At 39.8% G+C, this 144,179-nt stretch overlaps 4 protein-coding genes across 16 annotated transcripts; 2 read left to right on the forward strand and 2 right to left on the reverse strand.

Annotated features, from left to right (window-relative positions):
• The first annotated feature begins 6,535 nt into the window (after positions 1–6,535).
• ZNF32 (zinc finger protein 32) lies at positions 6,536–11,201 on the forward strand. Of its 4 annotated transcripts, none has more exons than XM_061162054.1 (3): positions 6,536–6,620; positions 8,857–8,996; positions 10,219–11,201. In XM_061162054.1, exons 2-3 carry the CDS (start codon positions 8,927–8,929, stop codon positions 11,010–11,012), a joined length of 864 nt encoding a protein of 287 aa, XP_061018037.1. In that variant the 5' UTR covers positions 6,536–6,620; positions 8,857–8,926; the 3' UTR covers positions 11,013–11,201. The 4 variants fall into 4 exon arrangements, with proteins under 4 accessions (XP_061018037.1, XP_061018036.1, XP_061018038.1 ...); XM_061162053.1 differs by lacking the exon at positions 6,536–6,620 and adding an exon at positions 6,627–6,820; XM_061162055.1 differs by lacking the exon at positions 6,536–6,620 and adding an exon at positions 6,627–6,820 and having other exon boundaries at positions 10,261–11,201.
• A 17,003-nt stretch (positions 11,202–28,204) lies between these two features.
• On the forward strand, positions 28,205–41,428 carry ZNF239 (zinc finger protein 239). Of its 5 annotated transcripts, none has more exons than XM_061162057.1 (5): positions 28,206–28,271; positions 29,148–29,188; positions 32,531–32,655; positions 36,528–36,666; positions 38,964–41,428. In XM_061162057.1, exon 5 carries the CDS (start codon positions 39,231–39,233, stop codon positions 40,443–40,445), a length of 1,215 nt encoding a protein of 404 aa, XP_061018040.1. In that variant the 5' UTR covers positions 28,206–28,271; positions 29,148–29,188; positions 32,531–32,655; positions 36,528–36,666; positions 38,964–39,230; the 3' UTR covers positions 40,446–41,428. The 5 variants fall into 5 exon arrangements, with proteins under 5 accessions (XP_061018042.1, XP_061018040.1, XP_061018041.1 ...); XM_061162058.1 differs by lacking the exon at positions 28,206–28,271 and adding an exon at positions 28,911–29,029; XM_061162059.1 differs by lacking the exon at positions 32,531–32,655 and having other exon boundaries at positions 28,205–28,271.
• Positions 41,429–48,399: 6,971 nt separating this feature from the next.
• Positions 48,400–64,463, reverse strand: TFAM (transcription factor A, mitochondrial). 6 transcript variants are annotated; one of them, XR_009696101.1, is made up of 9 exons: positions 64,219–64,463; positions 63,528–63,646; positions 62,157–62,227; positions 61,595–61,744; positions 57,397–57,492; positions 53,629–53,685; positions 52,709–52,771; positions 50,035–50,067; positions 48,400–49,927 (listed from the first exon to the last, which is right to left on the reverse strand). XR_009696101.1 is itself a non-coding variant. In XM_061162065.1 (8 exons), exons 1-7 carry the CDS (start codon positions 64,317–64,319, stop codon positions 52,736–52,738), a joined length of 630 nt encoding a protein of 209 aa, XP_061018048.1. In that variant the 5' UTR covers positions 64,320–64,463; the 3' UTR covers positions 48,400–50,067; positions 52,709–52,735. The 6 variants fall into 6 exon arrangements, 3 of the variants coding, with proteins under 3 accessions (XP_061018048.1, XP_061018047.1, XP_061018046.1); XR_009696099.1 differs by having other exon boundaries at positions 48,400–50,067; positions 52,709–53,148; XR_009696100.1 differs by having other exon boundaries at positions 50,035–53,148.
• A 15,950-nt stretch (positions 64,464–80,413) lies between these two features.
• Positions 80,414–116,196, reverse strand: UBE2D1 (ubiquitin conjugating enzyme E2 D1). The gene is made up of 7 exons (XM_061162066.1): positions 115,956–116,196; positions 90,250–90,313; positions 90,126–90,157; positions 88,017–88,094; positions 86,489–86,594; positions 81,994–82,087; positions 80,414–81,289 (listed from the first exon to the last, which is right to left on the reverse strand). The coding sequence occupies exons 1-7, from the start codon at positions 115,977–115,979 to the stop codon at positions 81,244–81,246; spliced, it is 444 nt and encodes a 147-aa protein (XP_061018049.1). The 5' UTR covers positions 115,980–116,196; the 3' UTR covers positions 80,414–81,243.
• Between the last annotated feature and the right edge of the window lie 27,983 nt (positions 116,197–144,179).

Below are 144,179 nucleotides of genomic sequence, written 5' to 3' on the forward strand. Positions count from 1 at the left end.
ACAGAGAATGAGATGGTTGGATGGCATCACCAACTCAATGGACATGAGTTTGAGTAGGCTCCGGGAATTGGTGATGGACAGGGAAGCCTGGCGTGCTGCAGTCCATGGGGTTGCAAAGAGTGGGACACGACTGAGTGACTGAACTGAACTGAATGATAAATAATTTCTACTTGAACAGCTGAAGGAATTTTGAGGTTACAAAAGCTGAGAGGCACACCCAAGGCATTATTAAGCCCAAATTATTAGTGTCCTGAATTTATAAATCAGGTAAGAGTAGTGAGATCAAACAGAAGACATAATTGTGCAGGACAGCAGTACCTGCAGAGAACAGGAATGGCTTGTCCAAGGAGAGGCCAAGATGACTTCCAGCTCTGAGAAACACCCGCCAAGTCAAGAGACTTGCGTGGCTCTAATCAAGGTACTAACAACCCTCCAGAGAATTGCACTAAATCACAGACCCCTTTCTTTCTGGTGAGTTCAGCTACTTACGCCTGCCCACTGAGCAGGAGTGGTATGAAACAAAGCCAGCTTTCTCCCCAGCACTGGCCTCCATGTTGGACCTAGTGTGATGGTTTCAGGGGGAGGGGAAGACTGGTTAGTTCAGGGAATGAACGGAGTAGTGGGGTGAGATGGGGACTCATTAGGGGGTTGCATTTCTCATGGGGGCTGGAGTAAACACAGACTTGAGGCATAGTGAAAATTATTCTGATAAACTCCTCCAGGAGGGCAGATCCTCATTCTACCACTATGGACCCAAGGACTTTGTTGAGAATATGGCAGCAAAAGAAGCCCTTACCTTTCCTTGAGTATCATGCCATCTCATGAAAGCTTCTGGGGCAGTCCCTCCCTTCCAAGGAACCAGGAATCCTTTCCATGTCAATAATTCACTTTAGAATTTACTGCAGAATTCCATAGCTTTCATTTCATATTTAGGATACAATTATTTCATTTTCCCTTTTCCTAAGGAAAAAAAAAAAAAACTGTAGCAGTCAAATGTATATTTTTAGGACTTTTTGATACATATTAGCAAATATCTAATCAGAACGACTGTCTCAATTAACACAGGGATGAAAAATCTCTATTTCCCTAGTCCTCTTTGCAATACTTTGCCATTCATTAGCTATAGGGAAAAGTTTTATTTGTTTCAATTAGCACTTCCAAAAATTAATAGGGTCTGAGTATTCTTCCTGAATTCTATTTTTATGTATGTATGAATTGCTATCCTTTGCCAAATTTCCATTGAAATGTTTTCTTTCTCTTATTGATTTGTGCAGTCTCTTTAAATATGACAATTATTAATAATTTCCTAGCATGTGTTAACTTCATTTAATGAGGTTGCTGACACATAGCTATTGAATTTTAATGGAGTCAAATCCAGTAATCTTATTCTTAATTGTTTCTGCCTTTGTTACCATGGTTAAGGAAACCTTTCCTATGCCAAGATTTTAAATATTAAACCATATATTCTTCTGGGTCTTTTATAGATCTGGCTTTTACATTTTACGTGTAATCCATCTGAAGGATAGGAGTTACATAAACATTTACCTGTTTTTTGCGAAATGGTTTGCCTTTTGTCATAGCATCAGTTACTGAACTGTTTGTCCTCAGTAGTGTTTTGAAGTGCGTGTGAAGTAAAAGAATAGTTTTTTTTGACAATTTTTAAAATTTACATTGCTGACACCCTCACCCAGCTTCCCTCCTCCCTGTTGAGTGTGTGTCTTAAGATGCAGGCAGTACATATGACCCAGCAATCCCACTTCTGGGCATACACACTGAGGAAACCAGATCTGAAAGAGACACGTGCACCCCAATGTTCATCGCAGCACTGTTTATAATAGCCAGGACATGGAAGCAACCTAGATGCCCATCAGCAGACGAATGGATAAGGAAGCTGTGGTATATATATACCATGGAATATTACTCAGCCATTAAAAAGAATTCATTTGAATCAGTTCTAATGAGATGGATGAAACTGGAGCCCATTATATAGAGTGAAGTAAGCCAGAAAGATAAAGAACATTACAGCATACTAACACATATATATGGAATTTAGAAAGATGGTAATGATAACCCTATATGCAAAACAGAAAAAGAGACACAGAAGTACAGAACAGACTTTTGGACTCTGTGGGAGAAGGCGAGGGTGGGATGTTTCGAGAGAACAGCATGTATATTATCTATAGTGAAACAGATCACCAGCCCAGGTGGGATGCATGAGACAAGTGCTCGGGCCTGGTACACTGGGAAGACCCAGAGGAATCGGGTGGAGAGGGAGGTGGGAGGGGGGATCAGGATGGGGAATACATGTAACTCCATGGCTGATTCATGTCAATGCATGACAAAACCCACTGCAATGTTGTGAAGTAATTAGCCTCCAACTAATAAAAATAAATGAAAAAAAAAATTTAAAAAAAAAAATTAGCCTTCATCATGAAAAAAAAAAAAAAAAAGATGCAGGCAGTGGTTGAGGACTCGGCCCCATGTAGGATCTGGGTAAAGACTGCTAAGTGTATGTCAAGGGGATGGTGGGTGGGTCTCACATGGGTCTCATCAACTCCGTTCCTAACTGCTTTCCCCTCTACATTCTATTCAATGTGTCTACTTTCCTGAGACACCTGAAGATTTGTTGAGAAAGGTGACCATTCCCTCTTTATAGTCACCTTTTCCCACAAAGATTTGTCATCTACTTTCACAATAGGAACTGAAATGTCCCAACAACCACAGCTGATCCTGACCTCAACAGAACTAACAGGACTTCTAGGTGCTGGGTGTTGTTTATCAGCAGGGAAAATGACTCCCAGGCCTGGGGGTGACACACACAGTTTTACTGACACAGCCTTGGGAGAAAGGGGAGCAGAGACACTCATACGGCATCATTCAATCAGGTGCAAGAACTGGCCCTTGCTTTGGGCCAGTTAAATTGGGCTTTGAAAATTAAGTATCTGTGGCTGTGTAGAAGGAAAAAAAGAGTGGTGATTGTGCCAGTCCCCTAATGCTCTACCCTTTTCTCTCTCTGACGCTGGAACAAGTAATGAAGGAGGCACCACAGGGAGCCCCGTGTTCATGCTGAGAGGTCTTTAGGGAGTGGGGCCTACAGGGCAGTTCCCCCTGCAGGAAATTCTCTGTGAGACAGCTGCTGGCCCAGGTTTGGAGGAAGGGGGTGCATTCTTCTCAACTAGACTGTCAGCTCCCTTCCTAGGAGAAGGGAGTCTGTCTTGTTGACATTTGTGTCCCCAAAACCCAGCACAGTACCTGACATTTAAAAAGGGCTCAGGACATACAAGTTCAAAGAACTTACGTAATGATGTGTTGTTAGTAATAGTAATAACTAACATTTAGGCATCAACTTATTACACTTTATACACTGTGTTAAATTAAATGTTTTGTTTAACAGGTGGCTTTTTGGTAGAGAACACGGACCTAGCAAAAGGAAGCATTCCTTGTGAAACCCCTCATTCAACAGGATAGTCTCTGAGTGGCAGCTCTGGAGCAGGGAGCCTAGAGAGAAGTACACTGAGGAGAGCTCCAGGATGAAGGAAAACAAGGGCAGTTCCAAGGGGGAGGAAGCCAAGCCGTCTCAGTCACCATGAACTTTAATGCCAGTCATCCTTGTTCAAATTCCCTCTCAGAGGCCAGGATCCTATAAAAATACATTTGAAGGTCGCCTAAGGCATTTAAGAGAGGCTTTATCTCACAGCTTCTCAAAATCAACCCTTGCCCCCTCCCAGTATCATAAAACAGGGCCAAGGATTTGATTGCCTGTGCTTGAGTGGCCCTTCAGAGAAGTCCCATGAAAAAAAGAGCTCTTTCCCCATGTACTGAGTGATTCTTCAGTTCAGCTCAGTCATGTCCAACTCTTTGTGACACTGTGGACTGCAGCATGCCAGGCTTCCCTCTCCTTCACCAACTTCTGGAGCTTGCTCAAACTCATGTCCATCAAGTCCGTGATGCCATCCAACCATCTCATCCTCTGTTGTCCCCTTCTCCTCCTGCCTTCAATCTTTCCCAGCATCAGGGTCTTTTCCAGTGAGTCAGTTCTTCACATTGAGGGCCAAACTATTCGCGCCTCAGCTTCAGCATCAGTTCTTCCAATTAATATTCAGGACTGATTCCCTTTAGGATTGACTGGTTTGATCTCCTTGCAGTCGAAGGGATTCTCAAGAGTCTTCTCCAACACCACAGTTCAAAAGCATAAATCCTTAAGCACTCAGCTTTCTTTATGGTCCAACTCTCACATCCATACATGACTACTGGAGAAACCATAGCTTTGACTAGATGGACCCTTGTCAGCAAAGCAATCTCTGCTTTTTAATATGCTGTCTAGGTTTGTCATAACTTTCCTTCTAAGGAGCAAGGGTCTTTTAATTTTATGGCTGCAGTCACCATCTGCAGTAATTTTGGAGACCAAAAAAAAAAATAAAGTCTGTCACCGTTTCCACTATTTCCCCATATTTGCCATGAAGTGATGGGACCAGATGCCATGATCTTAGCTTTTTGAAAGTTGAGTTTTAAGACAGCTTTTTCACTCTCCTCTTTCACTTTCACCAAGAGGTTCTTTAGTTTCTCCGCGCTTTCTGCCATAAGGGTGGTGTCATCTGCATATCTGAGGTTGTTGATATTTCTCCCTGCAATCTTGATTCCAGCTTGTGCTTCATCCAGTCCAGCATTTCACATGATGTACTCTGCATATAAGCTAAATAAGCAAGGTGACAACACACAGCCTTGACATGCCCTTTTCCCAATTTGGAACCAGTCCATTGTTCCAAGTCCAGTTCTAACTGTTGCTTCTTGATCTGCATACAGATTTCTCAGGTAAGGTGGTCTGATATTCCCATCTATTGAAGAATTTTCCACAGTTTGTTATGATCCACACCATCAAAGGCTTTAGTATAGTCAATGAAGCAGAAATAGATGTTTTTCTGGAATTCTCTTATTTTTCTATGATCCAACAAATGTCAGCAATTTGATCTCTGGTTCCTCCACATTTTCTAAATCCAGCCTGAACATTTGGAAGTTCTTGGTTCACATACCGTTGACACCTAGCTTGGAGAATTTTGAGAATTTCTTTGCTAGCATATGAGATGAGTGCAATTGGGTGGTAGTTTGAACATTCTTTAGCATTGCCTTTCTTTGAGATTGGAATGAAAACTTACCTTTTCCAGTCCTGTGGCCACTGCTGAGTTTTCCAAACTTGCTGGTCTATTGAGTGCAGCACTTTCACAGCATCATCTTTTAGGATTTTAAACAAGAGTAATTTTTAGGGCTTACAATTCGTCAATGCTTCAGACACATAGTCAGTTAAGAAAAAAATTTATTTATTACCCTAGAAAATACTCTTTTCTCTCCATAATTCATGGGGTACATGCAGAATGATTGTTTTTTTCTGAGTTGACTCACATACTAACCTGCCTTTGCTCTGAAGCAATATGATGGGGTTGGGGGAGGAGGCTAGCCAGGACCCTGACCCTTTCAAGAAGCCTTCACCTAGCCACTGGAGCTGCCACCTGATCCAATCCTTGGTTCCCCACCAGGTAAGAAACCTGTTCAGAATCCTGCAGCTAGTCAGTGATGGAGCTGACAAGCAAATTCGAGACAAATCCAAACCTGATCTCTTACCGGTTATTTCGGGTGCAAATTCTCACTGACAGTATCTGAAGGGCATAGCTCTCCACCAGATTGAACTACCTTCCTTTCCTACTGTTAGGTAGTCAGAATAGGAAAAAGGAGTCCAGAATGGCGATGGTTAAAGGACAAGGAAGGGGAAAGCCCGGGAAAGAAGAACAAGGGAAGGTCCGAGGACCGGAGTGAGAACCACAGGTAAAACAAACAGCCCTCCTGGCTAGCCCAGTTTACATAGGGAAGGCTCGGGGGAGGAGAAAAAACATAAAAAGAGGGGCCAAAATTGGGCCTGGGGACCTCTCTTCTGTCTTTTGGGTCGGCATGGCCTCATGCCTGGAAGCTGTATTTTCCTTTACTTTTTTAATAAAACTGAGCTGTAACATGGACCTGTAACACTGGTCCGTCCATCACTTCAAATTTTTGTTGCCAGGAGACAGAACCAAGGAAATTACACACTCCCCCGACACTACGTCTTGGAATTCTCCCGTGGTGTTTCAAATTCTCTTCTCCCACAGACTTCGCTTGAAATATTTGCTCCTTGCCTCAGAACTCTAATTTCAGAACAGTTAGTCTTGGCTCAGGGAACTGCTCGACACAAAACCCTAAGCACCCCAAGCTTTATCAACTCATTTCTTCCCAACTCTGTTTCCTTCCACAATGCCATGCTGGGAGGATGGCTTCACCAAGCTGCCATCCCATGCCCAGCTAATCTGAGTGGCCATTTGGCGCTCTTGGTCGTCGCTCTACGACCGCGAACAAGTCTGCGCCTCTGACTCGGTCCAAACAGGAGTGACCCGAGCGCCCAGCGCTCGCCTAGACCCGCCGAGAGGGTCGCATCGCCGAACTACGTTTCCCACAGTGCTCGGGGAAGCCGGGGCCGCCAAAGCACGGGGCTGGGGCTCGCGCGGAGCCTCCTGGGAGTTGTAGTCCGGTCCACTCGCGCCGGCGTTCCTAAGGGCTCGGTGCCGGCCTTTGTCTGTCTGCGGGCGCGCGCGGCTGTGGTGAGTGAGGCCGCTGGCTGGGTCAATACACCCAGACAAGGCAGGGCCCCGCCTTCAGGCCGCCGCCTCCGACCCCCACCCCCTCGCGTCCCTGAGCAGGCCTGATCAGCCTGGAGCCTCCCCAGAGAGGCCAGCTGCGAGGCGAGAGGTCTGCGGCCCGCAAGAAAAGGTCTAGCTGGACCGGAGAGCGGGGTGCTGAGGTCCGGCGCGGGTCCGGGTGGGGAAATCGCTGAGGCGGGGAATGGCAGAGTCTGTCGGGAGGAGCAGGGGCCCGTCTGCCGCAAGGCAGGGCCGGGAGTGCGGGAAGGCCCCGCACCTGGAGACGCGGGAGGGACCACAGGCAGGTGTGCCTCTGGGCCCGCGGGGAGGGCTTCAGAAGATGGAGACGGGAAATGCAGTCTCTAGGCTGGGTGAAAGAAAGAACAAATTCCTCTGAGTAGGGAAATGGGAAAGGACAAAGTGAATTCCGGTGTGCGGGGAAAATAATCACCCCTGCCCAGAATCTCCTAGTCCTGAAACTACGCCCCGGATACAGCAGAGTTCCCCCTGTCCTGGTCCTTCACTGAGGACTCTCACCTTTAGGCCTTAAGTCTGTTAGGTCATGTCAGAGGCCCTTCACGTTTGACTCTCTGATTCTCCCAGAAGCTACTTGATACTACAGCATTTATTAAGTGAGTGAGTAGGTCAGGGCTGTTTGGTTACTTCCTCAGTGTCATTTAAGGGGAGACAGAGGGTAGGATTCGTCTCTCGTGGCCTCATTGTGAGCAGGATATAATGGCTTTCTTGATAGGAAAAAGCACTATTTTCTATTATAAAGTGTCTTTCTACAGAATCTTCAGGAATTTGATTCCACACACCTGTGGAATCTATGGAGAAAAGTATGGCAATTTCCCTTCATTAATCAGGAGGTTCTTGAAACATAGTTGAGCTGTTACTTGAATATCTCACAGCCTGTGGAGAGGCACAGCTGAAAATTCTACCCAAGGTGTTCTGAGCAAAGTATTTGCTGACTCACCAAGGACAGGGTCCAGCCTCAGGCAGCAGGTACCTATGTACTTTTCAGTGACTCTTGGTGGATGTGTGGTTGATCAGTAACACCTAGCACTTCCAAGTGAATGGTGCTATGATGTCCTGACACCAATAGGGCATTGCTTTGTGGCTTGCAATGCAAACTGGAGCTGAGTCTTTCAAATAAGAGTTTTTCATGCCTCTACAGTCATCACAACATGTAACAGAAGGTGCAGCTGTCAAGAAGACCAGATGCTTGGGTTAACAAAGAATTGTAGCATCACACTGCTAATTTCATTAAATCAGAAGGCCAGCATTTTCAGGGGATATGTTAGAGGGAAACAAAGATTATACACACTGAACCACTGCATTAAGTGTAAGAATTCAGTAATTAGGGTCCTGAAATAAGAGTATTCCCCCCAAAATAGAAAATGATATTATGGAGTAGGAGGATTCCTAGGATCTGGAAGAATAGTAGTCTGGTCAAGCTCTGTTCCATTCACTTTTTAGTGATGAGAAAGTAAAGAATTGTCTAGACATAGGCTTTGGATCCAAGAAGTCTTGGATTTGAACCTTTGCTCCACCTTGACTCCATACTCGCTCTGGGACTTGGGGCAAGTTACTTGGATTTGGAATCTGAAGTAGTTCTTTTTCCAAGAATTGACAAGTATGCTTCCTCAGAACTAGTATTTTCATATCTTGAAGAGCCTCTAAAGAAGTGCTAAAAGGAAATATGAAAGCTCTTGTTCTGTCCTAACAATCTAGAGGGGACTGGAGAGGAAAGTCAGAGACATTTCAATCACAGAACCAATTATTAAGGCTGAAATGTTGTTTTTTATAGTCTGAATTTCTCTGGAAGCTTGGAGGATAAAATAGCAGGCAGTTAGGCAGGGGAAGGAAGTGGAAGATTCCAATCCCATGCAAAAGCTAAGGTACAAATAGTAAGGACCATTTTCTTGGCATTGGCAGGAAAAGAAACATGTTTGGCTTTTTGTCTTCTCTGCTTTTGCACCTCTTGCTTCCTCCTGGACTCATTTATAAGTAGCTATGGTACCTCTTGGCCCATTTTGCAGTTATGTTATAGATGACTGGTATTACATTAGGCAAACAAGATTTCCTCCATTCACTCATACCCCAAACCAGAGCTCCTGTTGACTGTTCTTCTCACTTATCAATTCTCTTATCCATTCCTGTTTTTGTTGTTCTGTTTTTGTTTTTCCCTCCCTAGGTACTCAAGTACAGCCCATGGAAGAATCATACGAAGAGGTGGTGATTAAGCTCATACAGCAGGAGTGGACATGTTTGGATTTCCAACAGCTACCCTGCTGGACTGTCATGGAAGATATGCCCAGAATGTAGCCTTTTTCAGTGAGTCTGTTGATTGCTGGGATGCCCTCAAGTCACAATAATCAGTGTCCCTGTTCTCACCTCTGGACAACAGGCTGGGGATGCAGAGAAGATGTTCCTTTGGTGAAACTCACTATTTTTAAGGGTTACAGGGAAAGCCTACAAGCTCGAGTTAGAAACAGCAAGAGAACAGTTTTGATATGGAGGTAGTATCTGAGAAAATGAATGAGCAGTTTTAAATCTCAGCACAATCACTGAATGAGCAATGGTAAGACAGAGGAATAAGTTGAAATCTACCTAGGATGACTCCAAAAAACTACTAGTGATGAATGGACTCATATTTAAAGTGCAATAGGAGGTTCATATACAGGGTAATATTGGGAAATACTGTCAATATCTGCATAGGAAGGATTGAGAAAAACTTCCAAACCAAAACTGACTTCAGTTTCACCATAGCTTAGCAGATTGAAACAGCATGGATTTTAAAGGGAAAAATTCCTTAGATCAAATTCTATGATTGCCATGACTGGATCTGTGGTATTAGACAAGTTATTTAACCTTCTTGAGCTCCAGGCTCTTCATCTGCAAAATGGGACAGTAAGTTCTATCTTGCAGGTTTGCAGTGATTAAAATTAATAGATGTAAAGTATCCAGGATTCTGCTACACATATCCTGACAGCATAGGCCTACTCTACTCCACTGTTAAGGAGAGCAGACTAGAGCAGAGGTGGATTTCTCATGAAGCCTACAAAACTTAAGCTTCAGGAGCTTTCCCTTACACTGGTCTCTTTAAGGTCCTATCCCTACTTTTATATTGCTTTTTAATGGGAATCTCTCCAAAATTTAAAACGTTAGGCCCCATACAGCCTGGATCCACACCTGTCTTGGTGTCAGATAAAACTTCGGTATGAGACTAAATGTGATCTTATATAGTTTTATTTTTCTGGCTTGTTTTCTTATCTGTAAAATGGAGATAATCATGTCTATACACAAGACTATTTGGGAAGCTAAATTAAACTAAATTTAGAGGCAGTACACTGCTACAGAGCGTGCCTGTGTCTGAGTCCTAATTCTGTGCTTACCTAGAAGCGATCTTTGATAACTGCCCTATACATTCATTTCTTAACTGTAACAAAAGATGGTTTTCAGGATTAAATTATCTATGCAAAGTTTATAGTATACTATTTGGCACATAATAAGCACTCAAAGCATTGTTTCTTTTTTCCCTGTTCTTCTCACTCAGCATATTGGTGCATCTTACATGACTTCCCTCTCATTTTACCAGATGTGATGACAGAAGCCCACCAAAAATATGATCACTCTGAGGCCACAGGATCCTCAAGCTGGGATTTCCAGAATTCTTTCAGAAGAGAGAAGCTGGAACAAAAATCCCCAGATTCTAAGACACTACAGGAAGATCCACCTGGAGTGAGACAGAGGGTCTATGAGTGCCAGGAATGTGGAAAATCCTTCAGGCAGAAGGGTAGTCTAACATTACATGAGAGAATCCACACTGGTCAGAAGCCCTTTGAGTGTACCCATTGTGGAAAAAGCTTTAGGGCCAAAGGCAATCTTGTTACACATCAACGAATACACACAGGAGAGAAGCCCTATCAGTGCAAGGAGTGTGGGAAAAGCTTTAGTCAACGAGGTAGTCTGGCCGTTCACGAAAGACTCCACACGGGACAGAAACCCTATGAGTGTGCTATTTGTCAGAGAAGCTTCAGGAATCAAAGTAACCTTGCTGTTCACAGAAGAGTTCATAGTGGTGAGAAGCCCTATAGATGTGATCAGTGTGGAAAAGCCTTCAGTCAGAAAGGAAGCTTAATTGTTCATATCAGAGTCCACACAGGCCTGAAACCCTATGCCTGTGCACAATGCAGGAAGAGTTTCCACACCAGGGGGAACTGTGTTCTGCATGGCAAAATCCACACAGGAGAGACACCCTATCTGTGTGGCCAGTGTGGGAAAAGCTTCACTCAGAGAGGGAGTCTGGCTGTGCACCAGCGAAGCTGCTCACAAAGGCTCACCTTGTAACCACTCTCTTCAGAGGAAGTTCTCTTTATGAATTAACAGGATAAAATCACCTGAGATTAAACAGCCTATCCAATTTTATGGAATGAATGGAGACTCCTTCAGAAAGACCATCACTGGGTAGACCAAACTGAGTTTTCTTTTTTCCCCCCAAATGAGTATGAAAAATAAATGTCTTGTTTATTATCATTATCATGTATGGTTCATAATTTCTGTCCATTTATTTTGACTTGATTTCCTAAGGTACCTCCATTAATTTAGTACACAATTGGAGATGTATGTAGCAGATACAGGTTTTATATTTGCAATTGACATCATCGGCCTATTCAAAAAATCCAGCCCCTTACTAATCCCAAGATACTTTTCTTCTCTACATATTCAAATTTTGTTTCACATTCAAGACCAGTGGGCAGAATTTATGAGGCAAATATAACCCCTCATATTGAACACTGTATTATCTGGATGATAGCTTCAAGAGCATATTCTAACAAATCACCCATGTTCGTAGCAGAGACCCTAAACTTTCCTTACAAAACAAGATCCTTTCCAAGTCTGCACTGTGGTTCACTTCAGTCTTCCACTCCTAACTAGGATAGAGATTACTTGCCTATAGCCAAAGAGCAGGAAAGTATCTACAGTTTGGGAAGAGATACGATGACTTTCATTCCCTTTTGGCAGCAGTAGCAATATCTCACAATCACCCAGTAAGGGCATGTGTGTGTGCACTTAGTCGCTCAGTTGTGTCTGACTCTGCGACCCCTGGGACTGTAGCCTGCCAGGCTCCTCTGTCCTTGGAATTTTCCAAGCAAGAATACTGAGAGTGGGTTGCCATTTCCTCCTCCGGGGGACCTTCCCAACCTAGGGATCAAACCTATTTTGCATCTCCCACATTGGCAGGCAGAGTCTTTCCAACTAGGCCACCTGGGAAGCCCAGTAAGGGCATAAGTGTCCTCATTACTGAGCTGATTTGTAGTCAATAATGAAGATCCAGTCCTCCAACAACACAGTCCTCTTCCTGCATACATGCATGGACTCACTGGAAGAAAATTTGGAAGGATTATCTATTAACTTTTTTTTAACCTCTAGTAGATGAGATTTGAGAAATACTAGAGAAAAGAAGTTACTTTTAAGGGAGAATTTCCGTTTTTGTTTTTTAACTTTAGCTATCTCTAAATTTTCATTGTGAGCTTTTATGTAATTAAAATGATGAATGATGTAAATAGAATGGTTTTCTTGATAAGATTCTCATTCTTCCTTTATCCTATACACTGTAGGTTCTTATAAACTCTAGGTTCCCTCTAGTAGATCCTAATAGGCTGGAGGCTCCTTAATCCCAAGAAACTTGACAGAAAATAGGTAAATTTTATCAAAAGATCTTTGAACATAGAAACACTATGGGTTTGAATTGTTGTTTAGTCACTCAGTCATGTCCAACTCTCTTGCGACCCTAAGGACTGCAGGCCACCAGGCTCCCCTGTCCATGGAATTTCCCAAGCAAGAATACCATTTCCATTTCCTTTTCTAGGGGATCTTCCCCATCCAGGGATCAAGCCCACATCTCCTGCACTGGCAGGCGGATTCATTATCACTGAATCACCAGGGACACCCCTTGGGTTTCAACAGTAATACAATATTGCTTCTAAAGTACCCTGATAATATTTGAAGATGCATATAAAAATGTTTGTATCATCCTCATTTATTTATAACTGAAAACAGCCCAAAGGTCCAATAACAGGCGAGGTAATAAACGATGGTACAGTCATATAATAAAATACCACTCAGTAATTTTAAAACTGATAAATGCAATAACATAGAAAAAAATCTCAACAATTTGTGTTGAGTGAAAGAACCCAAACATACACATACAAATATATAATTCCATTTATATCATTTCACAGAACAGAAAAAGCTAATCTGTGTTAAAACATGTCAAACAGTGGTTGCCTCTATGGACATGGAGGGAGGGGCCTTACTTGAAAGAAGCACAAGACAAGCTCACAAAGAAAAAATATTCTTTCTTCAGGTGATAGATGCATGGGTATATACAGCTGTCAAAACTGATTGAACTTAACACTTAAAATCTATGCATGCATGTAGGTATGTAAAGTACACTTTATATATATAGTGTAAAGTTTAATAATCAAGTAATTTTAAAACACTGCCCAGTTCTTTGATACCCATCTCACATCCATATCATCTCCCCTTAAATCCAAGTAGGCCTGTGACAGCTTCAAACAATGAAACATGGTAGAAGTGATGCTACATGACTTCCCAGAATAGGTCTAAAAAGCCCTTTAAAAGTCTGGAAAGTTCTGCATGATTCTCAGGACACCTACTCTGGAGACAACCAGGTGCTAAGTAAAAAACTCCAACTATCTCAAGGCCACTCTGCTGGACAAACAATATGTAAGTGCTCCAGTGGACAGGTTCACCTTACTTCCCAACACTCAGCATAAACTCTCAGCCATGTGAGTGAGCCATAGTAGATGCCTAGCCCAGGAGAATCTACAGGTTGACTCAAGCCCCAAATGACATCTCATGAAAACTAGATGAGAAACCCCGAAGTTAGAACTTTCTTGCCAACTTCCAAACATACAAAATCATACAAAAAATTAAAGGTTATGTTTTTGTACCACTAAATTTTCAAGTTATTTGCTATACAGTAGTGTTAGTTAGGATATTTCTTAAGGATAAACTATTTTGAAAAAATGAAAAATCTGGGTAGCAACTTAATACTTATAAAATAAAAACAGGGAACTATGACTTATGGTTCACAGGAAAGCTTAAGGTTTCAAAATAAACATTCCCTTTGACAAAATAGGAGGTAAGGTTTAGATCAGCTAACACAGATGCAATCCAAATTATAAAATAAAGAAGTTTTGAGTTGGCCAAAAATTTTGTTTGGTTTTTCCCATAAGATGGATCTAGTAGTGCTTTAGTTATAACTTCATTCAAAACAATTTTATTAGACTGTATTGTGATAGCTGTCATATCAGCATGCATTTTTTAAAAACTTGTCAACATTAGTAGTATTTGTGTAGCCATTTTAATATTGAAGACAGAAGAAAAAAGCAACGTTTTTCAGCATCTTATGCTTTATTATTTCAAGAACGGTAAAAATGAAACTGAAATGCAAAAAAAAATTGTAGTGTTTGGAGATGTTGTGACCAACTGTGTCAAAAGTGGTTTGCAAAGTTTCATGCTAGAGATTTCCTGCTTTGTACAACAAAAGTGATTCACTTATCACATATATGTATATACAGTATTTTTGATTTGCATTTCTCTAATAAATGGCAATGCTGAGCAGCTTTTCACATCCCTGTTGACCATCTAAATGTCTTCTCTGGAGAAATATCTATTTAGGTTTCCTGCCCACTTTTTGATTGGGCTTTTACCTTTTATTGAGCTGTATGAACTGTTCATATATTCTGGAAATTAAACCCCTGTTGGTTATATCATTTGCAAATATTTTCTCCCAGTCCATAGATTGTTTTTTTTCCTTTTGTTTAGTTTCCTTTACTGTGCAAAGTTGGATTAGATCACATTTGCTTGTTTTCCCTTTTATTTTTCCTTGGGAGATTGACCTAAGAAAATATTACTATGATTTATATCAGAGAATGTTTTGCCTATGTTCTTTTCTGGGATTTTTATGATGTTATGTCTTACATTGAAGTCTCTAAGCCATTTTGAGTTTATTATTGTGTATAGTATGAGGGAGTATTCTAACTTCATTGATTTGCATGTGACTGTGCAGCTTGCTCAACATCACTTGCTGAACAGTTTTTTCTCCACTGTACATTCTTGTTTCCTTTGTTAAGGTTAATTGACAATAGTTGTGTTGGTTTATTTCCAGGCTCACTAGTCTGTTCCACTGATCCCTGTCTGTTTTTGTGCCAACACCGTTCTGTTCTGATTACTGTAGCTTTGTAGTACTGTATGAAGTCTGGGAGAGTTATGCCTCCAACTTTGTTCTTTTTCCTCAAGATTGCTTTCACAATTCTGAGTCTGTTGTGGTTGGATGTAAATTTTAGGATTACTTGTCTAGTTCTGTGAAAAATGTCATGGGTAATTTGGTAGAGATTGCATTAAATCTGTAGACTGCTTTGGGTAGTATGGCCATTTATACAATATAATTCTTTGCAACTTGCTTTTTTAACTTAACAAGGTATCATGTAGATATTTCTATGATTATAAATAGAGCTCTGCCTCGTTCTTTTCACTTGCTACATAGCATTCTGTAGTAAATGTTTCCATATAGACATTTAGGTTCTTCAAATATTTCACTAGTATAAACCAGATAGTAGTATAAACTACAATGAATATCATTACTAGTGAGACATTTTCCAGGACAGTGAGTCACAGAATATATTTGTTAAGTATGTAATTTATTGAATGTCTCCTCTTTTATGGTCAAAAAGGAATAAACAATCTCTGCATGATTTACCAAACTACATTTGATGACTCAAATTCTGAATTTTATTATGAATTTTCTTGTATCATTTGAGGCCTGAATTCTGAGGGAAAGCCTTCCCACATTCATTACATTCATAAGGTTTTTCTCCAGGATGGATTTTCAGATATTCAACAAGCCCAGAGTTATGCCTGAAGGACTTCTTACATTTCTTACAGTGATAGTGTTTTTCTTTAGTATGAATTCTCCAATGTTCAATAAGGGCTCAGCTCTTCATGAAGGCTTTCCCACGATCATTATATTGATAGGATTTATTCCCACTATGAGTTTTCTGATGTCCAGCAAAGGATAAACTGTACCTCAAAGATTTTCCACATTTATTACAGTGATAGTTTCTCTCCTGTTTGCATACTTTGATGATTAATAAGTCTTGGAATTTTCCTAAAGGATTTTCCATATTCATTACATGGATATGGTTTCTCACCAGTATGTATTCTCCGATGTTCCAAGACAGTTGAGTTATCCCTGAAAGTTTTCACACATTCATTACATTTAAGGCTTCTCTCCACTATGTATTTTCACATGACAAGCAAGGCCTGAATTCTGGGCAAAGGCTTTCCCACAATCTTTATATTTGTAGAGTTTCTGACTAATATAATGAAGTCTTCGGTGACTTAAAAGGACAGAATTATTTCTGAAAGCTATTCCACATTCATTGCATTTATGTATTTTCTCTTTAAAATGAATTTTCTGATGATTAACAAATGTTGTGTGATTCTTGAGGAACTGCCCACAATTAACCCATCTGTAAGACTTCTTGCCTATGAATTTTATGATTTAAAAGGGATGAGCTGCTCATAAAGGCTATCCCACATTCTTTACATTTATGAGGTTTCTCATCAGTATGATTTCTCTAATGGATAATATTTGAAGTCTTTCTCACTTTCCTCTCATTTATAGTGTGTTTTCTCTGTGCAGCTTCTGCCTTCCTAATACAGGATGCTTACCATCATGACACTCTGTTCTCCCAAATCACATCTCAGTATTTTGCTTTAGGGCTGACATCTTTGTTTCAAATACACACTCTTGAACCAAAAAAAAAAAAAAAAAAATTTAATTTCAATGTTATATTGAATTACTGAAAATGAGAGCTGCACATGGATAATAATGTTCTGGTCTATACAGCTAAAGGTTATGTAAAATTAATTCATCCCACTTGTGATTCTTGCTAAGAAAAGATGGCAAGATTAAAGACTGGAGAAGCAAGTAGGACCCAAGCTAATACAAAGTGTTAGTTGCTCCACTGTATCCAACTCTGCAATCCCATGGACTGTAATCTGCCAGGCTCCTCTGTCCATGGAATTCTCCAGGCAAGAATACTGGAGTGGGTTGCCATTCCCTTCTCCAGGGGATCTTCCTGACTCAGGGACTGAACCCAGGTCTCCTGCATTACAGGCAGATTCTTTACCATCTGAGCCACCAGGGAAGTCCCAAGGAAACAGAAGAAAGGCATATTATAAATACTGTATTTACGACTTCCCTGGTGGTCCAGTGATTAAGAATCCACATGCCAAAGCAGGTGACACAGGTTTGAGCCCTGGTCCGGGAAGATTCCACATGCTATGGGGTAACTAAGCCCATATACCACAACTATTGAGCCCACGCTCTTCAGCCTACAAGCCACAACTACTGAGCCCCCACGCCACAACTACAGAAGCCAAAGTGCCCTAGAGCCCATGCTCCACAACAAGACACTGCAATGAGAAGCCCCAGCACTGCAACTAGAAAGCAGCCTCTGCTCCCCACAACTAGAAAAAGCCCTCATGCAGCAATGAAGACCCAGCACAGCCGAAAATAAAATTAATTAATTTTAAAAGCATGTATTGTATTTAAAGAATGTAAGGAGCATCTAAGAAGTTGTAAAGTTAGCAAGGTAACATAGGAAAACACCAAAATAGAAAAAAGATTAAAATGTGAGGGTAGGGACTTCCTTGCAGGTCCAGTGATTAAGATTCTGCCCTTCCACTGCAGGGGGCATGGGTTCGATCCGTGGTCAGGGAACTAAGATTTCACATGCCACACTACACAGCCTAAAAAGAAAAAAAAAAAATTAAAATATGAGGATAAACACAACTTTGGGGAGAAAACCGTACATCACAAAGCCAGGATTACTAGGACAGATTCCAAAAGGGTGGTACATTTGAGAACATTATAATATAACACTGTGCATCTCCAAGAATTTCAGAATAACATTCCTCTGCAAGAATTTAGCAGAGAAGCAACATTTAATGGCTCAGAGATAAAGATATACACACACATATATACACACATCTTTATTTATATATATGCTTGTATTCATTAGCCTGAGAAGAAATTTCACGCATCAAATACTAGAGCTGAGATTTATTTTTTTAAGTAAATGCAAGTTGGAGGTGAAGTCTGGTAATAAGCAGCCCAAATGGCCTTTGATGAGATATGTATTTAATGTGTGAATAAGGTCAAGAAAATTTCAAGATACTGATTGTAAAGGTTAAACAGAGGCAAACTACTCATATGAAGACAAAAGCACTCTTAAGGACCCATGTTCTATGATGAAAGTAGCATTGCAAAGCAGTGATGAAAAGGAACTTACATTGGCATACTGGGGAGGAGGAAGGAGTAAACATGAATCCTACCTCATAGCACGCATGAAAGTCAATTGTAAGAGGATGAAAAATCTAAACGTAAAAGACAAGCAATAAAGCTTCTAAAAGTTAACACAGAAGACTATCTTCATGACTTGAGGAAAGGCAAGATTTATTAAAACGGTACACAAGACACAATGAAAAGAAAGGAAACGAGTTCATTAAAATTAAAAGCTTCTATTCATCAAAAGGCCACTATTAGTGAAAAGCAAGCCACAGGGAGAAGGGGAATACACATATATAATCAACAAAGTTTTCTGAATAAATACTTCATAAAAGATGACATATAATGGCCAAAAAACATTTGAAAAGTCCTCCACTTCATTAGATATCAGGGATATGAATATTAAGATACAATGAGATACACAATAGACCTTAAGAACAATTAACTTCAAAGGACTGACAATATTAAAAGTTGACAAGGATATAGAACAATGAGTACTCTCACACACTGATGGTGAAAATGCAAATTGGTACAAAACTTTGAAAAACTATCTGGCATTATGTGCTAAAGTTGGATACATACATATCCTATAAACTAGAAATCCCACTCCGAGGTAGAATCATGCCCCCCAAAAAATGTATCTACATATGAACCAAGCAATAATATATATGACCGTTCATAGCATTAAAAGCTAGAAACATCCCAAACATCCATCTAAAATATGAGATAATGAAATATGCTACAAGACTAGTAGTAGACCAGTTTTACAAGACTAGTCTCCAGATCAATAACATCACCATCACCTAAGAACCTGTAGACTTTCAGTCCACACTTCAGACCTAATGAATAAAATATTCTGAGGGTAGGGCCCAGCAATTACGCTTAAACATGCATTGTAATAATCCACAACAAAGACAATGGATGAAAATGGATGAATCTCAGAAAATGCTATGCATAAAAAGCCACACCGTGTATATGTATATATAGTTTCATTCACATAAAGTTAAAGAAACAGGCCAAAATAAATTATGGTGTTAGTTCAAGGGGTGGAGGAGAATATGGCTGATGACTGGAAGGGATCGAATATGATTTAGCACAGTACTGACAGTGTTCTATTTCTTGACCTGAGTGCTGGTTACATGAATATTCATTTCAAAAATACCAATTTAGACCATATGTACATAATAAAATCAACTCTTCCATAAGACTTTTAAGAAAGAAAAAAGTTAGCTTATGACTTCCTGAATACTTGGATCAAAGAAATGCAAATTGAAAAATATCTAAAAAATAATAATAAAAGCTACAATACAATCAAAACACTACACAAACAAGTTTATAGCTTTAAGTATTTACATTACATAAACAAGAAGGAAAATCTATGAATTGATTAAAGAATCAACTACAAAAGGTTAGAAAAAGGAAATAAACCTAAGGAAGAGAAAAGAAAAAGGAATTAAAGATTTTTTTAAAAGGAAAATAGTAACACTAATAAATACATCTAAGAGTTCTTTAAAAAATAAAACAGAGCTAATGAAGGGGGTGAAATGCAAAAAAACCCCAAATACTGTAAGAAATTATAAGTAACCATGAATACGGAAGATAAAAGTAACCATAAATATAAAGGATAAATGTAGAACCAAAAAGGACTACTAACTATGCAGACAAACTTGAGAACTTTAATTACCGGATATTTTTTAGGAAACTGGAAATTATCAAAACTGTTTCGAGAGAGAGCAAGAATTTCAGTTGGCCAAATCACTGTATAAGAGAGAATACTGTTAGGAACTATCCCCCAATTCCTCTGTCCTACTCCCTATATCACAAAAAGTGCTTTTTTAAAAAAAAGCACCCAAACCTTCATGGAACCACCTACCACGTAAATTAAAGTATAACAAAGAATGAAAATAGTCAAAAACTTTCACAAAAATTATTACGAAATTTAAACCAAAGGCAACGAAAATGGCTCAAAGGGGGGGAAAAAACTGTCCAACCATCAATACTTTAAAAAAACACGAGCAAAGAGAAACATCTTACTGATGTTAAAATAGTATAACTGGCCATGACCAAGTGAGGTTCTACCAAGAATGCAGTCATTAAGAATAAAATTTATCGTATTAACAGATCAAAAGGGAAAAGACAAATATCTCCACATATGTTGAAAAGGCATGTGATAAAATTCAATGTCCATGCTTAATTTGAAAGAACAAAACTTTCTTAATAAAAAGAAGTGAGCAGGAAGAAGGAACCTGCCTGGAGTCATGCCTTGCAGCAAGCTCTAGGCCAAGCTCTGACTGTGAGCTACTCAGGCGCTTTCGCCAACAGGGGTGGAAAGTCTCGTCGGAGATTCAGTCCCTGGGCCTCAGCGCAAGGCTTTAATCCTGCTGGGACACCACGGCTCCAGGCGTCCCGCCGCCACCATCGCCCGCACCGCCCTACTACTTGCCCGGCCTCCTAGCTCGCTCCTTCCTCAACCTGCCCCTCGAGGAAAGGAAGAGCACACCGGTCTGTGTCCCTGCCCGGCAGCAGCCATTCTCGACCGAGCTGGGAAGGCGCTGCTGCAAAGCTCTGCACAGAACAGCCACAAGAACGCCAAACTGTACCGCCGAAACCGAGAAGCAAGCGGATGCCGCGCTCCACTCAAACGAAGACGGACGAGGCCGGAAGCGGAAGTGCCCGTTGAGGCTTCTGGGAAATGTAGTCTGGGATACAATCCAGTGGCTTAGGTTCTTCATCCCACGTGCAGGTTGGCATCACCTGGGGAGCCTGGAAAAGTAATTATGCCTTGGTCCCAGCTCCACAGATTTTGCGTTAATGCTCTGGGTGTGATCCCGGCATCGGGATTTTTTGAAGTTCCTAAACGATTTTAATATTCAGCTAAGACTGCACCCACTGCTAGAAACTGATTTGGATCTGCAAAGCATGTTCTAAGTTCCTTTGGGTGAGCTATTTATGGCTTGTTTCCAAATAACCCTGCTTTGATTTCAAACAAAGAAAAGGCGTGAACACTAAAAATATTTTCTCACCACTAACTGACATAGAACATGGAACGAGATTTAATCAATTTTAACAAATGTATTATTTTCTAGGAGAAAAAAAATCTACGTATGAAATTCAGCAAACTGACAGCTAGGAAGGAAAAATGCATCTCTTTAATTCAATTAGGACTTTTTATTTCAAAGAAAATTTCTCAGAATGGGGTATGCATTCACCAACCTACCAATGATTATAGTGTCCCATTATATGCCACTGTTTTAGATGCTAAGGATAAAGCAGATGTCAATGACTCCTTCCCTGACCAAACTTCAGTCAGGATCCTATGGATCCTCTCCTCCTCTAGACCTTGTCTTTGGCCTGATGGGTCCAATTTCAGCAAAGAATTCTGTTAAGCCAATTCATCCAAGAATCCCAACCTCCCCTCCCCGCTCCCGCAACCCTTGATATTGTCAACTACAAACTGGCAGGTGCCCTGGGCACGGCCATCTCCCTCTATAAGGATTAAATCATGTGCTGCTGCAGCTGCTGACCTTCAACTCACCATGAAAGGAGAACGAGAGTCTTGAATATAGTCTTTGAGGTTTCAACAAATGTCAGAATAATTTTTAACATAGTGAACAAAATAAATAATGTTCCTCCGCTTAAAGATCCTACATTCAAATAGGGGTCAGGAAGAGAGAGATTAAACAAAAACAAAGGAAAAAGAGATGGGAGAAGGATTCCTCTTCAACATAGAGCTGTAAAAACTGCCCTCTTTGATAAGAGATCATTTGAGCTGAGTCTGAAGGAAGTGAGGTAACAAGGAGTGTATCTGCAGGAAGTCTGTTCCAGGCAGAGAAAACAGCAGATCCAAAGACACTGCAGAGAGTGTGCTTGGTTTATTTGAAAAAAGGAAGGCTGGAATACTAAAAACATAAGAAAAAGTCAGATGTTTGTGATGGCTAATTTTTTTGTGTCACCATGATTGAGCTGAGTGATACCCAGATAGCTTGTAAATATTATTTCTGGGTCCATCTGTGAGGGTGTTTCCAGAGAGGTCAACATATGAATTGGTGAACTGTATAAAGCAGATTGCTCTCCTCAATGTGAGTGGGCAACATCCAACCCATTGAGGGCCTGAATACAATTTAAATGGAGAAAGGGAGAATTTGGTCTCTCCCCTTGAGCTAAGACATCCATCTTCTCCTGCCCTCAGACCTCAGAGCTTCTAGTTGTCAGACCTTCAGATTCAGGAACTTAAACCAGCATATCATTCCTTCCTTCTCAGGCCTTTGGCCTCCAACTGGGAGTTACATCATTGGTTCCCATAGTTTTAGGTCTTCAGATACAGACCAGATCACACCACTGGCTTTCCTAGTTCTCCAGCTTGAAGGTGGCAGATCACTGAACTTCTTAGTCTCCATAACCATAGGAGTCAACTAATTAATTAATTACACACACTATTGGTTCTGTTTCTCTTAAGAACTCTGACTCCTCACTTGTTAATAAGATACAAGTTTTTGTGTGGATGTGTACTTTCATTGCTCTTTGTTAGCTATCTAGGAATGGAATCTAGGAGTGATATGGTAATTTTATATTTATCATTTTGAGGAACTGCCAGGATTTTGAGGATCCTATGGACAAAGGAGTCCATGAGGTCACAAAGAGTTGGACATGAGTGAGTGACTAACATACACACACACAACAAATAAGGATCCCAATTTCTCCACATTCTGACAGCTTCTTACTCAGTTGAAATAAAAGCCTGTGTCTTTATAGTGGACTAAAAGGATCAACACTGTATTCGTCTAATTGATTTTGAAGCCCAAAAAATAAAATGTGTCACTGCATCCACTTTTCCCACTTCTATTTGCCGTGAAGTGATGGGACTGGATGCCATGATCTTAGTTTATTGAATGGTGAGTTTCAAGCCAGCTTTTTCACTCTCCTCTTTCACCATTATCAAGAGGCTCTTTATTTCCTCTTCACTTTCTGCCATTAGAATGAGAGTGGTATCATCTGCATATGTGAGGTTGTTGATATTTCTTGTGGCAATCTTGATTTCAGCTTGTGATCCATCCAGCCTGGCATTTCACATGATGCATGCAGCATAGAACTTAAATAAGCAAGGTGACAATATACAGCCTTAACATACTCCTTTCCCAATTTGGAACCAGTCCGTTGTTCCATGTCCGGTTCTAACTGTTGCTTCTTGCCCTGCATACAGGTTTCTCATGAGACATGTAAGGTGGTCTGGTTCTCCCATCTCTTTAGGAATTTTCCACAGTTTGCTGTGATCCACACAGTCAAAGGCTTTAGCTAGTCTGAAGCAGAAGTAGATATTTTTCTGGAAATCCTTTGCTTTCTCCATGATTCAGTGAACGCTGGCAATTTGATCTCTGGGTTCTTCTGCCTCTTTGAAACCCAGGTTGTAACTCTGGAAATTCTTGGTTCACTTATCGCTGAAGCCTAACTTGAAGGATTTTGAGCATAACCTCACTAGCACGTGAAGTAAGTGCAACTGTCTGGTAATTTGGACATTCTAGAGAGGGTAAAAATGTAGCCTCAGTTCACTCATGTACAAAACAGTTAATAATCTCCGCTTGCATACTTCCTAGGATTGTTATGAGAATTAACTGAGATAACAGAAATGAAAAGTTAGAGATCCAAGGAGAGAGACACCAGAGAGCAAGCACAATGGCAGACATACCTGGAGCCGGTGCAAGACATCCAAGGGCAAGTCCCTAGTGACTGCTGCCACCTGGAGGCCAGTAATGAGAAGAGTACAGCTAACTTTTCCTGTCAAGCTTGCTGATAAGCGGGATTCCCAGGTGGTGCTAACAGCAAAGAACCCGCCTGCCAATGCAGGAGACATAAAGGACACAGGTTCAATCCCTGGGTTTGGGAAAACTCTCCTGGAGAAAGGCCTAACAATCCACTCCAGTATTCTTGCCTGGAGAATCCCCAGGGACAGAGGAGTCCGCTGGGTTACAGTCCACGGAATTGCAGAGTCGGACATAACTGAAGTGACTGAGCACGCATGTTGATAAGTACCTTACACTTTATTTCATGCAGTCCTCACCACAGCCAAAAAGGCGAGTATTGTGAGCCTCATTTTAAAGAGGAAGAAATCAGGGCTTAGTGACTGTAAACTTGTTCATGATGGTGCAGTTTTCTGTTGGCAGAACCTGTATTTGAACCCAGACTGTCTCATCCACAGCCCCTCCCTTTAGCTGCTCTGGGTTGGCTCCTGAAATGAAGGTGTGAATTTTCACTAAATATGAAGAGAGGACAGAGGACAGGGTGAGCCAGAAAAGGCTGGTTAGGTCTCCTCCTGTTGGGGGGGCTTTGGGCAGCTAGCCTCAGATCCTCTTTGTAGCAGGTGACTGAGTTGAAGGCAGGGCTTAGCACATCTTTTGTGTTGGTTTACAGGAGGTCAATTACCTACTAAGTCTTTCCAGGAGTTCTGGGAAGCATACCGCTCCTCTAGAGTTGCCAGATGAAATACAGGACACCCAGTAGTATTTGAATTTCGGAAAAAAACACTGCAGGGGACACATATTTTCCCAAAAGTTGCTCATTGTTTATCTGAAATTCAAATTTACCTAGGCATACCGTATTTTTATTTGCTAAATCTGGCAACCCAACCCTATTCATTCCATATAGATCTTTTCTAAAAAACATCTCTCTTATCCTAATACAATATCTAAAAAGCCACAGTTTTTTGGTTTTAAGATTTCTAGATATTTGGGGATACCCTATGATACATTTAACCTTGGATTGAGGGGGACACCCTTTAAGTTGTTACCTACTTATTAGTGTACTTAAGTTGGCTGTGCCCAACATCTTTCAAAAAGTGGACAGGTGGAATATGAATAAAGGTGAGAAATGAAACAACAGCACAGTCAGGGAGAAGAGGCTGACGGGGGAGGAGAGAGGATTCATAAAGCTGAAAACCACTGAAACTCTCCTCATCCCCACTGCTGGTGGAGCCCTGTGGAGAGACAGCCTTTCACGTGACTAGGTACACTGAACATACTCACTGAGTGCGTTTGAATGAGTAAATGCAGGAATGATGCTGAGCTGCTTCTCGTAGCATGTACACTATAAAATGGGCTTCGACAGCCCGGAGGCCATCTTCCCTGGACTCCTCGCAGGACAGCACCAAGAGCCCTTCATTACTGGGCAAGATTAACTTCTCTCCTGCTGCCTCTGCTGCTTGCCTGGGTGCCCTTGAACAAGTCTCTTCTGTTCTTTGGGCCTCAGTTTTCAGTCTGAAAACTGAAGCTGTCTAGACGAGACCCTCCTTATCACCCTCCCCATGTCCGTGGCTCTTGAGGACATCCTGACAACAGTTTGGGTACTAGAGCTGGAGACATTCTTTGAACTCACAAAGATCTGGAAGGAGGGAGCTCTGTGTGCCCTTGCTCCAGTCAGGAGCCAGCCTGCTGGGGACAGGGCTCATATCTACATAGGAAACCTGGACTCCCTTTTCCAGTTCCAATTGTGGTTTCTCCAGCTTTCCAGACAGTCCAGCACAGCCAGACTTGCATCTGCCACCACCCACCTTCATCTGGTGCTTTTCTGTGCTGGAGTGATCCCCCCAGCAGGTTGGACTGGAGGCAGGGCCCAAGGGGTCTAACATGAACTCCTTTCTTCATCTCTCACCTGGCCTGTTCCAATTGTGATACCCTGAAAAGAGGAGGTGATAGTCATGTTATAGTGAAAGTGACCCCAGTTCAATACTCAATATACTGAGTTTGTTCCCTGGCTTTGGCCATTTGCCAGAAGCAGAATCTTGGGCAAGTCACTGCCTCTCTTTCTCTCATCCTCTGACTTCATCTTAAGAAGAGTGAGGAAGAGCCCTTACTCCACAGTGCTGCTCATAGGCAAGGATGAACACTGGACTACGAGCCTAGACTAGGTCACCCAGAAGGAAATGGATGTGTCTCCACCTTTCTTTCTGTGTGTCACCCAAGGGCTCCCCAGATAAGACCTAAAGCCTCAGGTGCTCCCTAAGCAGTGTTTCTCTGGATCCCAAGACCTTAACATGCAGAAGATGTAGGCCACAAATGAAGACCTCCCAAATTTTTGTAGAATGAAAACTGTTAATATAGATGAGAGAGAATGCCTTCATGTGTTAAGAAAAGGGATAAGATTCAGGATACAAACAGAGGGTTTTCTTAAACAGAAATGGGGGCTGTTCATTCAGAATGGAAAGTAGAGCATACAGGCTCCAGTGGAGAGAAGTGGGTAAATGCACTTGTGTGAGGGTATAAAATTCTCTTTTCCCATAGAAAGCAAAAGTCATCAGTTGTGAGTGAGATGGAAGAAGCAGTTGTTGGAGGTGTGAAGAAAGAGGAAAAACTGTGAGATAGTCATTGACAAGGATGGATGGACTGAAAAAATGTAATAGGATAGTTTGACAGCATTAAGGGCCCACTTGACTTTAGCACTCAAAACTGAAAGTAAGAATCATCAGTCTTGCATTTTTCTGAGGCCATGTCTGCTACACAGGTACAAGTATGGAACAGGCAGGGAGCTGGATTCAAGAAGATCTGGTGTTTTATCAGGAGAATAAAACCAGGTAAGATGGAGCAAAAGACTGATCATAATCATGAACCATTATCTTTAAACTGGGTTAGGAGGGAAGTGAGAATATGCAGGCATGAGCATCAGAGCAAGAGTGATAGAATCAATGAATCAGCAAGCAGTGAGTCCTGGGGAGATAGTTTATGTTCCTCAGACAAAAGGTAGGAGAGTATCCCTGAGGAGGAGCCTCTCCAAATGTCATGGGCCTCCCAAAAGTGTCTCCATGTCCTAATCCCCAGAAACTGTGATTGTTAACCTTATACGGCAAAAGGAACTTTGCAAATGTGATTAAAGGTTGTAAAGTGGAGAGATTTATCTTGAATTAACCAGGTGGGCCTAATATAAATCACATCAGTCCTCAAAAGAGAGATACAGCAAGAATTAGCACCAAAGATAATATGTTGACAGAAGCAGAGACTGGAGTCATGTGCTTTGAAGATGGAGGAAGAGGCCACAAGCCAAGGAATATAGGCCACAGCATATCTTGAAAGAGGCAAGGAAACAGATCCTCCTCTGGAGCCTCCAGGAGCCAACAGTGCCCACATCTTGACTTTAGCTCCGTGAAACTGATTTCAGACGTCTGACCTCCAGAACTGTTAGAAAATAAACTTGTGTTTGTCGTACGTCACTGTGTGGTAACTTATTACACTAGCAATTGGAAGCTAATACACCAAGAAGGGGAAAGCTTTAGAGGAGAGGTCTAGGCAACAGCTCTTTCACCCCCAGGATAAATCTGAAGAGAAAGTATTCTGGAGAGACTGAGAGGTCCTGTGTCACTCAGTGAGGAGTGAAAATAATGGAGAGAATTATGGTGCCATTCTTCTGAAGGCATTAACTAAAAGGGTCTCAGGAAGCAAGGTTTCCATGTAAATCAATGATACACAGTACTACCATACATGGTATGACCCCATTTTTGTTTAAAAAGTGTATCTGTTTGTACAGTCATGTCTGCGTACATTTAGGAAAGAGTTCGAACCCCTGAGTATTGCATGACTGACTGATTCCCTCCTCTCCTCAGTCTTTGTTCCAGCATGTCCTAATCCACACACACCCAACACCTTCAATCCCCCGACTCAACTCTTTTTCCGTAACGCATATAACTTTTATAACACACTATACCTTTTATCAAAATCGTATACTGCTCCAGTGGGAGATCTCACTAGAATTTAACATCCACGTGATTTTTTTTTTTTTTTTTTTTTTGCGTAAGTGTCTTGGACAGTTCCTGGAACATAGCAGGACCTCAGATGTTTGCTAAATGAACGAACTTAAGAGGTGAGAAGGGGATACTCATTTCAGAATGTTTTTAAAAAGAAACAGAAATTACGGGTGATATTTCCGTTCTTTTCCCCCAGTAGCACTTTAACAAAATGAAAAGCATGTTAATGGGTATTCCTAAAATAAATACAAGAAAGAAATAAAGAAAATACCACACATGAGGATAACTTGAAGGAACTAGTTGCGAATTTCCAAGAACACTTCGCAGGGGACTGGACCATACTCTCTAGCGCAGCTTCTGGCAAAGCCCCGGGAATGGCGCCGGAAGTGGGCGTGGCCCTCCCGCGGCTTTCTGGGACTCGTAGTTCGAGGCCCTAGGCGCTGGCGCAGGGTCAGTATCAAGAATCCTGCGCTTCTAGGTATCGGATTCCACGTGAGAGGTGAGAAAGGCCTGGCAAGCAGCGCAGCCTACGCAGCCGGCTGAGAGGCGTCTGGCGTTTGAATTGTGGGAGTGTCGCCGGGGGAGGCGCTGGGCTGCGGGGGCCCGGAAGCCTGGCGGGTGGCCGTGGGAGGGCGCGCGTCCTGGCGGAGGTGCGATCAAGGGCCGCACGTGGGTCCGCGCGCCGCGGCCGGCGCTGCGTTCCCCAGACCTAGCGGTGATCAACTGAGATCAGGCGGACCCAAGCGCTGAGCCGGCAGTGGCTCCGAGGGGTCCTCCTCTCTACTGCCTGAGCTCCGGCCTTGGCCGGCCTGGGAGCTTCGCAGTTGGCCACACCGGCCTTTTACACGCCGATGACTGCCCTTATTCGAAGGAGGTTTTCGGTGGACTTTAGGGGACCTGGAGGGGCTCCTGGGAGGGCCCAACCCGACCGTCCCCACAGTCCTGTCCTCGCTGAAAAGAGATTGCGTCAGAGCCCCTGCATCCCAGATGGAGTCTGACTTTTCAGGCGTCTGGGGCAGCCGAAATATCTCCGAGAGGCGACACATTCATCCGGAGAGCTACTGCTCTAACTAGAACTTCAGGGCAAATGCTGGGGAAATAGGCACATCTTAGAGCTGCTGGGGGCAGTGGGATTTTCTTGCTTTCATGGGTTTGCGAGGGAGGCTTGGCCTATTTGATCCAAAGCCCCGTGGAGAGAGGTGAGGGAGGCGCCGCTTGAAGAGACAGCAAAAGCATCCCAGGAGAGGGTGTGTAAAGGTAACAGGACCTGATAACATTTTTCCCCCAGCAGTCTTGCTGGACTGGCTAGTCTGTGTCAAGCAAAGTGGACCTGATTTTCACGGCTTTTTCGCTTCCCTTAACTCCACTTTTCCAGGAATCTGTCCTTCCTGAAAGGAGAAAATGACCAAGTTCCAGGTGAGTTGGAGTTTCTCTTCTCTGAGATTGGGAATAGCCTATCTTTTGGGGGAAGGACATCAGCATTAACTGAGTGTGTATCTGGTGTCAGGTCCTATCTTGGTTCTGTGTGCTGTTTTTAACCTTGTCAGACTTCAGCGTGAGACATATAGTGTTTATAAATGTGAGTATAGGAACATGAAGATACTAAGAGCATATAGCTATCAAATGATGTCACCAGGGTCTGCACAATCAGCTGAGTTTAAATTCTACCCCTGTTTTCACTGAACTACCCTGCCTCCTTGAGGTTGACTCACTCCTCAGAGGACTGGGCTATGCTCCTTTATTGAAAGACTTCACACAGCATGTTTGGTCCAGTCTCTGGGAGCATGCCTTTTCCTGCCAGACATTTCACTCACATTGAAAGTCATCCAAAGCTATTACATGCTCAATCCAGTGCTACGTTGTTTCAGGAAAGCAAATAGAATTATAAACTGCAGTGCTTTTCTTCATGAGCATGTGATGTGTGTGGGGAAAAAGTATGCACATTAACAGTAATCATTTATTAAACTTGAGTTAAAGACATGAGAAAATTTGTTACATAACAGCTCAGTAATTACCATGTTACTCCCAGAAATCCTCCTCAACCAGTCTGTACATCAGAATTATCTGTGGTGTTCTTTAAGAATTAAATGTTCCTAAGCAACATTCCCCTAGACCTACTGAAAGGGGAATTTCACTCCTTTTTTTTAAATCTCTTTGATCTTTGTACAATCCAAAGATTTATTGCATTTATTGTGAAGTATTTCTCTGCATACTTGACGTGAGCATCACTAAGGTAGATAGGATGGGTTGCTCATCTTTTGTGTTCTGCTTGTTTTGTTCCCTTTATCAACGTATCTACATTTTAATTGTTACAATGAATTGTTGAATTACCATGTAAGCTTTTTAAAAAAACTTGTCATTTGTCTGCACAAAACCACTTCTAGAAAGCTACCTCAAGACTAACACTTAGTATCATAGAATGTTTGAAAAGAAAGGGATTAGCCAGCCACCAGGGATGCCCCTCTTAAACCTCTGCCTTGGTGCCATCATCTTACAGAGGAGAGCTCTAATTCTGAGGGAGCAGAAGAGAAGTACCATGTGTTTATTGCAGAGAACAGCAAAGTCAGAAGTCAACCCCATGTTTTCTGACTTCATGTTGTTTCTTCTCTGTAACTAAACAGGTCATCACACCAGGATTTATTTGAATAAAATATCAGGCTGGGTTTTTTTTTTTTTATATTAGATGATTTTTTAAAAATTGAAGTATAGTTGATTTACAGTGTTTCAGCGTATAGGCTGGATTTTAAGGGGGAAAAAAAACGAACTAATTCTTAACAGCGCCACCAGCAAGACCATCTTTTTGGTTGGCAAAAACCATCCTCTCATCCACATCCATAGAAAGATACCATGAGTTCTTATAAAAATTAGTTTGTTTAGAGGACAGTAAGCTGCCTCAAAGTATTGAAAGCATGACATCTTTTGTGCCTTGGATATGATTGAGAACTTCAGCAAAGATTGACATAAGAACCTGTGCTCTTTTTTTTTCCCCTTCTATCTCTTCCCTAATGATTATGCACTGTGATGAAGTTGGGGATTGCTAGAACAGTGACATTTTGAGATCCTGGCATATGTTAATAATTTTTTGAATTTAAAAAAAGGACTTCATTCCATCAGTACTTACTGTTTTCTATATACCAGACATCGTCCTTGAGTCTGCTGAAAGGTAGGAGTCCCACTTAACCCTTCTCTTCCTCTGTGACTTTGAATGAGTCACTTTGCAGTTATGAACCTTAGTTTTCTCATCTATAAATTGAGTGCCGAGTTGGAGGATCTTGAGATTTCTCTTTTACTTGTATCATTTCATTATTTTAAATTGTGAATTTATAAATAAATATTTGTCATTTAGATTTTGAGTCAGGTGTGCTGTTTGCTGAGGATTTAAAGATTAGTTGAGTGTGGTCACAGAAGCCAGGTGAAATGTAAGGGGGGAAGGACTCAGGCTGAGCTTGAAGAATTGACAGGACCCCAGTCTGTAAAGCCTTGCAGGCCAGAATGAAGAGTCTGGATTTTACTCCATGTGCATGGAAAAGCCTTTGGAGAGTTTCATGCTTGGCATGGTACGTGTTTTAAAAGATCACCCTCTCTGGTCTGTGGAAGATTCATCATGTGGGGGAACAAAAAAGACAAATTTAGGAGGTTGGTGTAGGTGGAAAGTTAATGACAGCTGGGACTTGTAATGATAATAGTGCAGGCTGGAAAGAAGTGGGTGGCTTCAGATATGTTTTAAAGGCAGAGTTGAGATGACTTGGTGATGAATAAAATGTGAGGAAGTGAGAAGAAAATCAAAAGGACTTCTGGGATTTGGGCTTGAGCAATTTAGTAGGTTGTGTGACACTTGGGGGACAAAAAGGGAAGAGCAGATACTGATGGAGATTGTGGGAGCAAGAATTCTGTTGGGGTGACTTACCTGGTGGTCCAATGGTTAAGACTCCGAACTGCAGAAGCAGGGGGCATGGGTTTATCCCATGTCAGGGAACTAAGATACCTACATGCTATGTGGCACAGCCAAAAGATTAAAAAAAAAAAAATTATGTTGGGGCTTGATATGTTTTAAGTGCCTTTTAGACATCCAAGTGTAGATGTAGGTGAGAAGTTGGAGTCTGGAATTGAGAAGTAAGGTTAGGACTAGATATAAATGTTTGGGAATACCTAAGAGTGTTTTGTGGTTGTGGGTAAATGTGCTATTTTATTTTTTCTAGGAATGTTCAACTACTTAGTTTAGAACAAGAAAGGACATATGATTTATATGACTAGGGGAAAAATTGATATCAGAAGTATACTTTGGCTGAGAGGAAAAAGAGGAAGGATTAAAGGATGATGATCTTGGTAAAACAGATGTGAGGGAGGAAAAAGAGAAGAAAAAATAGGAAGATGTTTTTAAGGTGTGAGTTTTGAGGTAATCTTTCAAAAACAGAGTAATCCAAATAGTGAAATGGCCCTAATTGTGGTTCCTGAGTTTGAAATGAGGCAAAGATCGTTGGCATTAAAGAGATTAAGAAATGTGAGGTTAGCATGTTGGGTAAATCGTTCTCCTGAGTGTTAAGGTTATCAGGATAATAGTAGGAATGGGGCAAAAGGACAGCTCAGCAAGGAAATGAGAAAGGAAAGGTTCTCCATCCAAACTAGACTGAGATCAGCCTGAACCGCACACTTCCTCTGCATCCTTCTCCCCTCTTCCAGTGCTCCCAACCTCACCTTCCTTGCGGGGCATTTGTTCAGATGGTTGTCAGTTGAGGAGGAATGTGCTTAATGTTTTAGGAACCAGTAGCATTCACGGATGCCTCTGTGGACTTCACCAAGAAAGACTGGGGTTGCTGGACTCTGTTCAGAGGAAGCTGCACGGAGCTGTGATTCTGGAGAACTACGGCCCCTTGGTCTCAGTGGTGAGAACATGAACGTGAACACCAGTGCCCTGGAGTCTGCTTCTTCCGTTTTGAATATCCATGGGGCCCCAGGAGCTATAGTTGAGGAATCACTCTCTTAATTTCTTTTTGGCCGCAAAGGATGTTTTTGATTATTCCAAGCAGCTAAAGACCTTTGTGTGTGTATGCTCAGTCATGTCCAGCTTTTTGTGACCCCATGGACTGTAGCTCACCAGGCTCCTCTGTCCGTGGAATTTTCCAGGCAAGAATACTGGAGTGGGTTGTCATTTCCTGCCCCAGGGGATCTTCCTGCCCCAGGGGTCGAACCCATGTCTCTGTCATCTCCTGCCTTGGCAGGTGAGTTCTTCACCACTGCGCCACATGGAAAGCCCGAAAGAACTTTACTTGGTGAGAACTGGAGAATGGTAGCCTTACTTGGAGAATTGTCCAAGAAATCGTACGTGGCCCATCCTTTATAAGCCAGAGTTTGAGACTGCTTTTTTTTTTGTTTTTTTTGGTACAGTCACCCACACCTGTGTGTCTCAGATGTGCTCTCTCAGTTGGAGCAAGTTGAGGATTATAGTATAATGGAGAATTCTCCATGCCCATTACCTTTAATTGCTGATGTAGAGCCTCTAAACTCCCCCCTCGCTTTCAGAGCCTTCCGAGCTCTACTTTTACTACAGAGCATTATTCTCTGCTGCCCCAGGGTCACCCTCCTTTCCAGCTAAGCCTGTTTTCCTGAGGTCCTCCATGCTTCCTTGCTCTGGGGCCCTTGATTACCATGCTCTGGTTTCTTGTTAATTTTGTCTGTTAAGATTTTATTTGAAGTACTTTACATGTGTGAGATCTTCGACCACCCCTCCCATTCAATCTCCTCCTCTTTTCCTTTTTTTTTTTTTTTACTCTTATCTATCTTTGGCTGTGCTGGGTCTTCATTGCTGTGTGCAAGCTTTTCTCTAGTTGCAGAGAGCAGGGACTACTCTTCGTTGTGGTGAGTAGGCTTCTCATTGCCGTGGCTTCTCTTGTTGTGGCGCACAGGCCCAAGAGCACGTGGGCTTCAGTAGTTGTGGTGCATGGCTTAATTGCCCCGTGGCATGTGGAATCTTCCTGGACCAGGGATCAAACCCGTATCACCTGCATTGGTAGGCAGATTCATATCCACTGTACCAAACAAGGAAGTCCTCAATCTTCTTCTTTTCTCAGAACTTTCAATTTATGTCTCACAGGCTCAGACCTGATTACATATTTTTTTGTATACTTTTATTTTAACCCTTAGATCTGCAAGTCTGATTTATTTTCTTTGATTCCAGCCAGGTTTCTGGAGGGAAAGCAATGTATCTAATATGTACATGTGTGTGTGTGAGTCGCTCAGTTGTGTCTGGTGCTTTGCAACCCCAAGGACTATAGCTCTCCAGGCTCCTCTGCCCATGGAATTATCCAGACAAGAATACTGGAGTGGATTGCAGTTCCCTTCTCCAGAGGATCTTCCCAACCTAGGGGTCAAACCCAGGTCTCCCATGTTGCAGGCAGATTCTTTCCAGTCTGAGCCACCAGGGAATCAAGATTTAAAAATTGACTGCTGTGGAGTTTAGCAGCAAAGAAATATGTCTTATAGTCTTGTAAAAGAGACATTATAGTCAACACAGTGTGTTACTGTGAATTCATTAAGTCCTGTGAAGGATGGAGAATTGTGTTCTGAGAGAATGATGGCATGAGATGGGATGAGAGTGATAAATGTATTGTTGAGAGTTTCAAGGAAAGTCTCTGAAGTGATGTTTAAACTGAGACCTAAAGTGTTAATGGGCATCAGACAGGTGACTGAGTAGGGGAAGAATATTCCAGGCAAGAGAATAGTTCACGAGAAGACCCAGACACCTAAAAGAAGGAGTGTGACTAGAATACAGGAAGCATCTGGGAAGAATAGAGTGGGGGTTGACTCATTTGTGGCATTGAGGGCATTGGTAAAAAAAAAAAAATGTGAATTTGTGTTGAGTTCAGTGGGAAGCCATTGGGACAATAAAATGGTATGAACTGATGTACCCAGTATCACTGGGACTGCTTGATAGAGACTGGTTTGCCGAGAGGCAAAAGTAAAGGTAGGATCTATATTTAGAATTCTGATCATTTGCTGTCACAAGCTGTCTGCAGTGAATAAATCTTGTGCAAGTAGCACTCACAACTGTGCCAAGAAATCTGAAGAATAAACCCCCCAAGATGGACTGCTGAGTATATACATTTGTGATTTTGACACATAATTGTTAAAATGTCCTTCTTGAGGGGTGATACCAATTTACATTCAAAAGCAACATGTGTCAGCGGGCTTTGGGTTTTTAACCAGTGTTAACAGGTAGTTTTAATTTTAATTTATTGTATTATGATATACTGCTATTTTTTCAGTTTATCAATATTTGATATTTTGTATTGACTTCATTATTTCCAACATGTCCATCATCCCAAGAGTTTACGTCAGAGTCACATCAATGATTAATACTTACATTGCTTTGACTTCATAACTCTTGTTGCTGCAGAGTCAAATAGTATACATATACAGTTCCTTTTTTTTGTTTTTTCCTTTTCCTACAATTAATTTTTGCTTTTCAAAATATATTTTATTTGAGGTTTTTCCCTTTCCATTCAGTTTCTAGAGCATTTTGGTTGAGTTGGTTAATTACTGTTTTCTTTTATATATCAACACTTGATTCAGCTTGTCTGTTTTATTTATTTCTTAATGTTCACTGCTATTTCTTATATGTCATCTTTTTCTTAATTTAAAAATTTTTACTACAGTACACTGCTGAATAATTGTTTCAGTAATTTTTTAAATCCTGAAAAAGTGTTTAGCCAGTCTACTGATTGACTTGGGTATGAGATAGAAGGCTAATTTTACAGTCAGTTTACTTCCTAAATTAGAAGATATTGCTCATTTATCTTCAGGTATACAATACTGCTGTTCCGTAGTTCACTGTCAATATAATTCTCATTTGTATTTGCACATAACCTGGCTTTGCTGTCTAGATGCTTTTAGCATTTTCTGGGGTTTATTTTTTGAGTTTTTTTTGTTTCGTTGAAGTCTTGAGGTTTCACAGACAATTTTTAACATTTAGTGAGTCCTGACTCCTAAATTCTGAGAAATTTTTTTCCTTGTTATTTCTTTGATCATTTCTTTCTCTTCATTCCACCTCCACTATATTTATCGAACTCCCACAACATAGGCTTTTATCCTTCCATCTGTCTACCTTTACTTTGCATTCCTTGAGTACCCCTCAGTCTTCATTTTAGGTGGATATTCATTTAGCTATTCAACCCATCTAGATTGCAGACCTTAAAATCAGACTGCCTGACAGTAGCTATGACACAAATTACTTGATCATTTTAACCTTGGTTCTTCCAGTGTAGGATGAGTGTCCTAATAGTTTTTCTCACGTAGAATCATACATCTGCTGTCTGAGTGCTCCAGATGAGGACAGTAAATCTTAAATGTTGGATGGCATCACCAACTCAATGGACATGAGTTTAAGCAAACTTTGGGAGATAGTGAAGGACAGGGAAACCTGGCATGCTGCAGTCCTTGGGTCATAAAGAGACAAACACAACTCGGTGTCTGAACAAGTCTCAAATATTATGATTGTCATTGTTTTCAATCTTTTTATTAATGTAGAAAAATTCTAATTATTCTTTATAGCAATGTGTTTATATTTTATTATTAGGTCATAGTTTTTTTAGATGTGATAGCCCCTCAGATTTCTCTGGGATTTTCGTTATGAACCTTTTCAATTCTGTTACCTCTGTTTACTATTCCATGAGTTTGCACCTCCCTTTATTGATGTTAGTTTCTACTTTTTTTGTTTGTTTACTTATGTTTATTGTCTCTCTCTCTTTTTTTTTTTCAGAAGTCTTTTGTTCGCAGCATGATACTGGAGGGTGCCACCCTCAGCTGACGCTCCGTCCTTTTTTGGTGCATCTGTATTCAGCTTACAGGGGACATCTCTGCTGACTGGGCTTGGGATCAATCTAATAAGAACCCAGCTGGTGAGTGATGTAGAACCTTTTTTTGAGATTGCCTCTTAAGGCCAGTATGTTACCTGGGACATGCCCTGCTTCAGTTTCCAGCTCTGGAATGTCCTTCTGGTCAGAAATTCCACCTCACAGATTAGCTTGAGGCTTTATCCTGGGCACATGTGGAGTTGGTTGCTTCTTTTTGTACCTCAGTCCTGTCATTGTGCAGGTTTGGCATTACCTCAACTTACTCTGTGTCTTCAGCCCAAATCATACTATTAGGAGTCCTTCTTTGCAAACAGTTTGTTTTTGAAGCTTTATATGGGGCCACTACCCTTAACCTCCTAGTTTTTCATTTTTTTGTGGGGAAGAGGGTAGTTGGGACAGTGACGCTGCTAATGGCAACAACTAGTCAAGACATTAGAAATGCCCAACGTGATATAATAAACCTATTTCCAGAATAAACCTCTCTTACTTCAGAATAGTTGATTCTGAGCTTGGAATTTTAATTTCTCGGACTTCTTCAGACGTTCTCCTGCTTCTTCAGGAGCCTTTTGCTGTACGTAATTTGAGCTGTGCATTTGTTTTTTGTTTGTTTGTTTGTTTCCCCATTAGACCTCATCCATCTGCACTTTATCACAAGGAGTTCCCTAGTAATTTTATTCTAGTAATGGCAGTCTTTCTTTTTTTTTCCAAGATCATTGTGGATTTTTTTATTTTGGTCATTTCAGTGTAATATAAGGATCTTTACCCTAATTGTTTTGACTAACATACATACTACAGATCTTCCTTAACTTATAGTTGGATTATATCCCCATAAACTGATTGTAAATTGAAAAATACTTTTAAGTCAAAAATGCCTTTAATACACCTAATCTACTGAAAATCATAGCTTAGCCTAACCTGCCTTAAATTTTTATGCTCAGAACATTTACACTGGCCTACAGTTGGGCAACATCATCTAACACAAAGCCTGTTTTATAATAGTGTTGACTATCTCATGCAGTTCATTGAATACTGTACTGAAAGTGAAAGACAGAATGGTTGTAAACGTACTGTCTGGAGCTGCAGCTGCTCCATTGCCCAGCATCATGAGGGAGGTTTGTCCAGCATATTGCTAGCCTAGGAAAAGACCAAAATTCAAAGGCATATCACTGTCACACCACCATAAAGTCGAAAATTTGTAAGTGAAGCTATTGTAAGTCAGGGACCATCTATAGTAAGTCTAAAATCTATATTCCTAGCGCAGTTCTTTCCCAGGAGCTCCAGGTCCACATGTTTTACTTACTGATCAGAATATTCCACCAGCACCACAAATTTAAAAAGTCAGATCCCAAGTTTGTTTTCTGTTCCCCTTCCCTACTCTAGCCTTGGAGATTAAGATCCCCTGACTTATGATATTGTAACCCATACCTAGTCACTCATTCAAGGGACTTGAGAGTCATGCTTGGGGCCTTCTTTCCCTTTTGAGTTTAGTCAGTCATCATGTGATTTAGAACAAATCTCTCCCTTTCTCTCCATTACCATCCTCCTCATCACTCTTCTGATTTGCTACAGCAGCTCTCTCTCTACCTTAAATTCCTGCTCATTTACGATGGTATTTATAATCACAGAGTCAGTCATTTCACTCACAACTGTAATCCTTAGTAGCTTTACATCTCTGAGGGGATCTCTAACTACACACTGAGCCCTTTGTTCTGGCTCTTGTCTTCGTCTCCAGGCATAGTCTACCACTGTTACCTGTTTTATTTCCTTCACAAGCAACTACTTATACTTTTCCAGAACATGTCATATTTTCTCTCCACATTCCACTTTTTTTCCCCTTACATTTGCTCCCAGAAATCTTCCCCAAGGTTTGAGTCAACTGCCCCTCCCTCTGTGTTCCCATGACTAGCTGTGCGTGTATCTGTCCAATAGCACTTACATGGCATTATTGTTGACCTATTTGTCTTTCTTCCCAGTAGATTCTAGCTTATCAAGCAAAAGGATTTGTATTTTCTTCCTTGTATCCCAAGCACTTATTAAAGTCAAGTACTTCATTTTATTTTAATTGACATTTAATTGGTAAAATGGAATGAAATGTTAATTGTGGAATAACAAGGATGTGGGATTCATAGCCTTCTACAAGGCTAGGGTACAAATACTTTTATTGGCAGTACTTAAAAGCAGAGACAAGATTTCTGTCTTGTGTACCCAAGCCTTCTCCCTTCCTGACATTAACCCAAAGGACATGAGTATAAGGACAAGATTGAACTTTTTGCTAGTTACCTTAGGCAGCTCTGAAATCTTGAAGTTTCGTTTGTTATCACTAAATTCCCTTTGTTCCCTAGGAGACTTGAATGAAAATTTTGTGGAAAATGAAGATAAAGTACTTATGTTATCTGTTACCTCAAGAGCTTTCCTGCTGGCAAAATTTTGGACCAGGTGGCTTAGTACAGTAAGGAGGAGTCAGAATTAAATTGTGAATATTCAGAGGGAGGTGTAAGTAACCCTGAACTGGATCTTTCTACTTGTCAGAAGTGGAGAAAAGTCTCTTCTCATATTTCCAGGAACCACAAGCAGTGTGGTGACTCTTCAGAGTGATGATTTAAAAAAACATGGAAAGTGAAGAATATTCATCTTTGAAAGTCCCAATCCAAATGGCCACCCAGTACTCCTCATTCTGTAAGAATGAGCCCCAGGATCCTCAGGAAAGCAAAAGTCTGTTTGTAACTGAAGAAAGCACTGAGAGGAAACTGACAGAGGGAAAAAGTCCTCCCATTGAGCATTGTTCAGAGAACCTTCAAGATAAACTTGTGGCTGATGTAAAAGAAGTGGTCTTGCCATTGTTCAAAGGGGAGACAATCTGCCATATTGGCCAGTTGAAAGAATCCTTGGAGCCCTTTGACTATAACCACAAAGACGTTTGCGGTTGGAAATCCCGGGTGGCCAGTCATCGTTATCAGAGAGCTCATACAGAGGAGAAGTCCTGTAGCCATCAAGACTGTGGGAAAACATGTACCACCAGCCCAGGTGGTCACCCTGGTGAGAAAATCCGCCTTTCAGAGAAAGTGTACAGATGTAGTCAGTGTGGTAGGGACTTCACTGAGCGCTCAGAGCTAGTCCTTCATCAGAGGGACCACACTGAAGAAAAGCCCTACAGATGTGATCAGTGCGGGAAGGGCTTCACAAGGAGCTCGAGTCTCCTCATCCACCGTGAAGTCCACGCAGATGAGAAGCCCTATAAGTGCGATAAGTGTGGGAAGGGCTTCACCAGGAGTTCAAGTCTGCTCATTCATCACTCAGTCCACACAGGTGAGAAGCCTTATAAATGCGACAAGTGCGGGAAGGGCTTTACTCAGAGCTCCAAACTGCATATCCACCAGCGAGTGCACACCGGCGAGAAGCCCTACGAGTGTGGGGAGTGCGGTATGAGCTTCAGTCAGCGCTCCAACCTGCACATCCACCAGCGCATCCACACAGGGGAGAGGCCCTACAAGTGTGGGGAGTGCGGAAAGGGCTTCAGTCAGAGTTCAAACCTTCACATCCACCGCTGTTCACACACGGGGGAGAAGCCTTACCAGTGCTACGAGTGCGGGAAGGGCTTCAGCCAGAGCTCAGACCTCCGCATCCACCTGCGAGTCCACACTGGGGAGAAGCCCTATCACTGCGGCAAATGTGGGAAGGGCTTCAGCCAGAGCTCCAAACTCCTAATCCACCAGAGAGTCCACACTGGAGAGAAGCCCTACGAGTGCAACAAATGTGGGAAGGGCTTCAGCCAGAGCTCCAACCTCCACATCCACCAGCGGGTCCACAGGAAAGATCCCCATTAAATGAGGTCTTCAATCACATGCTCTTACTTCAAAGACTTCAGTATTTCTAACATCACTCTTACTTTCACATTCTCAGGATATAGTAAGAGTTATTCAGATATGTCCCCTCACTGAAAGTCATTCACTTAAGGTATTTAAGTACCAAGCACTTTGTTATGCTACACAGTGAATTGATTATTCTTGTTGCTCAGATGGGTAGAGTGAAAACGTCTGTACTTTGCCATTCAGCCAGTGTTACTAGAGCTACATATCCTACCCAGCATTTCTAAGTGCAAGAACCTTCTATTTGTCTAAGCAGAACGTGTTTCCTTTGTTCACACTCTCTGAGAATCTGGAACTTTGGCTTTCTCCTCAAATCGTGTGCCTTGTGTTTTTCATATTTCCTTCCAGCCCTGAGTAGCCCTCTTTAAATTATGATTGCACAGTATGTTTTAATATTTGCTGTAACCCCCAAAAGTCATTTGCTTTTGCAGCATTGTTACTGAGCCAGACTTGGGTCTTCTTCACCAAGCAGAGTAAAGCCAATCTGTTGACACTGGCTTGTAAAGAAAGGGCACCATTTATTGCAGGGCACCAAAGGAGTCCAAGCAGCTAGTGCTCTTCAGACCCAAACTGATGGCTTTCAGGGAAACATAAGGTGAGGAACAGGGGACTGTGGGGTGCATGATCAGCTCATGGACATTCTTCTCATTGGCTGATGGTGAGGCAATTAGGAGTCAACATCATCAACCTTCTGTTTCTAACCTGTGTGGGATCTGCTTGCTTGTGGGCAGCAAACAATTAACCTCTTACATCTGGTGGCAGTTTCAGTATCTGCAAAACAGCTCAAAGGACATGGCTCAGAATATTATCTGTGTTCTGGAGGAATTACAGGTCCTTGCTTCACTTAATAGCTAAACTATTATTGTTTTGTTTTGCTTGACTTTTCCCCTTTCTTTCTGCATTTTCTCTCTTCTCTGATTAAATTTACACTTTGGAACTTGGGGAAGGCTCGGAGAGTATGTTTTGAGATGACAAGGCTTAAAATATGTACTCTATTACACATAATTCAATTGGGGTGTGGAGCTAGGACACCTCAGAGGGTTAAGGATCATCTCCTAGAAGTTAAAACAAGAGGCTTGTAAAATAGTTGAGAGAAAATTGATTGTTTTTTAGTGAATACATAAGTAAAGCAGAAGTTACTATACAATGAACTAATTGCAACCCTGATTTTCTAAACAATGACTGATTCCCCAAGTGGTACTTAAGAGGCTCCCTAGTCACCTATATTTTAGTTATTCACCAGTGACTAGTATCCATACATGAAAAAATGGTGGGGAAAATATCGATGCAATATTTATTACCTTGAGGAGGTGGGGTTATAACTGGTACATCCTGATCAAAGGTAACCTGAAGCAGTTAACTGGACATGGATAACAGGAAAGTAACATGTTAAATTTAGAGGAAATGTAGCTAACATCTAATAAGAAATGGAGGAAAGTGACAGATTGAGACTTGCTTTCCTTCAAGAGACAATCCCAGAATATTTGACTCCAACTCAGAGGCGCCCACATAAAATGATTAGGGTAGTGACTGAGCATCTGCACTTTGGCACTGCATAATACCCTCACTAGTTTGGAAACCATAAGATGGTATCACAACTGATGTGATTCTGCTTTGGTGATCTCTAGAATTATGAATCCCTCCCAGTTCCTCCTGGTCTCATAAGATTATATGTGAACATCTCTTCTGGATTTGACTCTTGTTTGTCATATATGTCTTCTAATTGGCTGATAGATATAATCTGTTTGGGACTTAGAGCCAAATATGATCGTAAGAATCCATGTGTAGTGAGTCCAGAGAGTAGATCTAAAGTCCAAGTCTCATATGGTTATAAACTAGCCTGTTTTCCAAGTCTCCTTTTATACATACCTTAATTTAGCAATGTTTTTAACTCTGTTTAGCTTTTATTGTTCTCTTTTAAGTGTTAGCTTTCTTAATACAATTGAAATGTGGTCAGAGTAATTGAGAAGCATTGTGCTGATTGTGGTAAGGAACTTTGGAGAAAAAGTCAGAAAAAGGAACTTGGGTGCATGAAAATGCAGGAAAAGGAGCCTTCCTGATGGCTCAGTGATAGAGAATCCGCCTGCCAATGCAGGAGACATAAGTTCAATCCCTGATCTGAAAATATCCCACATGGCTTGGACCAACTAAGCCTGTGCTCTAGAGCCCAGGAGCCCCAACTACTGAGCCCACAACTACTGAAGCCTGCATGCCCCATTGCCTGTGTTCTGTAACAAGAAAAGCCACAGCAAATGAGAAACCTTCAAACTGCAACTAGAGAGTAGCCTCTACTCACTGCAACTAGAGAAAAGCTCACACAGCAAGGAAGACCCAGCACAGCCAAAAATAAACAAGATTATTTTTTTTTAAAAATGCAGGAAGAACAACAGGGCATGTCTCACATTTCATCAAGTCCTAAAGATGCCATAGATTGACAAAGAGAAAACACTTTGTTAATTTTAAAGACATCCCAACTTCAGACATGTGAAAATGAAAAAAAAAACCAGATGTGTTACAAAATGGTTCTTTTTCAGAATTCAGGGGTTGTCCTAAGATTGATCCTTTACTGGTACCTGAACAAAGACCTTTGGAAAATCTCAATAATTGTATTCGATTGATAATTCCATCACAAATTTGGCAAAGAGTCTAGGTTACAGATTAAGTTCTTAAAATTCTTACCTACTCGGTAGGTGCTGTTTACTTTCTATATGGATTGTTTAAGATCTTAAGGTGAAAATACTGGTGAATATATGATCACTACTTGCAGTTACACTTCTAAATTATAATCTTTTAACCCACTGACAGCCAGAGTTAGGGGATAAAAAGAAACAGAGTACTTCCCTGGTGATCCAGTGGTTAAGAATCTGCCCACCAATGCAGGGGACAGGGTTTGATCCCTGGTCTGGGAAGATTCCACATGCTGAGGGGCAGTTAAGCGCATATACCACAACTACTGAAGTCCACTCTCTCTCAACAAGTCCACTCTCTCTCTGCAACAAGAAAAGCCACCACAACGAGAAGCCCATGCACCACAACTAGAGAAAGACTGGGCAGCAACAAAGACCCAGCACAGCCAGGAAGAAATTGGGAAGTTCATCTACAGCTTCATGACCTTTCTTACTGTACTTCTATTGGCAAAAAAGGGTCATGACTGAGCATGAAGGCAAGGTAGGTAATGAGAGCCAGGGAAAGTCCAAAGCAACATGCCCAAAGTAGTTGTGAGAGTAAAACTGGCATTGGAGTGGTACCTGAGAGTAGGTGATACTGACAAGCAGGTTCAAGACATAGAGCTGGGAAAAGCTAATACACAGGGAGTGTGCGGCAGCTGATTGCAGCCGCTACAGAAATCTTTCAGGGTTTGGTCAGCGAAGCAAAAGGGTAAGGGGAAAGGACTAGAAAATGTGCTGTGTTGAACATCTCTCTGGACAGCATTAAAATGCTAGAGATTTTTACATTTATAAAACCACAGCAATGAAGAGAACAAGAGAAAAACCACCAGTACACAGGAGGTCTCGATGAAAATTTGAAATATGAAGGACAACTATTGTATCAGAGCAGAAGCAGGGGCCATTTATACTGCTTACATTAAGGACAAAAAGGAACCAGTTTGGCTGCAGGCTCAGAAATGCATAATACTATAAACATGAGACATGAAAGGGAAAGCAGTGAACTTAATGTTCAGTTGTATTCGAGACATTCCCCTCATTCCAAACACAATTCTCCTCCCCTAACCCATGTGCTCTGTCAACTAGGGACCTACCCTCCAGCAAAGGAGGAGAAATTTCTTCTCTGTAGAAATCAAATGGCCCTTAGGGACAGACCTGCATTCTGCTTTTGTGAGTCCAATAGGAAACAGTTATCTTCTAGCTCCAATACATTTATAACAGAGCTTCAAAATGCATGAAATAAACACAAAATTGAAATAGCTGTAGGCAAATTATCAATCTCAACACTTGGGTAATTGATAGCACAAATGGACAGAAAATCAGGTAAGATACATAAGATTATCAACTAACTTGATTAACATTTATAGAATACTCCAACAACAGCATAATACACATTCTTTCCAAGTGCACATGTTATGGGCAAAAAAAAAGTTGCAAACAATTTAAAAGAATGGAAATCATACAAGATACATTGACCAGAATATAATTGAATTAGAAATTACTAACAGATATCTATAGAGTCACCAAACATTTGGAAGTTACTGACTTCTAAATAAGCCATGGGATAAAGAGAAAATAACAATGAAAATCTAAAAATATTTTGAATGAATATAACAATGTGTGGGGTGTGGCTAAAGTAGCATAAAATTTTATTAATTATGCCAATAAATCCAACAACTTAGTTGAAACAGAAAAAGTTGTTGAAAGGTACAAACTACCAAAGCTCACTCAAGAAGAAAGAGAAAACTGAATAGCCCTATTAAACTAACAATTTGTAGCTGACAACCTTCCCACACAAAGTACAGGCCAGATGGTACAAGTGAATTCTACCAAACATTTATGGAAGACATAGTAACAATTCTATATGAACTCTTCTGGGAATAAACCCATTCCAACTTATTTTAGGAGCCAACATTGCCTACATACCAAAACCAAAGAGGTCTGCAAGACCACAGTCTTGCATCCCCTAGAAACCTGAACTGAATTCTCCTTCAGCACAAAGTGCTGCTTCCCTGAGGAGCAATTGCAGGCAGCTGGTTGCACCTATTTCCCATAGTCACTGAAAGATTATTTACTGTGATACCCACAGGAAGATTAGGAAACTTTTTTTTTAGGATTCTTACTGTCTCATGAGAAATTAGCATGATGATTTCTTGAAGGGCCAACACAAATCATGTAACAACATTTGCATTTTTGCTATGGCTATGAGAAAACGCAAACTGGGTCAACAATAGCACAGAATAGTAACAGCATAGAACCTGCATATTTCTGCATATTGTTTCATCCTGGTACTGATGTGTTCCTGTATATTACCCTTGAAGTTGGTTTTCATCTATTTCTATATTTCCATTCTAACTTACTAACCCTAAAAAGTCTCATATAAGACACTAAATGAAGGAGGGAAAGAATAACTCGAGATCTGTTATTTTCTGTGGGATCAAGGACACTACATGTAGAGAACTACAAGAGTGGGGCTGGAGGAGAAAGAATAGATCACAAGAGATCTGATCTGCCTTGCATTTCCTGGTTTTCTTACCTATACGCTCCATACACTAGCTAGATGAAATGTCCTCCTGTAGAACATCTTTTGGTCCTTAACTACCTTGGCAGTAGTTTCTCAGTCTTTTGATAGAAACTAGGTTTGACTTAACTGTGTCTGAAAATCTGACTATTGGCTAGGCTGCTAAGAATGGGGTGGCCTGGACATTCATCCTCTGGGGCTGAGTTTTCTTCATCTTTCATGCTAGGCAGAAACAAGTAATCCAGGAAGCTCGTTCCTTCACTCACTTCCTGTGTCTGTGAAGTGAGGATGAAGGAAGCACACACAGCTCTCAATGCTCCATGTGATAAGGGGCATGTTGTGAGGCCTCCTCTGGAACTGGAAAGAGTGGAGAATCTGAAATAAGTCAAAGGCTTTTAGGAATGTCTGAGAGAACATTTTCTTAGTGGTACGTGGTATATCTTTCCCCCATACTATGCTCTCTCAAACCCTCAAAAGTGTAATGTCCTGGGCAAATTTGCCCCTTGCCTTAGCTCAGCTCATTGCTTCTCTCCAGTTCAAACAAGTTGTCACAGTGTGAAGAGAGGCTTGCAGAACACAAGGGTTATTTTGTGCTATCAGCCGTGCAAATCTAGGATCTGCTCTTTCTTGGCCTTGCTCTTTATGGGTTCTGCGGTCCTGGTGGGAGGTCTCCACTCACTTTCCAGGTGAGATTCCTCTTAACCTTACAAGATCAGCTTTGTTCCTGGGAACCAGGAGCTGAACCTAGGGGACAAAATCATTTTAGTTGGAACCTACATGAGGATTCCAACTTCCAGAGCCCCCAAATCTCAGGTAGGTCTTTCAATAAACTCAAATCAGGACTTCTGAAAAAACACAGTTTGGACACATCAGGCCAGGCCCATAACTCATTATGAATTGTGATCCCAGAGCCCTTAAGGAACACCAAGAAACCCAGAAATACAAGTGTCCCGTGGTGAGAGTCCACGTTATACTGCAAACGATGTCTTCTAGCTCTGTGCAGGGACGGATACAACGCCAGACTAGGCAGACGGTTTTGTGGGGAGGAAGCTAACGTGGATGTGCATCCTAGCGCCGTCTCCCACTGCCGGTGCGGTTTTGAGGCACTAGCTGGCCTCTCTGAATCTGTTTTCCTGACCTATTAGAGTGGATGGGCGAGGACTCCCTGCGGTCCTCACGGATTACGCAATGGCTTCAGAGCAGTGGCCGCCAGCAATACATTGGCTTTCCCTGTGACTCGAAGGCGCCGATAGGACCTCAAGAACGGGACCGAACCTTTCACTCTCCCAGTGCTCCCGCCGGCAGTAAGAGGCCCGAAACAAGCCCTCACGCAAGCTCGACCTGCTGTTCGCACCGGCCACGCCCCAAGAACGCTTCAGTCCCGCCGCACCCGACTGAGGCTGCGCGCCAGGTGGCGCATGCGCCAGAGCGCCTGTCCGACTTGAAGGGCAATTCCACATCTGGCCTACAGGCGGTATCCTGGCCACAAACCGGCAGTAAGACCTAAACCGTCGGTGCGAGTATGGAAGGGGATGTGAGGTGGCTGTTCCGCTAGCTGGGATCCGGACGCAAGGGGAAGAGGTGATGGGAGAAGAGACCTAGAGTGCATGAAAACCTGTTGACAATAGGGCTTCTCCCAGGAGGCACAGCAGCTCGGTGTGGTGGTGTTGGCAATTGTAGTAATCATGATAAAATGACACCAGCTTCTCAGAATTACTAGTGAGAAATGGAACACTGCCTGCCATATCAGTAAACAAAGGATGTCATAGACATCAGTGGTTGTGGCCACCTTTGAGGATGAATTGGTGAGCCCTAAGGGAACTCAGACGGAGAAGGCAGTGGCACCCCACTCCAGCACTCTTGCCTGGAAAATCCCATGGATGGAGGAGCCTGGTAGGCTGCAGTCCATCGGATCGCTAGGAGTAGGAAACGACTGAGCGACTTCACTTTCACTTTCATGCACTGGAGAAGGAAATGGCAACCCACTCCAGTGTTCTTGCCTTGAGAATCCCAGGGATGGGGGAGCCTGGTGGGCTGCCTTCTGGCAGCCTTCAGATTGCAACCACTCACCATGGTGCGCCCTGAGGAAGCTCAGGATACTGGCCATTGTTGAGGTGCGTATCAAAGGATTGGTTCGAGTCCAGACTTGTGTATCTTCCCATGCGTAGAAAAGCGCTAAATTCCTTGAGACGTTTGGTTTTCCTCTAATTTACAATAATTTTGTGTCATTCAGACTATCTACCCTTTGTTGCAAAACCCCTGTATATCCTAGCTAACCCCTCGCCTCCTTGGAGCAATTTTCCCAAGGTTACTTGAGAGGCCGCCTCCGAAGCCTGAAGTCCTAATGTCTGTTGTATAAAACAACTCTCCAACATTTAGGTTGTACATTCTTTTTCGGTTGACATTGGCAATACACAAAATTGTTAGAGTGAAAATGCACCAACTGAAAAAAAGTATCATCTCTCTTAGATAACGTGCACAACCATTTGACGTTTTACTCAAATGGAATTTTCAAGCCATAAGAATTTCAGTAAGCAATATAAACATTTTCTTGGTCAATAGATTTCCCAATATATTTTAAATTGTCCAAATATTTCGACAATTTCAAACAATTTTTAAGAGTCAGTGAGCAGGCATACTTCATCTGAAATCAACAGATGCTAGTATCTTTCCATGGCTTTATCTTTATCCAAGCTATTATCTATCAATGCAACTAAACAATGCATCAGAATTAAATTTTATTACAAACATGATTCTGTTCCAGAGTTACTAGCTTTTAGAAATGTTTTACAGCACAATCATTACCACTCCTAAATGAGTATTTCGGTTAGTTGATTTTTTTTTAAACTTTTTGGATTATAACAACACTGAATATTAAAATAGCAGTACAAGTCGGCAGATCATTTACAAAACTTTCAAAGCACATACACAACATATATATGAAACTGACACATGATAAATTTTGTTAAAGGTGACTGCATATAGTAATATCAAACGCTGCCCTCACTTTGCTGTTTAAGAGTGTTTTGAAATTCTATGATTCCCAGCCATTTAAAAAATTTTTAAGATTGCACTATTTTAAACGTCGTGCATAATATACAACTTTCAAATATTTATTCATATTATTTTAAATTCACGTAATTTATTTTCCCATAAAATGCAACAGCACTGTCCTCAACAGGCAATCCTTTGCAGGGCTCAGAGGTGGATGAATTTCATCTGACAGAGTTTGGTATCTAACCATCTCATCCTCTACCACCCCCTTCTCCTTTTGCTTCCAATTTTTTCCAGCATCAGGGTCTTTTCCAATAAGTCAGGTCTTCACATCAGATGGCCAAAGTATTGGAGTTTTAGCTTCAGCATCAGTCCTTCCAATGAATATTCAGGGTTGATTTCCTTTAGGATTGACTGATTTGATCTCCTTGCATTCCAAGGGACTCTCAAGTCTTCTCCAGGGTCACAGTTTGAAAGCGTCAATTCTTCACTGCTCAGCCTCCTTTATGGTCCAGCTCTCACTTCTGTACCTGACTACTCAGAAAATAGCCTTGACTATACAAACTTTTGTCAGCAAAGTAATGTCTCTGCTTTGTAATACACTGTCTAGATTTGTCATAGCTTTCCTTCCAAGGAGTAAGTGTCTTTTAATTTCATGGCTGTAGTCACCATCCACAGTGATTTTGGAACCCAAGAAAATAACATGTCATTGCTTCCAATTTTTCCCCTTCTATTTGCCATAAAGTGATGGGAACAGATGCAATGACCTTACTTTTTTGAATGTTGAGTTTCAAGCCAGCTTTTTCACTCTCCTCTTTCACCTCCAAGAGGCTCTTTAGTTCTTTACTTTCTGCCATTAGGGTAATTTTAAAATGTTTAGCCTATTTAAAACTTTTGTTTACAGTCAATTTTAAGTATGCAGTTTCTTAGCCAGTAAAAATTTTTTAAAGTACTTTTAATGTGCTAGAAGATGGTTTCATGTATTTTCCATCAAATATAATCAATGATTTAATTACCAAAAATATTTTATTTGTGAACAATGTGACAGAATGATGATAATAACTTTGTACAGTTTTACTATTTGGAAAATTTTACAAATTCAAAATAATAATCAATATGTTCATTTTTTAATTCTTCCTAAAAGTTCAATTTAAAAGAGTATTATTGCTTTAAAATTTCAAAACATATTATCTGCACTTATAACATTTTCAAATTTGTCTGTAAGAGCTTGGTGCTTTGAAAAGGAAGAGGAATAGTGGCTGTGAGGAGAGAAAAGGAAGGAAGAGAGTATTCTTTTTTTGTTGGAGTAGTCTTACAGTAAAAAGATTGGTAAAATTAAGAGAAATAATGGAAATTAATTACTTACCTATATAAGAAGTTCCTGCTGCTTTAGCACAATCTGGTGGTGATTAATTTTAGGTACCGTTAATATCAGAAATATTTATAAAATTTTCTAGTTACTTTAACTCCATTTTAATTCAGCAATGTAAATATACACATTCATGGCCAACTATTTAAAAAAGCATATATCTTATAAAAAAAAAATGGCATTTCCAAAAAAGGAGTTAGCCAAAAACAATAGCAAAATTACATGATTACAGTAGGCTGAATCTGCACATATCCCTTAAACATCGGAAAATAACTACACACACATCCTTGTCAAATTATTTTATAAAATCTAATATTGGTACTCTAGTGAACATAAGCATATCTGTGATTGACTGCTCAGACAGCATAAACACTGTTTTCACTTAAGCATCTTTTCCCTGGTCACAATTCTTTAGCTTTTAGTTTCTTGTTCAGTTATTTAAGAATGGCGACCGGTTACACACCTAGCCACTGGTTATTGATATAAGCTCTCATTCTTTATAACAGAGTATTTGTATATACTGTTAAATTGGATGGCATTTAATACACAGTAGGGAGAAGGAAATGGCAACTCACTCCAGTATTCTTGCCTGGAGAATCCCATAGACAAAGGAGCCTGGTGGGCTATAGTCCATGGGGTCGCAGAGAGTTGGACACAACTGAGCGACTAACACATTCCATGTACTGAGGTTTATTAAGAAAGGTGTGGGGAAAAAAAAAAGGTGTGAAATCAGATTATCTTAATATTTAAAGTATTAACAATGACACTCTGTTAGAAACAAAATGGTTTTGCTACAGCTCCTTTCACTGTTTCATACCTTTCCTCCCTATATTAAGAAGTATATACGTGAGAACTTAGCAGACACTGAACTTCCCAGTATATTCAGGAAGATATCTGAATGTGTTCAGTGTAAAACAGTATAGGCAGCTAAATCCTAGAGCTCAGAAGGTAGGTACAAAGATGTGTTTTATACATTTGTGCTACAGGAGTTTATAATTCATTTCTCTTCCTCACCCATTCTATAATATTTATTATAAACACTGACTCCCATGTGCTCCCTAGGCTCGTCTGAAGCACAGAACACAGTAAATTATTTGAGTGATTATTTTCTCCATTCTCCTAAGGATGGTACAAAATCAGTACCATTCTAGATGCCATAGGGAATTAGGGCTTAATTCTTTCCTGGAAACCTAATTGAGAAAGCTTGCGACAGACACTAGCAAATGTCCTTTTCTTCCCTATGTCTTCCTCCCCAGAATACTCTACCCTCAGACCAAGGGTCATTTACATAATGGCAGACTTTGTCCTGAATTACCACCCACAGAGGAAAGTTGTTTGAAAACTTCAAACAACTTCATATATTTAAATCTTAGGCTAGTCCTCTTAAGCTGTATTTTTCTCTAACAGTCCCGACCTTTGCCAAGTTCAGTATGTAACAAGTCATTTTCTAGTGATTCTTTTACTTATTTTCTATCCACAAACTACAAAAATCTTCTTTCTGGAGATCTAGAATACACACTCTTTTTTTTTTTTTTGCATATTTTGCAAAATACAAAGTAAATATATAAATTTTGAGTTATAAATTCACGTGAACCGACGATGACAGTTGAGCATTTTGCTCAAAAAGATGGTGTGGATTTTGAAGACCTTTTACACTTATTAAGAAGATAATCAAATGCTAAAAGATGGTATGGTTTAAATGCTAACTGGAAAACTGTTAAGATGTATTTTACTGAGCCATAGCAAATAACTTAAGAGCATCTCATTCCACACTACATGGGTTGGTCTTTGCAGGCTACACATCTCTGTAGCAACTAGTCAACTGCACTGTTGTACAAAAACAGCCATAAACAATGAGTGTGGCTGTGTTCCAAGAAAACTTTTTTTTTATGGACACTGAATTTCATATTAATTTTCAAAATGTGTCTTGAAGCATGCTTTTTTTTTTAACTATTTAAAACTGTGAACAATTCATAGTTGACAAGGCCATGAAAAGCAGGCAGTGGGCTGGATATGGGCATCAGGCTAGAACTCGCCATTATTATATAGGCTTTCATATGTTATGCAAATGTTTAAAAATTATAGGTTCCAATTTGAGAGACTTTGGAGACATGATTTTTTTAGATCTCTCATTTTAAAACTTACACCAAACAAGTTCTCTACTTTCTGGATAAATATCTTTACATAAGAGAAAAAATAATTCAGTATACAAACTCCTACTTTAAAAAAACAAACAAAAATCCCAGAAAGCTATAAAATGAATGTTTCACCTTAAAACATAATTAGGAAACATAGTTTTTATTCTATGCAATATAAAACAATATGCATAGATTTGGTACATAATTTTTTAGTTTTTAATTTAGGAAAAAGACATTGAGGAAAAGGTTTATAAATCTCTCTATCCCTTTTATAAAAGTTGCAACTGACACCAGAAATTCCTCATATGTACAACCATCAACTCTGATTAAATATGAATTATACTCAGGATTTGGAATTTACCAGGATGAGTTCTGGATGCTCTTTTAAAAATGTAGTTATATCATAGAACACTATGGCTTCTACAAACTTTGAGATACTTATGAATAGGAAACTCCTGCTTCCATAATATAAGGAAACAAGAATATTTTTTCCATAATCATCAAGTATAAAAAAACTTCACAGTCTGATTTACCTTTATCAAAGGTGAAATGATTCACTGCTACATTTCATGGATTATTTTGATGCTCAGTAGTTCCTAAACACAAAATAAATTCCACATGAACTCTTATCTGTTTGGGTTTTCAAAAGCAAGACACCAATACAAAATGTATTGAATTGGCTGGCAGAAGTCCATGGGCTACAGAAAAGGAATTAAATATAAATGTTCACCAACTTTATCCATTCTAATTTTACAACAGCTTTGGGTATTGAGACCTAGTTGGTTTCTTGTATCTATCCATTATGAACATAACTCAGTCTTCTATTTTAAAACTTCTCAGGGTCATTTTTTGCTGGGTATTTAATTGAGCGACGTATAAGATCTTCTCGTCCAACTTCCATCATTTGTTCCTCCCAAGATTTCATTTCGTTATAATAACGAATTTTATCATCTTTAGCAAGTTGAACATATACCTGAGAAAGAGTGTAACTGTTAAAATGATTTCTTTAGAGGAATCTTTGCAATTAATTTCTGGGATGCTCTCCAAAAATATTCTAGAAATTATCTTACTCTTCTATATGTTAAAGAGGGGTTAGAAAGAAATATTCTTGTGAGATAAAAATTAGATGAGAAACACGTAAGAGATAAAGATTTTTAAGTATTAATGAAGTTGCTACAATTTCAGGGTTTGGAGTGTGGAAAAGCAACAGGGGCAGGGTGTGATCATCACTGGATATGATGACACTAAGTTATGAGTGACACTGTTTTAAATACCAGTTTTATATGGAATCAAAAACTACCAAAAGAAAAAAGCCAAACTCGTTCCAAGAATAGGACAATAATTTAAAAACACTGTGTAATATAGGGTTCTTTTCATATGAATCAAGCCTTGCCCTAATATATTCTCACAGATATTCTAACTAGGCACTTGGGACTAAAACCATACTACTTACTTGCTTTTGAGAATTAGAGAGATTTTTCCAGTTTTCATTTATAGCTTTCAGCTTTACCTGTAAAAACAATATACATTTAAGTACCAGATATAGGGACTTCAGTGATTAAAGAAAGATGCTGTTTTATTATTCATTCCAACAACAAACACTCAGATATCAAGAATCACAGGCAAAGACTCCTCAAAAATCTGAGATATAACTGACATAGAACAATACTTTCAGGTGTACAACCAATGTAATGATTACTGGAAGTCTGTACCTTTTGACCAGCTTTACCCATTTTACCCTCCTACCCCACCCACCAACTCGAGTAATTACCAATGTGTTATTTGTGTCTATGTGCTCTTTTTTTTTTTTACTTAAGTGTTTCAGCATAAGGGTTCCCCTTCTACCGCATCCTCAGTAATACTTGTTTTTTTTATAATAGCCATTCTAACAAATATGAGGTAGTATTTCACTGTAGTTTTGATTTACATTTCCCTGATAATGATGTTGAGCACCTTTTCATATACTAGTTAGCCATCTCTATGTCTTCTTTGGGAAAATATCTATTCAGATCCTTTGCCCATTTTTTTTATCAGATTTTTTTTCTTCTGGGGTGGGGGAATGAGTCATATGAGTTCTCTAAATTATTTGCAAATATTTTCTCCCATTTGGTAGGATTACTTTTCACTTTGTTGATGGTTCCTTTGTGCAGATATTTATCTTTTTGAATTCAAAGATATTAATATTCAAATATGAGTTACTCTGTCATAGACTAGCTTCAAATACTGTTTTATTTCCTCTGTGGCTTAAATGCTTACTTAATTCTAATATTTGTGCCACCGTGTTTTAGTTGTTGTCATAGGAACAATACAACACCAATTCTTCTTCTACATAGCTGAACTTAATTATGTGACCCGGAAAAAGTTCTATGACCTCCCTTAGGCATGGGAGGTTCAATCTATAAAATTAAAGGGATACAGGAATCCTACAGTTGAAGGAGAGGCAGAGACAGTGAGTACACCTCACACAGACTGTGGTGTTGCTACCAGAGAGCGAAGACTGAAGAGGAAAGTGGATGGCTGGATAATACGGAGCAGAGAAGCAGCAGAGAGACAGGAGGAGAACGTGAGGGAAAGAGGAATATGAAAAGTACATATTAAAGACAGGAGGATATCATCAGTGATTTTAGGAGTAGAGTTAAAACTATTAGCTTTACTATTCTGACCAGAACTTTCACTGAATTTTGTTTTCCTATCAACAAAAAGTGAGGTACCCAGATAGTATCTGAGCCTGTCTTGAATATTTTAAGCTTACCTTTATAAATACATTTAGTATATTCAGGGATAGTTACTCATTAAGTAACTGCTCTCTTAGCTTTGGAAAGAATTGCTTTCATGCTTTTAGTTCTTTCATAATGTATCTTTTTGCTTATGTTTAATCCATAAAGTTTCATATTCAGTGTGTTAAACAATAATTTATGAAGCTGCATGCATAAATAATCTTTCACCTAAAAAACTAAGTCATGGAAAAAAAAAATTAAAGGGATGGGAAGGTATTTACTTCTGGTGCTATCTAAAATCACATTAAATGAGCACTTGCACCATGTGAGGACAGTGAGAGAAGGTGCCAGCTATGAACCAGAAGAGGGCCCTCACCATGATGTTAGCCTTGATCATGGACTTTTAACCTTCAGAACTGTAAGCAATTCCTTTCTGTGATTTATTTTTTTAAATTAAACAACTAAAATTTCTAAAGGCATAAAAACCACACAGACAAAGATAACAGGAGAAGACACTACCAACACAGCATTTGGAGAGCAGAAAAGCAGAGCTAATCCCAAGCTGTAAGTGCGGAAAGTGTTACTTGCTCAGTCGTGTCTGACTCTGCAACCCTATGGACCAAAGCCTTTCAGGCTCCTCTGTCCATGGGATTCTCCAGGCAAGAATACTGGGGTAGGCAGCCATTCCTTTCCCCAGGGGATTCTTCCTGACCCAGGGATTTAACCCGGCTCTCCTCTCCAGGCAGATTCTTAACCGGCTGAGCCACTGAGCTTCCCAGAAGGGGCTAGTGGTAAAGAATCCACCTGCCAATGCAGGAGATTTAAGAGATACTGGTTTGATTCATGGGTCAGGAAGATACCCTGGAGGAAGGCATGGCAACCCACTCCAGTATTCTTGCCTGGAGAATCCCATGGACAGAGGAGCCTAGAAAGCTACGGTCCATAGGGTCACAAAGAGTCGGATATGACTGAAGCAAATTAGCATGCATGCGTAACAGTATTAAGTACTCAATACTGATCTAACCAAAATTATGGTAACTATCTTGGGAGGTAGGTTGATAGAAAAGTGAACAGTGGAATGAGATAGAGATAAATGTTCATCTTACATAGTGAGAGATAATGCCTAAAATATAGGTAATGCTTAGAATTTTAGAAAAATCAGGAAGTAACAATATAAGAACATTATTTAGAGATATGGAGGTAAATACCACAAGAATCAACTAAAATAGAATGTATCTGCTTCTGGAGCAAAGAATATGACAGCACAGTAAAACGTATATCTTTCATAACAAGCCTTATTTTCATTCTTTAAAACTATGAGTATGTACTTTTTTACATGAATAAAAATGATATAATTAAACTAATTTTAATTTTCAGGGATAAAGGCCAGCCATGAAGCTTCTGAGGCGATTACAAGATGCAGTCAGAGTTGAGAACTACTGACTCAGAAGGATTCTCTAACACAAAACCTTCTTATACTAATAAAACTAAATCCAAGATAAGTTAGTGACTGAACAAATTCCAACTAAAAAAATAAACAGGCTTGCTGTTTTAGTAATGTAGGGCCATGGAAGCTAAATTTAAAATCCAGGGCTTCCCTGGTGGCTCAGTGGTAAGAATCTGCCTGCCAATGCAGAAGACATGGGTTTAACCCCTGATCCGAGAAGGTCCCCTTTTTGTTTTTCAGAAGTAACCTAAAATTTCCTACAACACTAAATAAAATGGTACTACTTTTAAAAGAAAAATAAATCCCCAGGGAAGTAATCAGTGAAATCATATATAGCCAGAAAAATACATTACATATACACATCATTTAATCATATGTCCAACAGGATTTGTAATCCTACAGATCTAAATAACCCAAAGAATCAGAGTGGCAAAAACCTTCATCTCACATTGACAAGAATTAGGAATCTGAGTAGACTTCTCTTACCAAGGCATATTACAAGAGGAATAATACAATTGACAATTTGGAGCCTCTAAAAAGGAAATAAAGGAAAGACTAAGCCACAGCAAGAATGACAAACTTTTCTCTTCTTTCCGCAGTCATAGATGCCATTCATATGTGTAATATAATACATCCCCATGGGTATAACCAACAATTTTTAAAAGACGTAACATGAGGCTGCAGGTTACACTCAGACCCCAGCATGAAACATTACGCCTCTGCTCTCATTCTTCCCCAGTGACTGTAAAAACACTCAGAACTGCCGGGTAAGAGAAGTCTCCAGAAGTTGAATGTGCCTATAAAGGTGAAAATTTTGCTTTTTAATTTAAAAAGTTGACTATGTATATACATAGATGAATATGTATATATACACATTCAAATTTTAAACATTTTATGTGTTAAGAAAAAGGATTTTTAGGTCTTATTTATATATACTATTTTATAGTAATTTACCACTTTTTTCACCATTTGACAGGTTGCACCCCTAAAGTTTCCTGTCTATATTATATTAAAAATTAGAATAAACATTTTTAAAACATACAGAGTTCTGTTTTACCTGTGATGTGCCATCCCTAGCTTCCTGAAAACGTTCAGCTATAAAAATGTTATAAGCTGAGCGAGGTCTTTTCGGTTTTCCAAGCATTGTTAACTCCTGAGTAAAAAAAACAAAAGATGAGATAAAGTTTTAAACTTTATGATACTTAACTTTACCTAGAGAAACTTCATTCACTACCATGAATTACAGAATGTTCTTTAAAATGAATGTTATGAGTATGTGATTGTTCCCTCTTGGGGTCACAATTTTTGATAGTACTGTTTTGAAAATTCTAATAGATTTTATGAGTTACTTTTCATACAGAAACATTTCCTTTACATATTATTTTCATGGTCTCCATGAACTGAATAAATGAGCAGTAGGTACAAAATCTTTTTAAACATTAAAAAAAAAAGTTTTATCCTTGTAAGGCACCACTTCTCCTTGGACAAAGCATTACGTACCTCCACTTGACAACTCAAGAACATTAGGGTATTTGCTGCATAATCTAATGAAGGACATTGCATCATCCTAACCTACTGAGCTTCTGAACTTAGACAGAAATTTATAAAATGATAGGGATTTTAATGACAATTTGGTTTACAGTCAATAACAAACCCAACTTTCATTCATAAGTAGGGCTCCTCTGATTTACATATCGAGATCACTTTCTCGGCCCTGAGCCTCTAAGGAAAGGAGGCATTTTACAACTTAACTCTGCATTTCCCCTTTTGTTTCCAGAGCTACCACCGCTAGGGATTTCTTCTAGGTGCTTCACTTGCAACTTACTGGTCCTCACACCTCTCACCTAATCTGTAAGTAGTTGGAACTGGGAATCTAATGGGAAGAAAAATTCCAACAGGGAGAACAAATGGAAGTCTTAGGGAAAAATCACTCAGACTTTCAAGTTTCTGGTTCTACATGTAAGGAGTTTGGAAGTCATCACTCCATCCTAATAAGGATAAAGCTGATCAGACTGCAAAGTCAACAACTCTCTTGGATCCATAGAAGAGGGGACACAGGGCAAATTGCTGCTCCCAAGATTGGAGAGAGACATAGACAGATGAACATAAGGAGTTGAGACTTACTGGAACAGATAGAGGAATGGAAACCAGTGGTGTGCAAGAAACTGAACCACAGCTGACTAACTGCTGGAAGCTCCATGTGGACAACTCTGAGAGTTACTACCACTCATAGGAAAGCCTCATAATATTGTGAGGTTTTTCTCCATGGAACTTGACCAGATTCCCACAGTAAATATCAAGGGAAAAAACCCCTCTTGCTTCCAGAAGAAAGAAAAGGAATCATTTCGAAATGCCAGAGTACTTTATTATTCTTAACAAGGCCTTCCCTCAAGGGAAACTAGTTAATCAGAACTTAATCTGCTAGGACTTCCCTGGTGGTTTACCCATTAAGACTGTGCTCCCAATGGCAGGGGGCTGGGGTTCAATCTATGGTTGGGGAACTAGATCCCATGTGCTGCAACTAATGATCTGGTGCAGTCAAATAAAAAATAAACACATAAATAAACATTAAGAACCTAACCTGCTGTTATACTAACAGAGCTTAAAAGACTTCAATGAAAGGAAATACTAGACTACAGCTTACTTTAGCCATCCTGCACCACCTAAGCGCAAAGCCACAGGCTCATTAAAGGTTTTTTTGTGTTTTAATTGCTAACTCATATCTGACTCTTTTGCAACCCCATGGACTGTAGCCCACCAGGCTCCTCTATCTATGGGATTTCCCAGGCAAGAATACTAGAATGGGTAGCCATTTCCTTCTCCAGGGGATCTTCCCGACTGATCTTCTGCATTGGCAGGTGGATTCTTTACCACTGAGTCACCAAGGAAGCCCTTATTAAAGGACCAAGACCTAATCATAAGACTGTAGGATGCTTCCCCTGCCCCATGCCTTACCACATTACGAAGGCCCATATATAGCAGTTCCTTTTACCCAGCACATCATATGCCTAACTATCAAGAAAAAATCCCAAGGCATACTAAAAGACAAAAAGCCTCAAGTAAAGAAACAAAACAAGCATCAGAACAGGCAAGGATACAAAATTATCAGACCAGGATGTTAAAACAACTGTAATTAATATGGTAAGGATTCTAGACAGCCTGCAAAAATAGGCATTGTAAGCAGAGAGGGAAAATCATAAGAAAGAACTGAAAAGAAGTGCTAGAGATAAAGGGAATTCCCTGGCAGTCCAGTGGTTAGGACTCCAAGCTTCCACTGCAGGGGGCACACATTCAATCCCTGGTCAAGGGACTAAGACCCCAAAAGCCACACAGCATGGCTGGAAAAAAAAATCCTCGAAAATCCGAAAGTAAAGAGAACAAAGACTGAAGAGGAAAAAAAAAACCAACCAACCACTATGGGACAACTACAATATGTATAGTACACATGCAAGACAAACGCTGGGCTGGATGAAGCACAAACTGGAATCAAGATTGCTGGGAGAAGTATCAATAACAGATATGCCAATGACACCACCCTTATGGCAGAAAGTAAAGAACTAAAGAGCCTCTTGATGAAAGTGAAAGAGGAGAAGGAAAAAGTTGGCTTAAAACTCAACATTCAGAAAACTAAGATCATGGAATCCAGTCTCATCACTTCATGGCAAACAGATAGGGAAACAGTGACAAACTTTATTTTTGGGGGCTCCAAAATCACTGCAGATGGTGACTGTAGCCATGAAATTAAAAGATGGTTGCTCCTTGGAAGAAAAGTTATGACCAACCTAGAGAGCATATTAAAAAGCAGAGACATTACTTTGCCAACAAAGGTCTGTCTAGTCAAAGCTACGGTTTTTCCAGTGGTCATGTATGGATGTGAGTTGGACTATAAAGAAAGCTGAGCACCGAAGAACTGATGTCTTGAACTGGTGTTGGAGAAGACTCTTGACAGTCCCTTGGACTGCAAGGAGAGCCAACCAGTCCATCCTAAAGGAAATCAGTACTGAATATTCATTGGAAAGACTGATGCTGAAGCTGAAACTCCAATACTTTGGCCATCTGATATGAAGAACTGACTCATTAGAAAAGACCCTAATTGAAGGTAGGAGGAGAAGGAGATGACAGAGGATGAAATGGTTGGATGGCAACATCAACTCAATGGACATGAGTCTGAGTAACCTCCAGGAGTTGGTACTGGACAGGGAGGCCTGGTGTGCTGCATTCCATGGGGTTGCAAAGAGCTGGACACAACTGAGCAACCAAACTGAACTGGAATAGAGGAGAACAGAGAAAGGAACAGAAATACCTGAATAAGAAACTCCTTTTATCTGCTCAATCCTCATTTCTGGTCCTCCCCACACAAAGTACTATTGGGCTGCATTAAAGTGCAAGGAAGAGCTCAGGAGAGAGAGTAAATCCTAATTTTCCACCCTCCAAATACCATCCCTATCTTTTCTGGCTTCCTTTTACTAACTGGATTAGCAGTCTTAGATTAAGATCACTGACTTGAAATTGGGTGAGTCCTCAACCCAAGAGATAGGAGGGCTTAAGACACAGGGATCAGGAAGAGAGATCCCATCACTTCACATTAAAGGCTGGAATCTTATTTTTCCAGAGAAGTAAGTTTTTGCTCTGATGACCATTTTCTGTGGTATATATACTGGATCAGCAAGTTCACCACCTCACACCTAATACTATGGAAAGATGTAGTCTGTCAAACAACAGAATTTATATGAACTAATACCTTAAACTGGAAGCCACTAATTTTGAACCATGTGGGATTTTTGATGAGGAAAAATCGGATTTCATCCTAAAGGCACTTTAACTTTATTAGCTACAATAGGCACTTTTAAAACATTGCTAAGTTAATGAATTCAGTCTATTCTGCAATATTCAGAATCAAATTCACCATCATCTATAGAACAATTCAAATCAGTAAGTTACTCTAGAAAAGACCCAGAAGCAAGACTTTTGCTATTCCTGATTTTCCTGTTTCATAACTCTGTTCCTACAGCTTTCACACCAGTCCTAATTATGTATTTCGAACTCAGACACATCCAAAAGGAGCAAAAACGGTTTACAATATACTCAAAGGCAAGTGGTCCTAGTGGCAGAAGGAAACTATCCTATTTTTTCCTAACTGAAGTACATTCTCTACCATATCATCAAAATAAGAGGGGAAAAAACCAAACCTGTATTTACAGATATATAAATTTCAGTTTTTTGCCAAAGGAAAAGACTATTTCAACCATACTCACTCTCTTTTTTATTAATGCTTTCTTTTTTAAACGTTTCTGCATGATTTCTTTTTCCAAAGATACCATTTGACTTGGAGTTAGTTGTTCTTGAATTCTGTTTATCTCTTCCTTGTATGCCTGCCAGTCTGCCCTGTAAGCATCTTCATATATCTATAAATATAAAACCCAAATAAGAAGTTAATAAACTGTTGCTGGCTAATTAAACATAGCACACCTGACAGGGAAGGACAACTGCATAACTTCAGGAAACTGACTGAACCAAGTGGAAAATGTACTCTGAAATCCCACTTATAAATCACATGTTCTTCAAATATGTTATCCAAGGTGAAGGTCTAGCAACTGGCCTCCAACTTCAAATTGCTTCAAAAACCAACCCTCATCACCACTGCCATTTATCCATACTCTCATCATTTATGTGGATGAGAAAGTATGACATTCCTTTGAGTTAACAAATATAAAAAAAAAAAAACACACTCTGGGTCATCTGGCTCCTTAAAGGATATGACAGTTGTCCTTAGCTGCAAAATAACTGGTCAGCAATGCTGAAAATTTATATGCTTACCTTTTTCTCTGATTCAGGAAGTTCCCGCCATAGCTTGGCGATTTTTTTAATTAGTTCTGAATTTTTTGCATCTGTGAAATGAAATAAAAATTGATGTCACCATTTTACATCTCAGGATCAATTTCTAAAGACTTTCAGGAAAGTATAATCCATTAGCTCTAAAATTAAGTATTTTTACAGACATTTTCCCATACACAACTTAAAATTTTAAGTCTTTCAGGAATGATCAAGTTCATAAAACCTGACTAAACAACAAAATATAGCCTTGATTCATATAACACCACCCTGTATTTCAATTACAGAAATATTGTTTGCAAACAAGCTAAATTATTCTAAAACCAATTCATTATTCCCCATTTCCTTCCTCATCTTAACTGGAATGACAAGGTATAAATGATTTAACAAACCACTTGTTAGTTTCAGCTCCTACATTTTAAAAGATGTGAGTACTGAAGCATGTCTCTTAAACCAGTTCTTTATGTGACTATTACAGCTCATATGATTTTCATAAGTGCCCTGTGATGTAATGCATATGAAAAAGCTTTAGAAATTATAAGACAAGCTCAGCAATTACTAATTTGGTCACTACCTTTACACTATAACCCCAATAAGGACCCAGTCTTTCTAGAGAGTCAACAAACCTAACTGGAAATCTTTCAGAAATTCAAGAACTGGCTTTCAGTCAAAAACCTCTTAAAATTAACAATAACCTGTATTCAGCTTTAAAGTTTATGCAACACATCCACAGAAATTATTTCACTGCGACTTTATTAATAATTCCCAGTGGCAGCAGTAGGAGCTAAGCAAGAGGTAAAATGACTCGTCAATGGTCCTCTGGGCCAATGGCCACAAGGTCCCAAATTCAGCTTTTTCATCCTCTTTCCTGGGTACTTTCCATTCTACATGCTATTTTTAAAATACCTTTCACTAGTTCTCAATTACATTTAAAGCATTTTTATTTGGTAAAAATTACCTCACTGCTGTGCTTACACTGATTTCTTATGCATGCCTGCTAAGTCACTTCAGTCGTGTCTGAGTCTGCAAATCCATGGACTGTGGCCTGCCAGACGCCTCTGTCCATAGTTTTCCAGGCAAGAATAAAGGAGTGCGTCACCATTCCCTTTTCCAGGGGATCTTCCCCACCCAGGGATTGAACCCATGACTCCAATGTCTCCTGCATTGGCAGGTGGCTTCTTTACCACTAGCGCCACATAGAAAGCCCATGTTATATCTATTTGACAGGCCATCAAAGAGAATGGTTATGTTTCTGCATTCAACAGATGCCCTGATACTGAAAATCAAGTCTGCAATTTAACTGCTTAGTGGCATCTTTACTACATTAGAGAAGAATATATAACCCAAACTCCTCACCTGGGTTCTGAGCTTTAAATATGGGCAGCTGTTCTTTAGAAAATCGAACGTATGAAGTCATAGGCTTCTTTGGATAACCACTCAAGTTGGATGAAAACCATTTTGGAACATACGCAAAACTACATACAAATAAAAAGAAAATAACCAGTGTTAAACATTTAAGTACCCGTATTCATAATTATGTGAACACAGATGCCAAACAAGATATCAAGACGCTACACATCTGACACCTAACACCTTCGACAAGAACACTAATGATATTTAAAATTCTGTCCTATCCAGGGGAAAGAGCTTGCAAAACTGAAGTCTCAAAGCCCTAACCTCGTAGCAAGGGCAGATAGTGAAGGAAAGCATGTATCTACAGCTCCTGGGCCCTGCCTCAATGCCTAGATGAAGGCAGGAGACTCCTGGAGCGACTTCGCAAGGGGACGCCGAACCCGGTGCTCCAAGGTACGAGAGTGAGGAGGGACGGGAGGAGGGGAAAGGTGGCCGGAAGGAAGGCAAGGGGTACTGATGGAGTAAGGCCTGGTCTCAAACCACCATCCCCTTGGCAAGGTCGAGGTCGGAATCACACGGCCAAGTCAGCCCTGACCATTTTAGGGGGGGCAGAAAGCGGAGAACAGCGTCTACATTCCAACCCCAAGGCGTCCTGAACCTTTCCGCCTCCTAAGGTGCACGCGAGCAGGCTTACCTAAAGGGAGAACGCAGTCGACTGCCACAGCCCGCGCAGAGATCCGCTCCCGACTTTCCCAGTGCATTCAGCACGCCCCACACGCCCCGGAGAAGCGCCATTGCATCCGCAGACAAAGCACTGACCAGGCCCCAATTCCCTACAGCGCCCTGGCAAAAGAGAAACCTCAACAAAGCCGACTTAAACCCGCGAGAGAGCCTACCAAATTTACTATCGTGCCCGCCACTCTCGAGGCACTATGGGAAATCGGCTAACTTCCGGTTGAGCTAGGAGGCGGGGCAAGGTAGAAGGCGCAGGCGCGGTAGGGCTTCCTTGGTGGGCGGGACTACGAAGAAATAGGAGGAGCTCGGAGGCGGAGAAGGGAAACTATAACCCGGCTAGCTTGCGGAGGGACCTGGCCTCGAGGGGGCGAAGCTGAGCAGCCTCTGTCCCAACCCCACCCCCCCCACCCCCCCGCAGCCTGCTCAGCCGCCGGGCCCGGAGGCTGATGGAGGCACGGCGGTGTCCTCACACGGATAGGGCACTGGCTGGCCTGTGACGACTGGAAGGGCTAGTACGTAACAGACAGTTTACGACTAGGACGGTGGTAGCTGGGCCGCCCACGCTGCTCTGAGGTCAGGTTGCTGGGTGCTATGCGCCCAGCAGAGTCCCTCAGTTCAAGTAGGAGCGCATAGTCCACAATTATCGTAGAGGAGGTGGGGTGGATCACGGTTTCTAACCTTAAAATGCAGATTCCCGGGCCTTGCCGCAGAGCCTGATTCAGTATGTTTGTGTGGGTCCCATGTCTCAGCTTTTTAAACAAGTTCCTCAAGGTTTAACAAGCTCTGATGCCAGTGGTTATGGGACCACATTTAAAGCAACACCGATCCAGACCATGACCCCATTCACTGAGACTATCGCTGACCTAATCTTCAAGCTTGACCTACAGCCCTGCTTACTCTGTGGGGAGGAGAATGGCTAGTTATCTGTACGGAGGCTAGAGTTCTAGCCCCATCATTTCCATTAACGTCTTGATCTGGGAATGTCACTTCCCCACTGTAAGATTTAATTTCCCCCACTGCAGACGAGGATGTTGGACCAGATCAGTCTTCCCAACCAAATCTCTGAGAACGTGTGACAAGTATGCCTTGAGATATTGATCGATGTGCAGTACAGCCATTTTCCATGTGGACAATGACATGAAAAAAGATTGGGAAAACCTAAAGCTATCTAAGGACCCTTCTAGCTCTCAGGTTCCATTTATTTCAAAGAGGCACATACTGAAACAGCTTTTTCTCTGTTGGATAGCTTTGTAAGAAAATTCTTACTAGTGTCATATTGAGCTGAGAGTCTTTATCTTTGAAACACTGGCCCTTTGGTGCTACCACTAAGCCCACTCCTTTAAGTGGTAAGCAACTATCACCGCTTTCTTTTCAAAAATTCTCAGGATTAAAAGGGACCTTTTAGGTCATCTGTTCAAATCTCTCACTCTGTTATGGAAGAAACAGGGTTGGATTTTGTTTGTTTGCTTATTTTCTGAGTACACATTATGTACAAGGCCACAAACAGATAAAAAAAAAAAACACAGCTTTCTCACCGCCAGTGAACTCTAGTGGCAGAGGCAAAGAAATGAACAGTTACATTACAATGTCAAGCTAAAAGTATCAGATAGAATTCCTTATAATTACATTTTAGCTGATTTCTGCAACAACATTTCTTTACATTTTTCTAGAGTGTTTTTACTCTTTCAGATGTTTGATAGATATAAAGTTAAACTTTTTTGAATATTTGAAGTCTTTTTGTTGTTCTAAAGTGTCATTTTGATAAATCTTGCTATAAAGTTCTTATAAATCTGATCTATAAATCTGTTCTCATCAGATGTGAATATTCTTTAAGACTCATATACATTGCTGTGACAATTTTATTCCAAATTCAGTATTTGCACAGAAAATATAATTCTACCTACTCACCCAAACTGTCTTTGTACAAAAAAGAATGTGGCTTTATGTATATTTACTTTATAAAACGTGAAGGCTTACCACAGTGTTTTTCAGGGTTCTGTCCCTTTATTTTGCTTTAAAAGTTCATCTACTCCCAGTGTTTCAGTTCCAACTGACTTCCACTGTCAGTTACATCCTCATGGTTTCCATATTTCATATTGAATCCATATCTCTCCTTTTACTCTCACATCTATATAGCCACTGTCTTCTGGACATCTTTACTGTCATGTTTCACAAATACCTCAGTTTTTCCTGAACAGAATTCACTATCTTTTGCCTATCGAACTCCTCTTCTTGGTAAGAGGCACCAGTATCCTATTGGAATCATGCTACCCAATAACCTGATAAACCATTGTGTAGTCTCCCTCACTGACCCTCCTCACCCATCAACCAACTAATGATAAGTATTGCTGATTCTACCTCATTAACCCCTCTACTAAGTATTTCTTCTTCTTCTGTCCCATTGCTGTAGCTTTTGTTCAGGCCAGTAGTGTGTTGGTAAATCTGCTCTCCAAAAAGAGAACCCTAATTTGTAGTGTTTGCTGAGATCTGTGGTGTAGATAAGCCCACTAGGGCTGGTTTCAAACCATCCAACTGAATGTCACTGAACCTGAAGTTGGGAAGAAGTATACATGAGTGCCTCTTCAAACCAGTACTGTCAGCTCCAGTGCAGCTCTGCTATCTTTTCCCAAACTTTTACAGGAGCTGTTCTACTTTCAGTCTTAGTTCCCTCCAAACCATATTTCACAATGTCATTAGGTCAGTCTTTCTAAAAGGCAAATTCCATTCATTGATTTGTTCATGAAGTGTGTATGGAGCACCAACACTATGCCAGGCAGGCAGTGATCACATTTCTGTACTTAAAACATTCTGTGGCTCCTTTTTATCCACAGAGTCAAGTTTAAATTGTCATACATGGCAAATTAGGTCCTCTATGCACTGGCCTTTCTCTTCCTTCTAAAGCTTCATTCCTCACTTCACCTTTGCTTGTAATAATTTATTAAATATCCATTTCTTATCGGGCTTAATAAATACATCAAAGCACTTCAATTTGGTTCTGACTTTATCACTGTGTTTTGTGTGACGTGCCAAAGTTATGGAAATTACTGGATAAGAATACAGGCTTAGGGCTTCCCTGGTGGCTCAGTGATAAAGAATCCACCTGCCAATGCAGGAGTCATGGGTTCAATCCCTGATCTCGGAAGATCCCACATTCGCTGGAGCTGCTGAGCCTGTGTGCCACAACTATTGAGCCTGTGCCGTAGATCCAGGGAGCCGCAACTATCGAGCCCACCTTCCACAACTATTGAAACCCTCACCCTCGAGCAACAAGAGACACCCCCAGCCACAGCTAGAGAGAAGCCCATGAAGCAACAAAGACCCAGCACAGCCAAAAATAAATAAAGTTTTTTTTAAAAAAATAGAGGCTTAGAAGTTAGACAGATCTAGATTCAAACCCTGTGCTTGTTACTCGCTGTGTGACTTTGCCAAATGAAAATCTCTCTGACCCAGGGTTTCCCCCTCTGTGAAATGGGAACAATGATGATAGATTCTTAGGATTGTTATGAAGATTAAATTAGAGAATACATAAAAAGTTATTAGCACAGCCCCTGGCACATAGTAAAAGTTCAGTAAGTATTGCCTATTATTATCCCCACATTATTCATAACAGTTGTTAGCTTTTAATTAAGTATAGGTATAGTATGGATTGTACCTTAAAAAGTCATATTTGTATCACAGCCCTGTCTTTTATTTTATCATTTTATCTCCTGATTAAATAACATACATATCAGCATCGCTCCCCTCTTCCTATTAAGCTTTTAACATTTCTTAATTATTAGTGATGTTTGAACATAAACACTATGGTAGGTGATGAAAAATTAAAACAACACACCCTTAGGTTGGAGTTTTTTTAATGTTTTCAGAACTTCTTTATATAACCATATTTGACTGTATGATTCACAAATTGAAGTAGAAGAGAAGTATTATTATAATCATGGTTCCCAACTTACAAATGAGAGAAATTAAGTTCAGGTTATGATAGTGAGCTGTGGAAGTGAACACCTGGTCTTCCAATTCATTGTGCTTTTCCCTTTATATCAGACTATTCCTCAGACTCAGTCAACACATCACATCATTCCAGCCCCAGATATCTTCCTTGGATCTTCTAGACTATATGGATTTGTGCTGGTTACTTGTGACATATCATACAGTATTCTGGTTGTTGATCTTTTATGTGCACATATGCACATTTTTTTCCTCAATAGACGGTAAGCTATACTTTTAAAAATTATTTATTTGTTTTTTGCTGCAGATCTTAGTTGCAGCAGGTAGGATCTTTTTAGTCGCAGAATATAGGGTTTTTTTGGTTTTTTTCTTTCAGTTATGGCATGCAGGATCTAGTTCCTTAAAGAGAGATGGAACCTGAGACCACTGCATTGCGAGCATGGAGTCTTAGCCACTGGACCACCAAGGAAGTCCCAATGGTAAACTATACTTGAGGACAAGATTAAGTCTTATGCTTCTTTCTGTTCCCTATAGTATTAGCATAGTATTGGTACATCGAACATGACTGATGGACAGAGGGAGGGAGGGAGAAAAAAAAAGGAGATAAAAAATGTACAAAGATTAGTTCTGCACAAATTATTTATATACAAATTTGACCCCATAGAAAAAATCAACTACCTGTTAAAAGTGTTGTTTGCCAATAGAAGGGACAGTTATGTGTAGAAGGGAGAGTTACATGAGAACCATGTAAAAGTTGGGAACATATATGTGATGTTCATCACGCAGTGATCATGGTTTATTGATGCTTGCACAATGGTAAATCTGAACGTAGCACCAATAAACAGCAGCAGCAGTCAGAGACCAAGATAATTCTGTGAATAACGGAGGTAGATATATAGATATCACTTGGAGAAAAAAATATTCCTAAGAGAGAGCAGTGTTGCTTTTCTAATTATGGTGGATAAATAATATAGCTATGACAGGAGCAATCATCAAATAGGTTTAGCACGAGGAACAGATGTAATTCTGGACTCCTAAACACACACAAATTATAGAAGTATAACAATTAATTGAGCAATACAAGAAATTATAATCTGAATATCTCCTAGCTTATCTTTCCTGTAAATCAAGATTTTAATGAGTTATATATAAAGAAAGCTACATGTGTCATTTTTTCCTTCAAACCATTTTCATTTATGTAGGGTCTGTTATCACTTCACAAGGTTTTGCCTTTTAAAACAGTATACAAAAGGATGAAAGGGAGAGAAAAATAAGAAAGAAGGATCTATTACATGTTACTAGTTCCCAGATATCCAAATTAGTTTATAAATTACTTCTCAATTAGAACAAGGTATGCAGCCTTAATTATTAAGAGCATATCAGAGTTATTTTTAGCCATTGCTGTAGCAGTATTACGCAAAATAAATATAGCTTTTCTATTTTAAACCTGATTCTGTGACTCAGCAGGAGGAAGGACAAGTAAAAAGGACAGGTGTAATTGTATGCAAATTTATAAAACCAAAATTCATATCGTTGGATATTCCTAAAAGCTGACTTAAAGAGTAGAAGAAATTCAGCATGATTATATTGAGGGAACAATGTTATTAGTAAACAAGATAACCTCACATTATTGTAAAACACTCTATCAATACAAATGATAATAATTATAATTTATTGCTCAACTGCATGGCAAACATGTTAATATATTTTATCCCTAATCCTTTCATAAACCCTACAAATTGGGATTACTTGTGTTGTACAGGTATGAAAACTGGTATTCAGAGAGATATATAAGAAGGATTATCTTCCTTGTTGCATCTTGTTAAAAATTCCCACCTATGAATCCACAATTTGCAGCTTTGAAATTATATTTGATTCTATGTTAAGCGTAACACAGGTAACTCAGTCATCAAGTTGCAATAGTTTTTTTATTTTTTTGTTTTTGGTTTTTTGGCCACCCCTTGTGGCTTGCAGGATCTTAGTTCCCAGACAAGGGATGGAACCTGTGTCCCCTGCAGTGGAAGTGTCGAGTCCTAACCACTGGACCACCAGGGAATTTCCTGTTGTGTTTTTTTTTTTTTTCCTTTCAATACTCCTTCACAGTCTATTGTTTCTTTTCTATCCTCATAAAAATTCTTTCTTGACTTCAACTAATTAGTGGATTGTTATTAATAACATCTGAAGTTCTTTTATTCGCTCATCCATTCAGTCATTCAAAAACAGGCTTGAATTTTTAAAAACTATACACACACAAGTGTGTAAAATAATACACACAAAATCCAATTTAATGGTGATTATACCTCAGTATTGCAGGTGTGAGTAGATGGCTTTTACTTTACTCAGTTTTTACTTTATATAGGTCTGTATTGTTTTGCATTTTTTCCAGAATACAACAATAATATTTATCATTAAACATTTTTAAAACTCTGTTTCTAGTAGAAGCCACTGCTTAAATATTGCAATGAGTTCTAAAAATACAAAAGTGACTAAGGCATGATCCACCTGTTTAAATCTGCTGGGAGAGTAGGGAATGGCTTCATGGAGTAGCTGACATTTGAACTATTTTTTTCAAGCAAGGAAGGGTAGAAGTGCTTTCCAGAAAAGGGAAATAACATGTGCAAGTCACAGATGCACAAGGATATGGTGTCCTCAGAAAGAAAATGTATGTGAAAAGGAGTGGTCTGAGACAACCAAAGAGATTGAGTGGCATTAGTTTGTGAAAGGCTGTGTGTGATATGCTAAGGAATTTGTTAGTAAAAGATGGACAAATAGCTTTTTAGGTAGCTTAAACTCATTTTTAGAAATATCTCTTTGGTAGGCACATGGAGAGTGATGAAAATGAGACTGAAAAGAAGGGGATGAATTAGGAGGCTATTGCTCTAACCTAGGAAAGAAGTTAAGATCCTGAGCTAAGATTCTGCTATGGCTCACACTCCAAAGGCATTTCTAAGTACAATCAGCAGGATTTCATTAATAGGTGGAAGCCAAGAATGATTCTGAGGATTCTAGTAAGACAAACTAATCTAATTCCAGTTCTGCACTCTGCTAAGTAAGTAGCCCTAAACAAAAACTTTTATTACATCATTTTGCTGGTTAAAAACTTACATTGATTTCTTGGGCATGTGTGCTAAGTACGTCAGTCATGTCTGACTCTTTGTGACTCCACAGACTGTACCCCACCAGACTCCATTGTCCATGGGATTTCCCAGGCAAGAATACTGGAGTGGGTTGCCATACCCTCCTCCAGGGGATCTTCCCAACCCAGGGATCGAACCCAGGTCTCCTGTGTCCATCTCCTGCGTTGGCAGGTGGGTTCTTTACCTAGGAAGCTCCATTGATCTCTGACAGGCCATCAAATAAAGGTTTCACATCGAGTTAATCTGCCTTCTCCACCTAAGCTTTTCTGTCATTAATTGCACACAGACTTACCAAGGCCATTTTTACTTGTTTTTACTCTATTATCTCTGTTTGGTTTCTCTTATTTGAATGAATGTCTTCCTCATTAGAATATGCCATTTAAAATCCTAAATATCATCTGAGACTCAGTTCACTCATTTGTTTACTCAGTAAATGTTTGAGCTCTTGTGTGCCAGATACTGTGCTAGGTCCCAAGGAATAAAAACTGAGAAACACTAAGGCTCTCATGGTTAATGACACTGATAATACAGCATAGTAACACAGTACCTCTATGAGGGTACTCATAAAGATACACACTGGGGATAGAATGATGTCTGCACTATAGCTGTGTAAGTTGACCCTTGCTTGTGCCCCACCCCTAACAAAACTTTGGCATCTCTCCACAGACAAAAGTGCCTTTGTGGGAGCTATAAGTGTCTATGATGAGGGATCTGGGAGGAATCTTGCCCAAATGTGCACTGGGTAATGGACATATAAACCACGGTCTTGGTCCTGGCTTTGGACCCTTCAGTGGCCCGTGAACTGGCTCCACCCCTTCATGTCCTCAGCTCAAGAACTCCTGCAAAACACTGTCTTAGACAATCACTTACAGATGAAAGAGCCATTGTGGAATTCCAGGTTTCCAGCAGAGAACTTCCAGGACAATATTGAAGCAAAAGAATGACAAGTTTGGACATATCAGAAAGGGTTAAAAAACAAAACAAAACATGATTTTACCACATCAACCCTCCCCCATACAGCACAGCTTAGGGCCAAGAGCTATCTTCTGAGCCTGTGATATCTCCAAGGAGGGAAAGTGATAGTGTGTGAGTGACCACCTGGCCTCCCCAGCTGTGTGGAACACAGAAAGGCGCTCATTTCCTTTTCAGCCCATCCATGAACTAAATCATGAACTTCAGGACTGGGGATTGGGAAGAGTCTGGGAGGATACCAGATAAGAGTTCTTGGAGGGTGTTGAAGGAACATGGTTCATACTGTGCTGTGGACTCCATCAAGAAACCATAAGCTGCTGAGGATGCATCACTCACGATCCACCCAACTGGTCCACAAGCACCCCCAGCTCTTGGCACAACTAATATACACACATGCTCCCACCCTGTGTGCAGCTCCCTGTGTGTACTTCTGACAACAGTAGTGGTGAGACTGAGTGGGGCCCCCGGGCACAGAGGCCTCATTTTGATTCCTATTTCTTTAGGCAAGACTCCAGCCTTCATGACCTTTCCTGAATTCCGAAGGGCAGATTCAAACACACCCATGTTAGTGCCAGTAGATATCCCTCATTCTACTTAATGGTTGCATAGCAGTAAAGAATCCTCCTGCCAGTGCAGGTGATGCAGGAGACACAGGTTCGATACCTGGGTCAGGAAGATCTCCTGGAGTAAGAAATAAAAACCCATTCCAGGATTCTTGCCTGGAAAATTCCATAGACAGAGGAGCATAGTGGGTTACAGTCCGTGGGGTCACAAAGAGTCAGATACGACTGAGCACACACAGAAAGCCAGCCAGAATCTGCAGGCCACAGAGAAAACCATAAAGTAGAGCTTTAGCACCACCTTTAGGAAAGCAAAAGGGATGTTATCAGCACTTGACGATGTAGTTAAAGGATTGAAGATGGCGTTTTAGGCACCATGAATAGATGGACAGAAGTGTGAGATGGCGAAGCACCACTCTACTGGTGGAAGAGGTTGGTGGCCAATGGGAAATGCAGGAAGTTTAGTAGAAGGCAGGGAGTGGAAAATGAGTCTGGAGATGCAAGCCACATCAGATCATGACAGTCCAGTTTTAAGGGCTTAGTACTTTAATTCTGCTGGTTGAAATTGGAAATGAAATGTGTGAGCCATAGAATAAAATATAAATAAATCTGATATAATATAAATATAAATCTGATAAAAATGAGCTTCAAAGCAGAAGTGTAGGATTCAAAGGCTAACCCTTTAGTATCTCCATTCTCTCTTTCCCAGACTCCTCTCCAAAACCTCTGAGGCTGTGGGGAACTATTATTAAACCCTTTTTTTTTTTTTTTTTTGGCTGCACCATGCAGCATGCAGGATCTTAGCTCCTCCACTAGGGATCAAACCCTCAACCTGCAATGAAAGCAGAGAGTCTTAACCATTGAACTGCCAGGGAAGTCTCTCAACATTTTTCAAAATGATAACCCACAAGATTAAATTTCAGTTATTAATAGATGGAATACTTTGACTTTCAGAGGATGGTTAATCTGAGGATGGGGGAAAGATAGGAGGTTGTACCAGTACTGCATTTAAAGTGTGCAGAAATAGGGATAGGGGTCTCCAGATAGGTGGTCCTACTGAAAACCTGAATGAGATGAAATACAATGAAAGTAATCTCTGAATTTGTGTGGTCATTCTTCTCCTGGAGTACAGGCTAGAGCTGAGAATTTGGCCTTAGCACAGGCAGCAGGCCGCTGCTGGGGCAGAGAAACTAACAGAGCTTTCTGTGGTCGCACAGTGCTAGAGTGAAAAAGCTAGAAAATTAAAGGACCTCAACATGCAACTTGTTTTCTCTGAATCTTGAGCTATGTTGGTCAAGAAGCTAAAGAAATAAACTTTTGAAAACATAGTATATATTTTTGCAGTCTCATAGCATTGAGTAGACAAAGGCTTGTCAGAGGACAGGGGCCCCAAAGAATGTACTAGGAGTTAAAAGACTGATGTGGAGATCTGACACTGATGATCTACAACCTCCCTTTTAACCTGGGGCACTTAATCTGGATGTGGCATAAGGCCGAGAATTCAGGCTGGATCTCTGAGAGTGGCTGTTCATAACAGAAAAACTAGCAGTACTTTTGATGACTGTACTGAGCGGAAGTGACAAAATGGTGGATTTGAAAGACTTCAAACATGTGGTTAGTCCTTCATCAAGATGTTTGCCATATTCTGTAACTCTAAGAAGCAAGAGGCTAAACCTGTGAATCAAAAATACTATTGAAAAGCAGAAGGGAATTTCCTGTAATTTCTCTGGTCTGAGGAAACCAAGAGACTCCTAGAGGGTTGTGCACTACACACAAGGGTAAACCCGACACAGACTGAATCTCATAAAACTGCAACCAGCTTCAACTAAGCACAGACCCTGACTGCCTTACAGTGATCATCTTTGCACACTATTTGTCTGGCAGAGAGGGTGAGCCCTCTCTTGTGGAAGAGAAGCGTCTAGAGACTCTACAGTTTCTATACACAGTAAATGGCTTTCAATAAAAGCGTGAAAGCACGTTCACACAGGTGATTCATTTCCTTGAAGTTAACAAAGACTTAAAATAACAGTAATTAAGGGCTTCAAAAATAGAAAGAAACATGGACAAAATAAACAATTTTGGAACAAAATGGAAAACTAAAATATGTTAAAAAATCAAATGATAGTTCTAGAACTGAGAAAGACAATCTGCAGTTAACTACAATATCTGAAATTGAGGGGATAGTTTTATGAGCAGATTGATATGCAGAAGACAGGATTAGAGAATTGGAAAAGAAAAGATGAATACAAAATTTCCAAACAGAAGCTCAAAGGAAAAAAAGAGAAAAACATAGGAAAAAGGTTAGGAAACAGATCTAGTACATTTTATACTGGAGTCCTCAAGGAGAAAAATAGAATGGGACAGAGGCAATATTTGATGAAATAAGGGCCAAGATTTTCCAAAACTCATGAAAATGTATCAACTTATAGATCAAGAAGCTCTGTGAACCTCAAGCAGAATAAGATGAAGAAAATTATACCTTGTAACATCACAGTAAAACTCTTAAATTTAAAAAAATATATAATCTTAAAAGCAGTCAGAGAAACTAGATACTTTTTAAAGCAGCAAAAATAAAAATAAACCTAATAGCAGATTTCTCAACAGAATTGTGGGATCCGAAGACAATAGAATGATATCTTTAAAGTGCTGAAAGAAAATAGCAAGCTAAATTCTACTTCCAGAGAAAATATCCTATATAAATGATAGCAAAACAAAAAAAGAAAGAAAAAGAGTATTTGTCACCAGAAAACTTGCACTAAAAGCAATACTAAATGAAGTTCTTTAGTCAGAAGGCAAATGATCTCAGATAGAAACATGAAAATTCAAGAAGCAATGAGGACCACTGGAAAAGTATATATGGAGATCAGTATACAGGCAATAACACACACAATAAGACTGTCTTGTGGAATTTAACATATATGTAGAATCAAACTTCATAATGATAATGCAAAATGTGGGAAAGGAGTCAACAGGGCCCAAATAGTTCCTACATTATGGGAAAATGGTATAAGTAATAATTTACATTAAACTGAGATAAGACAAAGATGGATCTTTTAATTCAGGGTAATTACAAAAAACTAAAAGGATGTCTAATAAGTTATTAGAGGGGAAAATGGGACTATTATAAAAACTGGAACAAAAGAGGACAAGAAAGGAGGAAAAAATGAAAGATGATTTTAAACATATCAGGAATATGGGAATTCCCTGGCCGTCCAGTGGTTAGGACTGGGTGCTTTCACTGCCATGGCCAGGGTTCAATCCCTGGTGGGGAAGCTAAGATCCCACAAACTGAACAGCATGGCCAAAATATTAATTAATTTAAAAAAATCAGTAACATAGTAGGTAGAAACCAAACTATATCAGTAATTCCATTAAATGCAAAGGACTAAATACTCCAATTAAAATACCAAAATTGTCATGTTGGATTAAAAACCAAATCAGAGAAAACCAAACTATAATTAGTACAGGAGACACATGTTTTTTAAAAAGACACAGAAAGGCCCCAAATTAAACAACATAGAGATACACTACAACACTAGCCAAAAAGAAAGCTGATTAATATTAAAGCAGACCTTAAGTTAAAAGCATTATTAGAGATAAAGACATTTCTTAATGAGAAAGGGATCATTCTGCCAGTAAAATATCATGATTTCATCTGTGAGTGTAGTGTGTGTGTGTTTCCAACAACATGACTTCAAAGTCTTTACAGCAAATATAAACTAAAAAATAGATAATTTCACAATCATAAAGGGGAGGGACACTTGGGACTTCCCCAGTTAAGAACCTGCCTTCTAACTTGGGGGACGTGGGTTCAATCCCTGGTAGATGAACTAAGATCCCACCTTGCATGGCATAACTAAGCCTTCGCTCCACAACTAGAGAGAAGCAACCAAAACCTGATGCAGCCAAATAAATATTTTTTAAAAACAGGGGGGAAACTTGCACACATCACCCATAATGGCTGTGAGAACAAACATTATAAGCACAATTAACAAACTTGATCTTTCAAGAGGAAAGAACAGTCCTGGCAACAAATGGTGCACCAGGTTGGCCCTCACCTGGCATCCAGGAATATTGCTTCTGAAACTCTTCCTATGCAATGTGAGGTTGTATCTGCTGTGCTGGCATCATTTCAGTGAACACCTGCTTACCTTCTGGGAGCCTAGAATTTTGGTGGGCCACATATGCCTGCATGGTTTAGCCCCCAGTAAAGGCCTTGAACACTGTGCCCGTGTTCCTACATTCACTGCTGGAGGAAGACTGCACTCTGTGTGGCCCCTTCAGAGGAAGCTTCACGGTTTCCTCCAGGCTCTGATCTGTCTTTTCCCCTTACAGATGCAGCTGCATACCTCTTCTGTGTTGCTGAAACAAATCAACAAATCTTAGCTGTGAGTATGAGCATATGCTTCATCTTGTGAATTCTTCTATTGACACATTGAATGTGTGGATGGTCATGGGACCAAGATGAGTGTACTGGAAGTGCTTACACAAGTGGCATCACAACTGTTCCCCAAAATGTATGTAAAGAGTTTACAATAAAATACTGTACACACAACTCATAGTGTTCTTTTGCACTAAAAAGATTTCAACAAAAGCAAGCAAAAGATATGAGGAAAGCATAGCTCAGAACTTGGACACATGCCAGCATAATAAAAACAACTTCCTCCTGGGGTGAGAAAGTCATGCCTCTCCCTCTGCAACCGCAGAACCGAAGAGAGTGCTGAAAGTAAGTTTTTAAAGAAACGTATCCTATTATAGGAAAATGCCTTCAACTGCTAGAACTTTTAGGTGAGTATTCCCTCTTCCTATTACTGCAAAACCACATTCTTACATATATAATGAGAGCAGAAATTTAAATGTAACATGATACAAATAAGTGATGGAACACTACTTTAGGCTATCACCAAGACACTATTGCATCACAAATTATTTCCAGAACCAAAAATGTCAGCTGTTCACAAATTTTCTACTAATTTCTACTACAAAGTTATTACTATTAATGAAAAAACTCCTGGTCAAAGTGTATCAATATGCAGTTTAGGAGTTTGCAGATCTCAGTACAAAGAAATTTTTTTTAGAAATGACTAGTTATTATGGGCTTTCTTGGTGGCTCAGATGGTAAGGAATCTGCCTGCAATGCAGGAGAGCTGGGTTCGATCCCAGGGTCAGGAAGATCCCCTAGAGAAGGGAATGGCAATGCACTCCAGTATTCTCACCTAGAGAACCCATGGACAGAGGAGCCTGGTGGGCTACAGTCCATAAGGTCGCAGAGTCAGACATGACTGAGACTAAGCAGCAGCAGTTATCTATGCACAGGAATTTTACTAGTGAAATTAGATGAATCTCTACCTGCTATCTTGTCTGTACAACACAACTGTCAGAGCAGTCAGAGAAGTACTATAAAAAATGAGAACTGTCACAAATAATCAGCATCAAATTTTAGGGCCATTAAACTGCAATTAAACTTCTGCTTTAAGAAAAATTTTTGGAAGTCATAGTTAACAGTCGATAGAGTGATGGAAATAAACTTTTAAAATCTGGATTTGCCATTATTTTATTAATAGTCACTTCAATAGCTTCACCAAGAATTTCTCTTAATCCAAGGGGAAAATAAATTTCCCTAATCTTTCCACATTAAAAATACAGAACTGTGACAGGGCAGGATTCTGCAAAACATCAATGACTGAATCATGTACAAAGCAGGTCACTGTGATAAAACAATAAAGGAAATGAAAAACTACATATGGTCATGTTTCTATCATTTTTTAAAAAGTTACTCTTTCGAACACTAACTCAGCACAAGTTACCCTGGTGCTGTTTGTGTTTCTCACCTAACCCATTTTGATTCTTTTGAAATTGACAAAGTAACTTTAAAAATTCCCCTAACAGAATTCATGGAGGGGTAGCAAAAATGAATAATCATATATGGTTTACACAAGCATGTGTAAAGCTTGTTCAGGAGTCATATGCTTTTGAGATAGTTGGGGGATAAGGGTTACGTTATCCTGCATAGCCTGTATCATGGATTTATTGTATATGGCAGTTGTCAGTGTCCAGAATCCAATCTCAATACAGTTTCTAACTGTCTCAAAGCACTGAGGACCTAGTGGGATCCAAAAGACTACCCATTTTCCTCATTCCCAAGAGGTCCTTAAATTAATGGCTAATCTATGAAAGAAGGTCCTTGTCTTCAGATTTAATTAGGTACTGATGTACTCTTTTTTAGAATTAAACACATCAATAAGCCCAAAACAGAGATCTGACTGATCATTATGCTGCTTCTGACTTTTAATTAATGATGAGAATTTGTGCCCACTCAAGAGAGGTGGCTGTACATTTCATATATAAGCAAAGGCAAACAAGTTAGGCAAGCTTCAAAACTTTAATACAGAAAAAAAAGACACTTCCAAAAATAAATGTCACACAAATAAAAGGTTTTTAAAAAGTGAAAGATATTCATGAAACAAAACCCTTTATTATCAAAATATACTAAATACTTAAATCTAATGATGTTGAGTGTTCAAATTCTGGGCCAACATAGCTTATAATAACATAGTAAAGTAGTGTTTTTCATGATAAGGCTGTTTTAAGACATCACTTAATATAGTTACTTTTTAAACCTATATTTTCTTAAACATCCATTTCACAATTCTTTATTTTACATTCATTTGTAAAAACACATTTTCTAACACTGGGTTATCTTGTGCTTTAATAATAATGAACCATGGTAAAATACTTTAGTGATTTAAAATCTTTGCTAATGACTATACCCATCACAGATTTTCTGGACACTTATACAGCTACTGCAATAATCAGAAGAGCTACAACTCTTCTTAAAAATGACACTCAAGTTTGGTAAGCATGCTAATAAGTAGAGATATATTTTTTGCTAAGTTAAATCATCAGGATTTTCTAGTTTTCTTTAAAATCTGCAAATATAATCTGCTCATTTAAGTTACTTTAAACTGACAAATTATAAAACAGAAGAAAAGTGTCATTTTAGAATTTTCTTTATAATTTCTATGGTTAAAACATGGATGTCCTCTTTCAAACTGTGATAGCACTAAAATTCTATTTTTGAAATTCTAGATTTTAAAATGTTAAGAAATAACAATGCTAGTTACATCTAGAGGGGTATTTTAATGAATTAACCTAATTATTCTTCAGGTTTATAAAGACTTTCTTCAGTGTGGGTGACACTGCCTTATATTCATCTCAGTACTCTAGAAAATAATTCATTTTATATGTGATCCAAGACAAACCCCGACATATTCTAAATTCTCTTCTATAACAAAGGACTAATGTATATCATCCTTTAGATTGACAATTTAGTAGACAGATACAAATATAAAGCAAAATTTATATAATTAATGGTGCTTAAGTTGGACACAACTGAGAGACTAAGCACGCACTCAATGCCAAGTACAACAGACTTCATCCTTAGAATCTGGAATTAATTTTCATGCAAAATTTTATATAAAGTATTGATCCTTACTTGTAGATAAGGCAATTTTTTATCTTTCAAAGTAATCAAGACAAATAGTAGAAAAAGCATTTTATTTAAATGGAAAAAGCTACATTAAGATCTGTAAAAGGTGTCAATATAATATTGCCTATACAGAAAAAAATTCAGATGTGAATAGCAACAAATAAAAGTTATACATCTTTCTACTTAGCAGTGCAATTAATTCACATTGTAATAAAGTTAAGTCAAGTATAACAAAATCAAAACAAGTGTTTCTCCATAATCAGTATACTGAGAATTACAGTGTAAAGATCATTTCAGGTTTAAGAAATCTGCAGTCAATCTACAGAATACCCCAAGACAAGGGAGACAGTTAATTCATTCCATTATCAGCTGTTGGGTTTTTTCAATACTGTTCACAGGAAAAAAGTAACAAGTTGACATACATGTAAATAGAATATATTTAGTCTATACAGTAAAAAAATACAAATTATAAAGTGAGCTAACAAAGAATGAAATCTGAATACAGATTTATAAAACTGACAACATCTTAGATAACACATACAGTATTTTTCATGTAAAAACATCTAGTTTCAGCAAAAAATAATTTGGTTGCTTTTCAGATGCATTGTAGATCTTGTAAGCTGAAGATGCAGATGTCCAAGTATCTTAAAAACCATAATAAATGTCTTTCTCAATGCATACAAAATGATAAATGCTCTCATCACAGTCTCAAGAATATTTTTGGAAGTTTGTTTTGTCTTGCTTCAGAAATACATTTAAAATGGGTAAAAATCAAAGGATTTCATGGTACAATGAAACAGTAAACAGTGCTCAATTTACTGCTAATGTTGAAAAAACCTAGATTTTACAGTACTCTGGTATATATGAAATTTTTTTTGATTTTACATTGCATATTTCTGAGTCCATTCTCTTGCATGTCTGTTGTATCTGTAGATATACAAAAGGGATACAGTAAAAACATACAAATTAAATGTTTTAGAAGATCTGTCTATGTAAAACTGTCTAACTTTTTACATTTAATCACAATAATCATACATATACCAATTATTGGGTCAATGTGACTTTGGTTCATACATAAATAAAACAGAAAACATAAGGGATTTCTTAAACTAATAGATCTCTTTACAACCTATATGAAAATGTACCTAAGTTATAAATAACAAAATAAAGAAGTCAATTTCTAATACAAATCTATAAAAGTCAACCCTGAATGGTCATTATCTGTAAAATGCAAATGAATCAATGGTACCAGCAAGATGTAGGTCAGTTTAGGGGTAGTTAGGGATAACTTCTCCTCCTGGGAGAAAGTAAGGAATATGATATTCAGTACTTTCCAATTACCAACTTCTTAAATTTTAAATTTACTACTTAGAATAAAAAAACATGCATATTATGCAAAGGCAAAATAAGTACTATTAAATAGTAAAGGATGAAACAATAAGTGGGAAGGGGTGAGATTTTTTTGTAAAAGGAGTAACAAAGTTTAAAAAGAAAAAGATCTACTCCTTTGGAAAGATAAACTTAACAAAAATAATAAGCTTAACTAAATGTACTTAAATACACTGATAATACTTATGTTTTGGCAGACTATATAGAAATGCACAGAAACCAATAACCAAGCAAACACTTACTTTTCTTTGTCTGATTTATAGATTTGTGCAATATCTGGTACTAAGGGATCATCTGGATTAGGGTCACAAAGCAGAGAACATATGGACAATAAAACTAGATTTAAAAGAGAACACCATATTAGGTAATGAGTTTTCTACTTTATACAAAAGTACATATGTAAAAATAATTTTAATGAACAGACGATAAACTTATAAAGAAAAAAAGAAAAATGAACACATTAAATTACATTTGAGATTAAAACACACAGACTCCAAATACACAGCTGGAAAATATTAGAATAGCATCCTAACCTCAGATGTTTCTTAGAGATACTTTTTTACTTTAACAAGAAAACTGTCCACTTTTTATTCTATTTTAATGCAAAAAATCTGTGTTTGAATCAATTCAAGGTAAAGCAATCAAATTATAGTTAATAATTCAAACTATTTTGGGAGACTGAGCTCATGCACTTTTTATTTGGACTTAGAGCTGAAGAGGGAAGATTTGTAAATTATTTTCAATGAAATTTTTTATTACATGTACATTATTTGTATCAAATGCACTTAAAAATAATATGTGCAGCTATCATTACATAACTTGTATATTTTACAATGTAAATTAAAATTGAAAAAATATAGTAGTTGTCTCTTGCCATGTTGAATCCAAATACTAATGCAAATAGCTATACTTTAAAAAGCAAAAACAAACAAACAAACAAAAAACCTAAGTATCTGAAAAAGAAGGGAACAAGGACTCTGGTTCCTCATTTGTCTGCTTCCATGCCACCACTTCCAAGGGGATACATGGAGTCTTTGGAACAATCTTCCATCTTCACCTTCCTCTACTATGTTCCTTTATCTTTTCCTACTGTTACACATCCAAAGGTGAATTTATAAGGCAGAGGTGATCCTTAAATGACCTGGAAAGGTGGCGATAAGGGCTAAGAAAAACTAACATTTCATTCCTCTTTTATCTTCCATCTACCCAATGACATTTTAAGTCTGTATATTAAACAAACAGGGTAAATTATCTGGGCTCATGTCTCCAGAAAGTTTCCAAACTAAACTCATGATAAAAAGTGAAATAAAACATTTAAAATATTAAGAAGTGAAAAATGAACAAATATAAGGAAAATACAAGCTACTTTATAAACTAAGCAAGAGGGAGGTTCCTCATCTCCCCTCTCCTGCTAACAAGAACCCTGTACCCTGATTTCACTATTATGCACACAAAACAAATGTTTTAAGGGAAAAGGTAATAGTAGTTAACGTTCATTTGAGGCCACAGGACTGGAAAAGGTCAATTTTCATTCCAATCCCAAAGAAAGGCAATGCCAAAGAATGCTCAAACTACTGCACAACTGCACTCATCTCACATGCTAGTACAGTAATGCTCAAAATTCTCCAAGCCAGGCTTCAGCAATACATGAACAGTGAACTTCCAGATATTCCAGCTGGATTTAGAAAAGGCAGAGGAACCAGAGACCAAACTGCCAACATCCGCTGGATCATCAAAAAAGCAAGAGAGTTCCAGAAAAACATCTATTTCTGCTTTATTGACTATGCCAAAGCCTCTGACTGTGTGGATCACAATAAACTGTGGAAAATTCTGAAAGAGATGGGAATACCAGACCACTTGACCTGCCTCTTGAGAAATCTGTATGCAGGTCAGGAAGCAACAGTTAGAATTGGACATGGAACAACAGACTGGTTCCAAATAGGTAAAGGAGTACATCAAGGCTGTATATTGTCAACCTGCTTATTTAACTTGTATGCAGAGTACATCATGAGAAACGCTGGGCTGGAGGAAGCACAAGCTGGAATCAAGATTGCTGGGAAAAATATCAATAACCTCAGATATGCAGATGACACCACCCTTATGGCAGAAAGTGAAGAAGAGCTAAAGAACCTCTTGATGAAAGTGATAGAGGAGAGTGAAAAAGATGGCTTAAAGCTCAACATTCAGAAAACTAAGATCATGGCATCTGGTCCCATCACTTTATGGCAAATAGATGGGGAAACAGTGGAAACTGGCTGACTTTATTTTTCTGGGCTCCAAAATCACTGCAGATGGTAACTGCAGCCATGAAATTAAAAGACACTTACTCCTTGGAAGGAAAGTTATGACCAACCTAGATAGAATATTAAACAGCAGAGACATTACTTTGCCAACAAAGGTCCATCTAGTCAAGGTTATGGTTTTTCCGGTAGTCATGTATGGATGTGAAAGTTGGACTATAAAGAAAGCTGAGCACCAAAGAATTGATGCTTTTGAACTGTGGTGTTGGAGAAGACTCTTGAGAGTACCTTGGACTGCAAGGAGATCCAACCAGTTCATCCTAAAGGAAATCAGTCCTGGGTGTTCACTGGAAGGACTGATATTGAAGCTGAAACTCCAATACTTTGGCCACCTGATGCGAAGAGCTGACTCATTGGAAAAGACCCTGATGCTGGGAAAGATTGAAGGCAGGAGGAGAAGGGGTTGACAGAGGATGAGATGGTGAGATGGCATCACCGACTCAATGGACATGAGTTTGGGTAAACTCCGGGAGTTGGTGATGGACAGGAAGGCCTGGCGTGCTGCGGTCCATGGGGCTGCAAAGAGTCGGACACGACTGAGCGACTGAACTGAACTGAACTGAGTGCTTTACTATGTGCTAGTTGCATAGTGACCATATGTGGTAACACTATTATAATTCTCATTCGACATATGAAGAAACTAAGGCTATGTGAAACTGTTCTTAAAGGACAGCTTCTAAGCTAACTAATGAGAATCGACCATACAGCACAGGGAATTCTGCTCAATGCTCTATGGTGACCTAAACGGGAAGGCAATCCAACAAAGAGGGGGACATGTGTATGTAAAGCTGATTCACTTTGCTGTCCAGCAGAAACTAACACAATACTGTAAAGCAACTATACTCCAACATTTCTTTTTTTAAGTTTCTAGAAGTTGACAAAATGAATTGTTTTTTTATAAAAAGCTACCAATATCAGAAGGTGAGTATTTAACACCTAGCAGTCTGCACTTTCTCTTGTAAGTATTTAGCTGCATACTTCACTCAGTTCAGTCGTTCAGTTGTGTCCAACTCTTTGCGACTCCATGGACTGCAGCACGCCAGGCTTCCCTGTCCTTTACCAACTCCTGGAGCTTGCTCAAACTCATGTCCATCGAGTCAGTGATGCCATCCAACCATCTCATCCTCTGTCGTCCCCTTCTCCTCCTGCATAAGCTAACTGAATTTCATTTTGTGATACTATTCCAGGAAAGTTTATTAATTTGAATAACCTTATGACAGTTATCTTTCCTATATCTAGTATGTAACAGTTATGTGAAAGATTTTTTAAAAAACACTAGAATCTACACAAACATTTTATAGGAACATTTTAGGTCAGAAAAATTGCCATTCATAAATACCTAAATGATCCGAAGGGCTGTTACTTATCTAATACTTGAAATAATCATGGCTGTGGACACTGTTCCTATAAAGCTTACCAATTTTTACACAAGTTATGTAATCAGGTAGCGTTTATTTTTAAAAAAACTTTAATGATCATTGATTCTTCCTCTAAATTCTTCAAGAGAAATAGTTTTCTTAAATTTTATGAAAAGGGAAAACTACCAAGTTACTTTGAGGGGCAGACGTTTCTAAATCAAAATAGTAACTCAGGCTCTCTTCTGTTAGAGACAAGACAAAATTAAGAGGGTGACAAAGCAAACAGCATTAGTGAATGAAACAAACAACTTCAGATGCCCTATATACACATCTCATAATTTAGCAAAGAATAATGCTATATTATATAACTGTGAAAGTTGAGAATCTGCATGGAGTATTTATCAGTCCTTACAATGATGCTACTGATTGCTTGAAGTTTAGACTAACATGCTACATGTACTGCATTATTCTAAAGTGTGAATATGTCTTTCACTTTTTTTTTTTTTGGCCATACCATGAGGCTTGTTCCCTGACCAAAGATTGAACCTGGGGCCCTTGGTAGTGAAAAGTCTGAGTCCTACCCATTGGAGTGCAAGGGAATTCCTGTCTTTTTAAATTATTTACTTTATCTGCCTAGTTTGCCATTACTTCTTAGATGAAGTAAAAGAGAGGTAAAGCTTTATTATGTCAATACATAATTCCATTTAATGAATGGGACAACTGGTCCTAAAATCTTATTTTTACTTCTGTATGTGTATCTCTTTCTGAGTCCCTGTCTGTTTTTAAAGATAAAGCCCAAACTAAAGGAATGAAATGTCAACAGTCTTATCCCCAAATTTCTAGTTTTATCATTTTAAATTTCTCTCATTTCATCATTTAGATCAGCCCATCAACCCCCCCCCCCCCCCCCCCGCCCCAAGCAAGAGTAATATAAAAGCTATGAAAGGAAAGCAAAAGCAAAGCAGAAGAAAACACAGTAGATTGGTTTTTTGTTTCAAACTTTGGTCCCTAAGACATTTTTGCTGTATTTTTTCTGTCTCACTGTTATTAACTGTTTTAAATCTGATAAATGAAATTACCTTTTGACACAGTCAGAGCTGGTGACCACTGTGACCTCAGGATATCAAGACAAATACTTCCATTACTGTTTATGTTTGGATGGTAAATTTTTGTTGTGAAAGCAATCTAAACATAAAACAAAACAAAACTGTTGATAATCCATGAACTATGAAAGCAAACAGAACCAATCTGCTCTAGGGTAAAATGTCCTCAATTTCAAATAACCTTAGAGGAGAAATGTATTCAACACAAACTGGATGAGCATCTACTTTACCCAAATGTATCTTTAGCTACTGATAATGTGAAAGCAAATAAATTCAGTTTCCTACTCTTCCTAATGCCAAGCAACTGAGAAGTTATTTTAGAAAATGTAATAAATAAGCCTGTACTAGCTGGTATGACTAGTTGAGTAGCACCTGAGATAATTAACCATGGCTTTCATCACCCCTCAAAATGATCCTTTCCTTAATTTGATTATCAATTGACACGTGGGTCTAGAAATAGAATGCTGACCCTATTCTAGAGGAAAGTTGAGGGGCCCCAGCTTATTACCTGTCCTAAGAAATCTACCAAGAATTCTAATCTTTCACAATAATTATTATATCATTTCATATATAAAGTTAATCAGATGTTTTTAAAAATCTAAAGTAATTATCTCGTGAGTGACAGGATTTGTTAATGATTCGCTCCCTCACTGACACCCCATAATCTGTTGATTTCCTCTTTAGAGCTAAGCTAAATTTAATAAGAATGTGTTTTAATCTTTCCTATTTTTGTGCTTAGTTGCTCAGTTGTGTCCAGCTCTTTGTGACCCTATGAACTGCAGCTCTCCAGGCTCCTCTGTCTCTGGAGATTCTCTAGGCAAGAATACTGGAGTGGGTTGCCATGCCCTCCTCTAGGGGATCTTCCCAACGCAGGGATCAAACCCAGGTCTCTCACATTGCAAGTGGATTCTTTACCTTCTGAGCCACCAGGGAAGCCCAAGAATACTGGATTGGGTAGCCTATCCCTTCTCCAGGGGAACTTCCCAGCCCCGGAATCAAACCGGGGTCTCTTGTATTGCAGGCAGATTCTTTACCAGCTTAGCTAGCTACCAGGGAAGCCCTTAATCTTTCATATGCTAAATATAATAAGAGGACTGTATCTTATTTATTATATTTTGTATTCCCCAGTGCAACAGCATATGGTAGGTGCTCAATAAATGTTGGCTGAATACTTAAAAACTGAGAAAGAAAGATCAGCCTTGGAAAGAAAATCCCCTGAATGGAAAAGTCTAATTCTTGACCATAAAAACTTCCAAACTACACATATGTAATGAGGAAGGTAAGACATGTTAGGGAAGCTAATTTCTAACCTAACAGATACTTCTTTTTGTTTATAGACATAATAAAATATTTGATGAGGAAACATATTTTAGATTCAGTGGCTTTATATAAAAGTTTGGACACGCCAACCCACCCACAGTCTTTTGACATCACGAAAATATCTCTGGATGGAGAGTAAATTCCCTGACACAGGGGTGACATCAATGATAAAAAATAAAAATACCTTTGGTGGTTTAAAAGGATAGTCTGTCGGAAAATGTACAGTGAGAAAGAAGACTCCACCTTGATATGCGCTATCAGGCTGAAATTACAAAACAATTACATCAGTGTCTGACTGCTGTATTTGTTAGTAATCCAAGATGATTCCCTCCAAATACAACGGTTTGAAAAAGAAAATGCCATCATTTTGTCTTAAGTTCAAATCATTTACCTTGAAAACAGGTTTCTCTTTGTAGGCATGAAGGAGGATTTTCCAGCAATCATGCCGAAATCATAGTTTAAAACAAAACAAAAACAGGACACACACAGTGGAGTGGTGTGATTTGCCCAAACAAACCTGTTTGTGAGTACAGATTGTTAAAGGTAAGTACACACACAAGACTCTGTGAGAAAAGAATGATGATTCGCAGCAGTAATCAGTATGCAAGAAAAGGGCTGAGGCTAGTATATTTCTTCTGAATTATAAAACCTAAGTTTTTGTGCTCCTTCCCTTAAAGGGGCAAGAATAGAGGTAAACTGAAATGACCAATTTATGAAAAGAAAAGGCTAAGTGACACTGTTACATAATTTAAACCTCAAATCTTCACTTAGTAACAGTTTACAAAATAATGTGGAAAATGCGAAAGAGCTGCAAATGAAACTAGAGAAATTCAGTTTCATAGAATTATCAAATTAGGAATCAACTTTACAAGAGGAATTTAAATTTGGCCATATGTCTTTATAGAAATTAGGAAATATTTATGTTACAAGCAAGAGAAAAAAAAAGGATGATTTAAAAAAGGGGGAAGGGGGGAAAAAGTAGCAAAAATACCTTTAAATTCTATTTTAATTCATTTATTTTAATTAAATGTATCATGCTATACTCTGTCAACATGTTGGTAAGAACAGAAGGCTATCATTGATTCCTCCTTAAGTTCCTACATAGATATTAGAGGACTGTACTGTATAATTATTCTTACCATATACATTGTTTAATTCTAGTTTAGCAAAAATTATAAGGAATGTAGAAAATATAAGTTAATTACAATCAACAGATATGATCTTCTTAGATATTCAATTATACTATACAGCGGCATATTTACATTACTAAAATAAAGGGGAGTATGAGTAACATAAATTGCTACATGTGATTCACCTGAGAAATATTTGTGGAGGGCTATAATTCATAAGGGTGAGAGGTGATATTATTTTGAAAGTTCTTGGTAAGCAATGAAAAAAGATTCCTATCAAAGTAGTTAAATAAATATGTTGCACTTCACCCTTTAAAAAACTAACTTAATGTAACAATTTAGTGATTTAAAACATTTGCCCATGACTCCTGCTCTGAAAATTCAGTAACTGGTGTATGTTTTAAAAGTTAAGCATGAGGCAATATGATTAAAAACTCTATGGCTTCCTGGATAAAGCTCCTTCAAAGGGGGGAGGATAGAATGATGCTCATGGAAACAGGTTACTAATATACTCTTATCCAGAAGCAGACCTGAGCTGCCAGTGCCCATTCTCACACAACCACATTTCTGCCCTAAAAAGAAAAGTCACAACTGCTTCTCAGGTGTAGAAAGAAATAATCTTAACAAAGGCAATAAGTATAAAGAGAAGCCAGTTACAGAACAGCAGGTGATTTTGAATTCAGGACAATGCAACAAAAGAGGCAAGCTCATGAGATGGCAACAGAGCCACTGCAAAATTGAATCTGATCTGTCACACAGTGATGAAACACTGCAATGAAACTTACTGCTTGTTACTTGTAGGAATTCCATTATTGGGTTAATTAGACTTATATCTAACCTACTAAAACGTGGAGAGTAATTATGCTTCGTTCCAAACAACTTTCTGTACTTAAAAAAAGATAAAGCAAACACAAAGCCTGGTTGCAAATTGCGTGTGATCCATTACTATGCATAATGATCAGGGATTTGGCAAAGCACTGTAAATGTGCTTTGCCACCAGGGCTCTGGAAAATCATCATAAATCCTTTACTTGTATTTTGCTTTCTGAGTGACTCAGAGTACAAGAAAATTCAACCCTAGCCACAAACATCTGATCAAAGATGAAATGGTAAGAATGAAGGATGGCCGAAGGGATTAATTTCACATATATGAATCATACTTACAGGCCCCATAATAGTTGCTTGCCAGTGGAACACTGAAACAAACAAAGGAGTTTGGAGTCATTAACAAGAGTTCAAACCTGTACTATGAATGGTAGCAAAATCCTAGCAAGAGAGTAAAGCTTACAGTCATCTCCCACAGGTCCAGCCGAACAGTGAGCAGGTGGGTCACGTTGTAGATCACTTAACTCCTGAAGCAAAGCAAAAATACTTCGGATTAATTCTTTTTCAGTGAAACAAGCCCAATAATCCATGAAGACACAAACAATTCATTTAAATATCATTTTAGGCAGTTCTATTCAAAATATGGACACATAAAATGTACTATGTCACTGATGGATAGAAGAATATGGAATAAGGCATTAAATTCATGAGACAGCTCCAAACTTTTAAAAAAATTAAATGAATTAAAATTCTGTTTTTCTTTAGCATCCCTAATACAAAATATTTTTGAGTATCTATTGTATGCAGGGTAACTTAGGACTTTTTTTCCCTCAAATCTATATTATGCCCCTAGTACTTATATAGGTACTAGGTATATGCTGCTGCTGTTGCTAAGACACTTCAGTCGTGTCCAATTCTGTGCGACCCCACAGTCAGCAGCCCACTAGGCTCCCCCGTCCCTAGGATTCTCCAGGCAAGAACACTGGAGTGGGTTGCCATTTCCTTCTCCAATGCATGAAAATGAAAAATGAAAGTGAAGTCGCTCAGTTGTGTCCAACTCTTCGCGACCCCATGGACTGCAGCCTACCAGGCTCCTCCGTCCATGGGATTTTCGAGGCAAGAGTACTGGAGTGGGTTGCCATTGCCTTCTCCAACTAGGTGTATAATATAGATTAAAAAAACCACACACACAGATCCTACTTCAACAAGTTTATAATCTAATTTGGGAGAGTGAAGGCTCACGGACAGATGGATATTTAAGGAACAACATGAAGGTTAAATGGAAAGAAAGGAGAGCAGCTGGGCCATATCTTAAAGCCAAGCACATTGATTCATATGCTCTTCTCTGCTTTCAAGGAAGCAAAAGATCATGGAAATGGCACAGTTGTAGCTGGTCAGTCCTAGGCTGGCATTCCAGTTCTACCATAACTAATGCTATGACCGTGGGGAAGTAATTTACCTTCAGTTGGGAAGGAAATGACCACCACTATGAAAGGTGTAAATTCAATATAAAAGACTGTAAATTAGGACTGAAGAACCTAATTTAGTTAGACAATCAGTTAGGCAATGTCTTTGAGAAAGTGACATTTCAGCTTGAATCTAAAGGGATGAGCAGAAGTTAGTTTTGGGAGAACTGAGTGACACTGTCAGGCACAGCAGCATAAGATGCATTGAAAGAGCAGGCAGAGGCCAGGCAGAAAACAGAACAATATACACCATATTAAGGATTTGGGGCTTTATACCAAGTGCACTGGGAGGGGTTTTAAGAAGTGGCATAATCTGATTTAAAAGATGGCTCTGACTATGTACTGAATGGATCAGAGATGGGAAAAAGGGGAAACTACAAAATTAATTGCTACAGGCAATAACAGGGGCTTGGACTAAAGAAGAGGTAGGTCAAAGAGGATGGATTTGGGATAGTGTGAAAAGACTACTTATGACAGGATTGATGATGAATTATGTGTATAGAGAAAGGAGAAAAGTCATAAATACATATGATGAAAACAAGCAGCAGCTAATATTTACTCAATGTTTTATCATCTTAATAATCCTGTCAGGTAGGTGTTGTCATGCTTCCCATTTTACAAATGAAGAATAAAAGAGACACGGTTCACTATGCGCTCGCAGAACTAGTATGGGGGGAACTGGGGCTTAGATCCCGGCAGCAGACCTTCTACAGGTGTAGATACCATTTACTGAGAGGTGGGAATATACTAGATGATGTTGATCTAGAAAGTAGATACACCATATCTGTGATCCCTGTGATATCGAAGAAAAACTTATTCAACATACAAGGCTACAGCTTAGAAGAGGATGATACTAGAAATCAGAAAATCTTGTATATACTCTATATTTGAAAACTTTGGGGATGATGTGAACAATTTCATGGGAACACATGTAAACAAATACTGCACTCATCAAATCTAAGATGCTGTCAATGGTAAATCACATCCTTATATATCAATAATTAAGAAGAAATGTTGCTGATTCATTTTAAGACACCATCAATTACAAGGCACATCCAGATTTTAGAAATGTTAAAATGAAAAAGATGGGCATCTTAGCATCATTGCAATGAGTTGAGTGCTCTAATAGAGACAAACAAGAAAGAGGATGTGGTAGGGAAAAGCTTTCCTAAGAAACTGATACATGAACATCAGCAGATGAATGGATAAGAAAGCTGTGGTACATATACACAATGGAATATTACTCAGCCATTAAAAAGAATACATTTGAATCAGTTCTAATGAGGTGGATGAAACTGGAGCCCATTATACAGAGTGAAGTAAGCCAGAAAGAAAACCACCAAAACAGTATACTAACGTATATATATGGAATTTAGAAAGATGGTAACAAGAACCCTATATGCAGGACAGAAAAAGAGACACAGATGTATAGAACAGACTTTTGGACTCTTTGGGAGAAAGAGAGGGTGGGATGATCTGAGAGAATAGCATTGAAACATGTATATTATCAATTGTGAAACAGATCACCAGTCCAGGTTTGATGCATGAGACAAGTGTTCAGGGCTGGTGCACTAGGATGATCCAGAGGGATGGGATGGGGAGGGAGGTGGGAGGGGGATTCAGGATGGGGAACTCATGTAAATCCATGGCTGATTCATATCAATGTATGGCAAAAACCACTACAGTATTGTAAAGTAATTAGCCTCCAACCAATATAAATAAATGAAAAAAATAAACAAACAGAAAAAAAAAAAGAAACTGATACATGAGCTAAGTAACCAAGCCAAGTGCAAACTCAGGTCTCCTTCCAAGTTTTCTAGTCCCTTCCAGTGTAACTCGGTACCTTCCTCTTTGTTTTTGTTGTTTCCTCCCCACAGCTTGTGCTGTGCTTCTCTTCCTAACAAGAATTAACTAACAGAGTTAGCAGCTTCTTCGCTCCCAGTATAGTTCAACGATAAAGTGGAAGATTTCAGTGACAGTGTTAAAAAAGCAAGGCTTTGAAGTTTTCAGTCCAGACGGGGGAGCCTGGTGGGCTGCCGTCTATGGGGTCGCACAGAGTCGGACACGACTGAAGAGACTTAGCAGCAGCAGCAGCACCATCACTTATTTGCCACATGATCGTGGGCAAAATCTCTTTTCCCCTCTACAAGTGGCTTGAGGAATCAGTTCCCCAACCAGGGATCAAACTTGGGGCCCCAAAAGTGGAAGCACAGAGTCCTTACCACTGGACCGCCAGGAATTCCCCATAGCCTCATTTTAGAATGACTGCTTTATTTACCCATTTTCTAATTTGGGCTTTTAAAGGAGATTGTTTTTTAAAAGATTCATCCCATTGAGTTTTCTAAACATTAATGTAAATGAATAAATGGAACCTCTTGGCCCTTATTTTAACTAGAAAACTAGTTAAATAAAAAATGACAGTGTCTTATGAAACTGAAACAGAATCACACACATAGCTGGGGGGAGGGGTGGAATGGGAGGCTGGGGTTAGCAGATGTAAGCTTTTAAATATAGAATGGATAAACAACAAGGCCCTACTGTATACCATAGAGAACGATATTCAATATTCCTATGATAAACCATAATAGAAAAGAAAATATACATAAGGATGTATGTGTGTATATGTATATATACATGTATAACTGAATCACTTTGCTGTATAGCAGTAATTAACATTGTAAATCAACCACACTTTAATTAAAAAATAATTTAAAAAAGAAGAAAATAGTCTCTAATTGAGATTTAAAAAACTGTTAATGATTTGCATGTATATATTTTACAGAGTAATGCATATGTGAGTAAATCATACAGAAATACATACAAATTAATTTTGTTTACTAACAAAAAACCCCAAACCATATTTTACTTGGAATAGCCTTGAATAGTGTTCAAATTTCAAATGTCAGACTGTTCTTTCAAATCCCTTCAAAATAGTATATAAAAATACTCGTTATCATGTTCTTAAATTTTTGTGCCCTGATTCTACCTCCTGTTGGAAGTGAGAGCTAAGGATAAGAAAGATAAAATCTAACAAGTGAACTCCTGCAAAGGTCAGGTTCTTAAGCTGTCTATTTAAAGCTGACATTATAGGAAAGCTCACTTATTATAGAAAGGAGGCAGCTGATGGTACATCAAACATTCTTAACAGTCACACCAATCATTAGTTACTACTAAAAACTACACAAGTGCTTTGGTGAGAAGACTTACACATCCTAGAATTTTTAGGAGGGTTTTGAGAGTCCCTTGGACTGCAAGGAGATCCAACCAGTCCATCCTAAAGGAAATCAGTCCTGGGTGTTCACTGGAAGGACTGATGTTGAAGCTGAAACTCCAATACTTTGGCCACCTGATGAGAAGAGCTGACTCATTGGAAAAGACCCTGACGCTGGGAAAGACTGAGGGCAGGAGGAGGAGAGGGGATGACAGAGGATGAGATGGTTGTATGGCATCACCGACTCAATGGACATGAGTTTGTGTAGGCTTCAGGAGTTGGTGATGGACAGGGAGGCCTGGCATGCTGTGGTTCATGGGGTCGCAAAGAGTCAGACACGACTGAGTGACTGAACTGAACTGAAATTTCTAATGTGCTATCCCTTTATTAAAATATGTATCTGGAAATATGCCCTGTTACACTGTTTGGAAATATGTTACTGAAACTATGGTATATATGCACAGACAGAGTGACCAACAGAAAACAAAAAACACTATATATACCCTTCCCTGCCTGCAAAAAGACAGACCTCAAATTTGATAAAGGAAAACTTCTGAGATATCCTAAGGAGGTGAAAATATAAAACAAAAAACTATAACCAGACATATCAAAGCTGCACCTTTTTGCTCTAAGTCTATTCAGAGGCCAGTGCACTTTTAGATAAACACAAAAAATCAAAGACTACTTATACTTTTCCCTTTTGATTTAGTTTACTCAAAGTTTTCCAGAAACTGCCCTGTTACCTGATTTATGCTTTCTCTACCATAACTGGAATTCTTATGTATCTACTTCAAGCATTGCAGCCACATATGAAGTATTAAAAATAACTTAATGATTCTTATTTTTAAAAGAAATGCCAGGGTCAGTAATCTCTTCCTTTGCTCTTCTCTCCACTGTTTAAGAATTAATACTGAACTACTGTCTTGTGAATTATACAAGTTGCTCAAGTCCATAAGATCCTCATAAGATCCAATGTATTCCATGCTGATCAAAAGCAAAAGATCTCAAAGACAAAGCATTTAGAATCATTCATTTTAATTATTGAGTGTGTGTGTACAAAAGCAAAACAAAGCAAAATAATACTTTGTAGGGAAAAATAAGATAAAGCAATGCATAAACTGTGAGACACCCATAAGGTTATTACCCAAATCAAACCACTATCACCCTATTAGAATACCTCCATTATGACTGGCAGGAAATAAGCATGTCACTTGCTGTTGGAGGGAGCATAAGTTGAGATAGTACCTTCTGGAGGGAAATTTAGCAATAATCATCAAAGTGCAAAATGCATACGGTCTCTGATCCAGGAGCTTCACCTCATAGTAATAATCATCCAAACAGACAAAGATAAGCATATAAAGATGTTTAGTCAGGCATTTTGTATAATTAAGAAAAACTGAGATAACCTAAAGGCCCATCACAAAAGGAATGGTTCCATGATACAGCCATATTATCAGATACTACAGCTGTTAAAAAGAATGAGAGAGGGATTTCCCTGGTGGTCCAGTGGTGAAGAATATGCCTTGCCAAGCAGGAAACATGAGTTCAATCCCTGGTTGGGGAACTAAGATCCCATGTGTGGAGCAACTAAGCCCACATGCCTCAAGGAAAGATCCCGAATGACTTGAGTGCCACAACTAAGACCTGACGCAGCCAAATAAATAAATGTTTTAAAAAAAAAAAAAGAATGAGAGGACTTCCCTGGTGGTCCAATGGTTAAGTCTCTGTGCTTTCACTGCAAAGGGTATAGGTTCAAATCCTGGCCAGGGAACTAAGATCCCACATACTACAGAGCCCAAAAAAAAAAAAAAAAAAGAATGAGAAATGTATGTTGACATCAAACAATGTTGTGTGAAAATAATAAAGTTTTTGAGTGAAAAATCTATGTGGCAGAAGTATGCCCAAGGGATTCCATAATACTATACATGCATAGAAAATAAACTAAAAGAATACACACCAAGCTCTTAATAGTAGTTATCTCTAGGGGTGGGTTGTCACCTTTTATTTATTTTTTTTACATTGTTATAAATTTTTACAATAATTTTCCAACTTTTTTTAATTTTAAAGATAACTGCTTTACAATATTGTGTTGGTTTCTGCCATACAACACAAATCAGTCATAATTTTTATATATATAATAATATATATATAATTTATTATATATAGTAAATTTATATATAATTCATATATAATTTATATATGTATAAAATTTTACATATATATCCCCTCCCTCTTGAGCCTCCCCTCCCACTCTCCCTAATTTTTCAACTTTTTAGAGGAAAAAAATGCTGTTTTACTCAGCTTCTTATGCATTTTAAGAGAGATTAAATGACACTTTTCTCCCCCACTACATATAAGCATCTTCTTTTTTTTTTAAGGTCACTGTAACTTATTTGTTTATTTTGGTTGCCCTGGGTCTTCGGTGCTGCGCACCAACTTTTTCTAGTTGCGGTGAGGAAGGGCTACTCTCTGCTGAGACACGTGGGCTTCCCATTGCACTGGCTTTTCTTCTCATGGAGCACAGGCTCTAGGCGCACAGGCTTCAGTGGTTGCAACATTTGGGCTCAGTAGTCTGGTGCATGGGCTTAGAAGCTCTCTTCTGGATCAGGGATCAAACCTGTGTCCCTGTGTTGGCAGGCAGATTCTTACTCATTGCGCCACAAGGGAAGTCCTTCTGTCATTTTTTTTTTAATTAAAAATTTTTACAAGACAAGGAAAGGCTGAGGAACTGTCACAGATTAAAGCACACACAAATACACACACACAAAGGGGGTAAAACAACTAAACCTGGGATCCCAGATTGGATCCTTCGACAGGAAAGGATCCCAGATTGGATCCTTGGACAGGAAAGGATCCCAGATTGGATCCTTGGGCAGGAAAACAACAGTGAAAAACTGAATGGTAAAATCTGAATTAGGTCAGTAGTTTAGTTTACAATATTGTATCAATGTTCCTTTCTTTATTTTGATAACTGTACTATAATTAAAGTGAAAGTGAAAGTCGCTCAGTCGAGTCCAACTCTTTGCGACCCCATGGACTATACAATCCATGGAATTCTCCAAGCCAGAATACTGGAGTGGGTAGCCTTTCCCTTCTCCAGGGGATCTTCCCAAGTCAGGAATCAAATTGGGGTCTCCTGCACTGTAGGCAGATTCTTTACCAACTGAGCTATATCTATGGTTATGTAAGTTGTAAATAATAGGGGAAATTAAGTGAAGGATTTATGAGAACATTCTAAAACTTAATTCACAATTTTCCTTCCCAAGCTTCCTTCTTTTTATGTGTTCCCTTTATTTATTAATGGAATTATTAGTCTCCTAGTCACCAGGCTCATTTTGACTCCCCTTTTTCTTGTTCACCCTGTCAGACAAACAAAATAATATATTCTACCCCAATACCTATTTGTTGTTGTTGTGTAGTCACCAAGTTATGGCTGACTCTTTTGTGACCCCATGGACTATAGCCCGTCAGCCTTCTCTGTCTGTGGGATTTCCCAGGCAAGAATACTTAAGTAGGTTGCCATTTCCTTCTCCAGGGGATCTTTCTGACCCAAGGATTGAACCCTGCTTGGCAGACAGATTCTTTACCACTGAGCACCTAGGAAGCTCCCAGTAACTATTACCTCAAAAACCTATTACAGTTCAACTATAATTGCTTCCCAATACTCTATGAATTACTTGCATAACAATCTTCTAAAAGCACAGTTTAATTTATTTCATTTTTCTGTTTAGAAAATGTCAGTGGCTCCCTACTACTTATTAAAGACCAAATTCAACCAATGAAGGTCTTTTCATTTTCTAGTCCTAACCCTACTCTTTCAATAGAGTTCCCATTCACAAACATGCCCAATAATTCTCCAAAGAATGCCCTTGGGTTTTCTGAAACATGTTCAGGAGATCCATGAAGTCAAAATTAATTTCATAATAAGACTAAAATATTTGTATTTTTCACTCTCAATTATCTCATGGGTATATATTAGAATTTTCCAGGTTAAAGATAAGTAATACTGTGACAGACTGAATGCATGAGATATGAGAATTCAACTATCATTTATAAGCCTGACTATAATGAGATCTGAACATGTATAAAACAGTGGCACTTTATTCTTGTTGTTGCCGTTTTCGAATATATAGTTGTTTTTAATAAAAATGTTATTTATGTTAATACATAATGTTCAGTTCAGTTCAATTCAGTCGCTCAGTCGTGTCCAACTCTTTGCGTTCCCATGAACTGCAGCACGCCAGGCCTCCCTGTCTATCACCAACTCCCAGAGTTTACCCAAACTCATGCCCATTGAGTCGGTGATGCAATACAACCATCTCATCTTCTGTTGTCCCCTTCTCCTCCTGCCTTCAACCTTTCCCAGCATCAGGGTCTTTTCAAATGAGTCAGCTCTTCGCATCAGGTGGCCAAAGTATTGGAGTTTCAGCTTCAACATCAGTCCTTCCAGTGAACACCCAGGACTGATTTCCTTTAGGATGGACTGGTTGGATCTCCTTGCAGTCCAAGGGACTCTCAAGAGTCTTCTCCAACACCACAGTTCAAAAGCATCAATTCTTCTGCACTCAGCTTTCTTTATAGTCCAACTCTCACATTCATACATGATTACTGGAAAAACTATAGCCTTGATTAGACGGACTTTTGTTGGCAAAGTAATGTCTCTGCTTTTTAATATGCTATCTAGGTTGGTCATAACTTTCCTTCCAAGGAGTAAGTGTCTTTTAATTTCATGGCTGCAGTCACCATCTGCAGTGATTTTGGAGCCCAGAAAAATAAAGTCAGCCACTGTTTCCACTATTTCCCCATCTATTTGCCATAAAGTGATGGAACCAGATGCCATGATCTTAGTTTTCTGAGTGTTGAGCTTTAAGCCAACTTTTTCACTCTCCTCTTTCACTTTCATCAAGAGGTTCTTTAGCTCTTCTTCACTTTCTGCCATAAGGGTGGTGTCATCTGCATATCTGAGGTTACTGATATTTTTCCCAGCAATCTTGATTCCAGCTTGTGCTTCCTCCAGCCCAGCGTTTCTCTTGATGTACTCTGCATATAAGTTAAATAAGCAGGGTGACAATATACAGCCTTGATGTACTCCTTTTCCTATTTGGAACCAGTCTGTTGCTCCATGTCCAGTTCTAACTGGATGAGTTTATTGTTGTTTTTAAATTGCTAAATATTTTTATATTTCTGTTTTAATTTCTCACGTGGTAAATATTAATAGATACAGCCTATACAAACAAAAGCTCATTGAGGCACTCAATGCTTTTAATATAAGGGGGTCCTGAGACCTAAAAGTTTGAGAACCATGTAGTCAGGTCTGGCCTGAGTACCTGGATGTTCGCTGAACATGTCTAAGTTTTCTGGCCTTCAAAATTTTCCCTCTCCTAAACAACCTTCCATCTGTCTCCCTATGCCCAAATTTTACCCCTTCTTCTTAACAGTAACAGTGGCTGTCTTCTCAATGGGCACTTTAAAAACAAGAGGCTTGGAGTCAGATCTGGCCTTCCTACTGACCGTTATAGCTCTGTGACCTTGGGCAGCTCCCTTAACCCCCTGCTCAAAGGCCTCACATGAGGACATCACTGGAAGAACTATACTGAGAATTAAATGAAAACACGTAAGTGAAGAAGCTTAATGCCTAGCATGTGTAATAGAACCTTAAGAAATACTCATTTCCTCCTTCCCTCTCCTCTTCTACCAGAATATTATTTTAACACTAGGAATTTTTTTGCATTTATTCATTATCTCCTCCATTATAGTTAGCACAATGCCTTTCATATAATGTGCTTGATATTGTTTGAGTTAATACAGTGGAAGAAACAGTGTGATCAGCAAAGTATAGATCTCTCAAATTTCTATTTTTTTCAAAATGCAAATAATTAGATTTGACAACAGAATCAGAATCAATACTCCCTTATGTAGATCGCATATAATAAAAAAAAAAATCTTAAAAACAGGTGTTAGAGAACAGTGCAGGTCATTTAAAAAGGCTGGGGTAGCCTTTTAAATAACATATAACAACATCTAGAAATGCATCTCTAAAGAATATTCATCATTAAGTTATCAAAAACATATGCTGCCGTGACAACTATTTTCAATTTACAGAATGTATGATATTCTATCAAAGTCTCTAAAGCCACACAAAATTTCTGTTAGACATTTTTTGTTGTGGTTCTTCTGATTTGGAAGACCTCAAAAGTTGAAATAGTCCATCCTTATTGTTTATTTAAGATGCTGCTGACCTACTTTCAGAACACAGCTTTGGGCTGCCTTTCCAAGACGAGTTAGGGTTTTGTGCTGAGCTGACTCAAAGTTAAGCTGTCTGCCAATCACCAGTGATCCTTGGTGGTGGAGACACCCATAGACAGAGCTGCAGTCTGTGGCGCCAACAGAGATTTTTTTTCTTACTTATACCAAGCTCAATTTAACCAGCTGAACTTAGCCTAGCAGGAGTGAAGCACTTCCACATCCTTCCTAACAGGGGTCATGATTCTGACTTTACATTCTCATCCCAACTCCACTCCCAAAGTTTTCAAGATTTCTTTTAAAGGTATAAGATTATGATGTTAATAAAAAAAATCCTCACAAGTCACTGGTCAGGCACATTTGCTGATGATTAAAACCAGGGCATGAAATTTGAGGAGAACTTATTTGTGGAGAAAAGCAACTTCATTAGATATAGCTTAAAAGATATAGGAAAGAGGTCCTCTGGAACCTTACATGTCTCCAGGAAAATACTTATAACAGTAGCTACAGGCCTCAAGGGTCACCTCCTGATTGTGTCCATTAAAGTTTCGATCACTCAAGGGAGTCCTGGAAAGTTTCTCCTAGGACAGAAAGTGTGATCTAGAAAGGTACTGGTATATAATATTTTGGCTGACACAAACTGCTTTCTAGATTAAAAAATAAACTCAAACGTGAAACATTAAAAAAGTTGTAAGAGCTATCACCTCAGAGTTTTGTTTTCTTTTTAAACTCCACTTCTTTAAAATTGTGGCACACCACAATACTTGAACACAAATAACACTCATTTGTTAAAAATGTGGATTGCTGGAGCACAGGAAAAGGTAATGGTTTCTCTTTTTTGATTTGCCAGTTACTAAACCCGGCACTCAGGGCTGCTGCATTCTGCCCCACAGGCCAAGCGCACCAGCTCTAAGCGGCACCATTCACATAGATTTCAATGTGAATGGAGTTCCCCAGGGCTCTACAAAACTTCACTACGGAAAGCTGCACGTTTAAAAAATGGAAAGCATATCTTTCAAACCCAACTTCGGATATGGTCTGTTTTGAATAAACAAATAACACTTTTGATGTAGAAGCAAAAGAGATGGTGTTTGACATCTGAGTGGTACTACTAGCACTTACTTTAACTTCAACAATGTGCTGAAAATGGAAAGTAAATAGCAAGCTTGGAATTCAAAAGTGAAGACAGTGACATTCTAGTGGAGGGAAAAGGAAAGTTTTTTTTGCTAAGTGCTGCCAGGTCAACTGGGGGAAAAAATGTAGGGGGGGAAAAAAAAAAGAAACTTGATCTCCTCCACTTCAAACTTATCAAAAAAAACCAACCAACTGTAAATAGATCATAGATTTAAATATGGAAGGTAAAGTAGTAGTGCTTTAAAAAGAAAACATAAAATGTATTTATGACCTTGGGGGAGGCACAGATTTCTTAAATAAGACACACAGAGCATTAACCATAAGAGAAAAAGAGAAAAACATGAACTTGATTAAAATAAAGAACATCTATCTTTTCATAGAAAAGACACATTAAAAGTGTGAAAAGGTAAACCATGAAATAAAAGATACTTGTAATACATATATCTGACAAGAGGCTTGAATTCAGAATATGTTAAAAAAAAATTCCTACAGATCAATTTTTCAAAGACAGACAAATAAGCACATTACAAAAGAGAGTATCCAACTAGCCAACATGCACCAGCTTCATTTAGCATTGAGGAAATGCAAATTAAAACAAAAATGCTATGTCACTATAACCTTCAAAGGATGGTGAAAATATAAGAAAAGAAAAGTACATATGATAGCAAAGATGTGAAGGAACTGGAACTCTCACATGCCACTAGTAAAAAAGTCTGACAGTAACCATTAAAGGTGAACACAGGAATATACCATGATCCGGAATTCTACTGCTAGCTACACAGACAGAAATCATATAATGTAAAAGACGGTCATCAAATAATGAGACTATAGCTGTAAGTCCATATATGAAAAGAACTCGTTATAGTTAACAGACTGTGTATACATATATTTTGTGTGTGTATCTTTCAATTTCATTTCTGGTGGCTTTTTAAATTGAAAACTGAAATACATAGTTTCAACTTTTGTCTTCTTTGAGACAAAGTAAGCTTAAAACAAACTAATGTTATATTTAAACAGAGACTATGCAATAAATATCAAAGTGGTGAATGTACACCCCAAAATAGTCCATGTCAATGAAGCAGTTTTCTATTCCAATCTGACACTCAAATTAAAAAAAAAAAATTAATTAGGGTATTTAAATTTCAAAAAAAATACAAGATACTGTAATGAAAGGCAGATTACAAGATACTGTTTCTGTATTATGACTACCACTATAAAAGCACTGAGTCCACAAAAACATGTACTTAATGAATTTATATAGCCTTACATGGCTAAGCGCCTCGACTTTAGTTCAGATTTCTATATCCAACCAGACACAAAGAAAAGTACTGAGAGGCCTGAAACTGAATTTTAAATTGGCACAGATGGCATGTTTATAACATCCCTACAATATGCTGAGTGTTCTCCATAAAACCAACCTAGACACAGTCCCTGCCTCTAGGGGACTTAAAATCTAAAAGTAGATGAGGCAGCCTAATTCAAAGAGAGTAAACAAATAAGAGGAAACAAAGAAGGGAATGTGAGAGAAGAGAAGCCTCATTAATCTCTCAGCTCCCAGAAGGGTAAGAACCCAATCTGAACAGTGGAGAAGGAAAGCTGACAAGTCAGAGTTTCCTTATTTACCATCATCCTTAATATGACAGGATGCGGTAAATATTCTCCAACAAATTGTGCTGACCAGACTGAAAATGCTTTGTTGTTCTCCAGTCTCAACATTCAGAAGGTCTCAATCTCCATAATAGATAAAATATATACCCCAATGGGTATGCATAAAAGACATTAGCAGCCCATGCACAGGAACTGATTTACAGTCCAAAATCTAAATTACTGAATCCAAAGCATATGAAAATGTTATTTAAAAAAATCCTGGCTCAACAGGCAATTAATTAATGTGACACAACCATCTTTATCTCAAAACTCCTAAAACAAGACAGCAATTCTTACTGGATTGCATTTTTGATGTTGTCCCTAAAGGGATATATGAGCTATATTTGGTTTGTCTGTAAATAAACATTTCATGGGCTTACAGTTCAGACTCTGATCTCCTTATCCAGTTGACTACAGCTATTTCAATAAGGAGATGTCAAACAATTCTGAGAAATGTCTCTGAATACAGAACCTCTCTAAGCCCTTGAATTAAAAAGAAAAGAAAAAAAGTATTTTAGACCATGAAAATTTCTTCTGGAAGACTTCAAAATGCTGATGACATTCAATTAATTAAGTTAGAGGAACCAAATTCACTTCAATAAAAAGGTCCTGGCTGCTTCACTGTCTCTTTGGATCAGGTATCTCTGGCAAAGACTGTCTATTAAAAATGATGATATCACAGCCAAACCCCACACAAAAAGATGATGAAGAAAGAAATGACACTATTGACTTCGCTGCATCAAAGTAATATTTATTGAGTCTGAACTATAAAGAGCACAATTTAGAATAAATGTTGGAGGTCACTTAGGGACATTATCTAGCCAGTGTCTCAGATCTGTAACCACTTTCCCCCAGTGCTCGCCACAGTACCACAATGTGATGACTTTCAATTTCCCAAAATGTTATTTTGCCTCTACTTTAAAACACGACTTCCTTTCAAGGAAAAGACTCAAAAATCTCCCTTTATACATAATATTTCCCTGGTAGCTCAGCTGGTAAAAAAATCCACCTGCAATGAGGAGACCTCAGTTCAATTCCTGGGTCAGGAAGATCCACTGTGTAGGGATAGGCTTCCCACTCCAGTATTCTTGGGTTTCCCTGGTAGCTCAGCTGGTAAAGAATCCGCCTGCAATGTGGGAGACCTGGGTTCAATTCCTGGGTTGGGAAGATCCCCTGGAGAAGGGAATGGCTACCCACTCCAGTATTCTGGCCTGGAGAATTCCACAGACGGCAGAGCCTTGCAGGCTCCAGTCCATGGGGTCGCAAGACCGGGACACAACTGAGTGACTTTCACTTCATACATAATATTTCCTCAGGATGATCTCCTGGAGAAGGGAATGGCAACCCACTCCAGCATCCTTAACTGGGAAATCCCATGGACAGAGGAACCTGGCAGGCTACAGTCCACGGGGCCCTGAGAGTCGGACACAGCTTAGCGACTAAACCACCACCATATGTAATATTTCCACCATAGGACTTACATAAATAAAAATATATCTTGACAAATTCAAGGTATCCCAGTAAAAACTGTGTCTGAGTCCACCTTATGAAGATTATGGTAAAAATGCACTTATTCCAGTAACTTGAACTCTAAACCTTGGGATCACCATGATTCCTTCCTTCCTGCACACCCCATCCCGCTCTACACTAACCAGTAACAAGCTGTTCAGATTCCCCTTTAGTCCAAATCCTCCCACTGAAAGGGTCCCAGGAGGAGGCCCATCATGTAGAAAACCTGAGGTCCAAAGGGCAGAAGAGTCTGAGAAAAGTCAGAGAGACATTTCAGAATAACAAGCCAAAGGTTTGAACCAGGGAGACACTATTAAAGACTCTGGGATCAGACTGGGCAGTAGACCAAAGAGTCTGTAGAGACTCTACGGCCCGGAGCCTGAGATGTGACTTGAAGGGCCAAGCACAGGGCGGTGTGGTGGGTCAGACCAAGCCAAAAAGGCCGGGTGGTACAATCATCCTCCAACTCTTCTCATATACCCCTCTTTCCAAACGTCCTCTGCCATCAGGCTAGCTCAGACCCTCCTGGACCTCACGTGAACAAGTGCAATAATGTCTTAACTAACCTATTTCTCTACCAACACTCTGTGGTCAAAGTACCTGAAAGTACCCTGTCAAACCTTTTCAATGTTTTTCAGTAGCCTTAATAGAAGATTTATAAATCCTTAAAATGACTTTGAGCATCTGTCCCCTCTCTAGCCCCACATGTGCAACCACTTTCCCCCAACCATTCTCTGTATCAGTCATAATGACTTTCACGTCCCCAAAATGCTGTCTTGTCTCTAGTTTCAAACATGATTTCCTTTTAGACAGAAGACTCCTAATCACACCCCCCACCACACACACACACACAATCACTTTGTCTCATCTTAAATATCAGTTCCTTAAGGGGGCTTTCCCTGAAGCCTCTAAAGGGCCCCTGCTATATTCGCACGGCTCTCTATACGTCCCTTTTTGTGACAAATCTATAAATGGTAAAGAATCTTGTGTTCTATGAGAGCAAAAGCATGTATCTAGCAATAGGATTAAGAATGTTACTTCCTTACGTAAAAACCTTCAGTGGTATCCCCCAACGTCCGCATTAAGAACACATTTGTCAGCACGGTAGCTCAGAGAGTAAAGAATCCACTTGCAATGCAGGAGACCTGGGTTCGATCCCTGGGTTGGGAAGATCCCCTGGAGAAGGGAATGGCATCCATCTCAGTGTTCTTGCCTGGAGAATCCCAGGGGCAGAGGAGCCTGGTGGGCTACAGCCCATGGGGTTGCAGAGTCAGACACAGCTGAGCGACTAACACTTGTCAGTGTAGGTAGGTATTCAAAGCCTATCCACAGTATGAAGTCTTAAGGTTGTACTATTTTCTGACCCCCCAAAACAGGATCATCTGTTCCTTTCCAAATAAGTCGTGTACTTTCTAGTGCTTGCATTTCTGTAGCTTCCTCTATGAACCTGCTTTCCATGTCTTTGCTACCCAACACCATCACTCCGCTCTTTTTTTTTTTTTAAATATTTACTTATTTATCTGGCTCTTATCAGGCTTAGTTGTGGCATGTGGGATCTAGTTCCCTGACCAGGGAATGAACCTGGGCCCCATGCATCAGGAACATGGATTCTTAGCCAGTGGATCACCAGGGAAATCCCATTCCACTCTTTTTTGGTCTGCAGTTTCTGAATTTTCTACAATAAACATGAATTTCTTTTATAATAGGAAAAAAAATGCTACCCAATCTTCCAAACCTATATCTAATTCTATCTTCTCCATAGACTTCTTCCTGATTTCCCACAAATAAATTTCACCTCTCCCACCTTTGACTCCCTTCATGCTCAAGTATGGTGTATTTTCCTTAGTATACCGAGTTGTTGTGATACATCTCATATCTTTATTAGTTTAAAAGTTCTTAGATAATGCTGCTTATACCTTGCTTTCCCATACATCTTCTTATCATATTTTGCATATGCCTTATATACATAAGGTGCTCCATAAATGCATTAATTTGAATCTTAAAAAATCTACTATATGTAAAGCAGTTGGGCAAGGCAGTTGTCTAAATGTATGGATAATTTTTTTGTTGTTGTTGTACTGGGTCTTTGCTGCTGGTCACAGGCTTTCTCCAGTTGCGGTGAGCAGGGACTACTCCCCACTTGCAGCGCAGGATGGACTTCTCATCGCAGTGGCTTCCCTCGTTGTGGAGCACAGGCTCTAGGTACAGGGGCTTCAGTGGTTGCAGCCTGTGGGCTCCGTAGTTGGGGCGCACAGACTTAGCTGCTCTGTGGCATGTGAAATCTTTCCAGACCAGGAATTGAATCCATGTCCCCTGCATTGGTAGGAGGATTCTTATCCACTGTACCACCAGGGAAGTCCTAAAATTATCTCTAAAGTACAAAAGATACCTGTGAAACAGATGGGTGCTAAATGGAATGAGAAAATCACACTATGTTACCAGTATAAAAAGAGAAATAAATCTTATCTGCATCTCAAATAAATGCTCTTTAATTAAAAGGTAATATATCTTTAGAGACTCATTAATTTTATATTAGACATTAAGAGGCCCACATTTATTTCAATTCTGACGATTTAAAATAGAATTTTAATTCAAGTTTCATGTAGCAGCAAAACAGTACCACTGCTCCATATTTATTTTTGTGACCATTTTTGCTGTTTGAGGGACAAAAGGAAAACAACACATAATATTAGTTAAGTGTGCTGAAAATTATAAGTCAGAAAAGGCCACAGCAGTTACCTAGTGCAACCCATTAAATTTCTAGATAAAGAAAATAAGGACTATGAGTTTCTTGGCCAAGGTCACAAAGCCAAAGCCAGGACAGAGGCTCAGACCATCTGACTTCCACTGCGGCGCTCTTCCTACCTCAAAACAATACTCCTCTCAAGGCCGTAATAACTAGAGCATATTATTTTCAATCAACACTGAAGCCAACAATGCTCCAGTACTGAATTAAGGCCATTTGCACATTTTCAGTCATGCTCAAGAGAAACCAAAGTGTGACGAATGAAGGAATGAAAAGGAATTCTTATTATCTTTTCCCAGGAGGCTTCTACCTTATAAACGGATAGAAATGAACACTACTTCACAAGCTTTGAGAGCGTCTGTGTTCAGACACTCTGAAAAGCAAGAAAAACATGATAGGAAATTACATACATAATAGAATTTTGACACATGGTGGAACATGCAACACAGAGCATTTTAAATGCTACATTATCAAAAGTTACTATTTATTTCATAGTTACCAAGAGAGATATGCTTCAAGGAAAAAGAAAAAAAGGCAGCAGCCTATTTCTCAAAGCCTACTTAAAACACAAACCTATCTACCAATATTTACATTTTTACAATTTCATCCCTAATAACTGGCACATAGTAGGCACTTAAGCATTTTCATAATAAGGTAATTAATCTCTCTTAGTATCACCCAGTACTATTCTTGAATACTACAGCTGTACCTCAGTGACTATAAAATGCTGCTACTTGTAGTAGAAAATAGTGAGCATTGACAGTTTGTATCAAACAGAAATGTTCTAAGACTAGAACATTTTACGTGTTGTGTACGTGTATATGTGTATATAGGTTCATTTGCTTTCTCTATATATATATGTACACATATAGGTACATGTATGAATATATGGTAGGCTTCCCAGGTGGCTCAGTGGTAAAGAATCAGCCTACCAATGCAGGAGACAGGAGATACAGGTTCGATCCCTGGGTCAGGAAGATCCCCTGGAGAAGGAAATAATAGCAATCCACGTCATTATTCTCACCTGGGAAATGCCATGGACAGAGGAGCCTGGCAGGCTAAAGACCATGGGGTCACAAAGACTGAGCGACTGAGCATGCATGCATGGATAAATATATGGCATGTATTTCTGACAACAGTGATCTTACCTAAAGATCTTATGCTATGGGACAGTGATTTTCAAACTTTCATTACAGCAGTTACTAATAAAAAAAGGATTATACACCACAACCTAGTACACATAATACACATGCACAGGAACACATATACATCACTAAAACTAAGGTCTCATGCAACACCACCACTACTATATCCAAAGCACTAATATTTTCTATTCTATTTTTAAAACTGCTGTTTGTGATCCACTAAACTGATTTTGTCACCCCTGTTCTAAAAGCTCATAAAAGTACAAGAAAACACTAAAACATCAGCAAGGTGTAGACTTTAGTTTTGCATTCACTCCTTAGACAGCCTAGAAGCCAACCAGACACTGGCAAATGAAGACTAGAAATCCCTGGTAGCTCAGACGGTAAAGAGCCCGTCTGCAATGCAGGAGACCGGGGTTTGATCCCTGGGTCATCAGGAAGATTCCCTGGAGAAGGAAACAGCACAACCAGTATTCTTGCCTGGAGAATCCCATGGACAGAGGAGCCTAGTGGGCTACAGTCCATTGGGTCACAGAGTCAGACACAACTGAGCGATTAAACAAAAGATGCCAACCAGAGATGGGCAAAATTAAGACTAGAAATCACTAAAACACTATTCATTCAAAAATCTATGTTGAATGCCGGAAGGATGTTATTATTGTGTAAGTAAAAAATAAAGACCATATTCTTGGCCATAAAACAGGTCAAAAATTTTAAAGACATCAAATAATAACACATATTATGATCACAATGGAATTAAGTTAGAAATCAGTAACAAAAAGCTCTGTAACATCCCAATTATTTGGAAAATAAATCATGTTTTTTTAAATAACTCAAGGACCAAAAAGAAAATCAAAAGGTAAATTAGAAAGTATTTTTAACTAAATGAAAATACAACACATTAAAACTTGGGGGAAGCAAAAAAATACCCTCAACAGTTTCACGGGTTTAGAGAAGAACAACAGGCCCAGGGCAACACCTCAGCTGGGTTCTCTCTCAGTTCAGTTCAGTCGCCCAGTCGTGTCCAACTCTTTGTGACCCCATGGACTGCAGCACGCCAGGCTTCCCTGTCCATCCCCAGCTCCCAGGCTTCCCTGTCCATCCCCAGCTCCCGGAGCTTACTCAAACTCATGTCCATTGAGTCGGTGATGCCCTAGAGCAATCGAAACTGCTCACAAAAGGAGGGTGGCAGCCTGAAGGGAAAACCACTGGGTTAATTTTACTGCTAATAAAGGTGAAGGAACCAACCCCCACCTTTCCCCAGGTGGAAAGGCTTTCCTCAATCTGAAAAGAGAGTAGGAATCTAATAAGCTGTCAGTGAAGGAGAAGAGCCACGCAAACAGGATAAAATGAATAGAGAAGAGTGGGGACAACATCCAGGAAAAGGCAAGACAGGAAGCTGCAGAGCGTGGTGGTGATCCGACCCACAGTGGTAGATGAAGTGTGTCACGGTGGTTCCCCCCAAAACTGAGGACAGCTCCTGGAGCCTATCTATCACTACTGTCTAATGTAAGTAACTGAACCTTCAGATTCCTCCCAGAACCAAGTTAAATTTGGGAGGAAAAACCCTCAGCTTCTCAGAGGCCATCTAGACCAACAGAAATAGAAACTGTCTCGCCTTCAATTGTTCTGGGTGCCCTGAGGGTCCCTCCAACACCCAAACCTGCAAATCTGGATTATATTAAATATTCCAGAGGTTTTTTTTTTTTTTTTTTTTTTTAAGATATATTTATTTTGGCTGTGGTGGGTCTTTGTTGCTGTGAGTGGGCTTTCTCCAGTGGCAGTGAGTAGGGGCTACTCTTCATTGTGGTTCATGGGCTTCTCGTTGTGGTGGTTTCTCCTGTTGCGGGCACTGGCTCTAGATGCATGGGTTTCAGCAGTTGTGGCAAATGGGCTTAGTTGCTCCAAGGCATATGGGATCTTCCTGGACTAGGGATTGAACCCATATCCCTTGCACTGCAAGACAGATTCTTAATCACTGGGCCACCAGGGAAGCCCTATCCAGTATTTTTCAAGCCAGCATACAGGGTTAAGATGAGACAGGATAAGTATTTAAATACTTATTTTTAATTAAACATACTCCCAATCTATCCAGTATTTAAAGGGGGGGAGGGGAGCCAATTCATTATAGACAACCATTAACTCAGTTTGATAGAAAGTATTACTAACTGATCATTCTGATGAGTGGTGTTCATTAAATATGTTTTCTACATGTATTTCGGGGAACTAAAATGAATAAGGATGCTACTTTGCTTTGCTGGAGGCAATCCCACATCCTGCTAGGTTTAGTTTTTATATGTGCCTGGCTTCCTAAAATAGGCATAAACTGCCATATTTAGATCTATGCTATTTATTTCCACAGAGAAGGAACCTCAGAACTTTTAAAGTAGGATAGGTTATCTAATCTTTTTACACCTTTGTTGTGAAAAAGGAAGAAAAATACATGATCCTGGAGGCAAAAGAAAGACTGAACTTAATTACAAAGATTTAAAAGCAGAAAAATTCATACAGTGTCTTTTTAGAAAAAGAACATTTTCTTCCTTTCATCTCAAGGCAAACCATTTATCTACCAAGAAGCACAGATACTGTGTTCCTTCTTTTTAAAACTTTTTAAATCATATCCTTTTTAACGGAAGGAACCTGGAGTCTTAATCTTATAATCTGAAAGTCTTTCTAACATATCTGAACTGTTGACTACTTTTCAAAGCTATTATGGGAACTAATAGCTAGATTAATTCATATACCATTTTCTCAAATAAAAACTTCAAAATGAAATTTTCTTTTGACAGGACATTTATGAATTACAACCATTGTTTCCTAAATCCTTTCAGAGGGGAAAAATTTAAGGTGATGGAACAAAGATAAACAAAGTTATATTATTCTTTTACCATGTTAACTGATCTAGTGCACATCCCTTTAAAGCAGAAATTTACAATGCATAGTCAACACACTGAGTGATGTGTCTATGAAGATGATTAAATATGCCAAGGTATTAATTATAATGCCACTTTACATTTGTATAGAATGTTCCAGTTTGCAAAACATGTCCATAAACTCATCTGACTCTATGTCATTCAATTTAAGTACAACAGATAGAAGATGTGAGTTCATCTGGATATACCGAAATAGTCAAGAGGAGAGATTCTATAGCCAACTGTCTGGTTTGGACTCCTAGCACTGCCACTTACAATTACAGAATGTGATTCTGAGTACATTACTCAACATCTTTGTGCCTTAGTTTCATCATCTGTAAAATGGGGATAATAATCATTTCTACCTCGTGGGTCCACTAATGAGTAAATCAACTAATATATGTCAAGCACTTAATCCAGTGTCTAGCAGAGAGTAACCATTATGTGTCATACATGCCAGTTTTACTTATCAGCAGCATAATTGTATGGATAGGGAAACAAACCAGTAAGTCACCAAGCCAGGGACAGAAACCATAGCTTCTTCTCCCATGTGATGTTTCATCCACAAAAGGCTGGGGTTTTGTCGTTGTTGCAATTCTGAAGTATCAGAAGGTTTTCTAGACTGACATAAAGCAGTCTAATGTGAAACTATACAAATCAAAAGATTCAACAGCTCAAAACACTTATAAAGTTGTATTTTAACCTATATTATATATATATACATTTTAAGTTAAATTGAAATTAAAAATATAAATATTCCATTTTGTTGACAGAAGTATACACTGAGGAATAGTCATCTATGTTGCTATATTTGCAAAGCAAAACTCAAATCTAGAAGGAAAATACTAAGATGATAACTGTGTTAGAATTTCCTTTTTTTTTTTTTTTCTGGTTTTCAAGACATTTAGGACTATGATATTTGCAATTTAAAAAATGATTTCCAAAATATGTTTACAAAAGTTGGTATTGATAGAAGAGAGAATGAAGTCGCTCAGTCATGTCCGACTCTTTCTGACCTCATGGAATGTAGCCTGCCAGGCTCCTCTGTCCATGGGATTTTCCTGGCAAGAGTACTAGAGTGGGTTGCCATTTCCTTCTCCAAGGGATCTTCCCAACCCAGGGATCGAACTGGTCTCTCGCATTGCAAGCAGACACTTCACCATCTGAGCCACCAGGGAAGCCCCACTGATAGAAGAAATACTTCAGAGAAAAGAAAAAAGAAGAAGAAAACACTTCAGAATTAATTCTGGAAAATAATAAATGTCCACCTGAAAAACTATTCTCTTTTTTCAGACATGTTTGAGGGTATCTTTCCTCAGACTTTGTTCGACTTTTTTCCCTTTAGTGATTTAGGTGACTGTGATAACATCTTCCACTGTATCTAAAAATAGGGAAAGAGTGTGTGAATTTATGAGCTGAAATGCAAAACTGGCACTGGGTGTCTAAATTAGAGTATTAAATCACTTAGCATACTCTTAGCATAGAAATATATTTTAAGCACTCATATCCACATGCTTTGTATATTCATACAAATACATTTAATTCAACCATCTTTCATCTTTTCCTATGAAGTGAAAAACTGTGAAGTCATGACCTTTTTAAAACACGCCAAATCACTTCTTAAGAGATTAACTTGGACAAAGCACTCCACTCCAAACCTCAAGCTCCTTCTCTGAACCACAGTGAGTAGACTAGAATGTCAGTCAGTAGTTCACGACCTTTTTCCACAGCAGCCCATCTGAGGGACTCAGCAGCATCTCTCCACTTACAGCAGTGGTTCCTTCAGTTCAGTGGCTCAGTCGTGCCCAACTCTGTGCAACCCCACGGACTACAGCAGTGGGGATGGTCTGCAATGTCCCATGGTTGATACTGATGTACTACCCAAAAGCTGTTCCCCTGCCCTTCACTCCTGAAAGTTCTTTAAGGTTCTGCACAGTTCCAAAGCCTGCCACTGTAGATCCAGGAAAATCGCAACCCAATGACCTTACCTGACAGTGTTACTTTCATACATTTTAAAAGAAAGGCCAAAAGTTAATAACATGTATTCTTTTGTTGAAGCATGCAAGATTCAAGAAGAATTTATATACTGATGATATCAAAGAGGGCTCTGTAATGTAACTATTCATATGGCAAACAGCACACCTCCCCTGAAATTCACTTCTCATCGAGAAGGTAGTAAAGAAAGAGAAAATGTGCGGAATCAAACGAAATATTTCCTAAAGTTGAGAGTGGTCTGAGCAAGTGATTAATGGAAAAGAGATCTGTACAAGTCACTTTTTTTGGTAACAGAGAAGGGAAGCCAAAGACTGACACACAGCGATGGGATGTTATGTCATCCCCAATTTTTTTTTTTTTTTTTACCAGACAACTCTGTTATAAACTAAAAATAACTAATAGTGACTAAAAATATGATTTGGATATATGCCATATTATAAATATAAGCCAAATACATTGGCTCAGCAAGGAGATTGATAAACTGCCCAGAACACTTAACAGTGTCCATTTTCTTTGAATGTTCACTTACTGTCGACAAATTTTACACTATTTGAAGCTACTGTACATGCAGTCTTGCAAAAAACTGTCACAGCTAGGGAAGAAGGAAATGGAATTTTAAGACTTCCCTTGGAAAATGTGTGTTTACCTCAAATGTGAGCCAACATTACATCATCACTTAAAAGTACACAAGACATGGCAAAGATGCTGAGTGGGGTTTCAAAATCAGAATCATGTATACGAAAAAAACTGTGTAACTGCATTATCTTCAAATCAGAAAACATATTAATCAATACGTGCTGATTATTAGCTATGTGCTTTACAGTGAGAGTAACCTTAACAGGCACAAAAAACAACAGGATTTCTCAGATCTATCATTTGACCCCTCCCCTTCACCACCACCAAATTGGCTGGGTCAGAAAGTTGCTGTCCTCTGTACCAGAAGATGATATCAATGGTGACTGAGAATACAATGTATACTTCCCTATCACTGCCCTATTGATTTGTGCCTGAAAAAGTTGATAGTATTTCGGTAGTATTTCTTCTGAAATCCTTTACAAAACATGCTGTCCACTGCTGGCTTAACTTGCTGAACGCACTTCCCATTAAAAAAGAAATTCTCAGTGTTCTCCACGTGAACCACAACAGTAAAGCCTAAAACTTGTATCAGTGAACAGACCAAATAACCCAACAAGAAACAAAAGTAAACAGAAAGAAATCGCCCCAATCTCAGGTTTGTAAGATGTTCACGTTACAGACGGTAGCAAAAAACATTTAAGAGAAAACAATTCTTTACACTGAGTTGGGACGGATACATATTTGTTTAATAAATATACACATTTCTTCCTCATTCTATACCCATGTGTCAAAGCATCGAACAATTTAATTTGTGACAGTTTCTGTTGTGTCTCAAACTTTACATATAAGTTTATCACGGCGAGAAAAAAAAAAAAAAAACCTGCTTGGCTTGACTCACCATGAATCACAGCCAGGAGATCATCTTGTTATGTATCAGCAACTATGTTTTCACTACAGCTATGTGACCTCAAGTGGCAGTAGCAGAGGCACCAAAATAGAAGGGGCAGGAGGCTTCTCCTGGCTTCTCGGCCCCAAATGGGCTTTCCCAGCCCATTCGGGCATCTGAGCAAGAGCCAACCGCAGAGGAGAGAAAGAACAAACCCAACAGCTCCGCGGAGGAAGGTTGCAGGCCCACCACACCTTCCATGCCCTCCCGGGAGCATGGGAAAGCAAGATCATAAAAGAGGACAGGCTTCAGAAACAGCGTGAAGAAAGCAGCATGACAAGGGCCAAAGCTAGCCGGGTGTAAGGCAAAAATCCAGCAGTGACCGAGCGGCACATATTCTGGGAAGGTCTGGAGACAGAAGAGGCTCTCCTGCCAGGGATCGCCGGGCGCTGCTCCGGCGCGAGCGCACATCGGGCCCCCTGCCTCCAAGCACCTCCAGCACCTGGGACCTGCCTCTGATCCCACCTCACCTGTCGGGTGCCCGTTGGCCCCGCCGGCGTCTCTGGGCCCCGGTCCCGGCCCTAGCCCATCCTCCCTGCACGTTCCCTCCCAGCGCGTCTCTCGGGACCACCACTGGGGTCAGCGTGGGCAGCGAGCCGAAGCCCGCCCCGCTGCCCCAGGCCCGGCCCCGGCACTCACTTTCTGAATCCGCTTCAGCGCCATCGGTCAGGGAGGGCGGCGGGGACACCGGCCAGCGGGAGACGGCTGCAGGGCTCGGGGGCGTGGGGTAGTGCGGCCTCGGATCGCCGGCTGCTCGGCTGGCTCAGCCGGGTGGGTCCCCGGCTCGCTGCTGTCTGGCTCGCTCTGGGCGCGGGTGCCTGCTCCGAGTGCGCCCGAGCGCTAGTGTGTGCGAGTGTGCGGGCGGGGACGCCGGCGAGACTCTTTTGTTTCCGCTTTTGCTTCTGGGAAGGAACCTGCGGCCGCCCGGCCCCGCCCCCTCCCGCCGAGCATACTGGGAAATGTAGTTCCTGCATCCTACTCGGCGGCTGCCCGGGTCGGAGACCTTCACCCACCGTCTGGGCCCGGAGGTGCCAGGTCTGGGTTAGTCTCTGCAGGTGGATTTTGATCAAGTAACTGAAACTGGAGTTCCCAATCTGTAAAATGATAATAACAAATTAGCTCGAAAAACATGTACCGGATTCTAATGTGTGCTACAGCTCATCCTGTATTTTTTTTTTTTTTTTTCATCTTCCCTTTTTCTGTTACCAAATCCTCTTCTCAAGAGGTAGAGTGCCCTGGAGTTCCAATCTCAGACCTCTCGCCATTAATATAAGGTCTTTCTAAACGATAGACCTTGTGTCGTTCCATAAACTGGAAGGCCACCCAACATAGCTGGAGGAACGTGGGCTTTGTGGACTGACCCCTCTCCTGGGATGGAATCCAAGTTCTGATCCCTATCCACTGTGTGACCTTGTGGCACTTAAATTCTCTAAGCCTCAGTTTCCGCGTGTCCAAAGAGAAGATAATCTCCATATATTATTGTAAGAATTAACTGGTATTAATATAATGTGCCAAACACACTAGCTAATATGTTGAAAGTGCTCTATAAAAATTATTTCCTTGTTTTTATGTATATGATAAAGATTTTCAAATCTCTTTTTCCAGCCAAACTCCTACCCCAGTTTCAGCATTTTATGTCCCAAAACCTCCTGGACATGTCCAACTTTCTTCCCTGTGGCCAGGAATCAGAATGTGTTACAAGGTGAGGGTTGGAAGAAAGCTTTCCAGGAAACCCTAAACAATAGCTACCATACCATCCCAAATGCTTACAAAGGGCAAGGAACAAAAATCCACTCAGGTAACTTAAAAGAAAATGTTCAGGGAAATATGATAGTGAAAGAATGATAGAAATATTAATAGAATCTGAAACTTAATTTAGAAGCCTCTCATTCTCCCTTCTCACCACCCCCCACATCCAAAACAAATATAACAACTAAAACCAGTCTGGAGTCTACCTCCTCTCTTATTTTCCTTTTCCTGAGATCTTGGTTCTCTCTGCACGCTGGCCCACCATCCTTTTTCCAGCTCCCCCTTAACTTCTCTTGTACAGGGTATGAGCTCCCACTACCCTTACTCCACTTTCTGACACTCTTCAAACAAACACTCTGCAAGCACTCTTCACTGTTTCTGCTGCTAAACGGCCAAGCCTTTTGGTACTCCCTATTTATCTCCCTAAAGGGAAGAATCCCATTGACACAACTCATCTTTTTACTTCAGACTATGCATTTTCAGCTAGTGAGCAAAGTATAGGTTGACTATTCTTGAATTAGTTTGCCAACCATGGTCTAATCAGCTGTGGGAAATTTGAAGTACTTTGGGGCAAACAGGTTTCTGAAACACACCAGCAAGGTCATATGATCCTGCAGAAAGGTGTACTGGGTCGAGCTTGATACACCATCTTTGGGCTCCTGAAAGTGGGACCCTACCAAACATTGCTCTTCCTTTTCATAGGGCAAGTGTGAGAGTGTCCTTGTAAATAGGGGAAAAACAGTCTGGGCTTGGGCACCGTCTGCTTTGGAGAGTTACATTCCCAAGCTGATAGTATTTGGATATAATGCAGCAAGTGAGGCCATCCCAAGCCACTCCCACTACAGAGAAGCACTAATTCCAAGTAAGTGCTCATGACCAGGAAGCCCAGGAGTAAATCCTCCAGTGTTGTTAAATGGACAGTCCTGATAAGTCAGTCTATCACCACTCCATAGATAAAAACACACACTCAGTCAGAGACGACAATCAGGGCAGTTTCATTCATAAAACACTAAGAGTCCAAGACACTGGCATTAATTTCTCCCTCTTCAAGGCTATCATGTGTGTGTGTGTGTGTTCAGTTGCTAAGTCATGTCTGACTCATTGCGACCCCATGAATTTTAGCACACCAGGCTTCCCTGTCCTCCACTGTCTCCCAGAGTTTGCTCAAATTCGTGTCCATTGAGTCGGTGATGCTATCTAACCATCTCATCCTCTGCTGCCCCCTTCTCCTTTTGCCTTCAATCTTTCCCAGCATCAGGGCCTTTTCCAAAGAGTTGGTTTCCAGGTTACCATACATACTACTAAAAGACACACTAATCATATCACTCCACTGCTTAAAAATTTCAATTGGTTTGTATCATGGAAGTTCAATGCCTCAGTATACTGAAAAATACCCATCCCGATTTGTCCCTAGATGCCTCCTTTTCATCTTTTAGCTCACATATGGTCATGTATCTTTGCACAATGTATTCTCTTTGCATAGAATGACCTCCCACCTTGCACCTGACAAACACATCCTTCATGACCCAACTCAAATGATACAGACTTTATGAGAGGGATTGTGCTTTCAGAAACTCATATTTCAGGATATGGAACTATCATTCTTAGCATTTGGAATATGGAGTGGTTGCCGGATGCTGTTTATCGGGAAAAAAGCATAATCCTGGAGGAAGAAACTGAAATAAGGAATTAAACCATTTGGAGAAGTCTCTGGAGAGGTTTTCTCACTGAGTAAAAGAGATGAGTGAAGAGCTTCTTGGGACCAGGAGGAGAGTGCTGACTCTTGATAGAATCAAAGCAACAATCTGGGAAGTTTAATGAAGACCCTAGAGAAACTGACACATGGTTCTCACCAGGAATTTTCAGAGTAGAGTGAAAAGGAAGGGTTTGATGAAAAGATTCAGGCATTCCTGATGAGTGTGGCATGATGGAACAGGGCATACGTCAGGAGTCCAAAGTCTGTAGTTCCTGAACTTAACCATGGATAAGTGAGGCAAGCAGAGTGACTGCCCTGCCAAGAATACCACCACCAGCCCTGCCTCTCTGGAACAGAAGTTACCTGTTTCCTAGGCACTGCTGGGAACAGTCCCTGATTGCCAATTTTGCTTCTCTTCCACCTGTTCTCCATGAAAACACATTTGTCTTTGCAAATATAAGAGCTCCTTTTGGTTTCTTCTTTGTGCCTCTTTGTGGCTGTGCTGTCAAAAGTCTTTGCAGGGCTTCTCTGGTGGACTAATGGTTAAGTATCCGCCTGCCAATGCAGGGGACATGGATTCAGTCCCTGGTGTGGGAAGATCCCACATGCTGTGGAGCAACGAAGCTTCTACACCAAAACTCCTGAGCGCACGCACAACTACTGAACCCGGAGCACCTAGAGCCTGGGCCCCGCCAACAGGAGAAGCCACCAGGATGAGGAGCCGAAGCGCTGCAGTGGAGAGGAGCCTCAGCTCTCTGCAGAGAAAAGCCCATGCAGCAGTGAAGGTCCAGTGCAGCCAAAAGTAAGTGAATAAATAATTCTTTGTGAAGGACCTCCCCACTCAAGTGCTCCTCTTTCCTTTGACCTCTGCGTGCTCTTTTGGGCTGATGAGACCTCTCATTTGTCCTGGGACAGTCGACCCACAGTATGGTCTTCAGACACAGCAGGGCCTTTTTCCCTTGTGAGTCTATTGTCCCATAACTGAAAACCAGAGTCACCAGGAGGCGAAACTCAGTCAGGAGAGTTGGGATGGCTCAGAACAGGTGTTTGGCGCACATTTAATTCAAGCATTCTTTCTTGAATACCTTTAAAAGTATTTCCAGACTATCTGTTTGGCTTGTTGGCTCACAGATTCTATCCTTACACCCTCCCTCACTAACTCTGTCTAGCTACAGGCCAGAAGATTCAAGGGGACCATTCCCCAGCTAGGGCTTGGGCTTGAAGCACAAACTTCCTTGTGCGCTAGTAAATTTCCATAGGGTCAGGACCCAGTGTGGACTGAGCGTCTGCTTGAAACAGGGCCAGAACCATGGATTAAGAAGGGCACAGTGCAGACAGCTTTGAAGGTTATGAAGTCAACCGTAAACTTTTCAGGGTGACAGGCAGGTACTTCCTTTATGGGTATTTTCTGTTACATGTGGGGCCTATGTGTCCTTCAAAACTGTTTTTGTCCATTTTTTAACCTATTTTTTAAATGGTTAATTAAAACCAACTGAGTACTGAACAGCAAGCACAAGAATGTTTAAGTATTTTTTGGTTTCTGTTTGATGAGGTCTGAGAAGGAAAGTGTTCTGTGGTTCCAGTCATAATCTATTTTAATAAAGTTTTGATCAGCCCTGTGTATTAGGCAGCACTCTCAGGAGACGCAGAACCAATAGGGTATATGGTACATAGATATGTAAGAGGAGATTTTTTCATGGGGATTGTTTTACATGATTATGGGGGCTGAGATATGCCATGATATGCTGTCTGCAAGTTACAGAACCAGGAAATCCAGTGGTGTCCAAGTCTGAAGGTCTAAAAATCAAAGAGCCTATAATGTAACTTTCAACCTTAGGCCAAAGGCCTGAGACAGAGGAAGGAGAGAGAGGGGTATTGATGTAAACTCTGGAGTCTAAAGGTCCCACATCAGGGACTCTTGTGTCCTCCTATGTCCAAGGGCAGGTGAAAATGGATGTCTGAATTCAAGAAGAGAGAGAGAGAGAATTTGCCCTTTCTCAGCCTTTTTGTTCTATTTGGCCCTCAAAAGACTGGATGACACCTGCCCACATTGGTGAGTCTGGATCGCCTATATTTTTATGTTATTGGAGTATAATTGCTTTACAATGCTATGTTAGTTTCTTCTGTACAGCAAAATGAATCAGCTTTACATGTACATATATCCCCTCTTTTTTTGGATTTGCTTTCCACTTAGGTCACCACCAGGAATTCCCTGGTGTCTCAGACGGTAAAGCGTCTGCCTGAAATGCGGGAGACCTGGGTGCAATCCCTGGGTTGGGAAGATCCCCTGGAGAAGGAAATGGCAACCCACTCCAATCTCTTACCTAGAAAATTCTGTGGATGGAGGAGCCTGGTGGGCTACAGTCTATGGGGTTGCAAAGAGTCGGACACGACTGAGCTCTTCCCTTAGGTCACCACAGAGCACTGGATATAGTTCTCTGTGCTATACAGTCAGTTCTCATTAAGTGAAAAGTGAAAGTGGAACTCGCTCAGTTGTGTCCAACTGACTGTTTGTGACCCCATGGACAATACAGTCCATGGAATTCTCCAGGCCAGAATACTGGAGTGGATAGCTGTTCCCTTCTCTAGGGAATCTTTCCAACCCAGGGATTGAACCCAGGTCTCCCACATTGCCCGCAGATTCTTTACCAGCTGAGCCACAAGGGAAGCCCAAGAATACTGGAGTGGATCACCTATCCTTTCTCCAGGGGATGTTTTCTGACCCAGGAATCGAACCGTGATCTCCTGCTTTGCAGGTGGCTTCTTTACCAACTGAGTTATTAGGGAAGCACCCCCCCCCACCCCAGTTCTCATTAGTTTTCTGTTTTATATATAGTAGTGTATGTATACAGGGCTTCCCAGGTGGCGCAGTGGTAAAGAACCCTCCTGCTAATGCAGGAGATGCAAGAGATATGGGTTTGATCCCCTGGGTCAGGAAGATCCTCCAGAGAAAAAAATAGCAACCCACTGCAGTATTCTGCCTGGAAAATCCCATGGACAGAGGAGCCTGGCGGGCTATAGTCTATGGGGTTGTAAAGAGTCAGACACGACTGAGTAACTGAGTATACACACACACACACACACAGTGTATATGTGAGGGTGGCTCTTCTTCACTCAGTCTAGTGGTCACTGTCACACACTCACCCAGCTGTCTGGGCATCCATTAGTTCAATCGAGTGGACACATAAAGTTAAGCACGTCTGGGTAGCTAGAACTCTTCTTAAACAGAGCAGCTGAGTCACCTCATTCTTTAGCACAGTGTCCAGCAAACAGGCTCCAGACTGTTCTCTCTGAGGTAGAGCAGTGTTTCACTGAAGTCCTGGAAGCTAGGACTCGGATTGTGGAAAGCAGGATAAAACAGGGGTGAGGGCAGATGGGTAGATGAGTCTCTAAGCCTGGCTCCTCTCAACCTCAAAAGGAACTGGAGCAGTTCAGTATGTACCTGTTTTTCTAAACTATCTTAGTGGACATGGGTAAGTTTCCTCATATAAACATGGGTTTAATAGCACCTGCCTCATATAATAAAATGAGGTAATGCATGTGATGCACTTAGCACAGTGAGGGGATCATGGCACTTTTCAGAAAAATGTTAACTGCTATTGTGTTTGGATTCTACTTTAGACTTGGTTAGAAGATTAGCTTCTATGTACTTGAAAAACGGGTTTGGGACTCATCGATGTGGCCCTCACTAAAAAAGTATTTTGATAAATTATATAAATAGTACATGAATTCATCTGTGTAAATTTTTTTAAAGAAGTAACAATGACCATTCAGCAGTCTTCCCTCATGTTTTCTTCTCTAAAATGAGAAGAAAAAAAAAAAAAAATCTCTGTAAGAAAATGTCATAAATTAACTCAGTTCAAATTTTTAATGTAAAACAGATTAAGGCAGTGATAGTCCTAAAGCGGAAAGCTATATGTAGAATGTTATTCCCTGATTAGATATGCTCTACTCTTTTGCAGAATTCTTCCTTCTCAGACCTCTCTCTCTTCTTTGCAATTCCATTTACCAATTCTCTCCCTATGCCAGGACATCTCTTGCCTCTCCACAAGTGTTTTCATTAACTTAGTTTTTTTCATTCTTTGATACAACTTGTTATATTAGGCTATGATATAAATATTATGGATGGAGCCTTTTATCTTCACCCCCACATTTCATTGCTTTGAGAATTTTCGTTCTATGTTACAACAGTTGTTCCTTTTCCATTTTATATTACCATGTAGTGGTAAAGATTATTCTTTAGAGGCAATATATGACTACCCCACTCCAAATTCTCCAAGTAATCCAGGACAATTAATGACAATTTACTGAGAAAGGGATGTTAGTAACTTTCCTCCCCAGTTTAAACAATATTAAGCATGTTAATGCTATAAAACTTGTTTAACAAGGACACCACTGGTGGTCCAGTGGTTCAGAATCCATCTGCCATTGCAGGGGACACCAGTTTGATCCCTGGTCCAGGAAGATTTCACATGCCACGGGGCAACTAAGCCCACGTGCCACAACTACTGAGCCCAAGTGCTGCAACTATTGAAGCCCGTGCGCCTAGAGCTGCAACTATTGTAAAACTTAAAAGTAAAAAGAAGTCAGCTGCTTGGCAAACAGTGAAGAGAAAACATATTTGTCCAGGAGAAAAAAGCCCGAGACTTTTATTTGTGAGAGAACTCCATCCATTGCTGGAGTTCTGCAACAAGAGAAGCCGCTGCAATGAGAAGCCCATGTGCCGCCGCAACCAGAGAGTTGCCTCTGCTCGCCACAGCTAGAGAAAGCCGGCATGTGGTGATGAAGACCCAGCATAGCCAAAATTACCTAAATGAATAAATAACAAATTTTTAAATAGTTGTTAAACAAGTCTACATGATACAGCCCTTTAACAAACAAACTCATTTCCAGGTGCCCTGAATCATGGCAGGATGTGCTTTCCTGCAAAGTCTAACAGGATCTAATTATGGGCAGTAAATGCAAACCCAACTGCATGATCAATTTAAAACGGCAAGGACTCCAAAAATCAGTCTGGCCTGGAAGACCTTTGTATATATAAACATATATTTCTGCCTTCTGAAAGGCAGAAAGGGGATTACTTCTGACTTCCCAGGGGAGTTTGGTGGTTGAGCTTACCGTGGGCAAAATGGAATAAAGTATGTATTCCTAATTCCTTTCTGTACTTCTTTCTCCTTTTCAGAAACTTTCCTCTGGAGTATCCTTCTCCTATCTTTCTTCCTCTTTTCCTTCTCTTTCCCCTTCCCTCCCCTGTACTTAAGACTGCACAAGAGACTTTGCTTAACCCTCAGGATGATAAATGCTCCTCAGCCTTTAAAAATCCATGCCTTCAATCTTAAAAAAGAAGGAATAAGTCTTGAGGACATTATGCCAAGTGAAATAAGCCAGTCACTAGAAGACAAATATTATGTGATTCCATTTATATGAGGTATCAAATTCATAGAAAGAGAAAGTAGAATAGTGGTTTCCAGGGTAGAGGGAACAAAAAATAATAAAAGAAAAGAAAATATAAAGTAAAATAGACCGTCAGAAATCCTAAATGACATCCCAATTGTAAATATTTAAATAAAAAAAAAAGTCCACATTTCAATTAAGGAAATAACTTTTAGGCCCTTTTTACATATATAGAAACTAAGATTTAAAGAGAAAAAGTTGTTTTGTGAGGTCACATAACCTGTAAGTAACAGAGCAAATATTCCATGTTGTTAGCCATGGCACTTTAGTCCCTTCCACTGCACTAGAATACACTTTTTCTAAATGTATAATACATGCTCTCTCAACAAATAACCCCCCTCTCTTGAGAACAGTTGATCTTTCAGTGTGGGATGTGGCATTCACTCTGCCAACCCTTCTATTAGAGAGACAGCAGATGGGTGACTCAACTCAGAGTCAGTCCCTTTTGCACACTGTCTCTGGCTTTTATTTGTGAGAGAACGCCATCCATTGCTGTCCTAAAGAAAAGAGACATACTCTATCATTAGAAGATCAGGAAATGCAAGAGATAAGAAGAGATTGAAAACGAGGGAGCAATCTACCTTGTAAAACTTAAAAAGAAATAATCTGCCTGGCAAACAGGGAAGAGCAAACATATTTGGAGAAAATGTGCAAGACTTTGGGTAGAGGCCCTGTGTTTGCTAGGAGACTACTGTGCTGTTTTGATACTTGCCTGTTGGGAAATCAGTTCAGTCGCTCAGTCATGTCCGACTCTTTGCGACCCCATGGACTGCAGCACTCCAGGCCTCCCTGTCCATCACCAACTCCCGGAGCTTACTCAAACTTATGTCCATTGAGTCGATGATGCCATTCAAACATCTCATCCTCTGTTGTCCCCTTCTCCTCCTGCTTTCAATCTTTCCCAGCATCAGGGTCTTTTCCAATGAGTCAGTTCTTCACCTCAGGCGGCCAAAGTGTTGGAGTTTCAGCTTCAACGTCAGTCCTTCCAATAAATATTCAGGACTGATTTCCTTTAGGATGGACTGGTTGGATCTCCTTGTAGTCCAAGGGACTCTGAAGAGTCTTCTCTAACACCACAGTTCAAAAGCATCAATTCTTCAGCCCTCAGCTTTCCTTATGGTCCAGCTATCACACCCATACATGACTACTGGAGAACCATAGGGAAATGGGAGAGAGCAACTGTATAGAAATGGGAAAATGTCTGGCTTTTGACAAAAACATCCCATAAAGGTGCACTTATGTAAGTGACTGCTATTTGGCTAATTTCTTAAGTCTCCCCAGCCAACCACTCTAGTAGGGGATGGGAAAAAACTGAGTCACCTCTGAACATTAACATCCCACCCATCCCCAAATAAAATAAATGTTTGGCATCTGGATTGAAGTTTCTTTTGCCTTTGCAGGAAAAAGGAGGTGGAATTAGTGAGGATGTAGGTGTTGTAGTTACATAGCTGCTGTAGCCTTCATACCTTAAAAAAGAAAATCACCTTATTCTTCTGGTGTTAAAATGTCTCAGAAAACTGACAGGTTTAAGAACATTAAGCCTCTTGGAATAGTTTTCAGATATTTCTAACACAGAATGCTGGGGAAGGGAGAGGGAAAGAGAGAGAGTGTGGGAGAGAGAGACAGGAACCACAAGACAGAAAATTCATTATCAGAGGCAGGGAAACTGCAAAGTCATCCCTGAATGTCATTTAATACTAGATTCCACAATCCCCTGGATTACTGTGTGGTTTAGCATTTGGGCAGCCATAATACAGCTGCCCTGAGTTTAGAGTCTAAAGGAGTAAAATTTAATGACAATTACATTACATAGAATTATGAACACATGAATTGATGCAGTGGCATGCCAAGTGAGTTGTTCACCCTGGGTACAGACTATATGAGGCTCATTGTAGAGAATTTAAGAATAATATAAAACTGCCAGTGATAAAATTCTCCTACCCATGAAAATCTTTCATTGATGTAAATTCTAGACTATTGCTGCATCTCCTTTTGGGTTTTTAAAAGTGTCTTTACTGTGATATAATCCACCTACTGTAAAATTCACATGTTTATACAATTCAATAATTTTTAGTATATTCTCAAAGTTGTGCAGCCATCACCACAATCTGAGTTTAGAACATTTTTATCACCTGTTGGGTTTTAGTAATACATATGAAAGCTTTTAATTTGCACATCTTTATTACTAATCCTTAATAGCTGTGCATACTACATAGAGGTTAATCTGGAGAATTCCAAATAAACTGTTGACATCTGACCCAGTAGAATTTAGCTATATCCATTCATTTGGAAAATAAGTTCGTAATGATGAAGAATTGTTTTAGGTCTCTGGGCAGTTTTTCCCTCCCTTGTAATTTATATATTCTTAACATTTTAACTGCAGATTCAAAATAAGCAACAATAGATGCAAGTATTTTTTGTTGTTGTCTTTTTTCTGGTATGAAAATTTTAGATAAGGTTAATCAGATATGAAAATACTTGCAAACAGTGAGAGCCAGACTTGAATATCTGATGAAATACCACGCCTTGAAATTGCTCCCTGAAGAGCTGGGCATTGAAGTTGAGGAGTAGGCTATACTACAACAAAATGTAAGGAAATGGTACATTTACATTTTTTTAAAAAAAGAATAAAAGCTCAAAGAATGCCAAAGGAACAATGAAAGATTTTGGTCTTACATTGCTAAAAGAAATCAAAAGTCAATGTTTGAATCCCAAGCCCTGGACACCCATTTTAAAGCAACGAATAAAAATAAATGCCAATATTTACTATTATTCGTTCATTTTTTCAGATTTTTTTATGAGATACAAAATGTTGAAAGTGTTTACTAAATTACTGAGAAAGTAATCTCTGATAAAGAAAATATTTTAATAGAAAATTTTTGATTGTGGGGACATTTGAAAGCCTCTAGAATCATTCGTGAAGACAAAGACATGAAGTATATTGCAATTTCTGGAATTTCTTGTTAAATCTTATTTTTATAACTCTGCCAAATTTATCCTCATGTTTAAGCCTTTCCCTGACTCTTTGTATGTCTGTTTTTTTGTGTGAAAGAAACTTGTCCAAGTTAAAATTATTAAAACATGTTGTTTGCTCTAAAGATAGATTGACAAATCTATTGAATGTGAAGATATGAAGAAGGTTTGCTTTGATGAAGTCACTGACAAATTTCTCTAAGTCAACACCCCAGAACAGAAAATGTAATGTTAATTATTTCCGTCACAGACAAATATGGACATATTTTTCTTTTCTTTCAAGAAATACATGAATGTAATTTTAAAACAATGCTTATTTTTCCTTTATTTTACTGAAAAAAAAATTTTAATTTTAGTTTTTACCAGCATGCTTTTATATATATATATATATATATATATATATGAAGCTAAATAAAACAAAAATTTCTCCATCTCTATTTCTTTTCTGGCCACTATTATTATTTATTCCCTTTTATAATTTTACTGGGGGCTTCCCAGGTAACACTAGTGGTAAAGAATCCACCCGCCAAAGCAGGAGACGTAAGAGACTCAGGCGAGTTCGATCCCTGGGTTGGTAAGATCCCCTGGAATAGAACACTGCAACCCACTTCAGTATTCTTGCCTGAAAAATTCCATGGGCAGAGGAGCCTGGCTGATTACTGTCCATGGGGCTGCAAAGAGTCTGACATGTCTAAGGGACTGAGCACACACACAACACAATATTGCTGAAGCTAATTTTTTCTTGTAGAATAGAATGTGTTTATGTTTTGAGAGAACAGCATCGAAACATGTATATTATCTATAGTGAAACAGATCACCAGCCCAGGTTGGATGCATGAGACAAGTGCTCAGGCCTGGTGCATTGGGAAGAGCCAGAGGGACTGGGTAGAGAGGGAGGTGGGAGGGAGGATCGGGATGGGGAATACATGTAAATCCATGGCTGATTCATGTCAATGTATGACAAAACCCACTACAATATTGTAAAGTAATTAGCCTCCAACTAATAAAAATAAATGAAAAAAAAAAGTAGAACGTGTTTAAAAGCAACAACAATAAAATAACCTGCTCTGTCAGGTAAGCAAGCTATTTGATCACTACGTTTATCATCTTTGAAAATTACTTTTACGTTTGGCTTCTTTCTTTTCAAACCTATGTTATCATAAATAAAGATAAACTAAGCTGGGAAATTCCTGGCAGTCCAGTGGCTTGGACTCTGTATTTTCACTGTCCCGTGGGGTGGGGTGGGGTGGGGTGGGGGGCATGGGATTGGTGGGGAGATAATACTAATGACTTCCTGAAAGGACATCTGGTACTCACATGTGTGAGATGCTAAGACAGCTTCTCCTGTGCTTGAATCAATCACCCCAACTCAGTGGGGCAGGTCTTACCGTTTTCAATTTACAGATGAGGTTTAGAGAGGTTTAGCAAAGTAAACAAGGTTACATGGTAAGTAACATGTGCCTTCTAACTAGGGGATTTGAATCCAGGTCTACTTGGATGAGAGGCCTTGTGTTGTTGGTGTTTACAGCCTAACTGGGAATTCAGAACCCATAGTTGAAGATTAAAAAGATAAAATAGTATAAATAATACATGCCAAGTGCCTGACCAACAACTTGACTGAGTCAAAAAATGGAGCCATGAAAAAAGAAAGGAACCATCACTAGGAGCTCTCGCAGTTGAGAAGGTTTTGTGGGGAGAAGATGGATCAGGGCCTGGAGGGAGTATTTATATACAGAACTATAAAAGAAAGAGGAATCTGCCCAAATATACACATACAAAATATACATTTTCACAGAAAAGATAGCTATGGAAAAAACACATGCATATTCTTCTGCACCTTTTTAAAAATCAAATATCAGTACATAAAGGTCTGCCTTAATTTTCTTTAATATTTATTCATTTATTTTTGGCTATGTCCAGTCTTAGTTGCAACACATGGGATCTTGCCTTGTGGCATGTGGGCTTAGTGGCCCCTTGACATGTAGAATCTTAGTTTCCCAGCCAGGGGCTGAACCTGTGTCTCCTGCAGTGGAAGGTGAATTCTTAACCCCTGGACCACCAGGGAAGTCCTGAATTTTTTATTTTTAAAAAGAGTGACAAAAATTTCCTTCAAAGAGGTTGGCATTAATAGTTTTTAACTTACCTAGAAGCAAATTATTTTATTGTAGAAACAAAAGATTGATCCAGGCTTTCCTGGTGGCTCGGTGATAAAGAATCCATTTGCCAATGCAGGAGACACGGGTTCGATCCCTGGTCCAGGTACATTCCACGTGCAGCAGAGCAACTAAGCCTGTGTGCCACAGCTATTGAGCCTGCACACTAGAGCATGGGGGCCACAAGTACTGAAGTCTATGCATCATAAAGCCTGTGCTGGGAAACGAGAGAAACCACCATAGTTAGATGCCCGAGCACCAAAACAAACAGTAGCCCCCCCCCCCCCCCTCCACAACTAGAGAAAAGCTCTCGCAGAAACGAAGACTCGGAACAGTCGTGGGGGGAGGGGGCAGGGCGGGTGGAGGTGAGGGTGGAAAAGATTGATCCATTAATGTTTGTACTGTCTTCTGGGTCCACTAAAGCAGCCTACCATGAAAGTGCAGTCAATTCATTTCAGTCCATATTTCTGGAGCCTGTGCTACATGCAAAGCATAACTTAAAATAATGAGAAAAAAAAAAAAGACTGAGGGGGAGAAATGGGAACATATTGTAAATACTAAGAGAAGAAAAAGAAATCCTTCTTTACCAAAACACCCACTTTCACACAGGTGGAAAGTACAGAGAAATCTTGAAAGAAGAGCCCTTTCGTGTTTTTTTCTAAGGCCCCTCTCACAGCCTTGAGAAGTCTAGGACAGGTAAGGTGGGGGCTTGGCTGTCCCAGTCTTCAGGCAGGCAGGAGACTCTAGCAACAGAGGTCAGGCTTGAGTAAGTACACTGAGAAAAGGGATACCATCAAGGTGATCAGCTAAGAAAAATTCTGGGTGGTTGGTAGTGGAGAGGAGGGAGAAGTTTTAGAAGGGGAACCAGTGGGGAAGAGGTATTGGGCCTCTTGAGAGACAAAGAGGAAAGAGGTTATAAAGGAAAACGTAAGGGGAAAGGGTTTGTTGAAAATAGGTTTATTATAATCCCTTTCCTGCCATTATCTCTTAAAGCTGCTTCAATACCAACCTAGACTCAAGACCACTGTTTTCCTTCCATTGAGACACAAGCCAAAGCATCCGGTGGCCTCCTCTTCCTCTTCTTGCTTCTTTCCTTCTCTGTACCAAATGGTTGGTGCAAACCCAGACAGATGGTTACCTCCTTTGTAAATGGGATCTTATCCCTGAACTCCTTACCCACTGCGACAGACAGGATACGTAATGTAGGGTGGATCAGTTATCTGAATGCAGGCAGGATTTGCTTTACTGAAAAAAATCTGAGGTCTTTCTATTTCCAATTCCTTCACCAGGTCCTCCAGAAAAGATCCCTTCATATATCAACCTCAAGAAGAAAATACAGATAAGATGCTAGTGGGAACTAAAAGTTAGGTAACTTTATAAAGTCATAGACTGGAAGTTTGGAAAGAATGTTAAAGGGTCACTTGGTCCCATCATTCAACAAATATGGGAATTTCCAGACCAGTGCTCTCTAATGATAAGAAACTCTAGTAAGTTTGGGAACAGACAGCTCCTGGGATAGTTTCATCATTAACACTTCTCTTTACAGTAAGTCTAAACTTGATTTCCTTGTACTATTCACCTTGTAATATCTATAGTCATGAAATAAATTAACTTCTCACTCTTTTGAATGCTTATAGTACTTATTGTCTATGTCGTTTCTGTAGGACTTATTATAATTTATATTGAGATATTTAACATGACAATTTATCAGGGAACACCTATTGTTGCTCTATAATGTAGCAGGCATTTGCTTACATCCTGTTATTATGTCAATGTCTAAAACAGGTTCATACCCTCAAATCTGGAAGTATGTAAGACCATAAACAGATAATAATAATTGTTAAGTGCTATCCCTACTAGAGGTTTGAAGAATACTATGGAATAACAAAGGAGGCAATAGTAGAACAGATAAATGGGGAAACATGAAAAAACACTTACTTCATCATTAAATAAATATTTGATCTAGGTTTTGAAGGTTGCTTTTGGCAGGTGAAGGAATGGGGAAATGATTTTAGGAGATGTTGGTTTCAGAGATTTCTTTTGGGCTTATAGAAAGGCAAATTAGAGCTTGGAGACCTGCAATTCCTTGCTCCTTGTGGTGGACAGACTTTAAAGATGGCCTGCACTGATCCTTGCCTTCTGGTATTGATGCAATTGTGTAATCCCTTCCGTTTTATTGTGGGTGGGGTCTGTATTTTGCTTCTAACCAACAGAACATCGCAAAGGTGACAGTCTGTCACTCCTGCAATTTTACTATACAAGGAATAATGCCCATCTCAATGGCATTAATGAAACAAAGGCCGTGTTGGGGAGGCCTACATGATAAAGAACTAGGGTGGCCTTTGGCCAACAACCAGCCAAAACTGAAGATGGCATCTGCTGATAGCAAGAAACTGATCTCAGAACAACTGGCCACACAGAACTGATCTCTGCTAACAATCACCTGAGTTTGAAACAGGTCCTTGCCCAGTCAGACCCTGAGATGAGACGAAAGACTGGCCACACTTTGATCTTGGCCTCGTGGGGCCCTGAAATAAGGAGTCATGACCCAAAAAAGCTGTGAGATAATAAATGTGTGTGGTTTTAAGCTGCTAAATTTTTGATAATACTGTTATGTGCTGCATAACAGTATTGCTATAGAGAAGTGATACCCTGATGCATTTTCTCTTCGTGTTCCTTTTCTTCTTCTTCATTATCTTCCTTTGTTTTAAAGCATCTCCTTTCTTCACTCTTTCTTTCTTTCAAAGAGAGGAACTAAGCTGACTTTTCTGCCAGTCAGTCCAGAATGTTCTCTCTCCTGTTTATTTATTTGGCTACACTGGGTCTTCGTTACTGTGTATGGGCTTTCTCTAGTTGCGATGAGTGGGGGCTACTCTCTTTGTGGTTCACCGGCTTCTCATTCAGCGGCTTCTCTTGTTGCAGAGCACAGGCTCTAGGTGTATGGGTTTCAGTAGTTGCGGCACGTGGCTTTAGTTACTCAGCAGCATGTGGAGTTTTTCTTTCTGGACTAGGGGTCAAGCTTGTGTCCCCTGCATTGGCAAGCAGATTCTTATCCATCTGGGGGAACTCCTCTCTCTTCTTTAAACACAGCTAGTAATAACTTTAGCGTTCATCTTTATCTGGGAGTGAGTGAAAAATGGAATTGTGCCATTGGGTTTGTGGAGTCAGAAAGATTTGGGTTTGAATCCTGATCCATCCACATAACACCTATATGAACTGAGGCAAGTTATTCAACCTCTCTGTGCTTCACTTAAAGTAAAATGGGCATAAACTTATTGAACCAGGGTGGAAGATTTAAATTTTAGGAATTTCCTTGTAGTCAAGCTGCTTCTTCTATGGGCATCTCTAAATACTATGCATTCAATTGAGCAGCAGAAGCACCAGTAGCTAACAGTTCTCCCTAGCAACACCAAGAAGCATTAACTAATGTCAAATATAAAATGGGTCCTGATTGTACAGGAGTCCTTCACTCTTTTATCATCTGGGAAAAATACCATTAGATATTAAATTTAAAGTCCTGGTTAGTTCTTATAAAAAATGTACTTATTCATCTGGGGATGAGAAAGACTTTGCATATTTCATTTAATCTATTGAAATAATGGGAGATTTCAATTTTGCTTTTATTTTACCTTTATAATGATTTAAACAGAAACGACCCCACTTTAGCAGTCTCTGATAGAACACACACCATTCACCTAAAGAGTATTCCTAGTGTCTATTTTGGGCAAAATGCATTTTACAAAATTCACCTATCCTAGAAACAAGAAAATATTTTATAGAGGAAAGTAGTCAAGTAAATTAGGGAAAAAGAAACCATCCCTTATATTGTTTAAAAAGAGAAGAGAAGACAAAAGAGAAGTGGCTGTATTCCTACTCCCAACAGACACAAGAGATGAAAGGACACTTTAAAAACCAGGTGTCCAGAATGTCCTGGTCTCTACCACAGGGCTTGGCAGTCTCTGTATTTATAGCTTCTGCGTAGAGGAGAGAAACTGAGGAATAAAAGGAAGAAAATAAGGCAGAAATGAGAGGACAGGCAGGAAAAGGACTGGGAGGAGCACAACATTTTTTTTGAGAAACGTCACCCTCCTTTTTCAACTCAATCACTCTCAAGGGCTACAGAAAATAATCCAAGGCCTTCAAGAAACAAGATGAAGCTCACATGCTGGGCATTTCTCAAATAGAAGTCTTAGTCTCACCAGGGTCTTAGTCTCATCAACATTATCTTGAGACAACAAGCTGGGTGGAAGTAGTGTAGGGAGAAACATTAAGTGCTAGCTACTTCTATATGGGAAGTAGAAAAGGGAGAGGAATGGAGAAGTTTATCCTATAGGAGTGGCTGTAGCAGTGTTTGAGAAAGGATGCAAAAGCTAAAGGAGAGATAGCAGAAACTGTCTTCTGGTCATTCACTCCTTTGGATTGTAATGTTGGAACAGAACTGTGGAGGCCCTTTCGTTGTTGGGTTACGGGGAAGTAGGTAGAAGAGGAGTCTGGGAGAAGATACATGAAAGCTGGGGCAGCACTTGGGGGTCATCTCTGGGCAGTAGCCATTTGCCATCTGGTTCAGAGGAACTTCAGTAATTTCACATCTTGAGTGCCCATCCTGGTGCTTCCTGGCCTGAGCATCAGCCCTGCCAGGGTCCCTGCCCAGGAGCCCCTCAGGTTCTTAACTATATTTTCCTGGGATCAGTGAGGCTAATAGCTCAGCCACTGGGTCAAATGCCCCCATTCTGTTTTCTTTTCTAGTTTTCAGTGCCCCAGAATGAAGTACTGAAGTGCTATCATTCCAAACAACAATACCACCACCACACAGGTTTTAAAGGAAATTCACTCTATGATACATCTTCATCCACCATTTGCTTATCCCATATAAACATTTCACAAGGACTTTCCCGAAGTTACAAACTCCAGAAGCAAAGATATACATATATAAGAAAGAAAGGGATTTCCCTGGTAGTCAGGGACTAAGACATCATACTTCCATTTGCAGGAAGCTGGTATTCCATACCTGGTCAGGGATCTAGATCTCACTGGCAGCAACTAAAAGATCCCACATCCTGCAACTAAGACCCAGCTAGCCAACTAAATATATTTTTTTAAAGTATCGCATTAAAAAAGAAGGGGGGGGGTGTTTCTTTGGTGCACAGACAAAGCATAGAACTCATCCAACTCCATGGAATAGAATTCCTCCACCACCTCCCAAAGGTTCCACACAATCCTCCATTTGAAGCCCTCTGTCAATACATATGGACTTCCCTGGTTGCTCAGATAGTAAAGAAACTGCCTGCAATGCAGGAGACTTGGGTTCAATTCCTGGGTCAGGAAGATCCCCTGGAGAAAGGAATGGCTCCCCACTCCAGTATTCTGGCCTGGGGAATTCCGTAGACAGAGGAACCTGGTGGGCTACAGTTCATAGGGTTGGTCGCAAAGAGTCCGACACGAGTGAGTGACTAACACACCCATCACTACATATAATTTGCATGCCCTGATTCCAGTCACTGGACTTGGTGCTATCCTGCTGTTACCTTTAGTGCCCAGAGGAGAGCTGCATCCAATGGGGACTTGTCAACATGCAGTGAGCCCTGCTTCCTCTGCTTTCTCCAGACCTCCCAAAAGGAACCATCCACATCCCAGATCTTTCAGCCCTTTAGTGGCATCGTGTTCCTGCAGCCCTCAGTGTTCTGTGGACGGCCCCCGGAGAGCATGACATATCCCTGCCTATCTTGTCCAGAGTGCTCAGATATGGTCTCAGCTCCCAGCTCTAGGAACATTCGGCAAGACCAATCTCTCCTTTTTGTCCAAAACCCTCTCTCTCTTGGCATACTCTACCTTCTTCCTTCTCTTTCTTGGTTTGGTTCTTTTAAATCCCTTTGCTCCTCCCCCGTTCCTGGGGTTTAAATTGTTCTCATTGCCTGGGTTATCAGATGGGGCCAGGGATTTCCAGATTCTAAAGGCGCTAGTGGTAAAGAACCTGCCTGCCAATGCACGAAACATAAGAGACATGGGTTCGATCCCTGGGTCGGGAAGATCTCCTAGGGGAGAGCATGGCAACCCACTCCAGTATTCTTGCCCAGAGAATTCCATGGACAGCGGAGCCTGGCAGACTATCGTCCATGGGGTTGCAAAGAGTCAGACATGACTGAAGAGATTGATCACACAAAGGTAGGACAAGCAACAAGGAAGAGGCACTTTCTGTGCTCTGGACAACTGATGGAGTACCTCAAAAAAAGCCAGCCTTTCACGCTGTTATAATTAGCCTCCTGTCAACATAGCTCCAATAGGCTGAAAAGATGTCTGTCTCCTTCTTGGCCTTGATTTGCATTTCCAAGGCTCCTGTCTATTTTCACAGCCTTAGTACATACCACGAGTCATAAAAGAAATGTGAGGGAAAAAACTTGCCCAGCCATGCCCTACACCACTGTGTCTCCTAGAATTTTAAAGAAACTATTTTCAGTTTTTATTTACAGAACTTCACTCCCCCCCTCTCTCCTCCTCTCCTCTGCCAGTTTTCCCCAGCAAACACTGGGCATGAGCCCATGGGGAGAGTAGAGACTTGGCTCAATGAAAAAAGTGAGTAGAAACATCATGTGTTACTTAAAATCCCAACTTCCCAGTGATGACTAAGGCTTTGGTACTAGATTAAAAGCTTGTCTGCTTCTCTCTTTAAATTATGACATATTTTAAGCATACAGAAATGCCAAGTTATATAAAATATCCCCAGTTCAATTCCCACTACTCAGATATAATGAATCTTTATGTTCTGTGGTGTTTAATATTACAGATAAAGACAGTTCATTCCCCTAGTTCTTTCTGGAGAGGTAGCTCGTCTTTTGAAGTTTTGGTGATCTTGGTGTATGCTTTTATAATTTTATCACATGTTTCTGAACACATAGCTATGTATAATATTGGTTATATAATATTAGATATACAATACATATGTATATGGATGTTAAAATATTAGCCATATTGGTTAATGATTTAATCATTATAACCAGATAAATATTATTCACAGCAGAACCACACACATAGATTTTTCTCATCTTTTATTATATTTACTTGTCTTAGAATTTATCATGCATCTACTAACTCCAAAATGACTTCTCTGTTATTGGTTTGGCCTGGTGATCATTAGCTACTGGTTCATATTTAAAAGAAGGCACTGAAAGGCTGGCTTCAGCCTCTGAGTGTATCAACAGAGTTTGCTGACCCATGGGTATTACTTTAAGGTTATCTATTTAAATTACAATTGTCAGTGTTTGCTCTCAACTATTCTGAGTTGGGGTGATGCTATGAACCAGATGTTTGTGTCCACCCAACCCCTAAGTTTATATGTTGAAACCCTAATTAATGTATTTGGAGGTAGGTGCTTTGGAAGGTAATTCATTCATGGATATAGAGACCCTATAATGAGATTAGTGTCCTTGTAAGAAGAGCAAGAGGGTTAGTCCTCTCTCGGCTCTCTGCCATATGTAGATACAACAAGGACACGTTTATCTGTAAACCAGGAAGTGGGTTCTCACCAGTCAGTCACCAGATCTTCTGAGCACCTTGATCTTGTTCTTAGCCTCCAGAACTGTGGAATAAATGACTGCTATGTAAGCCACCCAGTCTATGATTATTCATGTTACAGCATCCCAAACTGAATAAGAGCCGAAGGAGAAGTGTAAAGAGTTATAAGCAACTCATTAGGAAAAGGAGCTGCAGGTTTTCACATTTAATAACAGATATCAATTTAACCCTTCTGTTTTCAACCCAGTTTCCTGCTAAGTTTAGGGCTTGGAATCCAGTAGCCACTTATGACAACCTTTCCTCAGAATAAATTTCAAGTCATCTTTCAGAGAGTAGAGGCATGGGAGGGACAGACCTGCCCATACGAGCCTCACACGAAATTTGATGAGGTGTATACAGCTTCCTGCTGCTGCTAAGTCACTTCAGTCGTGTCGGACTCTGTGCGACCCCATAGATGGCAGCCCACCAGGCTCCCCCATTCCTGGGATTCTCCATGCAAGAACACTGGAGTGGGTATACAGCTTCCTAGTCAGATGTTGAATATATTCTCTTATTTTTAGTGCCATACCCCTTCCCCCATGTTCACAGTTACTCCAATTCCCGAATCTCTGTAGAATTCTATTTTCTTATCAACATTTTTACTGAGATTAAAAAACAATTTTTTTTTTTGTTAATACAAAAAGTTGGCAAATAACATAATACATGTCTGTTCCAATATTACCCCCTTCCACTCCCAGTTTCTTGTTTGTTTTTTTATTTTATTTATTGGATATTTGTCACACAAAAAATTTTTTTGTTTGTTTTTTAAAATGAAGTAAAAAATGATGGCTTCTGTGTTTGTGTTATAAAACTCTTTCCCACTTCAGGAGTTAAGAAATACTGTCATTGGAATTCCCTGGCTGTCCAGTGGTTAGGACTCTGCCCTCTTATTGCTGAGAGCCAGTGGGGGAACTAAGATCCTACAAGCCCCACAGTGTGGCCATACGCATACACATATAGGGGCTTCCCAGCTGGCGAAATGGTAAAGAATCCGCCTGCCAACGCAGGAGACACAGAGATGCAGGTTTGATCCTTGGGTTGGAACGATCCCCTTGAGGAAGATATAGCCACCCGCTCCAATATTCTTGTCTGAAAAATTCCATGGATAGAGGAGACAAGCGGGCTTCCGTCAGTGGGGTCTCAAAGGGTCAGATACGACTGAGCAGACACACACATACACACACATGTACACACAACAGCAGTTCTGTCTTTTCTTCCAGAACTTGATAACCTCTCATCGTCTTTAGTTTTGAGAGAGGATTAGCAATTATTTTAAGATCTCAGGTAGCGGCAGGTATCCCACACAATTCTTTCTTCCCAGCTGGCTATTTAGTTGTTTCAGCACAGTCCTGTGAATTGTTTATTCTTTTGATGATGATTAGAAATACCACTTTTCCTTTAAATCTTTAATTGACTTAATGTCCTTTCTAGGAGGCTTCTATTCTTTTCATAGATTATTTTTTTTTTTGGTGTGTAAATTCATGCTCCGTTATCACACCATTTCAATTATTATTGTAACTTAATAATAGGTTTAACTATCTGAGGTTGCTAATTTGGGGTTTAATACTAGGTTTTGCTTTCCTCCTACAGCAATCTGGAGAATGCTCTGTAAATGCTCAGGTCAAAAGCCTTGCAGTAATCCTTTCTGTTTTTCTTACAGGCTACATCCAGTCTATCAGTAAAATCCAATCTATTCTAGTTTCAAACTATATCCTGCATCTGATCAATGCACTACTATTCTATCTTAGATGAAGCTGCCGTCATTTCTCTCATTTGAGTTATTGGAGCAGACTCTGGAATGGGGTCCACATTTCTGCGATTGGTGTCCCTATAGTTATCTCCATACAGAAACCTGTGTTGTGTGTAAGTCAGATGTTAGCCTCCTGCTCAAAAACCTCCAGTAGCATTTGATCTTACTCAGAGTAAAGACAAATACAAAGCCCTAACCTCATCACCTCCCACTCCTTCCTTCACTCAGCTGCAGCCCCAGGGGCCTCTTTGCTATTCTTGAAACACATAAACAAAAAACACTTAGCATAATTTACTCCAAGTCTTAAAAACTGCTGATCTGCCACCCATAACTTACTTCCCTCAGATGCCTATTTCAGTTGACAGCAAAGAGGAGAGAAAGGGAGAAAGAAGCGCAAATATGCTTATGTCATAATTTTTGAATAGATAGTAGTAAGACTCTACCTGAAGAAATAGAGGAGAAAATCTATTTTATAATAAAGGTAACAACTAAAATAAAAATATGAACTTCCCCAAACTGCCAGATGAAAAACATGTACCAATACAGAATAAGCAGATAGTATATAGTGAAAATCTATTGTAAAAAAACTAAAAATAGGAAGGAAATCCTTACAAAAACTATGGAACTGAGACTCATCTAACTATTGTATCCATAGGTGGAAATATGTTAAGGACTACCTATTAAACAAAAGACTCCTATTGAATTATAAAACAAAGAACTTTATGCACTTCTATATGTATATTCTGTACATAAAGTACTAAGTTAAAATTATTCAGAAACTTTGTAAAGAAAAGGATGAACAAAAATATCCTAGGAAAATACAAATAAAAGGAAGTGAAAGTTGCTCAGTTGTGTCCGACTCTTTGTGACCCCGTGGACTATACAGTGGTGTGAAAGTCGCTCATTCGTGTCTGACTCTTTGAGACCCCATGGACTGTATAGTAAATGGAATTCTCCAGGTCAGAATACTAGAATGGGTAGCCTTTCCCTTCTCCAGGGGATATTCCCAACCCAGGGACTGAACCCAGGTCTCCCACATTGCAGGTGGATTCTTTACCAGCTGAGCCACAAGGGAAGCCCAAGAATACTGGAGTGGGTAGCCTATCCCTTCTCCAGTGGATCTTCCCTACCCAGGAATTGAACTGGGGTCTCCTGCATTGCAGGCAGATTCTTTACCAACTGAGCTATCAGGGAAGCCCAAAAGGAAGTAGGGTTTATGATATTAATATCATATGAGATTAAATTCTGGAAAACAGTTACAAAGATGACACTTCATAAACTGTCCAATATACAATGAAGTTCTTACAGACAGTTATGTCCAACTCATATGTACAATTTGACCAAAATGGTTGGAAATTACATGTGAGAATGGGGTTGTGGTAGCAATGACAGAGAATCTGGAGGCCCCTGATTGCTTTCTATGGCCTATTGTTCATTAACTAAGTTGTGTCCGACTCTGCGGCCCCGTGGACTACAGCACGCCAGACTTCCCTGTCCTTCACTATCTCCCAGAGTTTGCTCAAACTCATGTTCATTGAGTTAGTAATGCTATCTAACCATCTCATCCTTGAATCATCATTTGAGTACCATGTTCACTTTTTAGGATGTATCCAGATACTGCCTGTACAGTTATTTACCTTATGCTTTTCTTTGAAGTGACATATTCTTCAACTGAAATGTTTATGTAATATAAAAACTGATAAATTTGAATGTCATATCTAAGAAAGGAAGCTATTCCTCAAGTCTGAGAATGTAGTTCTATGTTACCAAATTATTAAAATAAAGCCAAAAATCTACTTTATTCTATAAAATCTTCTGATTTCTTTTGATGTTAGCTTAAAGGGGCAAACAGCACTTGCCTGTGGTGCTTTGGGCCAGGCATCTACCAGTTCTTTGTGTTCAGTAGGTGCTGGGGACACACAAAAGGAAATCTCCCTCTCCCTCTTCTCCCTTCCTCCTCAGCCACTGATAACACCACCTGTGACTATAAACTCCTTCTCTGAACTGTAAATGCCTTAAGAGCAAGGATTATGTCCTAATTGCATCCCTTTCTCCCTCCCCTCCCCTACCAGAGTTTCTGGTACTTACCAGGGGTCCATTCATTCATTTTTTTTGTTCAACAAATGTTAGGTAGCAGGGAAACAGAAAAGATTTCACAGCTTAATTGAAAAGGCTTATAATATAATTAGGATTCAGAAAATAAGCAGAGTTCTGTGGGCTGCAAAGAAGGGACACCTAATCCTAACAGAGAGAGTAGGGATGGTTCCCAGAGGAGGCGTTAACTCTCTGAATTGATTGTTTGATTCTTATTAAAAAAAAAAAAAAAAAAGTGTGGTGAGGCATTCCAAGAAGAGAAAGCAGAGTGGTATGAGATCTAAATCAGACTGGGATTGCTGATTCCTAGAGCATGCATTGGGAATGATTAATGATGGTGCTGGAGGATAATCAGCCTTGGTCACAAACAACTGTGTTGAATCTGTAACTTCATATGACAACTAGCACTCTGCACAACTTGATGACTATTCACTTTTTTTCCTCAATGGGTTTTCTTCCCTGCATTCTATAATTCCTTCTTATTTTCTGACTGGGAACATCTCATTTATCCTTCATGTACCAGTTCAAATGCCAGTTTTTTGGAAAAATGATCTCACCCTCTCTGTAACCTCTTTTATTATTGCTGTTGTTCGGTTGCTCGGTCGTGTCCCTAATAACGAAATTTGAATGAATTGAACCACTGTACTTTGCACATTTATTTTAGCTGTAATTATTTTGTTTATGTGCAAGTGAAAGTGTTAGTCACTCAGTTGTGTCTGACTCTTTGCGACCCTATGGACTGTACCTGCCAGCCTTCTCTGCCCATGAAATTCTCCAGGCAAAAATACTGAAGTGGATTGCCATTTCCTTCTCCAGGGGATCTTCCCAATCCAGGGTTTGAACCGGGGTCTCCCGCATTGCAGGCAGATTCTTCACCATCTGAGCCATTATAGTTATTATTATTAATTCTCAAACTAGGCTGGAATCGTTTTGAGGTCAAGGGCTGTTTTTTAGTACATCTTTGTCTCCAAAACATCTGTTAAGATATTTCATATTTGTTCCTCGAATGACTATGTCCGTATTAGTGTCTTGGAAGTGCAAAAGGAATGGGAGATTGTCATTAACTTCTCAGGGGAGATATCATGTATGGACATTGAACAGAAGCGATATACACAAAAAAGGGTGAAGGAGGGCATATATGCAAATGGAATAGCACAAATGAAGAGGTGACTTTTTAAAGAATATAATTGATTTATTTTTTATCATGTATTTTTGGCTGTGCTGGTCTTCGTTGCTGCAAGCAGGCTCTCTCGAGTTGCAGTGCTCAGGCTTCTGTTTTCAGTGGCTTCTCTTGCTACGGAGCATGGGGCTCTCGGGTGCTTGGGCTTCAATAATTGTGGCTCACAGGCTTCAGAGAGGGGGCTCAGTAGTTGTGATGCACGGGCTTAGCTGCCCCTCGGCAAGTGGAGTCATCCCAGAGGGTTAGAACCTGTGTCCCCTGCATTGGCAGGTTGATTCTTAGCTACTGGACCACCAGGGAAGCCCCCAAATATGATTTCTTATTAAATCATTTGGATTAAAATGATTGCCCAAGTAATGAGTGGGGATAAAGAAAGTTGGATAATATTTGCATAGGAGGAAGACTGTAATAAAATTCCATTTCACACTGAGCTCTTCTTCTATTACTTTACCCTTGTTCAAACATTTTTGAGGCGGTGGAGCAATTTGTTCTTGTGTGTGCGTGGGCTAGTGCAGTTGAACAGAGTTCTATGACAGGTCTTCTAGTCCTGTGTTATTGTTTAGTCATTAAGTCATGTCCAACTCTTTTGTGACCCCATGGACGGTAACCCGCCAGTCTCCCCCATCCATGGGATGTCCCAGGCAAGAACAGTGGAGAGAGCTGCCATTTCCTTCTCCGTGGATCTTCCTAAACCAAGGATCAAACCCCTGTCTCCTACACTGGCAGGTGGGTCCTTACCACCGAGCCACCAGGGAAACCCATCTTTTATCCCTTACTAAATGTATTTTAAGTTTGTTTTTGGCTCTCCCATGAAGTCTTTTCCAACTATTGAAACCTCAAGGGTTCCTTTATCCTTTCTGATTCCTCCGGACTTTCTGCTGGTTCAGTTCAATTCAGTCACTCGCTTGTGTCTGACTCTTGCAGCACACCAGGCTTCCCTGTCCTTCACTAACTCCCGAAACTTGATCAGACCCACGTCCGTCGAGTCGGTGATGCCATCCAACCATCTCTTCCTCTGTCGTCCCCTTCTCCTCCTGCCTTCAATCTTTCCCAGCATCAGGATCTTTTCCAATGAGTCAGTTCTTCGCCTTAGGTGACTAAAGTTATTGGAGTTTCACCTTCAGCATCAGTTCTTCCAAGGAATATTCAGTACTGATTTCCTTTAGGGTTGACTAGTTAGATCTCCTTGCAGTCCAAAGGACTCTCAAGAGTCTTTTCCAACACCACAGTTTAAAAGCATCAATTCTTTGGTGCTCTGCTTTCTTTTTGGTCCAACTCTCCCATCCATACATGGCTACTGGAAAAACCATACCTTTGACTAGATGGACCTTTGATGGCAAAGTAATGTCTCTGCTTTTTAATATGCTGTCAAGGTTGGTCATAGCTTTTCTTCCAAGGAGCAAGTGTCTTTTAGCTTCGTGGCTGCAGTCACCATCTGTGGTGATTTTGGAGCCCAAGAAAATAAAGTCTGTCACTGTTTCCATTGTTTCCCCATCCATTTGCCATGAAGGGATGGGGATCATGGATGCCATGATCTTAGTTTTCTGAATGTTGAGTTTTAAGCCAGCTTTTTCACTCTCCTCTTTCACTTTCATCAAGGACTCTTTAGTTCTCCTTCGCTTTCTGCCATAAGGGTGATACATCTTCATATCTGAGGTTATTGATATTTCTCCCAGCAATCTTGATTCCAGCTTGTACTTCATCCAGCCCAACATTTTGCATGATGTACTCTGCATATAAATTAAATAAGCAGGGTGACAATATACAGCTTTGATGTACTCCTTTCCCTATTTGGAACCCGTCTGTTATTCCATGTGCAGTTCTAACTGTTGCTTCCTGACCTGCATACAGATTTCTTAGGAGGCAGGTCAGGTTGTCTGGTATTTCCATCTCTTGAAGAATTTTCCACAGTTTGTTGTGATCCACACAGTCAAAGGCTTTGGCATAGTCAATAAAGCAGAAGTTGAAGTTTTTCTGGGACTCTCTTGCTTTTTCGATGATCCAACAGATGTTGGCAATTTGATCTCTGGTTCCTCTGCCTTTTCTAAAACCAGCTTGGACATCTAGAAGTTCATAGTTCATGTACTGTTGAAGCCTGGCTTGGAGAATTTTGAGGATTACTTTGCTAGCATGTGAGATGAGTGCAACTGTGCGGTGGTTTGAAATTCTTTGGCATTGCCTTTCTTTGGGATTGGAATGAAAACTGATGTTTTCCATACTAGACCATTCAGGTACGACTTAAATCAAATCCATTACAATTATACAG

This window comes from Dama dama, chromosome 15 (genome assembly GCF_033118175.1).
Source record: "Dama dama isolate Ldn47 chromosome 15, ASM3311817v1, whole genome shotgun sequence".
Taxonomy (NCBI): domain Eukaryota; kingdom Metazoa; phylum Chordata; class Mammalia; order Artiodactyla; family Cervidae; genus Dama; species Dama dama.

Coding starts and splice junctions, on each gene's coding strand:
- TFAM (XM_061162063.1), bottom strand. CDS start 64,319: ATGGCGCTTCTCCGGGGCGTGTGGGGCGTGCTGAATGCACTGGGAAAG. Junction 57,493..61,594: donor AAGCATTAATAAAAAAGAGA/GTGAGTATGGTT, acceptor TTTTTTACTCAG/GAGTTAACAATGCTTGGAAA. Junction 53,686..57,396: donor CTAGGGATGGCACATCACAG/GTAAAACAGAAC, acceptor TTGTTTTTACAG/GTAAAGCTGAAAGCTATAAA.
- UBE2D1 (XM_061162066.1), bottom strand. CDS start 115,979: ATGGCGCTGAAGCGGATTCAGAAA. Junction 90,314..115,955: donor CGCTGAAGCGGATTCAGAAA/GTGAGTGCCGGG, acceptor GCTTTGCTTCAG/GAGTTAAGTGATCTACAACG. Junction 82,088..86,488: donor AGCTCTGACTGTGTCAAAAG/GTAATTTCATTT, acceptor TTTTAAATCTAG/TTTTATTGTCCATATGTTCT.
- ZNF239 (XM_061162059.1), top strand. CDS start 39,231: ATGGAAAGTGAAGAATATTCATCTTTGAAAGTCCCAATCCAAATGGCC.
- ZNF32 (XM_061162054.1), top strand. CDS start 8,927: ATGTTTGGATTTCCAACAGCTACCCTGCTGGACTGTCATGGAAGATAT. Junction 8,997..10,218: donor CCAGAATGTAGCCTTTTTCA/GTGAGTCTGTTG, acceptor CTTCTCACTCAG/CATATTGGTGCATCTTACAT.